This window comes from Eutrigla gurnardus, assembly GCF_963514095.1.
Source record: "Eutrigla gurnardus genome assembly, chromosome: 15".
NCBI lineage: Eukaryota > Metazoa > Chordata > Actinopteri > Perciformes > Triglidae > Eutrigla > Eutrigla gurnardus.
The window spans coordinates 1,983,078-2,105,869 of NC_139938.1; the positions used below are offsets into that span (position 1 = coordinate 1,983,078).

At 43.3% G+C, this 122,792-nt stretch overlaps 10 protein-coding genes across 21 annotated transcripts; 7 read left to right on the forward strand and 3 right to left on the reverse strand.

Moving 5' to 3' along the window:
• Positions 1–2,355: 2,355 nt before the first annotated feature.
• Positions 2,356–2,975, reverse strand: h2ax (H2A.X variant histone). The gene has a single exon (XM_084029326.1). It carries the CDS (start codon positions 2,912–2,914, stop codon positions 2,486–2,488), a length of 429 nt encoding a protein of 142 aa, XP_083885452.1. The 5' UTR covers positions 2,915–2,975; the 3' UTR covers positions 2,356–2,485.
• A 538-nt stretch (positions 2,976–3,513) lies between these two features.
• On the reverse strand, positions 3,514–19,838 carry c2cd2l (c2cd2 like). Of its 2 annotated transcripts, none has more exons than XM_084029308.1 (15): positions 19,539–19,838; positions 18,865–19,309; positions 11,631–11,726; positions 11,382–11,501; positions 9,983–10,093; positions 9,612–9,725; positions 9,116–9,220; positions 8,904–9,031; positions 8,343–8,407; positions 7,983–8,104; positions 7,384–7,555; positions 7,178–7,276; positions 6,732–6,865; positions 5,644–5,860; positions 3,514–5,174 (listed from the first exon to the last, which is right to left on the reverse strand). In XM_084029308.1, exons 2-15 carry the CDS (start codon positions 19,237–19,239, stop codon positions 4,930–4,932), a joined length of 2,103 nt encoding a protein of 700 aa, XP_083885434.1. In that variant the 5' UTR covers positions 19,240–19,309; positions 19,539–19,838; the 3' UTR covers positions 3,514–4,929. The 2 variants fall into 2 exon arrangements, with proteins under 2 accessions (XP_083885434.1, XP_083885435.1); XM_084029309.1 differs by having other exon boundaries at positions 5,644–5,857; positions 19,539–19,836.
• A 1,273-nt stretch (positions 19,839–21,111) lies between these two features.
• Positions 21,112–25,796, forward strand: dpagt1 (dolichyl-phosphate (UDP-N-acetylglucosamine) N-acetylglucosaminephosphotransferase 1 (GlcNAc-1-P transferase)). The gene is made up of 9 exons (XM_084029322.1): positions 21,112–21,558; positions 21,656–21,776; positions 21,871–22,084; positions 22,386–22,532; positions 22,827–22,911; positions 23,027–23,215; positions 23,318–23,405; positions 24,139–24,294; positions 24,378–25,796. Exons 1-9 carry the CDS (start codon positions 21,404–21,406, stop codon positions 24,441–24,443), a joined length of 1,221 nt encoding a protein of 406 aa, XP_083885448.1. The 5' UTR covers positions 21,112–21,403; the 3' UTR covers positions 24,444–25,796.
• Positions 25,797–26,078: 282 nt separating this feature from the next.
• Positions 26,079–30,517, forward strand: hinfp (histone H4 transcription factor). The gene is made up of 9 exons (XM_084029316.1): positions 26,079–26,548; positions 26,731–26,957; positions 27,292–27,403; positions 27,569–27,721; positions 27,831–27,908; positions 28,818–28,938; positions 29,020–29,158; positions 29,256–29,380; positions 29,474–30,517. The coding sequence occupies exons 1-9, from the start codon at positions 26,389–26,391 to the stop codon at positions 29,784–29,786; spliced, it is 1,428 nt and encodes a 475-aa protein (XP_083885442.1). The 5' UTR covers positions 26,079–26,388; the 3' UTR covers positions 29,787–30,517.
• Positions 30,518–30,790: 273 nt separating this feature from the next.
• Positions 30,791–32,955, forward strand: LOC311026029 (sushi, von Willebrand factor type A, EGF and pentraxin domain-containing protein 1). Of its 3 annotated transcripts, none has more exons than XM_084029324.1 (5): positions 30,791–31,133; positions 31,318–31,482; positions 31,574–31,741; positions 31,815–32,015; positions 32,110–32,955. In XM_084029324.1, exons 1-5 carry the CDS (start codon positions 31,031–31,033, stop codon positions 32,118–32,120), a joined length of 648 nt encoding a protein of 215 aa, XP_083885450.1. In that variant the 5' UTR covers positions 30,791–31,030; the 3' UTR covers positions 32,121–32,955. The 3 variants fall into 3 exon arrangements, with proteins under 3 accessions (XP_083885450.1, XP_083885449.1, XP_083885451.1); XM_084029323.1 differs by having other exon boundaries at positions 30,792–31,133; positions 32,162–32,955; XM_084029325.1 differs by having other exon boundaries at positions 30,793–31,127; positions 32,162–32,955.
• Positions 32,956–35,098, reverse strand: LOC311026031 (cobalamin binding intrinsic factor-like). Its single transcript, XM_084029327.1, has 4 exons — positions 34,074–35,098; positions 33,857–33,998; positions 33,627–33,760; positions 32,956–33,240 (listed from the first exon to the last, which is right to left on the reverse strand). Exons 1-4 carry the CDS (start codon positions 34,141–34,143, stop codon positions 33,167–33,169), a joined length of 420 nt encoding a protein of 139 aa, XP_083885453.1. The 5' UTR covers positions 34,144–35,098; the 3' UTR covers positions 32,956–33,166.
• Positions 35,099–36,020: 922 nt separating this feature from the next.
• On the forward strand, positions 36,021–49,323 carry abcg4a (ATP-binding cassette, sub-family G (WHITE), member 4a). Its single transcript, XM_084029310.1, has 15 exons — positions 36,021–36,176; positions 37,593–37,830; positions 44,393–44,510; positions 44,596–44,728; positions 44,815–44,865; positions 45,332–45,477; positions 45,566–45,689; positions 45,860–45,974; positions 46,061–46,200; positions 46,998–47,096; positions 47,266–47,434; positions 47,537–47,637; positions 47,719–47,877; positions 48,192–48,310; positions 48,467–49,323. Exons 2-15 carry the CDS (start codon positions 37,602–37,604, stop codon positions 48,690–48,692), a joined length of 1,929 nt encoding a protein of 642 aa, XP_083885436.1. The 5' UTR covers positions 36,021–36,176; positions 37,593–37,601; the 3' UTR covers positions 48,693–49,323.
• A 4,126-nt stretch (positions 49,324–53,449) lies between these two features.
• Positions 53,450–63,795, forward strand: LOC311026024 (histone acetyltransferase KAT5-like). 2 transcript variants are annotated; one of them, XM_084029312.1, is made up of 16 exons: positions 53,450–53,536; positions 53,617–53,683; positions 54,862–54,930; positions 55,043–55,179; positions 55,432–55,500; positions 55,591–55,773; positions 56,363–56,533; positions 56,622–56,696; positions 57,783–57,845; positions 58,468–58,716; positions 58,815–58,904; positions 58,997–59,137; positions 59,241–59,334; positions 59,416–59,575; positions 60,103–60,184; positions 61,952–63,795. In XM_084029312.1, exons 1-16 carry the CDS (start codon positions 53,516–53,518, stop codon positions 62,084–62,086), a joined length of 1,806 nt encoding a protein of 601 aa, XP_083885438.1. In that variant the 5' UTR covers positions 53,450–53,515; the 3' UTR covers positions 62,087–63,795. The 2 variants fall into 2 exon arrangements, with proteins under 2 accessions (XP_083885438.1, XP_083885439.1); XM_084029313.1 differs by lacking the exon at positions 57,783–57,845.
• A 1,180-nt stretch (positions 63,796–64,975) lies between these two features.
• On the forward strand, positions 64,976–95,580 carry sipa1 (signal-induced proliferation-associated 1). 8 transcript variants are annotated; one of them, XM_084029304.1, is made up of 16 exons: positions 64,976–65,101; positions 78,836–80,469; positions 80,602–80,726; positions 80,826–81,014; positions 81,918–82,092; positions 82,470–82,573; positions 83,325–83,482; positions 83,864–84,470; positions 84,549–84,823; positions 85,413–85,829; positions 86,795–86,921; positions 87,036–87,159; positions 88,431–88,529; positions 90,573–90,633; positions 91,817–91,895; positions 93,233–95,580. In XM_084029304.1, exons 2-16 carry the CDS (start codon positions 79,362–79,364, stop codon positions 93,374–93,376), a joined length of 3,792 nt encoding a protein of 1,263 aa, XP_083885430.1. In that variant the 5' UTR covers positions 64,976–65,101; positions 78,836–79,361; the 3' UTR covers positions 93,377–95,580. The 8 variants fall into 8 exon arrangements, 6 of the variants coding, with proteins under 6 accessions (XP_083885430.1, XP_083885428.1, XP_083885433.1 ...); XM_084029302.1 differs by lacking the exon at positions 64,976–65,101 and adding an exon at positions 65,830–66,170; XR_014598438.1 differs by lacking the exon at positions 64,976–65,101 and adding an exon at positions 65,831–66,170 and having other exon boundaries at positions 91,828–91,965; positions 93,233–93,347.
• Positions 95,581–99,693: 4,113 nt separating this feature from the next.
• On the forward strand, positions 99,694–121,279 carry LOC311026023 (sodium/potassium/calcium exchanger 3). Its single transcript, XM_084029311.1, has 17 exons — positions 99,694–100,144; positions 105,464–105,574; positions 113,087–113,163; positions 113,311–113,385; positions 113,471–113,555; positions 113,940–114,043; positions 114,125–114,199; positions 114,297–114,322; positions 115,852–115,905; positions 116,007–116,149; positions 116,234–116,400; positions 116,475–116,700; positions 116,807–116,973; positions 117,119–117,233; positions 117,310–117,422; positions 117,574–117,639; positions 118,085–121,279. Exons 1-17 carry the CDS (start codon positions 100,042–100,044, stop codon positions 118,193–118,195), a joined length of 1,818 nt encoding a protein of 605 aa, XP_083885437.1. The 5' UTR covers positions 99,694–100,041; the 3' UTR covers positions 118,196–121,279.
• The last annotated feature ends 1,513 nt before the right edge of the window (positions 121,280–122,792 follow it).

The window sequence follows — 122,792 nt, forward strand, 5'->3', positions numbered from 1 at the left end:
TAAAGCAAATATGTTTGTCTGTAATTACCGGCCCGGGGACGTCTTCTTTTCCGTGGGACGATTCAGTCCACAAATCAAAAACACCACAGCCAAGGCATCTTCACAGCTCCCCATGAGAAAAAGTCCTGTTGTCTCCTGAAAACACTCGCTCTGTTCTTCACTGCTGTTGGGGCAGTTTCAAAGTGAAACATTCATTGCATCCACGTCCGTCTTTCTGCTGGGCCCTCCCCTCTTTCCGGCCCTTTCCCAGATTAATTCTAAGATCTCTCGCCTTTCTCAGATGTATGGACTTGGTGCACACCAAATAAAATCTTTCCCCTTCAATATCCCGGATCTGGCTTTAGGGGCTGCTTCTTTTGTTCCATTCACTATTCCATTAAGCTGCCATTAACACAACATGGGAAAAAGTGTCGGGATGACATCATATCAAGCTCATGAAGGATTCTGTTTGCTCAGAGTAAAGGCAACGACAATCACTGTGTTTGCTTTGTCGCAAATAGCTAAAGGATCTGGTAAATTTAGATCCTTTGACGGAGTGCCAATCAGGAAATTATAGTTATCACAGCCAATGGAGCTTCAAGTTTTTCCTCTCAGGCTGGAATTTTAAGCCCGGCAGTCGGTGTTGGACACGTTGTCAAGGCCCGAGTAATTGGTTCAGCCTGTCCTGGGCTCAGTTCAACATTACTGCGTCATGCTGCTTTTGCCACTAATAAAACAGTCGAAGCAGACAGAAATATCTGCAGGCTCTCCTCCTGTGGAAACGGTTAGTGTGATTTTAGCTTCACATGTCTGAGATGTATAATAAGAACACAAGTAATCACCACCGCAGATGACTTATAAATAACAGCGTCTCTTATGAATCCCACACATAGAATTATCAAAGTGTGACTTTGGGGCGGATGGATCCTCAAGATCATTTTTACTATTTTAATGTCAGCGGTGTTGACTCGTAAGCCTTTCATTTCCAGCAGGGAATATTCTCATCATTCTGGTATCACGCTGCATGCTTTTGAATTTATGTCAGAACAATATGTGCAGTGAGCTGTCTTCAATTGTCACACATATCCCTGATGTTCAGGAATGAAAGCGTTGACCCCTGGTGGCAAAGTCAGTGAAGTGAACACTCCCACTGTGCTGTGTAGTTTGGCAAGTTGTCTGACATGGGGCTTGTGTGCTGGAAGTTTCTTTCATTGAAGGTTTTTTTCACATCTGAAAAAATACTTTAACCTCCCTACAACACGTATTCTTCACATTATCAAAGCTGTCAAATGATCATCTTAACACGCTACCAAAAATAACATGCATGATACTGGAGCTTTATCCAAAGGCTCCATGTGACCTTTGTTTCATGCAACACAATGGCTCTTGCTTGAATTGATCTACAGCCTCATTTATATGTCATGTCCTATAAATGGGTGGTGGAGTTAATTATAGTGCATTATTTAAGATTATATGGGTGAATTTAATGCATAACGGTACACATGTTGCACTAGAGCCACGTTATTGATGTCACAGCGCTCATGCTTGTAATGTAAATTGCCTGCAGTTGGTTGTTGCTTGATACAGAAGGAAACACCTGGAGCTCAAGCAGATGGAACCGTTACTCTGCCCTACAAGCAGCAACCACACAAACACTATTCAGGACACTTCCACCTGAAGACAACCATTTCATACAGGCCCGTCCCTGATCCAAAAACAGGCTTAGGCTTATACGAGTAACTCTCAGGTACACTTTGATGTAATTTCTCTTCATAAAGGCTGTGCAGTTCTTATTACTCTTACTTACTAAGTAATGTTAAATGCCAGTTTATGGTCTTTTTGGAGACTGTTGCTTTAGTGTTACTCATGTTTATTTCAGCAGGATAGTAAAATACTGCACCACAGCCCCCAGAATAAAAACAGTATCAACTTAAACTGGCATTATGTTGAAGATACGATTGATAGTACAGTTGAGCTTTATGCATTTAATGAAATGGACCAACACTATACTCCCGGTATGCGTTTAGCTAAAACAATGTGCAGTTAAAGGTAGAGGACTTTAAAAATCTAATCACAAAAGCAGCACAATCGTGTTCGTAACAACCAGGTGAATAACAGCATGCCAGGTCGTGGGACAAGGACCCGCAGTGCATGCTGGTCAGCGTAGGCCACGAGTCCCCCCTGCTCCTGTAATGACCTGCTGAAGAAGAGAACCCGCGTACAGCAAACGCGAGTCTCTCTATAGGTCTACAAATGCTGGAGGCTGCTCGGTCGACTCAGAAGGCAAGTCAGCGGCTACCACGACTAGCAAACTCCCGTTCAACATTAGCACGTAGCTTCAGTTAGCCTAACTGATCAACAAATGGTGCGGACAACTTTTACAAAACAAGAGTTTATTAAATAACAATGATGCGAAAGGTGAAACAGGACAAAGGCATTTGCTCTTTCGGTAACGTGTTGGTGGCCCTTAAAAGGGCCTTTGGGGGTATAGTTATTAGCCAGCACGCTAATACTCCTGAGACTGAGAAGAGGCCTTCTTTCCCGCCTTGCCGGAGCTCGGGGCCGCCTGGCCGGTCTTCTTGGGCAGCAGGACGGCCTGGATGTTGGGCAGGACGCCGCCCTGGGCGATCGTCACGCCGCCGAGCAGCTTGTTGAGCTCCTCGTCGTTGCGCACAGCGAGCTGGAGATGACGAGGGATGATACGGGTCTTCTTGTTGTCTCTGGCGGCGTTTCCAGCCAACTCCAGGATCTCGGCGGTGAGGTACTCCAGGACGGCGGCCAGGTAAACGGGGGCTCCGGCGCCCACTCTCTCAGCGTAGTTACCCTTGCGGAGGAGACGGTGCACACGGCCCACGGGGAACTGCAGACCGGCGCGGGAGCTGCGGGTCTTGGCCTTAGCGCGGGCCTTGGCCCCGGTTTTGCCTCTTCCAGACATCGTCGGTCGTTGAGTTTATCTTCGAGTCAAAAAGCTGAGCTGCAATCGTAGGTATCGAAAGCTGCCGGTCACACAACCTGGATATAAACGCCCAGCGTTGTCCCGCCCAGCGACGCGATTGGCTTTTGGAATGAAAATAGTCAATTATGATTGGCTCTGTGAGAGGGGACAGGAAGTTGATCACTATTGGTGTATCTGTTCTGGCGGCGAACCAATCACGGCGGGCTTGGTGTGGGCGGTCACACGCAGAGCGCTGCTCATTGGTAGAGGGGCGGATATAACGGGCCAATCCAGTATCTTCCCTCCAGCTTTAAGTTTTTGGCGCTTTTATCAATGTGGAGTGAAAGTGGAGAGTTTCTAATCATCATTTATAAACATTGTTGTATATTATCAGATAATTTATGACCATGTATCTCCCGAATATAGTTAACTATGAGAATAACAACCCCCTGGAAAAAGCCACATAAACTCATGAGCAGGTATTAAATTAACAGCATGCTAGTTTTGTTTCACCCTTATGACCCTTAACCTACAACTCTTTGGGTGAAAAAAACGTGTTACCGCTTTAAAAAGTAACAAAACAGCCATAAGTAAATGAGTGATGCTGCAAAAATAATTTATTTGCAATTAACTTAAACATGTCAAATATAACAACAGTATTCATATTTTGCAGGCTACACCTCAATGATCAATTTTAAAATGTGTCCTTTTATTGATGCACATAACTGAAAATGTTATCAAAATAATTGAATCTGGTTGTTCCTAAGTTCATTATCAATGCAGTCAGTTCAAATATTTTTGTTTCCCCTCTCTGGGCAAAAATGTATGCCCATTTTTAACTACCGATTCTGATTGCTTTTGCATGGTACGGCAGGTTTCCTCATATCTCTAGTAGCAGCATCATTTCTAGCCCTGAGCATGTCCACTCCACCCTTCACCTCGTTGTAAACGTTGACAGACGTTGCTTCTCCGCAGCAGAACATCCCTGAAAACCTCCAGAGCCCTCAAAGTTCAGTATTTCCCATCCAAACTGGAGAACAGTTGTGTTACTCATGTGATACATACATTTATTTAAAAAGGAATGCATGATTTAACGCTCCAGATTTTTAATACAGAATATTGGCTATGTTTAGTTTACGATCACATGATAGTATTTCCTAAAACCAATTTTGCTTGCTGCCCATGCAATGAATTTCACATAACATAAAAGTTCTGCTGCACGGAAATGATACTTATTGCAATAATGAAATGTCCACATGAGCGTCAAATGAAATCTCTATAATGGTTGTAGATGCACTTGATTGGAGTCAAATCTAAACTTATTGCCTGGCTTGAAGAGCCTGCTAGAGATCCTGACCATTTCAAAAGCAACCCTTTATAAAATAAAAATTACAATAAATATATAACATGTTCTGCTTCTGTTTTAAGATAACAACATTGAACTAAAATGAATGTTAGATTAAGACTGATTTTTATTAACTTACTGAAACTATGTGTTTAAAATTACAATTTGCATGGAAAAACACACAGCAATGTCTCTATTTTACAGTGTAATGCAACTCTATGATGACTTGTATTTTTGAGGGTTAAAATAAATAGCACTTGTTTCATGAGAACAACATAATAAATTACCATTATACAATCCAGGAATTTTACGTGTGCTGTAATAAAAACAGTCCATACATACTACTGGCATTTTATATCATTAAATAGTTGAAGAGCAACTCCACCATCACTCACTATACTCCCACCATAGTGTGTTCAAATAGGGCACAACACATTTCATTGTGACTATAATCTGCTCCTCATCGGACATTTTAACTTCAGTGATGTGATTGAACATGACTTATGTCATCATATTTGCAATAATTTCTTCCAGAGGTATCCTCCTTTCAAGAAGTACAGGTGACGACCCGCCTGGGGTGTTCAGCCTGTCTGAGACGGACTCTTCCAAGGTTTAATTGTTCATCTGAAATGCTTAAGTCAGGATCCATGTCCGACCCTGAAGACCACAATCAGTTATCCAATGAGCTCGCTCCTCCGTTGGTAGCTTTGCCTTTTGATTTGCCTGATGAGCGGAAAGAGAAACGTTTGATGAGACGCCGGGAGAAGCTGCCAGACTTTTTGCGGTTGATGGATGCGGCAGCAGCAAAGTTATTGCCCATGTTGGAGATGTCTTCATGGGATTGGCTGAGGCAGGACTCCTTCTCTCGATGTCTTCTGCGGAACAGCAGCTTTGTCCCGCTCTGGAGAAAGCCCACTAGAGGAAGCAGACATTATCCGTCACTGTATTTAAGTGGCAATCCATAACTGCATTATTTGGACCTTGTTGAAAAACACGAGCCAATCACCCAAACGCTAGTTTAATTCATATATTTTATGAGATACCTCCCTTCTCAAATTGATATTCTAAATGGAATTTAGCACTGATCCTCTCTGAACCACTTTGGACTTTGGTCTGGTTGGATGTATGCTGCAGCAAGGCCTCTAGAGGGCAGTAGACTCCGTCATGTTTTAGCGCCTGTACATCAGTGTATTGTTGTTTTAATGTTATCTAAGAGTATTAAAATAGTTTTTTTCTTGTGAAATAAAGTGTAGTTAAACAATTTGCTCGTCTTGTTTAAAACATGATTGAGCAATGTCAAGCAACTTTGAGTACCATGAAAAACACTAAATAAAATCCATTATTATTATTACTGTTAGTGGAAAGTGAGCCACTGATGAATTACCTTTATGGTCCTTGAGGCTGCGGGTTTCCAAGGCACCAGTGGAACCAGTATCTGATTCCACATCGTCCACAGAGGGGCGCTCCGACACGTCAGAGGGTGTGGTTTCATCTGGGTCCTGGTGATGCCCTGCCCCGTAATGGTTGCCATGCATGGCGGCGTCCATGGCCGCAGCGTAGCCACTCGACAACGCACAGTCATCTTCTGAGAGCGGAACCTGCTGAGTGTGTGGATGTTGTGTTAATTAATTCAGGCGTTATAAGAGTGATGAAGTGTGTAACTACTTGCTGCAAACAACTTTTTGCAATTTAAAGATATCGTGTAGTCATGGCTTCCCGAGCAGAGGTCATTCTGCCTCTCTGTGTGTTGTAATCCAAGCTTCTCTGTGCTTTGTTTACAGAACCAGGCAGCATTTGCATGTGAGTCTCTGTTGTTCCCCACCGGCTGGCCGAAGACGGTTCCCACTTTTTACTAGAGATCATTTTCCAGGACATTGTCAGTGATGATGGACCCTGACAGACCGGGATCACACTAAAATGTTCCTCCCTGTTCCTCAGTTTAGTCTAGTGCAGGTGAGAGTTTGGCAATGAAATACCAGTAGACATAATATCCGAATCTGAAGATCTTTTAAGCCATTCCCAGTACGACACAGGAATGACTGAAGAGTCACTTATAATGCAGTTGAATTTACATAAAGGTCTGACATCCTGCAGCCCCCGTTCCAGGTTTTCCCCAGATGTTGTGTTTGGTCCTGCAATACGCATTGAGGGCAGACAGCCATTTGCCCACGATTAAATAGGAATTTCAGCCACGTCCATGTTAAGAGCCGTGAATTCCATATTGAGCACATTTAACAAAAGTAGGCCCTTTAGACATTGTTAAAGGCTCATGTACTCTGAGTGACGTTAAATCTTCAAAATCTTCATTTACAAAAATAGGTGTGCGGGCAACTGAACTGAAGTGCACAAAATCTTGAAATAAAACAAATGCACTAAATGTGCTGTACTGACTGTCTAAAAAAGTAGAGAACGGTGATGACATCAGACAGATCCATCAAGCCACTACATTTGACACAGTTTCCATTCCCTGACCTTTGACACGCCCGAGATGATCAGCGTGCTCCTCTTTGTCGGTGTCTTCCGTGCTACTTTGGAGGCGGACTCCGTCAGCTGCCGAATGGCCGTCTCTGCAACAGGATCCAGGCCGTTAGAGAGGCGGCTGCTATCTGAGCAACAAAAACACAAACATGTAAATAAGCGCTATACGAGTAAACTGCCAAACAGCTGCTCAGAGAGGTGCACACGATTGAATTGATTTTTGATTCAAAATGAAAACGTGTCAAACATCATCATGTTCATCAGACTGTTTTGCTCTTTGCTCTGCATTAGCAACCTGTTCTAAAGCTCCATTAAGGTTTCAAGGTGATGTGAACTGAAAAGTGCATTCCTCTCGTCTTGTGTTACACGGCAGCTAGCCGCTTTCACTACTTTGCATTTGTTATGTAAAATAACATCTGGCCTTTCAGTGTAGAACTCACTGCTGAGGTTGGGGCTGGTGCTGCTTCTGCCTTCTGACAGGATAGTGGCTTTCTTCTCGGTCACCTCCACTTTGGACGGCGAACGTAAAGGGGAATCACCTGAAAGGCAATTATTTGATGTCTTAGTTAACATTATCACAACCTTCTTTTATATCTTCTTGTACACCAAGTCTGGCACAATGTAACACTTTATTGTGTTTGTCTACCTGGACTGCGGTCCAGTTTCAGACGGGACTGGACGGTCGTGACGGTGGTGATGATGGTTCCATCTGGCATGATGCTTCGGTCCACGTCAACTTTCTTGGAGGGGGTGAGCGAGGAACGAAGTGGCAAAGCATTGTGGGCAATGCGGGGCTCCATTGTTTCCACATATAGCAGCTAGAGGAGTAAAAAAAATCTTAATTTAGCTAACAAAGCATGTAGTGGCGGTGGGCACTTAATTTCAGATGACTAATCAGTGTAGGGACAGCAGGTACTGGACACCAATATGAAATGTTGAGCCTGCAGAGATGAAGCAGATGTTGTCTTCGAAGGAGAACATAGACTGTGAGAAGGAAAAAAGGCAACAAGCTGGCTGGTGGAAAGGCCAGAAGAGATCTGAGACATAAATCACAGGCATGACAATGGACACTACCAGCTGTTATACAACTCTCTCTCTCCTTTTGTGGTGCATCCTTGTTTCATTCCAGCTCGCCTGCTGTTAGATAACAACCTGTGATGTAACTGTACACTTCAAAGCATGAGAATGGTGCTGAAACAGTTTGCCGTAATTTGACAGAGATGTGCTGCATCCCCCGTCTCTCACCTCTGCTGTGATGGTGGCGCTTGGTGCCAAGCCGTGGCCGGGGCTTATTGACAGTGTGTGTTGTCCAGTGGGAACTTTGTACAGAAGGTCCAACGCAATGCAGGCGTGGCCGGGCAGGAATTCTATCCAGATTTAAAACAAAAAGAAACGCATCCGTACACACAGCATGAAAACTGCTCCTTGCTTCCTTCCCTAATGGGAGCATCTCCTGTCATTCCCCCTAAAACACCAACCATTACATTGAGCCTGCTAATAGTGCATTTTAGGCAGTGATGATTTTGCTTAAGCAGTCTAAACATTCTCGCTGATCAGGTTTGTGAGCTGCAGCCAATACTTAATTGCTGTTGTGCAATGCCTTACGTTCCCTTTTGCCATTCCGCTCCAGAAGTCTTACTCTCAGCTCTTTGGTCTCCGGGCCCAGCTCCCTTCAACGCAGGACACAAACGTGTTAGAATTCAAGGGAAACCCCGCAATGCATAATTACACAAATTGGCATCATGCGACTTCTTCCTCAAGTAGATTTTCCTTGTAAAGCCCCTGGAAACTTCAAACCTTAAATAATGCTCTGTAACAGCAATATGTCTGCCTTTATAAGCAACAGTCAAGGTTGTATTATTTATTAAATGTATTGTTGAAGCAAATCTGGTTCATTATGTGTGGCTGTGGTGTGATCAGATTTGATTGACAGTGACAGTAACAACCCACCAGCTGTCATCAGATTCTGATTCAAATGTAGCTAAAGCCCGATTCGTGCACAAAATAATGTGACATCGCCCACTTCAGATCTGCGAGACGAAAAAGAATAGGCAGAAATATCTCATGTGAGATAACCAAAAGGGTTCCAGCTGCCTGAGAGAACACATCGTCAGGGCCGTAAACGTGGGCACGAATGATGTTTTGACATCCTGGCTGCCATCTTACAGAGTGATTCCTTCGCTCCATTCCATCGGGGCGCTGGGGTTGCTGGGCACAGACAGGAAGTGGGTTGTCCTCTCCGTGGAGGGTTGGTCCAGGCTCAGGACGCAGCACAGCTCCCCTGATCTCGACCACTGACCTGCATGCAGAAAGCCAAACAGTGAGACAGTGACTATCTGCAGGAAGCCAAGCTTAACCCATGCAAAGGGGGGAAATACCTGACCTTTACTTATAGTCGCACTGAGCTGCCGGAGCAATAGCTGTTTCACCGAGACACTCTGGGACACGGAGTTCGATCCCACAGATAGTTGGTCCACGGGGTCCTGGGAGCGTGCCGAAAAGGGTGCAGAGCACAGGATCTATCATGGTAAATGGTCCTCATTTATATAGCGCTTTTATCCAAAGCCCTTTACATTAATGACTGACATTCACCCATTCATTCACACATTCACACACCGATGGCGGAGTCAACCACGCAGGGCCACAGCCAGCTCGTCAGGAGCAATTAGGGTGAGGCGTCTTGCTCAGGGACACCAGGCACTCAGCTAGGAGGAGCCGGGGATCGAACCAGCAATCTTGCGGTTACAAGCCAACCCGCTCTACCTCCTGAGCTAAACCCCCACCATCCAGCAATCAGTCATAGCAATGCATTTATTAATAACGGTCATTGTTAGTTTGTCTTGTATCTGCAAGGGTAGTAAACCACTTTGTTACCAAGGGACTGGGTGCACAAGTCTTGAGGTTGAGGACCATGGCTGGCTGAGTGCTGAACAGAGTATCCTCTATCAGTCCCTTAATCATGTCCAGGTCTGCTGCACCCTCAGTGCCCTGAGATGAAAAAGAAGCAGCTGATTATTCTGAGGAACTAAAGCAGGGGAGGTAAAAAAAAAAAAAAAAACTCAACACGACTTGGGCTTGACATACTATTATCTTACTTAATAATATCCTAGACTACTACAACTACTACTATAAACTAATAGACAGCTCACTGGAATACTGAATTTCACTCCTTCACTCAGTAGTTTTTTAATGTACGCACTACATGAGACAGACGTATTAGTGGTATCAGTTTCAGATGGTCTCACCCGTCTCTGCAGCTTACATGGAGACACCGTCAGAGTAAATGACGGCTGCTTGGAAAGAGTCCAGGACATCAGCAGACCTTCATCCTCCACCTCCTCCAGACTCACCACCACCTGACAGAGACAGACAGCGGGAGTAGAGGAGGTAACACCTCAGACACAGAGGCAGATAGTGGGTTGACTGGCATGCTTTTACGATTATAAGACTAATACAGTAAGGATTCTACATGTCGTATTTTCTCATCAATTAATAATCACCAAACTATTTAATTTTGATGATTTAGTACAAACAAGCCTCTTCCTAGAATATTATGATATAGATGGAGGAAGGAATGACGTGCAGTTGGAAAAAGACTTTTAACCTGAGCTTTTGGTTGAACTTATCATCATGAAGTAACTGCTGCTTGCAGGATGTAATGGCTATAGAATAATGACACTGTCAGCATTTAGATTGGTCCTGTGCAGTGGTACCAATGACAGCAGCTCCAAAATTCACTAAAGGTGTTTTCACACTTGGTCCTTTCAGCCCAACAAATGAACTCGGAGCGATTAGTCAGCATTTTTTGCGCATATGTGAACACTCCAAGAGAACTCCTGACCCTCTGAAACGAAGCCTAGAGGGCTGAAATGCAACATCAAAGTGCAAAGTGAACCCGGAGCGGGCTGTGGTCACAATGCAAAAGGGTAAGTGAACTGCAACACGGACTTAAAGCATTTCAGACCCCTTTAAAGAATCGTACTCACTATGGTTCATTTAAAGGGGTCGGAAATGCTGACTAATCGCTCTGAGTTTGTTTTTTGGGCTGAAAGGGACCAAGTGTGAAAACACCCTAAATGTCATGCACTCATTTGCATATTGGCAACGTGGTTGCGTAAAAAATGGAGAGGGAGAAACGCGGTACTGTGGGCAGAAGAGTCGGTCACTAAATGTACTCTGAGCAGCATCGGAAATGAATTACAATATAACATATTTAAATATTAATAAACATTGTTCCTGATGGTCTGAATTAATCGCTGCATTTGTCGTTAGTAGTAGCCTCTGAGGACAACATAAAGCAATCCGGCACCAACAATAATGCCAAATGTTTTTACTATTGCAACTTTAAAGAAAGAGAGAAAGCAAACGTCACCGAGACAGACAGCAACAGGAGTCATGGGAAATGGGTTCTTGGCTATGATAAATCCTTGCTCTACTGAAATAAGACAGAGGCAATTGATTTTCATAACTAGTACAATATAAGTTCTTTAACTACTCACTACTTTTCATTTAATGACAATGGAATTTCATACAATTCCTCACATTTTAATAAGAATGAAGATGATGTGCTGAGATTTTCATTTGTTGGAGAGGCCTCCCCTCAAATGTGCAAATTGCAAAAATGCAGCTGGTGTGCTTTTGTACCTTTGCCACCACTGGTGCTGTAGTGATCTGATAGGTGTCCATGGAAACGGCAGCATGTGACTGCTGGGTGACCGTCACAGGAAACGTCATTGTGTCCACCCAACACTTACAGTCTAAAAGCTTTAAAACAAGAAGAGTTTGACAAAGTAAAACACTGAAATGGCAGAAACGTGCGTTTCTCCAATTCAAATATATATAAAAGAGTTAATGATTTAGCTGTAATGGACATAGACTATGAAGATTACTTACCATTCGGTGTGCTGACTGGTTAGTGCAGGTCACACTATCTATTGCAGAGGCAGCAGTTAACTGGAGACTGCTGTCAAAAGTGATCTGGATGGAGCTCTGGGAGACAAAGGAAAAGAGCAAACGTCCAAATTATTACATAAGAAAAAAAGGAGATGAAAAGAGAAGAATCAGAGATTTTGTACTGCAGTGATACGGCCTTAAATGCAGCCGGTTAGCAGTTAGTCCCAGTCCTTATGGATCTTTATTCAATTACATTTCTGCTGTTTCATTTAAAACTATTTAATAAACTGCTGCATTTCATGCTGAATTTTAATTTTAAGCATTGTTTGGTATCAGACGACTCAGAAGTTCATTGATCTTTTGGTTGAACTCACATTTGGTGCTGATCCCCACATCCACATGCTAATCACAAAATGGAGTGATCATTAAAAAAACAACTGCATCTCTACTTTAGCAGGAACAGAAATGTTCCTTCTGGCAAATGGATGTGACAGAGCCAAGATATTAAATGTGTGATTATCTATCATGCCAAAGGTTCATTATTACAAGGTGACACTGTTAAGTCTGATAGAGATGATTCACATGAATCAATAAACAGTCAGGGGCCATCATGTGTATGCCATTGTATTTACCATGCATGGAAAAGCACAACTGTGGTCCAGACAGCTCTGTGGATGCATGCACTCTGATCAAGAGTGCACGAAGATACTAGCATCAACAAAAAAAGACCACATACTGTATATTCAAACAAAGGGTAGCAAAGTTAATATGAGCTTCTGTTATTAATGGAGAAGTTATGAATACCCCTTTCAGGCAGCCTTAGCCCAAAAACAGGGTCCAATACCAAGACTGCTTCAGTCAATGCTTAGTCATGTTTATAGCAAGGCAGCTTTTACTGTAGGAGTGTTGGACTGGGTAGACAGTGTGTGTGTGTGTGTGTGTGTGTGTGTGTGTGTGTGTGTGTGTGTGTGTGTGTGTGTGTGTGTGTGTGTGTGTGCCAGAGGATCTGTTCAGTAGACGGCTTTGAGTGCAAACAAATCCCCTATTGTCAGGACATATGTTCTTCCAGGTCCAAGTCCAATCTCTCTCAAACGCAACAGTGGAGGCGGGGCAGAGGTGGGAGGATGATATAACAAAGTTTGTGGTGTGTGTGTGTGTGTGTGTGTGTGTGTGTGTGTGTGTGTGCAGGCATGTGTGTGTTAGTGTTCCAGCCAGAAAGGCAGGAAGCCAAGTGCGATGCTGCAGGCTTTACGGAGGTTCTCTGACCAACACTGGGGTCACATGACTCCAGCGTACTACCGGCTGTGTTGACTCTGGTTGGCTGGAGCCTCTAAAAACCCGCTCAGTCAACCAACCGTTCATGACGTTGAAGGTTCACAATGAATATGATGTGATGTATTGCAGATTGATTGGGTGGAGCTCATAGATTCTGCAACTAATCAGCATAATGAGAGCAAAATAGTCTTTTAGATGATTTTTGCCTTGTTTAGAAATCTATGCCGACATAGACAGGAAATATGGTAGTATGACCATCGACTATATATATATGAATATGAATATTGAAATATCCTTTTTATATACAGGCTGGGCCAGTTTTGTTTCCGCCGATATCATTTCCTGTTAAAATCACTGGGCTGAACTATAAGTGCTAGTTTAACATTTTTAAAGCGTTCATGCTTGGAAATTAGTTTGTAGATCTCTTATTTGACTGAAATTAAATATTTTTAGAAATATTGAAATATGAATTACTCATCTGGCAATATATCTAACTGGTTTGTGGTTTTCTATTCCTTAAAAAATAGAGAGTTTACTCAGATATGTTCCATCCGGTGGCTTTTTAGGTAGCCATCTGGTGCTCTGTGGGGTTGTGTATCCTCCTGGCGGAGGCAACGGAGGGAGATGCTAGCAGCATAACCTCCGATTTGTCCTTGTGAACCACCACTGTTCAACTGTGTGTGTGTGTGTGTGTGTGTGTGTGTGTGTGTGTGTGTGTGTGTGTGTGTGTGTGTGTGTGTGTGTAGGTATTTCTGGATGGAGACACTTCCTGAGGACCTCCATGGTGTCATTTCAGGTTTGTCAGAGTCCCCCCCCTTTGGGTCCGACTGGCTGAACGCCTCTGAAAGCATGTGGGTCAAACAGAAATACACTCCCCCTGTGGCTTTTGTTGACCCTCATCCTTCTTTTCTGCCTTTTTTCAGTACCCTGTATCTCAGGTACAGGCTTTGTGGTGTAGAATTGGCCTGCTAAATACCAGCATGTTAGCAGGCTAATGTTAGCATTTAGCCTCACAGTGCCATTACAATATAAACTGTAACATAGGCACGTAGATTCCAATTCCAATTTGATATATAGGTCATTATATAATTTCAGATTTAGCTCTGTACTATACAGTAGTAGATTAATACATAATGCACCTCTTTTTGAAATGTACATTTCCTTAACATTTTCACTTTAAAAGCTGAGTCAAAGGAGCCAGCTTGTAGATGAATGCCTGCCACAGAAAACATGGTCAAATTAAAGTAGACAGTAAATACTGTCTGTGAGGGACTAACGTTCGTTACATGCACTGTCATTGCAAAAGAGTGTTGAGTGCTGAACACTCCCCGTCGTTGAGAAGAAATAAACTTGAGCATAATCACATGCCATTAATCATCTACCGGCAGCTCCCAGTCAGAGAGGGAAGAAGTGCACTGTGGCCTCAAGATAATCACCAGGCTGTTTATAATTGCAGCTCTTGAATGGACAGGGAGCTTCCGTCCCTGCAGATGCACACTCGTACGCTCCATTAGTCCTCCTCCACCCACTGAACCCAGCGACGATGGCTTGACTTCATGTGTCAGCTGCAGATGATGACGCTATTATGATCTGCTGGTCTGGAGTTCAGTCCTTCAAGCCCCCTCCATGAAATAATCCAGCCAGAGACATCTCAAGAGCTCCCTATCAAGTCTGCCTGCCAAGGCAAGATTATACGTAGAGGCTTCCGCAGTAATACTTCAGCAGGCAGACATTTCCTCTGGATAAACGACTGAGTCATGAAACGAGCTGCATCATGGGATTACTGTCCAAAAGTGCAGGAGATGCTTCGAGCAAGTCTACCTCTCGTCTCATTAGGTTGGTTAGACTTGATGTCGTCAAAATTGCGATGAACCCATCTCAACCACGCTGCTTTTCCACCTGGGGCTGCAATTGTCTCCTCTAATCTAGAGCTTGAGAGTGACATTCGCCGTCCCCGCAGCCACAAGATCCAAATGTATGCTGTCGGGATTTAAATCACGGGGATGAGAATACAAATCTCTTACTATCTTCAAGGAAGAAGCCATGTCTCGTCTCTACAAACCCAAACAATGCTTTAGCTTTTCCTGTTCTCTGCTGTTTCTGTACGTATGTAACAGCCCCACCACCTCCCTGTCAGGGTTCAGCCACGTGAAGCATGTTTGAGTCCCGTCTTGTTGTTTGGCGTGCTGGACTTGGGGGTCACGGTCGAGTCTCCCCTCAGGGAGTGTCGTCAGACAGCATTCTGACTCAAAATGAGTGTAACAGCACGAGCTGTTGTGTAAGCTAGCAGCGTTTCCACGTGAGTGTTGGCTCATGTCACACTCACTGCAGTGAGCAGAATACTGGCGAGGACGGAGAATCCTCTGAAATGTTCATCAAAACGACAGACAGTGATTCACACACATTTAGGATTCTTCATAATAATATTGATAGAGGATGGTGCAGCGGTAATCCGATGAAAACCAAACCCCTTCCTTTCTTTCTTTCACATTTTGGAATGTAATATTTCTGCTGCCGTGTTTCACATCTTTATTAATTTGGGTCTCACAAGATGTTGAGTAAAAGCAGGACGAGAAATGGATTTAGTGAACCCTTTTTTAACTGCGCCAGCTCATTCAGCCTTCCTTTATTTGGATACATCTCAACATTATTATTTAAAGGCCTCTGTCAGCATCAATCTTAAATGTTGCAGAAGTACTTAGGTTAATGCCAAAAAGGATTTGCGTGCTAATCCCCGCATGATGACACCGAAGCCGTATCTTGTGTTCCTGCAGAGAAGCATCGTGTTTTGCCAGATGCAGAAACATAATCAGGAAAATTCAAGTTAGAGGAGAAAGTGAGTCGTTTTGGGCCGGCTTCTCTTGTGCCTTTTTCAAAGTGGCATGGCAACACGCCCGGCAGGTGCTCACAGCGTGTGAGAGGCCAAGAATGTGACTCCACTAAGAGATATGGCAAGACAAACACAATAACCAGCTGGTATCACATGTTCCAACAATGACCGCTACGGAGGCTCAATGTGACTTTTAAGTTACCAGACGAGCGTCTTCAATCACTAGTCCATCTCTCAGACTGACTCCTGAATGGACGTCGATTTAACTTATCTCCATATCATGTTCACAGTGTTATTAACAACCTTGCAAGTGATTTGCATATGCTCCAGACACATTTAGAGTAGCAGATTGCAGATTGTGTGTCAAGCTGATATTTTATTACGATGTGTGAGCTGGGAAGCTCTGGCTCACTTTGGTTAAAAACTAAACACCACATGGACAGGCATGGACTGATGGTCTCCGTTTACTTCTTCAGCCACTGATGCATTTACCCAGTCTTGTACTAAACATCATTTGCTATATCACTGCCGGGTAAAAGCTGGGTTTTTTCAAGCATTTCATAAGCCTAAAGGTCATGCAGTCATTATTGATTAAACCCACAGAGGAGCATGAATGTATAAGGCTCTTATTTGCAAAAATATCCATAGCAACCGTTGATTCTAAGCCTTTCTCGTGTGTTAAGTTCTGCCAAATGTCTATTAATCTCCTAATTCTGTCCCAAACAGAGTAGCTGTGTTATGAGCAACTAACAGCTGTGTTGTCATTTCTTTCTCACCTGGATACCTCATTAATCTCTCCAACACTCCAAAGGTCACCCGAAGTTCATTCCAATGACCTCGGTAACCGAGAGCACGGAGGATCAACTGATTAGGTCGTTGTTAATTCAACCGACACGCTCCAATCTACACTCACCGGCCACTTTATTAGGTACACCTTGCTAGTACCGGGTTGGACCCCCTTTTGCCTTCAGAACTGCCTTAATCCTTCGTGGCATAGATTCAACAAGGTACTGGAAACATTCCTCAGAGAGTTCGGTCCATATTGATATGATAACACCACGCAGTTGCTGCAGATTTGTCGGCTGCACATCCATGATGCAAATCTCCCGTTCCACCACATCCCAAAGGTGCTCTATTGGATTGAGATCTGGTGACTGTGGAGGTCATTTGAGTACAGTGAAATCATTGTCATGTTCAAGAAACCAGTCTGAGATGATTCTCACTTTATGACATGGCGCGTTATCCTGCTGGAAGTAGCCATCAGAAGATGGGTACACTGTGGTCATAAAGGGATGGACATGGTCAGCAACAATACTCAGGTAGGCTGTGGCGTTGACACCATGCTCAATTGATACTAATGAGCCCAAAGTGTGCCAAGAAAATATCCCCCACACCATTACACCACCACCACCAGCCTGAACCGTTGATACAAGGCAGGATGGATCCATGCTTTCATGTTGTTGTGGTTATTTGAGTTACTGTTGCCTTTCTATCAGCTCGAACCAGTCTGGCCATTCTCCTCTGACCTCTGGCATCAACAAGGCATTTGTGCCCACAGAACTGCCGCTCACTTGATATTTTCTCTTTTTCGGACCATTCTCTGTAAACCCTAGAGATGGTTGTGCGTGAAAATCCCAGTAGATCAGCAGTTTCTGAAATACTCAGACCAGCCCGTCTGGCACCAACAACCATGCCACGTTCAAAGTCACTTAAATCACCTTTCTTCCCCATTCTGATGCTCGGTTTGAACTGCAGCAGATCGTCTTGACCAGGTCTACATGCCTAAATGCATTGAGTTGCTGCCATGTGATTGGCTGATTAGAAATTTGCGTTAACGAGCAGTTGGACAGGTGTACCTAATAAAGTGGCCGGTGAGTGTAGCTTGTACGGTGTCAAACTTTGAAGGCATCGTTTGACTTTTTGTGAAATGGGAGATTTGGATGAGACGGCCGACACCACGCTCGTATATGGGTGCATTTACTATATTCCCAATCAAAATATTTGTTTCTTAACAAAATGTAAAATTATATCAGTGGGTCCAAGTGTCATTTTAAGAGATTTAAGACTATTTGGATGAATATTGTGATCATATCATGAATGGCAATTATTTTGGCCGGGATAATCGAAATCATACTATTTCATATCGTCCCATGCCTTTTTGTACGTCCATCACAATATGGCGAATATATACAAAATCATAAGTTAAATAATGAAAACTAAATGTTCTTGTTGTGGTCTTAGTCCCATTGAGATCTTGTAACGTGATAACACAATATTTTCGTCATCACGATACAATACAATACCTCTGAATGCTGATAAATGATCATTCATTTTCTTTAACTCCTGCCTATCTTTGTAAGTTGGCTGCTAAATAAAAAACAAGGATATCTTTTCCAGATATCCTTTTCCTCCACAGAGTTCCCTTGAACATCTGAGGGATGCTTAATCAGCCACGGTGAGCTGACCCCTTATGAATCGGAATTGAGTGGTGTTTGTTGTGCACCCCCCACCCCACCCCCACCAACTAATCTTCTAAACCCACAGTTTCCGAGATGGGGGGGTCACGGCAAACACCTGACTGTGTGGCCGACTTTGACTCAGGCAGATCAAAGGAGCTGTTTGAGAGGAGAAAGACCTTTGGAAACGTACGTACCACTGGATCCTGCATCCGTGTGTGAAGCTCTGACTGTAGTCTCACTGCTATCTGATTAACTTTGGGGTATGAGTTGCAGGAAAGGCGAGACAACCATTCTTCTCTTCCCACTGTGATCCAACGCATGCAGCCCCCCCCCCCCCCCCCCCCCCCCACAGGCCGGAGGATCAGACTATTTTTATGAGGCGTGGGTGTTCATTCTGTGGCTACGCTGACTCGAATGTGCATCGATTCAGAGCTGTTACGCAAACACTCCGCCCCCCCACCCTCTCAGCGATTAGACACTCCAACACCTCCACCTCCCTGCCCACACACACTTCAGCACACATGGGCACACCAGCTGCATCAGCCCCTGCTTAACTATTTATGCCTCTGCTCAGTGGGGTAACCTTAGGCGTGCTCCTCTCACACGGCTCTCCTTTGCAATATGGTTTGTGCTCTATTCAGGGCTCGAAGATCTCACATGAACGCCTTACCCCGTGCCTGCAGGCTTGCTGGTTCAGAGCTTTGATCCAGGTCCTCTGCCAGTGCTCCCTGAAGGACTTGAAGGCGAACAGAGATGTCAGCAAGCCTTTGACCCCGGCCTCAGGTGCAGGTCCTCCATCCCGGCCCGAGCGGAGCCTCATTAGGAAGCCCCACACGCCTCCATGTGGGCTCTGGTGGGGCTGTGTGAGGGAGAGCCCCACTCTTTGGTGGCGGGCTTGTCCTGTCCTGTCCTGCTTGGCCTTCTTCCCGGATCTCCACAGCCGCAGGACGGTCAGCAGGTACTGAAACAGCCATCCCAGCACGATGAGCAAGGAGGTGAGAAAGAGAGCCACCAGACACAGCCAGCCCAACTCCCGGAGCTCCATCACACTCCCCTGGAGCCTCTCACATCACCGGGACCAGATGGGGAAACCAGTAGCGCAGCTCCCTGTAAGCCTGCGAGCGGCGGCAAAAGACAAGTCAGGCATCTTGGTTCAAAGGGGCAACGTTATAACGCGCTACACCTGAGGAATCACCAATAATGGCCACGAGCGCCTTTACTTGCTTCTTTAAAAAAAACGCGTGTCTATGAAGAAGCCCGTACACTCAAAACTGCGTTACCGATACGCAGATATTTAAGAATGAATCGGTGCGTTAGCAGCGCAGGTTAACGGACGAAACTCACGTAACAAATTGTAGCTTCGTAGTGACCGACCGTTTAAGTTAAACGGTCGGAGCGGCAGGCTGCAGGGAATCGAAAGCACGGCATTGGTAACACGAAGCTGGCTTCACGGCGATGCGCCGCCAACGGCAGCATCTTGTCGGTCCCATCCCGGGTCGTCAGTCTGGATGGATGTCTCCCTGCTGTCATTTACCGGGTCACAACGAAGCGTCCTGCCCCCCGTTAGTGCAGCAAGGAGCCCGCGGGGTTTCATCCTGCGCTGCTCGCACCTCCTACCTCCTAACCTCTCTTCAATGATGATTTGACAAAGAACAGCGGCGGCCGACAGGTGGCGCTGCAGCGAGGGACAGCAGCAGCGAAACGGAAGTGAGGTACAGCGCCTTCAAAATAAAAGCATACAATCTAACGTTAAAAAGAATAATCTTCAATTATTCTTTTGTAATAATTATCCCAAAAGGCTTGATTGCCTACTTTGACTGTACGTCAATTCGGGTTTGTAAATGTTATTACCTGCCAATTTGTGAAACCAATATATCACCTGGGTTCAGCAATATTGAACAATCTATTTTCACAGCCAATCAATCAATCAATCAATCAATCAATCAATCAATCAATCAATCAATCAATCAATCATAACCCTCAATAAAACTGTGTGTAATGAAATATTGATGCACTTATTTACGAACAGAAAACTTGAGCCAGGTGGTATTATTCACACTTTGTATTTCATGGTTATACCATTGGGCCCCCAACAACTCCACCCGCATCTATCTGCACGAACTGCTTGACTATTATTACTTGTTACGTTGCAGATTAAGCTTTTACATAGGCCTACAAAACAGATGGTGAGTCTATACTTTGCTGTAGATTAAACTACTCTTCTACTATTATTTATATACTACTCGTAGATTCAAGTAGCCCCAACTACAGCAGTAATATGATATTTACACATTAATGCATCAAAAAGAATAAGCAAATTATATATGATGTCTTATATATGATTATATATGAGTAGCTATGGAATAGTTTTCATTTTTGCATTGCTTCTTTTACTTAAGTAATAGATCTAGATACTTCTTCCACCACTATAATGGTCTATGTTGTTTAAAGTCAGAAGTAAACCTCATGTCCTGTATTTTAAGGGGGCTGGTCATTTATAAATCTTTAAATATTTATTCAAATGGTTGCCTTCTAAATATTCCCACAATCCCTTTTGTTTTAGATTGTAGTTTAGGCCTTGTTATCTACATCACATATTAATTATATTAACCATCCTAATCTCCCCATGTCATGTTTTGATTAATGTAAATTAAGTTAGATGGCAGAAGATGTCACTTCCGTGTCAACACAGCAATGGAAGGAAGCTATTAACTCTAAATATACGGAGAAAAAATATCTTAAAACCAGCGCGAATACAGTGACATTTTGTCATTCGATTTTCGTAAAAAAAAAAAGAAAGAAAAAAAAAAGACGACAAATACATATCAAAGATCCCTTTGAAGTTTAATGCAACAACTGAGACGTTTTTAAATAACACTTTATTTTGAAGTCTCTACCCGGAAGTACCACCCGTTTCATTCGGGAAATGTTACACAGACGTGGAGTTCAGACAGCCAGGCAGTAAGAACATACTAGCATCAATAACACGTAATGAAACATGGTGTGGGTGACCAGCGCGACTCCCCGGCTCATTTTTCTTTGACACCGGAAGTGCGGAGGTGTATTTGGTTTTAAAAACAACGACATGACATGTTTTCACCCCAGTGAAGCAGACAGCCAAAGCTCGTTCATCGATCGCCTGAGGAGCAACGTCAGGTTAGCTAGAGAGGTTCGTTGATCCGTCAGAAACGGACCCACCGAAACCAAACATGTCACCGGTACCCGTCCTGCCGTTGGTGATCAACTGTTTCCTGTCTGCTCTCGGCTGTTTGGCCACATTGAAACTCATTCCCGCTTTCAAAGACCATTTCATCTCAGCCAGATTGTACGGAATGGACCTAAACAAGACATCCAAAAAGGAAGTGTGAGTATTTTTCTTATCTGTCCTATGAGTTTGCCACCCTCAATGCCTTATTGGAAGTCACGTGCTATGTGTTCTTCCTGGTCTTCCCCCTTTGCAGCCCAGAGTCCCAAGGAGTGATCAGTGGGACGGTCTTCCTCATCATCCTCTTCTGCTTCATCCCAGTGCCTTTCCTTAGCTGCTTTGTGGGGGATCAGTGCAAGGGCTTCCCACACAATGAGGTGTGTTGACTGATGCTTTGTAAACCTGCATGCTTCTCTCAAAGTTAAACTAAACTGAGCCGTCTTGTTTTTCTATTTCTTTGGTGGTGGGCAGTTTGTACAGCTGATTGGTGCCCTCCTGGCCATCTGTTGCATGATCTTCCTGGGCTTTGCCGACGACGTGCTCAACCTGCGGTGGAGACACAAGCTCCTGCTTCCCACCATGGCTTCCCTGCCGCTGCTCATGGTCTATTTTACCAACTTCGGCAACACAGTCATAGTGGTGCCCCAGCCCTTCAGAGCCCTGTTCGGGCTGCACTTGGACATGGGTGAGTTGTTGCTTGCTGCATAGTCCAGATGTCTTTGTACCACAGCCGCACCCTCCAACTCCCAAGATGTTCCCAGGCCAGATGGGATATATAATCCCTCCAGTATGATCGTCGTCTGTGGTACTATCAAAAACACGAAGCAGTTGTCTTCACTATTAGCTTGTCTGCCCATTATTCTGATAGAGATAGCCAGCGATACATAAACACTATGTTTGTTAGGATGGAGGTTTGTCCCTGCACTCGTTACAGTTGATGTAGGAAATTACATTCTGTAAAGGACGTGATCTCTGATCTCCTGCAGGTATTCTCTACTACGTCTACATGGGAATGCTGGCAGTATTCTGCACCAATGCCATCAACATCCTGGCAGGCATCAATGGCATCGAGTCGGGTCAAGCCCTGTTCATCTCCGGCTCCATCATCGTCTTCAACCTGCTGGAGCTGAGTGGTGTGTGCTTGTTTTCTTTCTCATCCATCAGCATCACACATCTCACCCTCCACACCGCCAAGCCACGAGCGTGCTGGATATGGATAACTTGATTTCACTGGAAGATTCCTGAAACAAGCAAAATCACTTGGAAACAAGTGATTGATCATATCCCATTGGCAGAATTCATCACCCTTTTCAGGCGTCATTTTGATGCGTCATTAAAAATTTAAATGTCTACATTTGACTTCTTTCCTGTTGCATAACATTCAAAGATGATTGACATTTGGTTTGTTGTCTTTTCCAATTGATCAGGAGATTACCGAGACGACCACGTGTTCTCCCTCTACTTCATGATACCGTTCTTCTTCACAACATTAGCACTTTTTTACCACAACTGGTAAGTTGATTCTGTTACCTGCAGCCCTTTTATTAAACATGTTTGAGAATGCAGAGGGATGTATGATGATGTCGGTGCCTCTATATCCCATCAACTTGCAACCTATTTCTTCCAGGTACCCGTCCTCCGTGTTCGTGGGAGACACTTTCTGCTACTTTGCGGGGATGACTTTCGCCGTAGTTGGTATCCTCGGACACTTCAGCAAAACAATGCTGCTCTTCTTCATTCCCCAAGTGGTTAACTTCATATACTCCTTGCCTCAGCTCTTTCACGTCATCCCCTGTCCCAGACACCGGCTCCCCAGGTTAACAACCTTTACTTTTGATGTATTTTCATTCATCATGTATGCGGATTATGTACGCTCAGTCTTAAACTTTGTTCTTTTTGTCTTTTCCCCCAATGAAAGGCTGAATCCAGACACAGGCAAACTGGGGATGAGCTATTCTAAATTCAAAAGAAAGGACCTCTCTAAATTAGGAAACCTCATTCTGAAGGTAATGCTCTTGCACCTGTGTATTCTCTCTTTTTTTTATTGATCGATTAACCATTTTGTCTAAAAAGATGTAGAAAATGGTGAAAAATGCCCACCACATTTTCCCAGAGCTCAAGGTCATCTCTTCCTTAAATTGCTTGTTATGTCCGACCATCAGCCAAAAACGTAATTAAAAATTATATATAAAACATAGAACAGCTGCACCTAGAGAGTTTATGGGAAATAAACTGGAATGTCAGTTAAGTTTATCATCTCTTGACTTAATATTTAATAGACTTATTGTTTTTATTTATTTGTGGCATCAGAATACAGTGGCGTTGTGAGTAGGCTCATGCTCTGTATGTGGATCAGTCATATCATACTTACACACATGTGAGTGGTAGCATGTACCTTCAATATATGAAAGCCAGTAGATGCAATAAAACCTTAAACAGCAAAGCAGACTAGTTAGTATCACAGACTGGTCTCTGACCTGATTAAACCGGGATTTATTTTGTCAGATAATCTGACAGTATTTGGTATTTTGTTTGACTTTGTTACAATATAATATGAAATGCTGATAAAATTGGGGATGTGGGCAGCGATTCAGTGGGCTTGTAGAAGGTTAGTATAAGAAAAATGCGTGTGTGATGAGTATTGGTCCAGGTGGGTAAACACACAGGAGGCAGACCAGTGGCCGGCGTCCTGCTGTCTTTATTGGTTTATAACAATAACGTCTCAATGATCCTCAACAGGTGGCAGAATTATTAAAGCTGCTAGAGGTGCGAAGAGGCCAGGAGGGAGATGATGATTTTATTGAGTGCAACAACATGACATTAATAAATCTGGTCCTGAAATTACTCGGCCCCACCCATGAGAGAAACCTCACAATCATCATGCTCATCATACAGGTACGACCAATACCCTGGAATAGCGTCGGCCGTTGGGAATGTGCGAATGTTTCACTGGATGCTCATTTCTGTGTCTCTCCCAGGTGATGGGCAGCGTTGTGGCGTTTGGAATCCGTTATCAACTAGTGCGCCTCTTCTACTACGTCTAGACGGCACGCTGGGAACGAGGAGAGAGCACTGACTGTTCCTTTCTTTTGTCCACACTCATGGTTCATCTGCCTTTTGAGGGATAACATTACCTCACTGTTACTTTTCTGCCTCAGACTATACATGCAGTATAGACCCGGTGCAAGGTTCAGCGATATATTTCACTCTGTAGAACATTTTCGCGTAAAGTTTCCAAACAGAAAGTGCTAGGGGTCTGACATAAACAGCAAGTACTGTGTTATCCTCTTAAATTTCAGTAATGGCAAGCAGGAAAAGTAACTAGGTCTAAATGATCTTGTGTGTCCACCCTGAAAGTATATTTTTGTACCTAGTTTTTTAAAGGAAAGAACAGTAAGTGGGGATAACTTTCAGTTTTCAGGGCAGCGAGCATCAGTGGCTGATGCTACTAAATTGTTACCATTTAATTCCAGATTAATGGATGTAGAAGTGCTCTAAAAATATAAAAATGCTTGAATCTGCTTTTAAAGCAAAAATGGCTTCAGGAAAATGTACCCACTCATATTTAATTGTCCATAACCATCAAGCCATGCGTCATTAGTAATATGAAATAATGACTTGATATATAGGTCTTTTGTTTGTTGATGATTTCTTTACTTTTCTTTTTTACCTCTGAATAAATGCACACACAATGATCATTGTAAAACAAGTAGCAAAGAGATAAGGAGGTTATAATCAGGCTGTTGACAGGGAATTAGGTGGAGACAGGTATATAGAGGGGATATTAGAGATTAAGTGAGATTATAGTGTCTGGGTTGTTAAAAAAAAGTGACTTAGGTCTATGGAAGATGCAGGGTGTCCTGATGAGAATAATACTAATTGATTGTTTATACCTTTTTTGGTATTATAGCTGTATTTTTATGACTGATATGCATTTTCCCCCTGAGGGTACAGCAGACACCAATGTGAAGTAAACTTGCACTGGACTATTTTGCTTAGGAATGTAACGACAAGTGAGGAACTGTTTACTGTTGAGATGGAAGCTTCAAATTGACTAATTAAAGCTGACAAAACCATCATCAACCATCATTATTTGCAGTGGTTTAAGAAGTATTCCGATTTTCTTAATTAGCAGCAGGTCTACATACATATGTATAAATACTTGACTACAAGTGAAAGTCCTGTATTCATGATCGTATTGTCAGCATCATTTATCAAGTATCAAATATCTGACTTTAGGTTATCACAGATATATTGGTATCAATGTATAAACTGTCCAACAAATAAAATATTGAAGTGCTGAAGCGGTCAAGTTGACATTTTGGATACCAATTAATACTAAATTCAAAGGGGGACCATCAGAAATGGTTGGTTATGTTATGATGTGTGTTAATAAAAAAATATTAAAAACAGGTACGATTTTCAAAATAATCAAAATACGGTATCAAATTATTAAATATGGGGTATCTATCAGTATCTATACATTCTATTCTATAGTGTTGGGTGTATAAATATAATATTAGAATCATAATATTATAATTAGCAGAATGAAATTAGAAGGAGCATAAAAGGAGAATACCAAACAAAGTACAAGATTTAAAATGTGCACTCAAAGTAGGCTTCAGTATTTGGACGGTGCGCGTTACTTCCGGAACTATTGGAGAAGTATCCTTGTTTCTGGGGAGACATTAGCGCAGCTCACACAGCCCGCGGCTCTTGTCCAGTAATGTTTACATCCCGTCAGAGCTGTTAAACAGCAGTTGAAGCCGCCATTCGAGTGAGAATGCGAGGCTCCGTCTTCCTTTCCGCTCGTCAACGTGTCGCAGGAAGAAGTTTGTGAAGATCTAGTCGAGCTGCGGAAGGTTTTAGAGACGCTGTCTGCTCACAGCGACCCGGTGTTAGCTAGCACCCGGTAGATGCGAGCTCCGGGTCCAGACCGGGCTGCGCTTACACTCCACACCACATGTAGTTGTTGTCGTGTTTACAGAAATGCCTCCTAACAAACGGATCCACAAAAAGACGTTGAAGTTGGACTGCGAATGGAGTTCTTGCCGGGAGTCGTTCGGCCGGATGGATAACTTCTGCAAGCATGCGGAGGGTCACCTTAATGCCGTTAACATGGCGGAGGAGGACGAAGAAGAAATAGAAGGTGAGGAGGTTTGAGCACTATAGTTCCAACTATCTAATGTTTATTAAGTGGCAGGTAAATAGATATTTCTTGGTTTTACAGTGGGTGTCCTGTGGTGTTACTCAATAATTGGTGATTAAGAAGACATATGGAAGCAAAAGGGTGATGCCTACTAATGTAAACTGTTCATTTGTTGTGCCAAGGGGAGAGGAACTGTCTTTGGAGGGACTGTGGTTTCTGTTCTGTGGAGGGTCCTGAGGAGTTGCGGAGGCATCTCTTCTTCCACTGTTACCACACGAAGCTGAAACAGCTGGGTCAGCAGGTGCTTAATGCCCAGCCCGAAATCGGCACCTGCTCCATCGGATACCAGAATTGCAACATCATCCCTGAAATCCCCGACAATTTTATCTGCCTTTGGGAGGAATGCGAGGTAATTTTTGTAGAGAGGCATGATGGATCCAGACAAGATTACTTCTATATTTACTTATAAGTGTGTTTGTTTATCCACCTGCTCAAATGCAGGCTTCGGTTCAGTATGCAAGGTCCTGTAATCTGTACGGGTCGGGCGTCCTCGTTTGCCTTAATACATTCGCTATAATGGACAAATATAAGCAGTAAGGGTGCAGTGACTTGACCTCAAAGTTCACACTGTTGAAATAAATGGGAGATTTCATTCTGTGTCTCAAGTAGAGATTCAACTTTTTCTTCTTGAACTCTAAATATCTGTCACTCTGTTTTTCTCTTTCTTTGCGTGTTTGTTAAAGCAACCACCCTATGAAAACCCAGAGTTTTTCTATCGTCACGTGGAGATGCACACCCTATGCATAGATATACCAGCAGGAGACTATGAATTCCCAATACGCTGTGGATGGAAAGGTACAGCATTTTACATGGTTATCTTAAAATTATTATCAGAGATGTCACTGAAGATTACACAACTCATTTATGGTCAGAGCCATCTTTAAAAGGCTGAGTGCATTTCATGCTTATATTAAGAATGAATGCTTGTTGAGTCCAAGTTCTGAGCGGATCATCCTGCAGATTGTGAAGCCACCGCTAAAGGACGTCCTAAACTTCGGGAACACCTGCGAAGCCACACCCAAGAGAAGGTTGTAGCGTGTCCAGGCTGTGGGGGGATGTACGCCAACAACACCAAGTTCTTTGACCACATCATACGACAGAGCGCCATGGAAGGTAAACACCTGAATTATGAAGTGAAGCTTATTAGCAAAGGTTTGCTCCAGATTCACCTTTTCCATCAAGTAATTCTTGGTTTGTGTGCTTGTATGTGTGTGTGCTGCAGGTCAGAGGTTCCAGTGTTCTCACTGTTCCAAGCGTTTTGCTACTGAAAGACTGCTGAGAGACCACATGAGAACCCACGGTCAGTCCCTCATCATGGTGCCAGTCATTCTGAGAACTTATAGACCACACTGCTCTTTTTGCACGTTTGAGCCAAATAGCTTAAAATCACACACGTTTTTCCTCTGCAACCATCTTCCACACCATGCCGTACATTTTTAGATCGACACTGAAGGAGGAGCCATTGATCTTGAGTGGCGGGTGAACGCTATACGGGACACAGGTGTAGGAAAATAGTCCTTTACAAGTTTTCTTTTTTTCCCCACTGTTGTTGTTAGGAATGGGATGATATGAACATTTCATGTCACGATTATCCTCGCCAAAATAATTGCGATTCTTAATATTATCCAAATAATCTTCAAAATATGCTTAAAACTCTCAAAATGGCACTTAATCATACTGGTTTCACTTCACATTCTGTTAAGAAAGAAATATTTGTAATGCATCAAAGATGTACATTTTTTTTGGTGAACATCATTTTTAGTGAAAAACAAATAAACTTAAATACGGTGAAAGCTCTATCTACATAAATAACAGATAAAGACATTTAAAAAATGTGTTATAAGGATGTTTATCATTTTTGTTTGTTTTCACTTGTCTGCCATGATGGCGAGCTAGACAGCATTTTCAAGTCCCTGGTATTTGCAATTATTTTGCAATTATTCAGATGATGGAAATTCATCACAATAAACTTATTGCAAGTGTTTTTTGATGCGATCCATGATAAAATCCTATTCTGTCCCGTTCCTAGTTGTTGCCATAAATCCTTAACCACCTCTCACCCACACACTGCAAATTCAGTTTGGCCTGACACAAGCATGAGTAAAAATAAACCTTTGTTATGTTTATTTCTAGCTAAATTGACTGTGTGATACACTCTGCAGTATTATTAGATGATTTAATCTTTTAATTTAATTCTTTGTTGTTGCAGTGAGCCACTACAAATGCCCGCTGTGCGACATGACTTGTCCATCACCTTCTTCACTGCGCAACCACATTAAGTTCCGCCACAGTAACGAGAAGCCATACAGCTGTGAATACTGTGAATACAGGTATATCCACTGAAACTGCAGCGGTGCAAAACCAGATGAATCTGTTCAACACACACTTGCATTATTGTTTTGTCTTTGCAGCTGTAAGAATCTGATAGACTTGCGCAAACACCTGGATACCCACAGCAGCGAGCCGGCATTTCATTGCGACGTTCCCGGCTGTGGCTTCACCTCCCGTACGCTCGGCACCATGAAGATTCACCACAAAAGAGAGCATAAGGTGAAAGACGTGTTCTCTTTAGATTCTTGTTCATTTACACTCAGGGTAATGATTTAATGTCATTTATAGTTTTCCAATGTTTCCTTTCTGTAATCAGGGGGATTTTGTAGCTCGCTACAAGTGCCACGTGTGCGACCAGTGCTTCACACGGGGCAACAACCTAACTGTTCATCTGCACAAAAAGCACCAGTTCAAATGGCCCTCTGGACACCCCAGGTTCAGGTCAGTTACACATTGACAAAATAACCCAGTAATGCTGAATTTGTCATGTGTGGCATGTTGCAGCACTGATCTTTCTCTTTATCACTCCGTCAGGTACAAGGAACATGAGGATGGCTTCTTGCGGCTGCAACTGATTCGCTACGAGAGTGTGGAACTGACGGAGCAGCTAATGAGGGAAAGACAAAGTAATCAAGCGGAGGAGGACAGCGGCCAGACCGAGGAGGGATCCCTGGGGGCAGCGCCCCCAGAGTTGCAGTTAGAACTGAAAGGGGTGCTGCTGGAGGAGCAGAGGGCCGAGGAGCCGACCGGCAGCGCCGCGGAAGGCAATCGGGAAGATGACATGTTGTACGTTCTCACTGGAGGTTTGTCACAAGCAGGGGAGGACTCGGTCATGCAGCAACTCTAGGATGCTGCTCTGAATGGAAGTGGTTGGTGGTTGGACTCCCACAGTCCTGCATACATGTCTTCTACATGACAGGGCATCCTGTCATCAGCTGAGCCCTTTCACAGATCATCGCACATGTCTTAAAAATCATCTGAGCTTTTAATGGCAGCTGGAGGCACTTGATATTAAACGTCTAAATGAAGAGATGAGTCCTCCATGATGAACCATCTTGACTATAAACCTATGTTAGGTAATAACCCTGTTTTTATGTGTATTTGTTTACTAATGTGGAGCTTCGTTGATGGCCTTTTTTCCAGTATTCATTCATCCATCGTATCTTGTACTGTAACATCTGTAGACAATTGGATATTAATGCTGGCCCAAATAATTAATATTCACATGTGTTGACTCCAGCAAAGAGAGCTCATTAGCTCAGTGTGTATTTTTTTTATGCTGTATCTACAACTAGAATAAAGTTGTGACATTTGCAGTAATCCCATTTGAAATGTTTTTTTTTTTAAATATTTTTATTTTTGCACACTGAAAACGTTTCTTTTATGGTGTACAATTTCCACTTGTTTTTTAACAAGTTGTTATAGAAGAATATCCCTAGTTATTAGTTTAAATCTGATGATTTACAGGCCACTGCTTTGATAGTATCTATCATCTGTACTTCCATCATGGTGCAGCCTGCTGATCGTACTGCTCTGCTGCAGCTCTGGTTTCTGATTAAATCGGGCTGTTAGACTGGATGTTTTTGGACTGATCTCTGAGTAGACAGATATGTGGTGACTGAAATGTTGTTGGTCTCCTATTACTGACTCATAATATATACGATGTCGAAGTAGACTATTTGAAAGTACACTTACTTTCACATCTACCTTCCTCCCTTAGAAAAAAAAATATTATAAGCCCAAAATGTGTACTATATATGTTTGGATTCTGGGTGATTGTTCAGCTTTTTTTTTGTAATCAAACGACTTAAATCCTGACTTGTGTCTTTGTCACAGCATGACATACATTAGGTAGTGGCATTAGCTGTTTGTGGAAGATTAGGCAGCACACAGAGCTTAGTTGAAGTGTTACTTACCGATCTCTGCTCCTTCACTCTGCAGTCAGGGAACTCGGCTCTTCTGGGACCACTTCGAGTCTGTTGACTTTGCAAGAAACGATGATGTATAGAACATTGCTGCACAGCGATATGACTTAGACTCAGCTCCCAGATCCCTCTGCAGTTTTTCCACAGAGATCGATTGTGTCCGAAGATGGACACCCTGAGGTTGTATCCACTGCTGTTGCTGCTGTTTGGGTCCTTCCAAAGAGCCGTTTTTCAGTTGCCTGGGTGGATTGGTGCAATGGAAGGTAGTGGTAAGACCTCTTATAATCACAGTTTAATGTTCAATCATGTTAATGGTCTCTTAAAATGGGATGAACGTATCCCTTTATAACAACAAGAATATCTCTGTTAATCTGTTAAAACTATATACAGTTTGAGGTTTGCATGGAAAAATTAATTTAACAAAAAAATGCTAATAAAAATGTTAAACTGCAGGTGAGACAGAATGGATCCCGCAACCGGATTTCATAGAAGACATATATTGGTCGGGGTCAGCACCCCTTTGTGTAGGAGGCTGCATGGCACGACACGAGGAGCTGAGGAGAGATCTCTGTGGAGACTCGAGCTGCTGCTGGCTCGGCTACAAGTCTCTGTGCAGAGGTGAGACCCCATAAAAGTCCCTCTTGTCGTCCTGTTATGGAGCTTTGTGTCACGCTTTGACTTTGCGTTTCCTTTTGCTTTGTCTGGACAGTGACCTGCGGGAGGCCAGACGTGGACTATAACGGGCTGGTTCATGGTAACGACTGGTGGGTGGGCTCCGTGGTGAGGTACGCCTGTCGCCCTGGCTTCATGCTGGTGGGGAACCCGACCAGATCTTGCCAGCCTAATGGACTCTGGACCCCGAAACCTACCTGCCTCAGTGAGCAAACGCAAACAATGACTTCCCTGATCCATCATGAACCATCAGGTCTGACTCTCTGCGTGTCCTTTAGGAATGTGTCAGCGGGGACGCGTTGAAATCAGTGAGCGGGAACTGAACGGGACATGTAACTCCACGTGTGCACATAAGAGCTACCACGGCCCGCTCAAACAAGGCTGCACCCGCATAAACAACTGCACGAAGAAGGAGACCGGCTGGAAGCGCTTCTTCGCACAGTGCGTCCCTTGCATTTGTGACTGCGCTTTATCATGTGGTGAGTAACTCTCACACAAATGATGAACTGATGCAACGTTGTCTCTGCAAATACACGAAACTGATCAATTATCACTTTGAACATGAATTTGCAGTCTCTCTTTGAGGAATTGCCTGCAAAGAACACGTCTTGTGTCTTATTTTTAGCATCTACGGGCTGAAACGTGGAGAGAAGACTATGTGTACCCCAGATGAAGAGGAAATACACAGACAGCTTGTACAACGCAGAGTCACGCTGTGTTTTTTGCTGCGTCATCCAAATATGTGGACAAATCAGAGGACCAGAATCCGGATGTTTTAAAACTTTAATTTAATCTGTCTGGCACACTGAAACCCACAGTTTCTCCTTTTTTTCTATGCATATGATTTTACACTATGACGAGTAAAATCCCCCCGAGTCGGATGTGAATTCTAATCACATCTGAACTGCTTCCTTCAGTGTTTCAGTGTGAAAGCCGAGGAGAACGAGTGAAACGGCAGGGATTAGTGTTGCTTCTCCTCTCAGTCCATCTGTCCTGGAAGGAGATGAAACTTAATCTTGTTACAAAGGAAGGAGCTTTGGTCGGGGAGCTCAGGAGTCAAGAGTTAACCAGAGGAGTGAAGTAGACCTTATAAGCAAGTTGATGTTGTAGGTAGTAGACCATGTACACTTTCATTATATAAATGATTTATTTTAAATCAAAAATAGCACAACATATATTTTTGGGGTTGCAAACACTGACCTCCATTCCAAACACCCAGTTTTCTCTCTCATAGACTTTATTCACAGCTTTCTTTTGAATCCAGAAAGTTTCTCTGGTATTTTAACAGTTAAAAACACGTCCAGACTTCAAGTTATCATGAGCTGAAGAAAGGTGCTTTTCTTTTTCGTAACACTTTCTAACTTTCCAGTGCTATTCAACCTTTCTGCATCTCCTTTTTCCCATTATGTATCATTTCCTTTTATAGCTGTGTGTTCTTTACTTGACTGTGCATTTGATGAATGAAATTGCTCTTGACTGCCACTAGATGTTGCTGTTTTATTTATTCCCACATAATGTCACAACATGTACCTCTCTTTGCACTTACAGGAACAAAACAAAACCAAACAATCAGGTTAGACTCTCTTCCACATGTGATCCTGAAGAGTTGCCGCTGAACACGTCCGCTGGTTCATCTCCGTTGAGCCCAGGTGCTGAACCGAAGGACGATGTGCTCATTTGTTTTAGGTTGGTAGCAGCCAATTCCTGTGGAAAGGGACCAGGGTTCATCAGAATCACTGGCGTTTCACACAGTGCTCTGTTCTTGCATTAATGGCAATCACAGATAGATCATGAGAAACTGTTTAAACATTTTCTTTACTCCAAACACCAAAGACGTACTCTAACGTAGCCAATAATTATGTAGCTGCAGCATCTGCAAAAATCACACCCAATATATTTAATTTAAACTTAACAAACAGAAAAGACAAACTTAAAGATAGTGAGTAATATCCTCCTATAGTAATATTTTAGAATAATCGCTCCAGAGGACATCCTGAGGCGATATGTGATAGGACCACCAATCCTGCTGCTGCCTCATTACAGCTCATGAAGTCAGATAGGTTGTCTCCTCTCCTCTGGAGGATCCTCACCCTCGTCCAGCCTGCGGTACTCCCCTGAGCTTTCTGACAGGATCTCCCAGAACGTCTGCTCCTGCTCGCTTCCAGCTACGCCGTTCACGCTCTGCAGGAACAGGCCGAAGTCTGGGTCCTCCTTCACCGTGAACCTGCGCACACAACAGCAGAGGTAATCACAGCCGAGCCACCAAGGCACCAAGGATGTTGTGGCGAGATATTAAAGGGGATGTCATGGGTGGTCTCACTTGAAGTCCCGCTGTGCTTCCTGCAGTCTCCTCAGAGCGCCCAGCAGCACGCCTCCCTCCACCACAGACATGACATGGGACTCAGGGGTCATGTTAGACACATCGTTCTCCACAGACAGTCTGATGGGAAGAGTCTCTGGAGCTGCACACCACCATGCATTCACTTCTACTGACACTTTACAACACACAAGATGCTATATTTAATATAAGTATTCACCTGTAAGAGCTCCTCGGGTTAACAGCAGGAGAAAGCCCACAGAGAGGAGAGCGGCGCTTCTCGGCTCCATCTTGTCCGTCGGATGACACCTCACCCTCTGGCTCGGTACTTATAGTTTGCCGGCCTATCCCTCATTTGTGAGCACATTCCAGCCCGAGAACACTTTTAACTCCAAGATGTCTTTGTTGAGTTCAAATATTCAGACGGAAACTAACAGCAACACAAGTGTTTGCTTTCATCTCACACGGCCAGTCACTGTTAATGTGTGCTTTAGGAAAAGAAATCTTTGGTTGATTAATGATCTGCCGTTTTCTCACAGGACATAAAGGAGAACACTTGGAACATTTCTGTACGCAAACTCAAGCCTATTCTACAGAGAGAGACAAAGGTCATCTCTTTCCTCAAACGCAAATATCACATTATGCAATAAGGATTTGGCCTTTTAAGTAATATAAGTACCCTCTGTGTCCCTGTAGCAGTCAGTCAGTGTCCAATGCAACACATTTACTGGAGCCCAAGCATCCATCTTTATCGTGATACTGACTCTCTCTCTGGCTCATAGAAACGAAATATGTTGCAACACAAATCAGTGATGATTGACAGGCCTAATCATATAGTTTGCAATCAGTGTGATGACTTCAGTCTCACGTGTGTCTCTGTCTAACATCGCAGCCCTGGTTGATCATGCACTATAAAGGAGGCACATATCACAGAGAGAGATGTGGGTTGCTGTTGCTGAAATTGCTCTGTGTGTCGACGGGAGAGGTCGTTTTTTAATCAGTCTGATTAAAAGACTTGTGCGATTGGCTAAAAGTGGTTTTGATTCCCTCTCAGGGGTGATGTAAGCCATGTAGGGCCCGCTTGAACGCGAGTAACCCCGGCTGTTTTACCGAAAATAACCCGGGCACTGCAGCATCAGCACCAGCAGCTGCGCAGGTGCGGACTTTAAAGAGACAGCGGCCTTAAAATCTCCCCGAACCCTCCTCGTTGTTCGCTGGCGACGGATGTGACACCGACGAGCCCGATCCATCATCTGCATCCGAATGAGCCAAAGTGGCAAGATGAGAAATAAAGAATTAGCTTATTCACAGCCCAAGCTTCATCCTCATGTCACTGTGTTATCCACCCTCCGCTCATCTCCCCAGAGATAAGCAGCCCAGAATAGCAAATGGAATAATTAAAATGCTTAAACTGGCATCTGGGGGGGCTAATTTAATGAAACAGATCGAGGCGGTCAATCTGATCAGAATGTATTTAATTAACTGAATGAATTCCAACTTTTAGGTTGCATTAAATCAGCGCTACATCACCAACATCCCTTTACAGGGACTTAAAATGTGTATTATAATGTTTGTACTGTGCCTATAGTGCATTTGCGAAAACATTTCCCCCCCTAATGTAATAAATTGTCAAACATGAGGTCGGGGGGAGGCTTCGACAGAAACAAACCTAAAGAATTATTTTTCTCCTCCAGTAGCATCCCGTCAGCAACGCCCTGCATCCCGGACCGGCGTGCGTACACACACACGCACTCGCCGGTAAGATGATAACGGGGCTGTATCGAGCTGCTGCTGCTGAAGCATCTGCAGCGCTGTTTGCCTGTTTGTGTCTTTCAGTCCAGATGTCAGAGAGCGGAGATTGCCATCGACACCGCCGCTGAAGGACGCGGGTTTTTGGATGCGCGTTGGGATGGGATGGACTCGATGAACGGATTAATCCTACGAGAAAGAGACCACGACAGGCATCCTGTTCCCCTGACGATTGTCGAGGATGCAGTCATAGCCGAGGGCCGGACATGCTGTTAATCTGGGGAGTTGCTGTAGTGGATGCGGGATGCTGTGCGCCGCACCCCGACCTACACTGACAAGGAGAACACATAGATCTGCCCGTTAGAGCTGGACCTTCCTGGACTGTGGCGCACAGTGAGCATCTTGTTGTTGTTGTTGTTGTTGTTCTTTTTCTGGACTGGGACTTTTTTGGTAGCGACCTTCCGATGTGGAGGGATCGGGCTTGTTTCATCTGAAGGGATCCACTGAGCACTGTTGCTCTCACCGGGAGAGGAGAACCGGGCGCTCACCTGCTCGTTTCAACACACGATAAGAAGTATGTGCGTGCGTGTGAGTGTGCGTGTGATGCAACACACAGTTGGTGCCTTACTGTGTGTGTGTGTGTGTGTCCTTATTGTTCAGGACTCATCTATAGAGTCACTTCTCCACTGTCATTTTACAGCCGGAATAGTGTCTGTTTTCAGTTGGTTGTTAACAGGTGCTTTTCTGTTTTTTTTTGTGTGTTTTTGAAGAGCTGGCAGCACCCCTCATCACTGCAGAGCACAGTCACCACGCCACTGCAAAGCTACACACACTGTTAACCCCATTGCATCCCTGTATAGGAGACTTTGAACGTGCACGCTCACGTGTCCATGACAGGACATGGAGACCTTCAATTCCACTAAGAGGCCATTAAAGCCTGTCAGTGTTTTACTGAGCTTATGTGCACACTTGTAATGGAAATTCACTAATGGCAGCGTGATCAATAGAAGCCATGCTCAATTTCCTTCACCGGCCCTTTTCACATGACTGCTGCACATATCTGCACATATCCAGTGGGTCATGGGCGGCAGACAGAGTACTACGAGACTGCATGGCATGTCATGGCAGCAGCGGGTGTTTGTAGCCATGTCTTCAAACAGTATGTGAATGTTGATGTTTTGTTCCATCGCTTTGTCTACTAACGAGTGGTGTCATATTTGTCAGTATTCATTATGATAACCATTCGTTTCTGACATGATAGGAGTCACAATATAGGAAATTTGAAAATAATTTAAACAGAATCAGATGGATGGATTCCTAATATTACTACTCACATTTGATTTACAGTAAAACTCAACATTATATCTTCTGATCGCATTTCAACAGGACCATACATCACCTTTCAAATGGTAATTACACGACTCTTTATTTACAGGTTCTCATCTAAAGTAGGCCGCTCGGTTCACTTTTGACAACCTATTTGAATCATGCTTATAATCTTCCTCCTTCATTGTGTTTGTTTTTGGTAAATAACTGGCCTTCACATGTTAAATGAAACAGTAGGAGCATCTGAATAATGTGCTGACGTCAGGCAAACAGCATGTTTCAGATTCAGCTGATCGGGAAGCTAATGGACCAGCAGGCGCTTCATAGTTTAAAAGACACTTCAGACCAACCGCCTCATGGAAATGTATGTACATCAGCCTTATAAGCGTGCTGCAGGACTGAAACCAGATCCTGAATCCTCACACTCACAATCTCATTGCCCTCAACAAGCCAGTCCATCAAATCCACTGTAATCAGATCACATGCAGCACCTAGAAGGTGCTTTCTGCAGGCATCATATGATGACTCCTACAACACACATCTGCTGAGTCAACCGACCAGAAAACAAAGGAACCAACCAGTGCTTCTATCATGTTTATCAGCCAATGAAATTCAAGATGGATCAGATGCTCAGTTGTAAAGACGTGTGTGTCCTCCTTTGCAGCCTGTCAGCATGGCCGAGAGGACGCTGGAGCAGGGCACCGTCAGCATCCCCATGGAGGAGACCAAACTCCACGGCGGAGCGCCTCCAGAGGCGCCGCTGCTCACCCACTTGAAGAAGGTGGAGAACCACATCACCGAGGCTCAGCGCTTCTCCCACCTCCCACGCCGCTCTGCTGTGGACCTGGAGTTCAACGAGCTCTCCTACACCATCCGCGAGGGTCCCTGGTGGAGGAGAAGAGGTACTGCAGAGCTCAGTTCACATAGTAACCATGATGGATGAGCAGGCGAGCGCCACCCATGAAGATCAATATGTGGAGAGCAGAACATTCAAGGGGATGCAAAGGAAAGCCTTTGTGACATTTAAGACAAACATTTTATTCTGGCAGTTAGTCTCTCTGCTTTGCTCTATTGTTCTGACACATGTAGCCCATCCCTGTCCACACACACACACACACACACACTTGCAGACTTCCACCATGTTGTAGCAGGCGGTGTTCAGTTCAGCTTTGCTGCGCTCAGCAGAGTTTAGACATAGTAAATAATTTACACTCCCAGGTTGGCACACTGCTTGCCTCTCTTTTCCCGTGTTGTCTGGAGATGGGCGGTGGCAGTGAGTCAGGCCCACCATTGACCTATGGCCTTTGGTCATCAAGCTATTATATTTAGCTGCTCTTGTTGCATTTTATATTTATATATATATATATATATATATATATATATATATATATATATATATATATATATATATATATACAGTGTATATGTATATTCAGCAGGGTGGGGGACTTCAGAGGAATCCTTTATTCCCGTTGTCCCTCCCGAGGAGAGGCCCTGCATTATGCATGGCAGGTTTCTTGTGTAACATTGGCGTGTTTGTCGTTCCGCCGTGAAACCCGAATGTATGGCGAGTAATCACGATGGAGAATCGCAGAGTTTTTGATGCACATTCTCGTGAAAATCAACCTGTTGGTGTGTGCTTTTGTTGGTGTCGTCCCTGCAGGGCGCCTGCTCCAGCTCATCAGGCTGACGATGTGTGAGCAGGAAGTGTCTCAGCTTTTACTAATTAAGGGGTGCCTTTCATAGCGAGGCTCGCCTGCCGTCATCCTGACTCTCTTTCCAGTCTGACTGAATCTCCTGTCGTATACTCGTTCATCCAGCTGCTTATGACTTTCTGCCTCTCTAATTACCTCATAAAAGAATACAGTCAGGGTGTTGCTTATATTTGACGGAGTTCATTTTGAGTGTTTGTGTCTCATTTGAGGAGCTAAGCTCAGATTCTCTGCAGTGCCATGTCTGCAGAATCAAAGCAGAGTGGAAGCTGTTGTTCTGCTGCTTGCTTTGATAATTAGCAATTATTTCTCCTTGGGAAAATAAAAACGCAATTTTATATCATTTCTGCTTAATTGTATGCAATTATACAGTTGCTAGAGGAAATTGGATGACGTGAACAATGAGCCTTGACCCAGTGATGTCATTTGTAATAAGATGATAATAATAAGTCTTTGAGTCACTGAGCTCTTACTTATGAGTCATTCCTTGTGATGTCTGGGGCAGACAGGAAGACATGACCAAGAGGGAGATATTGTAAATTCAGTCGATGTTGAATTGTTTATTTTATTGTGAAAGGGCTCAGGAAGGTCAGGCGATGTATGCGCTGCCTGCCACCTGCATTTGTTAAAGGTGTCTTCTTGGCAACGGCAGCCATCTATCCCTGTTAGGATGTGACCTGCTTTCATGTTGAGGCATTCTCCTAACCGGTGAAACACTAACCCAGCCACACACACGAGGGGGGGGTGCAGGGAAATGTTTACTAGGTGATTTAGCTCTGCATTTTGTCATTCGCTGCAATTGAATCCTCTGCACCTGCATTGCTGATTAGTCAGGAGGAAGAGGAGTGTGGTCATCTTTCAGATAAGATCACAGCTTCTACTTAACATGCTCTGTGCTACTTGGACAGTGATCCATTTAATATGCACCAGCATGCTCGCAATAAAGCATATTTATGACTGTGATGCAAAGTAACTCGTGCCGGGTTAAACACTCGCGTTATGAATGATTATGAAAATTCATGATTAGGTTAGACTTGAAAAACACGCCTTGTGATTTCTTGTTTATCCTGTTATGTTGTACACCATATGGTCAGACAAGGTGCAACAGAAGTCAAAGCAATTGCTCTGTGTTTTTGTCTTATGAATAATGACAGCAGTTTATATGGTCTGAATATGTTGTCTTCCGATGTGGACCATGAGACAAGGGCATCAGATGGAGCTGCATCATTTCGGTTCTTTCACTTTCATTTTTTGTGTGTGCAAGCTTGGTTTGTTATTTCAAAAAAATGTTTGTTTCATTCTGCTTATAATGTGCCATAATCAGTAATAATATTTTGCTTGAACATATAGTTCAGTTAGGCTGCAGAAATAGCTGTGCAAAGTCTGATAAATGTCCTTTGGTGATGTTTGAGTTAGCGTTGGAGTTGAAGACTACAAGTTTGAAAATAGAAAAGAAAGAAAAACTTGTGGTGTGGAGTTATAAGACGTTTCTCAGGCCTCTATAGCTCGCTGTTCATCTCTGCTAAAGGATAGCAGCTCAAGGCTACATTAGCCAGGACTAGCATAACACACCTGACTTTCCAACTGAACTGTGGAGGCCAAGTTGCATTGTGGGTTATGTAGGCAGAATGTATGGAATAACAAAGAGAGAAGATAATTCATTGCCCTTCTACAACATCCACCAATATGGGGTACTTTTTAAACGTACATTCTTCTGTGCACATGATGCGTTTGCAGATGAACCGGTTGTTATTCTGTGGTGAAATACTGCCCGTCTATGCTGTGTTGGTTTGCATATAGACACATACAGAACATGCAGAAGTTAAATGGCGTCCCAGCTCATCAACAATCCTCTCCACCAGACTCTGACACAAACGTTGATGCAGCATGAGGGAGAATAACTACTTTCCGTCAGATCATATGGCTCTGTGGAGTCTGATATTGCTGCTGTGAGGATTAAGTTGTCATTTGTGTCTTGTGATGACCTCACCTCAACTGTGACTCATAATAATTTGTCTAGCTACTAATTTGAGATTTCCTATGAGATCAGACTCGTGTGTATGCTGTCATGCGCTGTGGAGTTAGTTTTTGACAGCGAGGTGACAGAGGTCAGCTTGCTCTCATGAGGCCGAGTGATCGGCCCACAGCGTCGCACAGATAAGTCCGCTATTACACACCGGGTTAGATCATCAGTATGCACCGCATGCCGGGGCACGGCTGCTTCTGACAGCAGGCGGCTCTGCTGTCTGAGTGGAGGCTCTCTGATGTAATAACGCTGCGTGGGAGGCGGGGGGCCCCGCCATGAGGCTGCTTCACTCATAGAGTGAGGGTTAAGGGGGCTGGCAGCTCTGCTGAGACCCGTACACCGCTCCAGACAGGAAGACGTGTCCCTGCAGACAATGGAGGAATGGGTGAGGCAGGGGATGACAAGGGTACGGAAAAAAACCCAGCCATCTTCATGTGAAGGCAACCAAACTCCAACCATTTTAAAAAGCGCTGCAGCGGTGTGATGCCTTTGTTGTTCTCCGTTGGCTCCACCGAGGGAACAAAGATCTTAAATCATGTGCTCCTGTTTCTTTTCTTTTGTTTTTTCCCCCAAGCTTTGTTTTGCTGTACACCTGATGTTCTCCAAAAATGCTGCTTTAATTTATTTGTTTATTCCTCACAGCCAAATTATCCCCAGACACTGATAACAGCTTGCGCATCTTTGTCTGTCTATGTTTCCATTTCCAGTATTTTTTTAAAATGGTGGCTGAGTGTAGCCTTCTAAACAGGACAGTGTTTGAACATACTGCTCGCTCTGCTTGATGATTTCAGATTTAGAAGACTGCTACTTCCTCTGCTGGAGTGACATTAGACTCACTGTCTGCATAATTATCTGTAGAAACACTGAAAGAACTGAGCGTCACGGCGCTACACGACTCAGTAGACTCCAAGGGTCGAAACAGGCCGTTACACTAAACCAGCTGGTTCACTTTCATACAGTCCGTAGTTTTTTTAGTGTTATATATACATATAGACTAATAAATGAGCAGATGGACCACATCTAAAAATATAGCTGCAAGCAGCAATGAGGGGGTCAAGCTGGTTTCTTTTCACGATCAACAGTCTTTGCAATCTTCCTAGTAGATATTTTACTTCAGGGTTAGCACCCTGATAAATGCATTTCAGCCGCTGACCTAGCCTGCTAATCCTATGTTAGTTAGTTCCTACCTGCTGAGATGGGTTTTGCTATCTTCTGGCCACAAAATCAATACTGTCTATCTGTGAGCGGTCCAAGCCAAAGTAGGCGATGCTGTGAATACTAATTTACCAAGCGACGTCAGTTGGTAAGGCTTTTTTTGTTTGTTTATACGTCTATTTTCTTACATTGGCTAATGCATGCAATGGGGGTAGAAGAACATTTTCACGTGCAGCATTCATATGCAACTCAGAGTGACCTATCGTATTTCAAAAGGAGCAAGTACTAAATGGGTTATTGGTGAATGACACCTTTTAGAATTTACAAGCATAAAAATGCATGTCAAACATTGAACTGGTGGTCACGCTAAAGCGTTCAATGCAGAGGCATGACAATTGGTGTGAGTGATTGGGACAGTGTCTTGTCTCCAGGTACCAAGTTTAGTTATGTTAAGTCCAAGCATCTGTGAGATGACAGCCCACTTCCTGTTTGGCAGATTCACCGCCATATTTGATTGGCTCTCACAGGCAAATAAACTTGAAATTGAAGAATCTTGAACAAATGTATTGTGTGTATTCAGGATGGGGTCCCGAGTCCATGTACCAAGTTTAGTTTCCATACATGAAAGTGTTGCTGAGATATGGATTCACTTCCTGTTTTAACTGATGGTGGCGCTAGAGCGTTCAATGCAGAGGCACAAAAATGATGTGAGTGATTGGAAAGGTATGCAGAGCTGTAAGCATTGTAAGCTGTACGCACTTTAATGAACTTAAAAGCAAATACGCATGTCCAATATTGAACTAATGGTGGCGCTAGAGCGTTCAATGCATTGGCACACAAATTGATGTGAGTGATTGTGACGTTATGCAGCACAGAGTTGTAAGCAAAGTAAGCAGCATGCATTTCAAAGGATTTACAAGTATAAATGCATGTCAAACATTGAACTAGTGGTGGTGCTAGAGCGTTCAGTGAAGAGGCCTGAAAATTGGTGTGAGTGATTGGGACAGTGTCTTGACTCCAGGTACCAAGTTTGGTTACGTTGAGTCAAAGCATCGGTGAGACGTCAGCCCACTTCCTGTTTGGCAGCTTTGAGGCCATTTTCAATTGCCTCTCACAGGAGAATAAACTTGAAATTGAAAAATCTTTGAAATAACTTTTGTGCGGATTGGTCTTAAGATCATCTGTGTCAAGTTTCGAGCGAATTGAACAAACTTTGTGACCCGTGAAGATTTTTAAAGCTTTCTGAGATAATCCAATATGGCGGAGGTCCAATATGGCCGAAAGTGACGGGCCATGTATCATTGAACTTGGGTTGATCCAAGGTCCAAGTCAGGAATGCATGTCCAACTTTCACCCATTGGTGGCGCTAGAGTGTTGGGTAGAGTTCTGTTAATTGGTGAGAATGATCATGGAACAGTCCCGAATCTGTGCGCTGAATTTCATAACTTTTGAACAAGCGGTTACATTTTTCGGCCAAATTGACCCATTGGTGGCGCTAGACGGCTGGGTTTAGAGGTCTGTAAATGAGTGTGAGTGGTCAGTACAGTGGTCCGAAACTTTCAGCCAAATTTCAGCACTTTTTACCAAGGCGTTCTGTAGGCTGCCATAGATTTCAATGGCAGAGGAATAATAATAAGAAAAAAAAACATAGAATCACTATAGGGTGTCTCGCAGTAACCCCCAATAACCACCAGGGAAAGGCAAGCTGAATGCAGAATGTCAAAAACTATTGTGTCTGTTTTTATGTTTGTTGTTTTAATATCTTCAATTGATTTTACATTGGGGCTGCACGGTGATGTAGTGGGTAGCACTCTCGTCTCACAGCAAGAGGGTCCTGGGTTCGATTCCCGGGTCGGCCCGGGTTCCTTCTGTGTGGAGTTTGCATGTTCTCCCATGTAAGCGTGGGTTCTCTCCGGGTTCTCCGGCTTCCTCCCACAGTCCAAAGACATGCAGGATGGGGATAGGTTCATTGATGACTCTAAATGTCCCGTAGGTGTGAATGTGAGTGTGAATGGTTGTCTGTCTCTACATGTCGGCCCTGTGATAGACTGGTTACCTGTCCAGGGTGAACCCTGCCTTCGCCCAATGACAGCTGGGATCGGCTCCAGCCCCCCCGTGACCCTAAATACAGGATAAGTGGTAGAAAATGGATGGATGGATGATTTTACATTACAACCAATAGTAGTAACATAGAAGACACAGTAAATAAACTAAAAATGTAATCGCATCTGTTCTCTCCTGTAATGTGTGAGATGGTACAACATATGTTCAGTTATATATTGTAAGCTTACTTTTGGTCAGACAAGCTGTGATATAGGAATTCACTTTGTAATGATCCCTGTGCTGAATCCGGATGTTCTTAGTTATTTCTCCTCTTTCTTAATGATTACTGTCGGATGTTGAAAATGTCTGGTAAATGGACAGTAAATATAACAAATAAATTGAAAGCGTATTGCTTCAGATTTTCCAGTATAGCATAAATCATCCTCCCTGTAAATGCCTGAAGGACTGATAAGAACCATGTCTGACCGGTTCCAGCACTATGAATAAGAGCTTTCCCTTCTTTGTCAGGTTACAAAGCCCTCCTCAAGTGTCTGTCGGGACGATTCAACCGCAGAGAGCTGATTGGCATAATGGGGCCTTCTGGAGCCGGGAAATCCACTCTGATGAATATCCTGGCGGGGTACAGGTGAGGTGTTCACAGGTCATACTTTTTAATGTAAGTGCCTGGAAAATGGCTGTAAGAGCTTTTTGTTTTTCTGTTGGGAAAACAGGGAGACGGGCATGAAGGGCCAGATCATGGTGAACGGTCGGCCGCGGGACCTGAGGACCTTCAGGAAGATGTCCTGCTACATCATGCAGGATGACATGCTGCTGCCACACCTCACTGCCAGAGAGGCCATGATGGTGAGGTCATCTAAAAGTAGCACCTCGTTAAATCATGCTGTTTAATAATCATAATAATAATGTGCCGACGTCCGTCTGTATTTCAGGTTTCTGCCAATCTGAAACTGAACGAGAGCATGCAGGTCAAAAAAGAACTGGTAAGTCTAAAGATATTGATGAATATTCATGCTATTTATAACACAGTATCCTTTTAATAGCTTGTCTTTCTCTCTCGTCCTGCTCTATGGGAACAGTGTTTAACGAGCCGGCCTGCTTTATGCTAATATTGGATTTACAGGATTTGTGCGTCTACATAACAACATTTTACTGCTTTTCAAAGAATGTAATTCACTGGATTAGCCGGATCCAGGCATTTTCATCTGCTTATTTTATAGACTGTGGCCATTAATGCCACCTCACTTGTTATATAAGGATAACGATCATTGTTAATGTCCACCATCACCTGCAGCCAGGTCCCTCTTGTGTTTCCAAGTGCTCTACAACACAACATATCTAATATTAGGATACACGGTCCTGTGATAGTAGATATCATCTGATCGCCCACTCCTGTTGTCAGTGATTTGGGTCACCGTGTAAGCAGATCCCTTTGTGTTTGTGGCTGAGGTGGATGAGATCCTGACGGCTCTGGGTCTTCAGGAGTGTGCTCAGACTCGCACCAACTTGCTCTCTGGAGGCCAGTGTAAAAGACTGGCCATCGCCCTGGAGCTGGTCAACAACCCCCCCGTCATGTTCTTTGACGAGCCCACCAGGTATCACTCAGCTGGTTTCAATGTGTGTGTTCTCAATGTGGATTCAGATAAGTCAGAGTGTCTTTTGGGCCTCTGTCCCCTCCCCCAGTGGTCTCGACAGCGCGTCCTGCTTCCAGGTGGTTTCCCTCATGAAGTCTTTGGCTCTGGGAGGACGGACAATCATCTGCACCATTCACCAGCCCAGCGCCAAGCTCTTTGAGATGTTTGATAAGGTAACGTGAGTGCTTCTAGTGCTGGACACTATATCCAGCTTCCCATTAGCTCAGACCGTGCAGGGCACCACGCGTTACGCATGTCTGTTGTTTTGTCAGTTGTTCATGTATTATTCAGACTCTGTGATGGAAACGATGTTGATTACTCCGTACCCGTGTTCCCTCTCCAGCTCTACATCCTCAGTCAGGGTCAGTGCATATACAAGGGCACGGTCCCGTACCTCATCCCGTACCTGAAGAACCTGGGCCTCCACTGCCCGACGTACCACAATCCTGCTGATTTCAGTAAGACGGGGCAGACTGCTGGTGAAAGTGTGTGTGTGTGTCCGCCTGAGGTTTGGTTCTCAACAGTGTGTCCTCTCCGTCCTCAGTCATCGAGGTGGCATCAGGGGAGTATGGGGACCTGAATCCAGTGCTGTTTGAGGCAGTTCAGGGCGGACTGTGCTCCGAGGAGGGCAAGAAGAACTCCAGAGACAAAAACGACTCCTCCTGTCCCTCACAGTGTCACAGTGTGAGTGGCACCGCCCCTCTCCCCTCGCAGCCCACAAACATGTTTCATGATAACTCACAACATCGTCATGAAAAATGCAAGAACACTTCAAATGTCCGTCTTTACTAAACTCAAAGAATTGTTCGACAGGAAATCGCTTGTTTCGTTCAGTGCTTTCTGATGGATTAATAGTAATACATCAAATCTGCAAAGGCACAATGTAAGAGAAAAGCTAAATATTGTCCAACATGGAGGCTAACACACAGTGAACTGTTTTCAAACAAAATGCCCTGTTACATCATCCAATCCGGACCTCCTCTCCTCCACGCCATTGATCCGCCTCTTCTCTCAGCTTCCTGTCACTCTCTCTTTCTCAGCCCCGCAAGTCACTTTTGATAAGAGCATCAGCTTAATGCTAAAACTGCAAATGTAAACCACCAAGAGCTCTCTCATATACCATTACTCCTGTAAGGTGCAGTTTTTTGCCCTTCTACTCCTTTAAACTTGTATCAGCATATTGATTTTAGACATTATCAAGTAATCAAGTAACCATAACCATAATAAGCAGAGATTATGATGTTTTTAATTCTTAGATACAACCTATCTTCATTTTTATGGCTAAAGCCTGCACACTTTCATCTTCTTTGATTGCATGATTAAAGATATTATTGCAGCTATAGTGACCTTCTTCTTCCACTCAGAAATATCTGCCATCATTATATATATATATATATATATATATATATATATATATATATATATATATATATATATATATATATATATATATATTGTTTTTTGTCACTATCTTCCTCCAGGACACAGGGACCCTTGAGAAGCGTAGCTTTGCCACCAGTACATTCACACAGTTCTGCATCCTCTTCAAACGAACCTTCATTACGATATGCAGGGACATGGTAAATATGAATAATCATTCTATGAACTAATCCTGCTGCAGGCTGCTCACACTGAAATGGTTATATGGTTATAGGCAGAAGCCACTTATTGCAAACTGGTTGAACTGGACTCTCGTTGTCAGTAACAGGCTTTTCGGTTGTGTTGATGTTTGTTTTGTGTGTTTTCAAGGTGCTGACCCACCTGAGGGTGATGTCCCATATTTGTATTGGAGTGCTGATTGGCCTGCTTTATCTCAACATTGGAAATGATGCCAGCAAGGTCTTCAACAACACTGGCTTCCTCTTTTTCTCCATGTTGTTCCTCATGTTTGCTGCCCTAATGCCAACGGTCCTAACCTGTAAGACGCTTAGTCTCGGGAGACACGGGAAACATTGATTTGCTGTGTTGTTTGTTTCCGACTGTAGTGGAAAATCTGTTAACGATGCTTTTTGTTCTACAGTTCCTCTGGAGATGTCCGTGTTTATCAGGGAACATCTCAACTACTGGTACAGCCTGAAGGCCTATTACTTGGCCAAAACCATGGCTGACATACCGTTCCAGGTAGCACTAATAATTGAGCAAACAAAGCTTGAGACATGAATACAGTATATTTGAAGCTTCAATACAAAATCTCTTCTACAGGTGATCTGTCCAATCATGTACTGTAGTATAGTGTACTGGATGACTGAACAGCCTCCAGAGGCGGGTCGCTACCTGCTCTTCATGGCCTTGTCCACATCCACAGCCCTGGTGGCCCAGTCCCTCGGTCTGCTTATAGGGGCTGCATCCACGTCTGTGCAGGTAAGCAAACCGGCATACTTTCCCTCTCCTCGGAAGAAGCTTTTATTTCTGGTGTCTTCATTTGACCTTCACTGTGCAGGACGATCAATGTGCAGAGTTTGACCCGAGAAGACATTCTTCTGCTGTTTCCTGTGTGTTGAGACGTGTTTGAGAGAACTATTTTGTGACATCGCAACGGGGAACCAATCACGTTCCAATATGCAACCTATAAAAAGTTGATGATGAAAATTGAAAAACTCGGTGTACATACGCTGAGAATGAGCTCATTTTTTTAGTCCATTTTTAAAATAAAATATTCCTCATTTGCTTCACAGGTGGCAACCTTCGTGGGTCCAGTCACAGCCATACCTGTACTCCTCTTCTCCGGCTTCTTTGTCAATTTTGACACGATTCCCAAATACCTACAGTGGAGCTCATATCTTTCCTATGTCAGGTACTGCCAGCTACTTTATGCAGTTCAAATTTCTAAGAGAGTGCAGCCACTATTTTTTATATTTTTGCCTAATTTAGGCTATCTGTCCTTTTCTTACCTGAAATGATGATCTTTAAATGAGCTGAGGTTTACGAGTTTAAACTTGTCCCCTATCAGATACGGCTTTGAGGGGGTGATCCTCTCTATCTACGGGATGAACCGGTCGGAGCTGGAGTGTCCTGGCGTGGTGTGTAAGTTCCAAAAACCAGAGGAGGTCCTGCAGCTGCTGGATGTGGAGGATGCAAAGCTCTACGTGGACTTCATAGTGCTGGGGGTTTTCTTCCTGGTCCTCAGACTCGCTACCTACCTGGTTCTGCGCTACAAAGTCAAGTCAGAGCGTTAAGGCGTCCGGAGGCTGATGTGGATGCTCGCACGTATCCCGGCGGTGTGAGATAGTAAGCAAACATATAGTCTCTCCTTCTCTGTCTCGACTTAACATACATGTACAAAAACGTCCACCGGTCCAGCACATCACACCATCAAAAAGCTGTGCTGCACCACACAACTGTACAGTATAATATTATCTTTTAAACGGTTTGTTAGTCAGGAAAAAGGGAAAAAAAAAGTGTTGTTCTACTCTGTCTGTCCACTATTACAGGTCCTTCAGGTAATAGTATTTTTCAGCTCACCATTACCTTTCAAGAATATCATGTATCTGCACTATACATGAACAGAATGCTCAACAAAGTAACAGAAAGCATGTGTCTTTAAACTGGGAGTGCCACACGAATCGTGAGCTCAAGCCTCCGGGACTATGGGGAGCCATAGCAACCATCTTGGTGTCCGATAACGTGTAGCTTCTCAATCCAATGCCTGAAAAGATCATCCGAGGTCCACATCGAAATACCATTTACTAATATGTGATTGGACAGCACCCGTAAAGATGACCCAGGAACACCCTCTAAAGATGGATATACCGTCTTATTGCCATCAAGAAAAGGGGAAACTCCTGCAGGATCCTCACCAGGCTTCCTCACCAGGACACTGGTGATGGCGTTTCTTTACAGAATGGGACCGTAACAAACCGACTGCCACTGGATCGTTTTTGATCTCCGGCGGGGATCATTTTTGCAGGACCTTCTGCTCCACCATTGAAGGTGGTAGGGCGTTTACACATGGATGAAATGTTTGTAAAAAAAAAAAAAGTCAAGTCTTATACAAAGACTGATGTGGATTCCCCCTGCGACCAGGTCTGCGATCCTCACTTGCTCCTCATTGTAGCACGTCTGTTTCCGCCATAACCGAGGAAACGTTCAGTGAACCAGAGCAGAATGTGAAAGCCAGCTCGTTGGCGGCTGTGCTGAGAGGATGGTGTTTTAGGTGCCGTGCAATAGCTATGTGGTTAAAAGAGTCTAATCTGTGTCGTTCTTTTGACACAATACTTTGAACTGCTTGTTTCCACTTGTTGTATGACTCTTTAGCTGCCTCCTCCCTGACCTATGAAAGGAAATATCCTGTTTTTCTCCTCTCCGTCTCTTCTTCTTCTTCTGCTTTGCTGATGTCTGACAGATGTGTGTTGTCCAAACCGATGCTAGATACTTGAAATGCTGGCCGGGCAGTTGTTGTGCCTCTGAAGTAGAATGATTTGAGTTTCCTCTGCTTCATATTTTCAACATACACCTTATGAACGTATTTGATGGTACACACACACACACACACACACACACACACACACACACACACACACACACACACACACACACACACACACACACACACACACACACACACAAGCAAACACACACATTCACCCGTGGCAATGTTTAGAAGAGCCTCTCCTTGTTGCAGGGCAATGCAAATATTTTCCAATAGACTTGCTATGAAATATTTCTTACTTAAACTATGCTACTTAGTAATCCTTATTATAATGCATAAAATAATGTGAGTATATAACCAATGACTGTACAGTGAATATGTCATGCTGTAAACAAATGTACTTTTGCACTTTTCATTTTTTTCATTTCTTTGTATTTGATTTTATTTTGATATATCTATGTGATGCTTGAAAGTATATTGGGAAAAACAGCAACCGAATGTTGCATGTTCACATTGGGAATGACATTTCTGAACTTTCAGACTAAGGCGTCATTCAAATGTATGTATCCTGCCATATTGGAGGAGATTAAAATCCTCCTGCTTTCTTGCTGAACATTTGTAGAGCATCTGGAATTGAGTATATATGTTAAAAAAAGAGAGTCAGGATGGAGAAGGTAGCGTAGAAATGTGTGTATGGGCTATGTAATGTGCTGGAAGGATGAAGGATAAACAACAGTCAACCAAAATGTATCGTATGTAGCTAAAGAGAGTGGTGTTCTCTTTAGGAAGAAGCTGGATCACTGATCACTGATCTGCTTCGCTGTCCAGCAGGTGGAGTCCTGCTGGACAGAAAGCTGCAGGTGGAGGTTTGGATTCTTTCATTGATAGCAATAGTCGACATTGTGATGTGTAATCGTTATACCTCCGACTGCTGGCATCAGTTCATATGTTTTATATCAGGAGCTTTATATGAGTCCTTTTGTTCCTGCCAGTTTTATTATGTGCAATACCCACGCAAAGGTGTTTTCACTCTTTGAGGCCAATTTCACAAAGGGAAAATGTGATGCTGCAATGTCTCGTTTTATTCTTTTTCTTTCTTTTTTCTTTTTTTTGCTTCTGTTCTTTAACAAATTGGGTGGATCTGTCTACCAGATGACCCTCTTGAGGATTCATTGGAGGAACAGAAGCAGAATAATACTGTTAAAATGTGCTGCATAAGTTAAAGCCCCCAAGCAGACGTTGTCATTTTTAATGCCAGACCCTCTCACTTGGTTCTCAAATTAGAGCAGGAAAATGTGTAGCATGGTAGAAGTATTGCATACAGTCAGTTTCACTGCCAACACCATATGTGTTTTATCCTCGCGTAAGCTGTGAGTTGGTGGTCAACATGTACGACTTTGTATGGAGAAGAGAAAAGAAAAGGCTCCAACGAAGCAGGGCTAATTAGCAGTGTTGAAGTCATTAGCGAGTCTGGGAAGGTCTCGGGTTGAGGTCTGTAGGCCTGCGGTACCAAAGAAGAAAACAAATCATCCTTCTTCTGCTGCGAAATGTGAAATGTAGAGGGTGTCACCTCTCAGTGAGATTATGTGTTTTTCTGTGACCAAAAAATGGTTCCTAATATTTGTTTTGTAGTGTCTGTTCCAGGTCAGAAGAGTGATCAGCGATATGAAAATCACTGAACAGTATTCTGGAAGTGACTGATGAGCCTACGTTCAAATGAAAATGCTTCGCTGTGTTTGACACTTTTATTTATCATGTCACTATTTCACCTGTTCGTTGTAATAAGCCACCTGACTTTAGTGCACTCTATCATGCATGGTAAATGATAATATACAGGCAATCTCCACAGAAGGCTTCGGTTGTCTGATTCAAAATTAGTAATAATGGAACGCTGTTAAACACTGATTGTTTATTTTCTTTGATTTTTTTTATATAATTTGTTTTCCTTTACAGTTTAATTTATGGGTTCTCAACTTGAAAACAAATGCAAGTTCTGTATACTGAACGCTGTCCCAAGGATTATAATAAAGATCATTTATAACCTTTGCCCTTGCTCAGTGATTTGATCAAACACTGACTGTTATACATAGCTGCAAAGCTAAGTTAGATATTTGGTTATTTGTTGTTTGCTCAATCTGATATCCCACACTAACAAGCACAGTAAAAGCAATGAACATTTAATGACATTTAATTGTCCATACTTTCCAGTAGACAGAAGTTTTGAGGGAATTTAATAAAAAATTTTACATGAACACTTTGTGTTCGCTCTTCATATAAATATGCCATGACACACTGTTTTATAGCGCTGTCACACACACACACTGTCTACCGCTTATCCTGTATTCAGGGTCGCGGGGGGGCTGGAGCCGATCCCAGCTGTCATTGGGCGAAGGCCGATACACCTTGGACAGGTAACCAGTCTATCACAGGGCGGACATGTAGAGACAAACAACCATTCACACCTACGGGCAATTTAGAGTCATCAATGAACCTATCCCCATCCTGCATGTCTTTGGACTGTGGGAGGAAGCTGGAGAACCCACGCTAACACGGGGAGAACATGCAAACTCCACACAGAAGGAACCCGGGCCGACCCCGGAATCGAACCCGGGACCCTCTTGCTGTGAGGCGAGAGTGCTACCCACTACACCACCATGCAGCCCTGTTTTATAGCATTCAACTCATATTATAATACCCAATATTAACACACAGATGGTCACACAATCTCACAGATGCAACATGTAAAAAGACAGTTAGCTAGGTAAGAAAAAAAACTTTTATTTCAGAAAAGGACTTTGTGCTAAAAGAGCTAAAAGAGTTGCATAAAGAGCAGGTCTGAAAAAATGGAGGATAAATTATCAAAAACCAAACATCAAACAAATATTATTTATATATAATTAGGCTATTTGCATACTGAATTTCAACATGTTTTTGATTCAGACACAGATCACATATAAATATATTTTGCATATCAGATTCTCTCAGTTTCTGGGTCAGGGTCCACTGGTGGGCTTCAGAGGTCTCACTTATTTATCTACATTTTGGAACTCACATGAATAAAAAAAAAAGCTAGCTAACGTTTCCCCGGATTAAGTTGCACAAAATGGATTGTTTTTTAAAATAATACGAAAAAGATGTGGGAGAAAATCTGCAGTGAGAGCTCCAATGCACGGTGGTGAGGAAATATGACCCTTGGCACATTAAAACTTGACTCACAATGACAAGCACTGATGGAAAAACATAGGCCTAATATTTATCTTGGTCATTACACCTGACAGTGGCCTAACACATATTTACAGTCAAGTATATTTGAGGAAGGTGGTCCTCAGATTAGTTTAACAATCAGAAGAGGACAAATTCAAAATGTTGAGAGCCACTCTCCTGTGTCATTACGTGCCATACAGTCTCTTTGCGGTATATTGAATGTGGAAATGTAAAATCAGGTGGTAGATATCCAAAGTATTTTACGACTCGCATTTGGTGAGGGACTCGCACAACTTTATTCCGGTTTGGTTTCCCACTTCCGCTCACCACGTTGATTCAGAACGTCTATCTTGCTGTTTATTTAATCTTTGTTGTGGACCGGCATTTTCCCACAACACCCTGCTCCTGCTCTCAGAGAGGACGAAAATGGCGGACAACGCATCGTCGGTAGGTTTTCGAGAGATATACTTTTATTTTAGAGACATTGACCAGTTTCAGGATGCACATTAACGCATTATTTTCGACAGGTCGAGATTGTCGAGGGCTGTCGCCTACCCGTTCTCCGTAAAAACCAAGAACACGAGGACGAATGGCGTAAGTATTGTCCGGTTGTTTTCCCGTTGCTAAGCTAGCTAATGCTACCTAGCGAACCTCAGCTGTTGTTATCAGACGCCACGGCCTCCAGTGAAAGCGCTGTAAACACTGTAAACACCACACTCAGAGGGCACACATGTAGCTGTGCAACGGGGTGGAAACCACGGTTACATCTAACAACACATTACTTAGCTAACTCGTATGGACATGTTTATAAAATGCATATATTTTGGGAAAGACGAGGCGAAATCCATCTGACGTCGGACTGTTTACAAATCTGAAACCGATTTTCCAGGTTGAGTAGTTGGGTGATTGAATGCGGATTGGCTCACTTATAAGGGCCCTCTTTGGGCTGAAGTTGTCCCAACGTGACTTGTTATGACAGGATTAATGAAAACACAGTAAAATGAGATTAAATCTCATTGACACTTCCTCAGGGAAGTTATTATTGTTACACTTCACAAGGCCATTGTGAAGCCTTACTACTCCGACATCTCAGCATAACTGCACACATTTTTTAACCTCATCTTCAAGTGGATTTGTGCATTTTAAATTAAAGCAATTACTACTCAACACCCCTTGTCACAGGTTGTATGTGTCTGTATGAGTAAGGAGATTTTCCCATTTAAGAACATACTAGTAGGTGTCTGCAGTATAACTGAGTATAACTATCCTTACTAACTATAAAACGCTAAGGATAAGTATTATATGTACACGTTTTTCTTTATTTGTCTCATGACGCATTCGATTAATCTTGAAGCCAGGGATGTAATTAGTTTGTTTTTATTTTCCTGGACTCATTGTTAATAAAATCGCAGGAGGTTATGAAAAATGGTCACATACTGTAAAATCCCAGAGCTGTTGTCTCTGAACACCAGTCTAATACCCAAATTCACAATAAATGTAAAAAAAAAAAAAAAAGTCGCACTTGAGATAAAACCAACAAATATTTGGAATTTCTACTATGGATTTTCTGTCTATTTACTGATTGATTGAGTACTTGGCTTTTAGCATCACTTCCTACTGAACGCTTAATGAATCCGTTAATCCACAATGATTGTCGTTAAGGGTTTGGGTACACCTCTAATGTTTTAGCAGCTACTTGATGGAATCAGTCATTTTGTGAATTTCAGTACAGGTCATTGCAAGTTTTAATGACTTATCTGCTTTCCTTACAGCATTGGCTGAAATTTTAAGTGTGAAGGAAGTCTCTTCGAGAAAGCTTTACTATGTTCACTACATTGACTGTGAGTATAGTTTGTGTTACAGCATGATTTTTCTGAACTGTTACAGTTACTTTCCACAGAAACGTCACGGCAAATGTCTTCTTGATTGTGTAAAATTGCTTGTGTTATTAAGTCAACAAGCGCCTGGATGAATGGGTCACGGGGGACAGGCTGGACATGAAGAAGCTCCAGTTCCCTAAGAAAGAAGCTAAAACGCCAACCAAGAATGGACTTCCAGGCTCCCGTCCCAGTTCTCCCGAGAGAGAAGTGGTAAGCAAATGCTGCGTCGCCAAATGTTTGTCTCAGATCCCAGAACATTGCAACAATGGAAATTTGGTAGCATAATTTTACCATTGTGAAGACTTTACTTGAGCCTGTATTTTACATCCCAGCATGTTTGGCAGCTGCTGTTACTGTTAGTTTTATGGATAAAATAGTTACATTTTGTGTGCAGTTGATCCATGGGTGTTAATATGAACATCAGTTAACCCCCTTCCTTCTCTTCCTTTCCGCTCAATTCAGAGGAAGAGTCTAGATCTCAACGTACAGTCTGCCACAGCTCCCTCCAGAGGCAAAACCCTCCCCACACCGGTACAACTTGAATTTACACATTCTGGAAATGACTGAGTCCCTCTTTAAAGTGTTTAAGGTGTTAACATCACATCTTGTGTGATCATACAGCTATCGGGCCATGCGGAGCTGCATGGGAATCCAGAAACAAACAACCATGAAATAAAAAAGGAAGAGCCTGATCCGGTCGTGCAGATCACACCTGGAAGCGGTTTAACACACAGTGTATCCAAGTGTTTGTCAGGTGTATGCACTGGACTTGTCAAGCCACATTTCAACTTCAAATCTTTCAAGGTAGCTGGTATTCTCTGTTTATGTTGTAATCTCATGTTGTGCTGTAGATGGAATATTCTAAGAGCTTTAATTATCTAAAGGTGTAATATATATATATATATATATATATATATGTATATATATATATATATATATATATATATATATATATATATGTATGTATATGTGTATATATATATACACATATATTTACATTTACATTTACATTTAGGTCATTTAGCAGACGCTTTTGTCCAAAGCGACTTACAATAAGTACATTTGTCAAAAGAAGGAAACAAAGAAACCACGACGTATCATTGCCGATGCAGTAAGAGCTAAAAATAGAACAAGTGTTAGGTCCTCATCTGAGTAAAGTAGTACTTCAAGAGTAACAGTGCTACGATCCGAGTTTTTTTTTTTTTTTTTTTTTTTTTTTTTGCGGGGGGGGGGGGGGGGGGGGTCGAGGGAGGGTGTTAGTGGGTCATGCTATGTAGAGTCGAGGTGAAGTCTGAACAGGTGAGTCTTGAGCCTTTTTCGGAAGATGGCAAATGACTCTGCTATATATACACATGTATACATATATATGACTAACAACATTTGTTTCCTGCAGAAGAGGAAAGTAGAGGCTGTCCCCGTGGCAACTCAGGTACCCCCGGCCACTCCTGTGCCCTCCCTGCCAAGTTCAGCTGAAGCCTCTCAGGCCTCTGTTTTTCCTGCTGTGAGGGAGACCAACACCTTCAAATCCCGTGAAGACCATGAACAGATCTCCTCGCTCACAACGGTAAAGAAAACTCTTGGGTTCTTAGTTTGAGTTTGAGAAGTATTTTGCTCACTGGCTAATGTGTAACTTCATTTCTTTGTAACGATAGAACGGCACTGCCCGACGACTCATCCCCTCGCAGCCCGGGAGGAAGCGAAAGGCTAATTGTGGTGGAACTGATGAGGTATGTCACTTTAAATAATGAAATAACATACAGCTTATTATTTTCTCATTTCAAGTATATACCTCAATATATCAGTCACTGCATCATTTTGATTTTTTCTTTGAGTACTACAAACTAAAATATGTATGTAATGTATTTAAAGTATTAAATTCTACACCTGAGTCAGATAGTTTATTTATCAACATCTACACCAGTATTAAAAGCCTAAATGACCACAAATACTGCCTGTATCGATATGAGCAAGATGTTAGGTTTTGCAAAATGATCATTTTGTCAAATGATGAATCAAAAATGTTAATATTAATCACATGAATGCTTTTTTTTATCCTTCTTTATTTCTTAAAAGAGACCAGTTTTTCCCTTTGTCACCATGCCTATTTTTCATATAACATCCTTAAAACCAAATAATTATTTTAATTGGTTAATTTAATTAGTGTGTTTGCAGAATGTTACACGTCACAACTTCCTGTTGTTTGACTCACATCCTGAGTCTAATATCTTTTTTAATTAGACCTGCTTTTGTCAGAATTAGTAAAAAAAATAAATAAAAAAAAAACACTGTATACCAAAATAATCTCAAATGTATGTTCTTTGTTTTTGAAAGCAGAACTGAATTGTTAGTTGTTGTTAGTTATAGACCCTACACAATGATTTGTCTCTAAAAGAGATGGAGACATGTCCAAACAACGCAGGTCAGACCTGGTTTGTATTAAACCTGTGAAGCTACTCAACTTGAGCAGCTCAGCTGTTGTATTGATTTGGGCCGATTGCTGCAGCTGATCTCCCACATTCTCACATTCATCTCTGATGACAGTGGCCAGTAGTTTTGTCATATAAGGAATCAAACATTTCTTCTCTCTTGTCCTCACTTCATTCATTAACATCTCTATCACTACCTATGAAAGCCAATATTGCTGTCTGGCTCCTGATGAAACCTCCACTGAACGTACTCATACAAAACTTAGACAGAAGTTCAATATTGCTTTCAATCTGTCCCATAACCAAATTGTTCAGTGTATATAAAGAACAATTTATTCCCTTTTTTTTTTTTCCAAAAGCCTGTGTTTTTGTGTCTTTTTCTGCTAGATGGTAAAAGTTTTGCAGTATAACAACCCTCAAAGTGCCAGTGTGTTTCTACCACCGCCAGAGGTATGTTGGTCTTCCTATTACTGCCAGTTGATTGTGTATTGCTGTGCAAATTCAGGTTTGCATAATAACATCTTCAACAGGCGGTCCACGACCCCTAGGGGTTGCGCAGAGTTACTGCGGGGGGTCCCCGAAATTATTTGATCCCAAACTTTTTCTTCAAAAAATGTAAATACACCTAAAATACACCTCAACATGAATACAACATATATTAAGCAAATATAAATATTACTGTTTGTTTAATATTCTGCTGCCAACATAGAAATATGAATCTGTCATCAATTATTATGTTAATGGCTTAGCATTGTATACATACAAAGTACTGTTAAACATGGCACTAAAGGCTGCACTACACATTAATATTGACCGGTTTTATAAGGAACACAATTTTATATGATGTGTAATAGGGGGTCCCTATCAGACAGGGGGGTCCTTGGCCTGGAAACGCTGAAGACCTCTGCCTTAGTGGGTCCAATAAAATGGTGGTGCTTCTTACCTCAAACCCAACTTTCTTCCTTTTAGTAACATATACAACCACTGGGATTATACATGTTACTCTTTTAAAGAAATCAAACAACAAACAAGTGTGTGAAATGTGTCTAATGTCCACGTTGTTTACCGCCAGGATTCCCAAGACAGTTCAGACGGCATCCCATCTGCACCCCGCATGACGGGCAGTCTGGTGTCCGACCGCAGCCATGACGACATCGTCACTCGAATGAAAAACATAGAGTGTATAGAGTTAGGACGTCACAGACTGAAGCCCTGGTACTTCTCACCGTACCCACAGGAACTCACCACGTTGCCCATCCTCTACCTCTGTGAATTCTGTCTCAAGTACCTCAAAAGCCTGAAGTGTCTGCAGAGGCATTTGGTAAGAATCATCAATATGTCACCATCTAAACCCTTTCGTCTCTTGCTGCTTACATTGTTGCATGTTGTGCTCATCCTGTTGTCTCACATCTTTGACAGACAAAATGTAATCTAAGACATCCTCCAGGCAACGAGATCTACCGCAAAGGCACCATCTCCTTTTTTGAGATTGACGGCAGGAAAAACAAAGTTAGTAATACGATACGTTTCTCTCTCCTAAACCTTTTTTCAGCATCTGTTTATTTTTTGTTATGTTGATATATGTTGATTATATTTTTCAGACTTACTCCCAGAACCTGTGTTTACTTGCCAAGTGTTTCCTGGACCACAAAACCTTATACTACGACACAGACCCTTTCCTCTTCTACGTAATGACAGAGTATGACTCCAAAGGCTTCCACATAGTGGGCTACTTCTCTAAGGTACTAAACTACTAGTACAGTGTGTATGTACAGAATAACCGTTTGGGAAAGCCCCCTATTAAACAGGTTCCCAAAACTAATTTAATTAATTGTCTGTGTGTAGGAAAAAGAGTCGACTGAAGATTATAACGTCGCCTGCATTCTGACCTTGCCTCCCTACCAGCGGAGAGGCTATGGCAAACTGCTCATTGAGTTCAGTAAGTGTAGTTATTAAAAACTGGCACGATGTTCAGTGAATATACATACATTCAAATACTAAGTATGAGTGTGTTTGTCAGGTTACGAGCTGTCCAAGGTGGAAGGGAAGACGGGGACTCCCGAGAAGCCACTTTCTGACCTCGGCCTTTTGTCCTATCGCTCTTACTGGTCCCAGACCATCTTGGAAATTCTCATGGACCTTAAACCTGACAATGGAGAAAGGCCGCAGATTACCATCAAGTATGTGACTCGTGGTATTTTATCTCAACCTTTTTAATGTTTTACGGTTTGTTGAAATTATCTTTAGATCAGCAATCAATACACCAAATTCTGTGAGCCCATCCAATCATCATCGAACTACCTGCCTGGCGGCTTACCTGCAAACCGGTGCTCACTCTGCCCGTGCACTCGTTTTGCGTCTCCGTTGTCTTCCACAAGCTGCTAGCGAGACAGCTGTGAGTGCTAACAATGGCCATGTTATTGTTTATGTTTGTCATGATAAATTTGGGGCAGTGGCCTTGGAAAGAGGCCAGAAGGGACGGCCGTCAGTGGTGCCAACTTGGTGACTTTCTTGTGCTGCTTTCACTGGAAATGAGTTGACAAAGCTGGGCTGGGTTTTTTAGTTGGATGTTTTTAGAATCTTATGTACTCGCTTGTTTTTTCAGTATTGCTGACCCTAACCTTAATGTCTCCCAAACATCATTTTTTTTTATAATGGCACGTTAATTATTGGCTCACTTCTCACTGACATGTTTTTTAATCCCCAGTGAAATCAGTGAGATCACAAGTGTAAAGAAAGAAGACGTAATTTCAACACTTCAGTACCTCAACCTCATCAACTATTACAAGGTGAGAGACTAATACTGTGTTTCACTTCCTTCATCCTCAACGCTGCTCTTTCTGATTGCTTCTGCAGCATGGGGGTTTATCAGTTAACGACTTTGCTGTGTAGATGAACAGTTAAGCCTGGAAATGGAGATTTTGCACCACTATACTTGGTAACTGGCTGTCATCTACTGGGACAGTACTACTGTAACACTAACTGGTAGTCCACACTTCTGACACTAGTAGGGCTGCAACGATTCATCGAGTTACTCGATTAACTCGATTATGAAAATTCCTCGAGGCAAAACATCTGCCTCGAAGCCTCGTTAAATTCCTATGACGCGCCTATGTGCAGGGATCTGATTGTTCCACACGGACCGTTGTTCAGGAAGCACACCAGCGCGTCATACACGGTCATTCATTCTGAATTTAGTTGGCGCGATGGCGGAAAGTCAGCCTCGGAATGTCCGTAAACGACAGAGAGTATCGGGGCTAAACAACGGTATCCTGCTTGCCCATGTGAGCGATTTATTTCTGACAACAAAACAAATGCGTAAAGTAGTAAAATGTGTGACTAGATGTCTCCTCGTCTCCGTGGCGCATTTCTACGTTTTGTTTATGTATATCGATCACTTCTCATCCGCCATCTTGCGAGTGACGTTTATGCATCGGACGCTCGTATTGGCTCCCGTAGCAGCTTTTACAGCCAATCGGAAAGCCTGATTTACGCTTGGCTGTGAGTTGTTGTGTTTGCCCAAACGGACGGAGGAGTTCAAAGCAGAGAAAAGAACGGTCAAACAGTTACTGTAGTGAAAGAGAAAGTTAAATACATAAATGGCACAGAAGAAGTACACTATATACACACATATTTAGGGCAGGGAGAGGAAAGGGCCATTGCTGGCAAAACAAAACGTAAATTAAATGTTATCCATGTTTTATCCAAGTTGATTTAACTGTATTGTTGTTAAATTCTCACTGGCACTTAATAAATGGGCTTAGTTTTGGAGCCAAATTTTGGAGTTGGAATGAATACCTCTGTTTATTTTTTTTAGAAATGCTTGATCATTTTACAGCCACATCATTTTCGTTATGCATTATTTGTTTTGGTTGTTTAAAAACGCATTTTTTTTTATCCGATTCCTCGATTAATCGATCGATAAAGTGCTAAATTAATCGATTACAAAAAGAATCGATAGCTGCAGCCCTAGACACTAGTCTTTTACACAACTAGGCAGGCAGAGGCCTGTTTGCCAGATAGCTAGCTGGTAACCATGGAGACATATTTGAGTCGGTCCACATCGTCATGTTACGCTGAGCCCACATTAGCTGAATTGAGAAAATATGAGGACAGTTACAAGTTTGGTTTTATTGAAAACAGCTAAGGGAGACCAAAATGCGTCATGTGCCTTCAGGTGCTAGCGAATGAAGCCATTAAGCCAGCCAGCCTGATTACTAAACACCCGGAATTTAGGGGGAAAACTAAATAATGTTTCAGTCAAAAGAGCGAGGAATACATCCGCCAGAAAACACGGATGGTGAACCTGGACACAACTTCAGCCCAGAAGGCTTCTTATTTGGTCGCTCAATGGATCGCTACACATGGAAGCCACACACAATCACACAGGAACTCACACTTCCAGAAATGTGCTTAATCTGTGTTACGATTATGAGGGGGTCCATGGAGAATGTTCTCCCCTGTAAGGCCCAGCCCCAAAACACTTGAGAACCCTTGTTCTAAAGAATGTGATGTGACAATGTGATATTTGACTTTATTTTGTCTCTTGAATCTAGGGTCAGTACATCCTGACTCTTTCAGAGGACATTGTGGATGGACATGAACGAGCAATGCAGAAGAGACACTTGCGCATAGATCCAAAATGCCTTCACTTCACACCTAAGGACTGGAGCAAGAGGGGGAAGTGGTAAAGTCCCGACCTGGTTCACTGAGTAGCTTCTCCAAACGGCCACATCGCAGACTTGAAGCAAGCAGTGGATCAGCTGAAAGGGTTTGTGGAGCCGTCTCACCAGGAACCTCGAGACCTTCTGAACCCAGGACCCCTCCAGAAACGATGAACTCCATCACTTGAGATGCATGAACTTTTATTGTGAATATTCATTATATATTGTGAATTTAAAAAGCTCTCAATCGTGTGGACAAAACAGACTGGTTACCAGTGACACCGCCAAAATCTCCCACAAACCTTCCACTGTGTAAAACATCCCATTTATGACCGACAGTGCGTTAAAAGTGAGATACGGTGTCTGTTTAATAGTGTAAATGAAAGCCTAAGAAGGCGAACGTACAGACCACCTAATGGAAACAAGATTGTTTTATGAATAATAATTTGAGTTCTACAGTGAATGCCTCATCTGTTGGGAAGTCCACATTATGTATTGATATTCGTTAATTTTTTTATTATTTTTTTTACTTTACTTTGGTCAACACTATCAGAAGTGTGTGATTTTGTATCTGCTACACAAAGAGGTGACGTTAAAAGGTCAAAATTATTAATGAACTCCACCAAAATTACAATCCCTTGTGTGGCTTTCCAATGATATTACTTTTAGTCATACAGGTCATATTTAAGAAACCTCAATTGATGAAATATACTTGTAGCACTCCTTAAACAATGGGACACCCAACGTCTGAACAGCACTCCAAAATGTCACTTTTCACTTTCTACTTTGAATATAGATTTTTATATATATATATATATAAAAAAGCTTGCAGACTTCTAAATGCCTCTCAAATGCCACTTCCTGAGCAAACATTTGAGTTGTTTTTAAATACAATAAGCGGGTTACAATTTCACCCACATGTATTAACTGAGACTCGATGAAAAATGTATTCAGAGTGTAAACAGAGACGGTAAAAGGACTCAGATTTTCACATCGATGCACAGATAGTAATTTTGGTTCATTGCGATTCTCCTCCAGTGCCTGAATATTATTGTCTTTCAATGAACAGGGAGAACACAGACCCTCTCGTAGTAATCCGGCTCACTTAAAAACATTTTTATTCAAATGAACTGATGCAGGAAACAAAAAAGATCTACCATGTTGTTGCTTAAGAGTCAACGTGGACAGTTCAGGTCTGTTACCTTTTACGGTAGTATCTCTGCTTTTATTTCCCCGAGTTTTAAGTAGTTGGAAGTATTTATGCTCTTTGTTTGTGACCATTAAGGTGAATCTTCCTTTTTACAGATAATCCCTTGTCTTGATCATGTACAGTGTGCAATGAGACAAATCAATTCCCTAAGTTAAATTTATGTTCCCTGCAACTGTACATACTAGACCTGATTGTAAAAAAAAGAAAAGAGAAAAAAAAGCCTAGACGACAGAAGCCATGTTGAACTGTTAGAGGAATGTAAATTTTGTGTACAGTTGTCTTTAGTGTCTTTTTTTTTTTTTTTTACTTAAATGTAAACTAACTGGCTGCACAATATCAACAGGAAAAGACAAAAGTGGTATCTTGCTTTCAGTTTGTGTTTTATGTTTACATGTCACAAAAGATGTTGAATTTACCCTGTTGAAAGGATTTAGTGTATCTTTAAGTGAAACACACTTGAGAGTATGATTTGAGCGTTTGATATGAAAAGTATGTTGAATTGATATAAAAAAAAATCTTAAATGTGTGTTTTTGAAAGTGAGTTCATCATCACCTGGAAACAACATGCAGACATGAAATCAATGCAACGTGGATACCAGTCATGTATACCATTTGGGCCAGGTCTCTTGTTTTTAGCAAATGTGTATACTAGCCACCAGGGGGCAGCACGTTAATTCCTCTTCCTGAGTGCGCAAAATTGCAATTGAATTAAGTAGGAGGGATGTTAGTTGAAACGAAAGTTTAGAAGTACACTGACGATTTAAATTATTGCAGCTGTCGGATGAAGGGGATTTGAAGATATGGACTCAATAATAACTCACTAATAACTTTAAATATGACCCTAAACTGGTAACCAAGCGTCGTTGCTGCCAATTCGTTAATTGCATGTTTCATGCTGCTGACCCACAGCTCTGCAGATAGACAGAACAAGGTAGGCTGCCGTTTATTTATGTAACATCCGGGTGTTTATATGCAAATGTAATGGCTCTGCAGGTCATTCTTTACTAGTTTGATTATGTGTTATATATACTTTATAAATACGTTTGGCTCAGGTATTTTCTGTTATTTTTGCCATTGTTTCTAGACGGATGTTTCCAGCATGTGATGTCTCATAGATATAAATGTAATGTGTCACTAAAAGGACGAAACTCAGGAAAGACGAGTGTGTTTCTCTGCAGAGAAGAGCTGCACGCGTTTGAGCCTCCGTGGTCTTACTGGGACATTTCCACACGGTGTCGCTGTTGCACTGATCGTCCACAATGACCTCTGCAGCTGAGGAGGCTCAGACCATCACAAATCATGCTGCTGCAGCTATATACCAAAGCTACCACAACTACACTCTGAATGGGATATAGGCTTACACCAGTCACATGTTCACATGTTGTATTCAGTTCAGATATACATGAACTCCACATTATCACTTGGTTTGACTTTCCAACATTTATGAGGAAATATTGTTTTGATCTTATTTTGCAGATTAATGCTGAGTGCTGGAGGAAGCATCAGACTCTTTAAACCCCCCCTGGCTGAGGTACACTTGTTTTGAAGAAAACTGTTCAGCTACTATCAACTAGTGCCTCTGTTTTTATTTCTCTTATCTCCTTGAGGCACACAGCACCAACAACGCAGGCTGCTCCTCCCCCCCCCCCCCCAACCCCCCAAACTCCAGACCAGAGTCACTGACCTGGTAACACACACGGCCATATGGTATGGCCAGGACGGGACTCGGTGCAGTGATTAGGGGGAGGGTGCCGGACACGGCTCTGCTGCTGTGGAGGCTAAAGCAGCAGGACTCCTGAAACATCATCAACAGTTTTCACCCAAACTCTCAGGTACGTGTGTTCTGTGAGATGCAGAGGCTGCTGGGGAAGGAGGGAAGGAGGGAAGGAGGGAAGGAGGGAAGGAGGGAAGGAGAAGGCGAGCCGTGTTGTTCCACTCCCTCACTGTCATTGTTCTCCAGCAGGTTGATTGTTTGTTATGGTCTCGACCCACACTGGCTGCGTTTGGGGAGTACACAGAGGTCTCTACAAATAAACAGACTGTCACACACACACACACACACACACACACACACACACACACACACACACACACACACACACACATTTTCACCTTTAACCCTCAGTGCTTGTGGGCTTTTATCTCTCCTGTACAGCAACGTCAGCTTTTGCACAGAAAACCGAGGCTTGAAAAGGACATATTAGATGTTGCTGGTGACACCTACCATTAATATGCTATAAAAGAAAGACAGAGCAACAATGGGAGGTGACTATCTCCATTCAACGTTGCATCAGCATCTAGTAATTTCTGCTTGTGCACGTCACCTTGCTATATGAGGATGTTGAGTCCTCATTTCAGCACATTTTTAAATTCACTGTCTTGCCACTGAAGCATTTTGAATGGTTAATTTCAGACACAGAGAGCTTCCCCTCTTGGTCGCTGGTGTCCGCGGCTGCCTTAACCTCTCTCTGACAAGGAGATCAGGAGGGGAGGGGGGGGGGAGGGGGGGGCTGTGTGTGTGTGGGAGAGAGAGAGAGAGAGAGAGAGAGAGAGGAGAAAGAGGGGGTTGGCTTTAGTGTGATGTGAATGGAATAGAATCAGCGCGAGAGGGAGGAAGAGGGAGGAGGACAGCGCAAATCAACCTGCCTCTTGACTTTAACAACAGAATAGAGGAGCCGGCAGACACAGATCAGGGAAGTGTGTGTGTGCGTGTGCCGTTTTATTTTTGGAGAGAGGAAGAGAGCGGCAGACAGGAGGAACTGAAGGAGGAGGAGGAGGAGAGAGAGCCTCACCGTGGAGATAGATAGCAGAAAAATGCTGTCATGGGGAGAAAATGGGAGGGAGTCGGCAGAGAGGAACAGGATGAAACAAGGCAGGGTCGAGCGGAGCTGAAATGTGGAGGTAAGCCTTCTTCCTTTCTGTGTTGAGATCACAGAGAATTCACATTCCAGCCTCCCCGCGTCCCTCTTTCTGATGATTATGAATTCAGACCGACGGATCGGCCACACCGTGTGCCACATACCTCTGTATAGGCATGCATATGCTCTTATGCTCATACCATCCGACCAGAGACGGCGTCTGAGAGCAGTGGAGGATATGAAATAATGGCTTGGCATTATTTCATATCTCCATCCAGCTCGTCCTCCCTCTGCCTCTCTGCCCGATGTCTTTTTGTCAGCTCTTTAAAATTGCATTTGGCTCAGCGAGCCCTACATGCCGTTTACACGCGACACAGTGGGTTTGAATCCAGCTCCCAACCTTTGTCGCATTTCATCTCCTGGCCTCCCCCCTCCCTCCCTCCCTCCCTCTCCTCCTCCTCCTCCTCCTCCCCCTCACCCCTAACACTAACCCCCCCCCCCCCCCCCATCATCTCTTCTGTCTCTCTCCATTGTGCACCCTCCGATGAGGCAGAATTGTCTTTAAAAGCGGTGTTGTGACATTGTCAGGAAGCCACTGCGAAACCTTGCTGTAGAGGTGCTTGTAGCTGCAGGACTCAGATATGAGGGCAAGGTGGGGGGAGGAGGAGGGGTGGGGAGGGGGTGGAAGGATGGAGGGACACTGAGAGAATGAAAGAGAGACAGGGAGGAAAAAGAAGATGAAGGAATAAAAAGGAGGAGCAGGATCTTTTTTGTTCTTTTGTAGATACAGAGGCATCATCAGTCTGCAGGGTGGATGAAGAGCGCCGGAACAATACTGCATGTGCACAAACAATGATGGAATGGAGAACCACACACTGGAATCGGGGTGTTGTTTTCAAGGTGGAAGAGAAAATGAGGGATGCGGGAGTCAGCCCCCCCCCAATGCTCCCACCCCACCCCCACCCCCTGCACTCTCCAATTTAGGATGGGGCTGTGTGTTTACGAGACGTTAGGGTTTCAGGGGATGGATGAGGCTGCTGAAGGGAAAGAAAGGCAGGGATGGAGAGCTGGGGGGGGGGGGGGGATGGACGGACAAGCAGCTTACATAAGCCAGTGCACTCAAAGGACGGGCCATTTAATTTACATTGAGCCGCATGGCTCCTCATTCAGTGTGGTATTCGCTGTGGTTGACATTAGCATTTTAAACAATAAAATGCAGTTTGACCTGACACGATGGCAGGAAGGATGTGATGTGTGATAACCCAATGTGACTTGGCGGCATTGTGCTCGCGTCCCCGGCCGGAGGGTGCCATGTTTTTCAACGGGCTCAACTTTAAATGCACCTCGTCCTCCTGCAGCCACAGTTATTCTTTATGGTCGTGGATAAGCGTCCGCATTAAGTGCACTGACATAGCGGTGCAAACACTATGCAGCCTATTCATCCAACTCAGCTGCCGGCCACTTTTGTTCTGTTGCCATCCACTGCATTTACAGTATGTATCCAGATAGTCAGTGAAGCGGTGTATCTATCACAAACACCAGCCGTGACTTTGTCGTTTTAAGGCCTTCTAATACCAGAGTAACCGAAGCCTTTCTGCCCCCTGTAGTGTGCCCCATGATTTGCCATCTATATACTGTATCTCCATGAAAATAATGTATTTTTATTAATTCCCCTCTATCCGGTTGGAGATGTGTTTTCTAGTTCAAACGGATGGAAATATACTATTCCACGTATGACAATACCATGTCTGCCTGCTGTTAGTAAGCAGCTTTGTGTGTGAGTGGTGAGGAGAGATAAGCAATGTTTGTGTCAGGGCTGCAAATAAATATTTCAATTCAGAATTTTCATTATAGATTAATAACCTCAGCTGACATTCACATTCTCATGTTTTGTCCGACCAAAGGTTTGAAATATATTTAGTTTACTACAAAGGAAAACAACAGAATTGAAGAAGTCCCAGTTCTCCAGTTGGGATGCTGTGACCTGGATATGGATCAGGATATGAGCACATTTGAGTGAAGGTCCTCGTGAAGGTTCTGCCTGAAGGTTTTGGCACTTCAGTCTGTTGTTCTTCACACAGCTTCACACATGGTAATTTGATGCTTTTCATATGAAACAAATCCAAAAAAACTTGTAGTCCAGGCCCATAGATAGAAAAAAGACAGCATACTTGTTTGAGTGCAGTCATTTAAACTGAGGGGTGTCTTTTCCTCCAAGAGGCTTCTTCTCGGGTCCTGTTCCAGGTTGAGTAGGAGGGGATCAGTGTCAGAATAGACTCTTGAATCGATCGGCCTACTTCTATTTCCTGCACCGAACATGAGCCAAGCGAGCTTCGGTGTGTGTCGTACATGTGTGTGTCGTACATGTGTGTGTCGTACATGTGTGTGTCGTGTTGTGGAATCAGATTTGATCCTTGTTGTCTAGCAGAGCCATTAAAACAAGCCCACACGCAAGAACATTCTCAAATGAAATACTTATTTGCAGCCCCGACAAAAAAACATCTCTTATGCAACTGCAACCTCTGTCATCTAAAAAAAACCATTATTATTGCTGTGGAGCTAAATCATAGAGAGATACAAGTAATTGTAGAAGCGAGCTATGTGGTTGTTGTTCTTCTAAATGCAGGTGGAGGAGTGAATAACCTTCGACTGAGTCACTAGATCCGGGCCAATATCTCCTGTTGCGGTTTGTCTGCCAGGATTCCAACTTTAGCTCGTGTTGTTTGTCCTGTTTCCGTACAGAACGAAACTGTGATTTCTGGAGTGACTGTGTCCATAAAGCATCAGCTTTAGCAAATAGCCGACAACAGTCGACAATCAGCAGCACCACACCAGAGGGTCCACGTATGTGTATTTGAGCAGAACATTTGCTCTAAATCCAGCATCCATACCAGCAGAGTGACTTTGAGTCGAACATGCTGCAAGGTTACCAGGCAGATTTAGTTTCTGGTCTGAGTCAGCATTGTGTCCTTCCTCTCGTTTGGAGCCATTTTGCATGGCTACACCCCGGCGGGCTCCCTGTGGGGGCTCAGCGAGGAAGGCAGTTGGACAGGCGGAGCCTCCTCCTCATCAAATGGCAGGATGCTGGCAGCGTAAGCCTCTGGGTGGATCCTCTTAGCTTTGCTCTCTGTAGTCACCTGTCCCCGTTGGCCACACTGGTCTGGAAGTTGCAGGCCTCACTGGCTTTGTGTTAGGCTGTTGCCCATTTCTGTGTTGTTTTTTATAGTTGTCCAGCAGGACTTTGGAGAGTCGGGCTGCACAGTTGAGGTAAATCATATATGACAAAGCTGCTGTCTTAATGAAATTTAAATAATGTCCTTGGTTAATTTCTGTCTGTGTCGAGGGTGAACAGAGAAATAGGTGTTTCAAGTTAATTAGATTTGAAAACTGTTACATAAATTATGTTGTAAATGTTTGATAATCATTGTATTTTTTATGGGGAGAAAAGGGAGAGAGAAGATGTGAGCTTCTGCTGTGAACATCTGTTTTATTTAGTGATTTGAATGTAAAAACGTTTGCATATTATAAAATGCACTTTTTCAGAAATTCGCCGGCGCTTATTATTCATAATCACAATGTCCCTCTCAGTTATGACATACATACATTAAACCATTAAGCGGTGCAGTGACTCCTTCTCATTGTTCACGCTGCTATTACAGGAGAAGTGCACTCAGGGCATTCAGAGCCATGAAAGCAGACCAGGACCGACCACTCACGTCGCACCGCGTCACTTCATCGCCATAATGGCAGCTAGAGATGAGAGAAAAAGGCTGAAAACATCCGTGTGCATAGAGGAGTGTAATAATACCCTCATGAAGTGCATTCTGTTCCTGGGCTAATGCATGACATATTCGAGATCATCAAGGTTTTTTACTTTTTGGCGGCTGAAGATTCTTTCACAACTACTAGGAAGTTGCAACCTCGGCTGTTTAATTTACATGTTAAAGGTTGCACTAATCTTAATCTTTAGTGCCTTTAGTGCGACGGCACTAAGAGCAGTTTGAGCCGATTGCTCTCAGCGGTGGAGTGTCCAACCTCACAAGGCCAAACGGCTACAGCACACAAGTAACCCACTGATGTGGCTTTGGAGGGGGGGGGGGGGGGGGGGGGGCTGTCTCACATCTGCTTTGAAATGAAGTGTCACACTTCTCGTATTAGTCTTTTTGTTTTTGCCTTGCAGTCACAGCAGTTCTGTGTCAATGTTATACCTTCAGTGAGGAAAAATGAGCACCAGAAATAACCACGTTGGCTGCAGGCGTTTAATATACACACATATCTACATATGTATATATAGACAGACAGGTTCTGTCTGTAATGACTCAGTCAATCATTCCATGCAAGCACGAGTGCACAGTAGTATTTCCCATGATGCACAGCAGTCACCTGCTGACGCTCTGTAATGTGTTCTCATTGACTTCGTTCCAACAGAACCTTCTAATGGCCGCGGCCCGCATGGCGTCACAGGGGAACCGGCCTTCGTCTGCAGCGCCACGCTTAGCATATTGGTGCATGAGCCGCTCGCTTCTATGTAGGTCGGAAGGTGCGGAGCTGCTGGCGAGGCCACGATGCGAGGCCACCTTGATTTCTCCGTCCAAGGCGAGTGGAGACGTAACCGGTGCCCCAAACAGGGACAGTAAGCCTCTTCCAATCATGACAGCTATTTGTGTTGCATGCAACACCTATTTAGAGCAACATTTAGAGCAACATTTAGAGCAACCCGGAGACAGCTTTCGGAGATTTGCTTCCCCCCAAAAAACAAAGATTTTCAGACGAGCGTGGGTACAGCGTCGCAGCCATTTCATGGGCTCTCGGTTACATTTCCGTGGACAATGGTGCGGAAGCGGAGGAGGTCAGCGTCTCTTCCTCAGAAAGCATGCTGGTAGCCCAACAGTTTCTCTTTTCCTCTCTTCCCTTGGAGCCGGCTGCACAGATGACGCTGGAGGAACAGTGAACCTTGTCTCAACATAATAGACGCAGTCATGACGCCGAGGGTCAGTTCCTTACCCTGTCTCTCTTTCTCTCTCTCTCTCTCTCTCTCTCTCTCACACACACACACACACACACACACACAGAGGGACATCTGCTCTTCCTGTCACTGTGAGGATAGTGTGGCACATCTATAAGGCTTTTATAGAGTCAGCAAAGGCACACAAAGACACACGTGCACTCGAACGTCTCACAGGCCTCAAATCTCTCGACACACACACACACACACACACACTGCCACAAGGTGTATTTTCAGTTACACAGGAAGCGGCAGTGCTCTGCCAGCACACGCTGTTGATGTCATGGCAAATAACAAGTCAAACAATAGTGTGAGTTTGGAGCTTTCTTTCACCGTGACACGACGGCACGTATTTATGTCAGAAAACAATAGCCCTTAAATGTGTACTCGTGCATGGGTTTCAGATTGTACTATTTATTACAAGAGGAAGTTAGCTTTTTAATATGGACAATACTATAGAGAGAGCTTTTCTGAGCATACTTCCTCTTTGCATTTACTTAAGGGGGAGGTCCACTGATTATGCATCCGCTACAAGTAAAAAAGCGGTCACCTCTGTTGCTCCGAACCCAGCGACAGTATGCAACTACTGCATTTTAGCAGCTTGAAGAACTTTTTTTCCCAAAAAATAGGCCAAAAAGACCCCAAACGGCCAGTCACCAGCGGAGTCACATGGTAGTTGACCTCAACCCGTGTTGGTTTACTGTAAGACGTGAGGCACCGGTGCACAGGGAAGTCAGACACACACTCGGATATAACTCATAACAAATCGGCTCTGTTTGTGTGCGTCTGAGTGTGCATCCCAGACGGTTGAGAGTGGACCAGGGAGCACACAACCAATGAATAATTAACATCTCGGTAACCCTCGCCCCCTTTGCCCAGCCTCATTAATAATTTATTAGGCAGAAGATGTTTTTTTATTTTTTTATTTTTGAAGGACAGATTCAAAGGATGGCAGCTCTCCTTGAAATTAAAGGTATATGTTTGTGTGGAGATGATACTTTATCCGACTGTAGAGTCCAGAGGAAGCTTTGACCTCCATATACAACCATAACAGCAGAGCTGATGCAGGGAAAGACAATATTTTGCTGATTTTAACATTTCCACTGGTTGAATTATTTTCATTCCACTTCTTTGAAATGGGAAAAGCCAATATCACTTTTTTAGACAGCGTACAAATGTGCTTGGAGGGGAAGACATGTTATTATCAGAGCTCTAAAAGATCCAATTAGCATCATTATGCCGTAACATAACTGACGAGGTGAGGTGTGGTTCACTCTGCATGTTCTGTTGTGAAGCTTGAGTCAGCATATGTGAAGGAAAAAACACAACCCTTTTGAAAATGATGTAACTGCTCTTCTGTTATCTGTCAGTATCACCTTGAAGTGTTGTGAAAACATTATTAGACCAAGAACAAAAAAAAACACACAGTCAAGTAGTGATGACACGTGCATCATATTTAAGGCAAACAAGGGGGGGGGGGGGGGGGGGGGGGGGTCGCTTGCACTGCAGGGAAATGAGTGATTATCAATGACAGGATCAATCTGTTGGTTACAGTCATACTTGGCTTGAGTCTCTGTTGTCACTCACGATAATTAATTCCTTCAAAGAACGGCTTTTTCCTGCCACCTTGACAGTGATCCTCTCTTTTAGTTTCTTTTTTTAATCGGCCCATTGAACACTGGTTGCCAAGGATGCAGGTCTATGTGTCTTTGGGGACCGATAGCTCACATTGACGTTTGCAAAGCGTTTGAATGAAAAAGAGAGATAAAACACATTACCAAAAACAGAGTGCTGCAGTAGAATCCACTTAGCAGCCTGTGGACTTGGCCGGGTCACCGTCCGCAGCGTGCTAAAAGGGGGTCGATTGGGTAGATCGTGGATGCCTAGAGCAACCAATGGCTATTAGAATTAACGCAATTTCTGAATCAGATCTACGACATTTAAAACGTTTGCTTTCTTGACAAAGCTGCAACCAGGTCAGTTCAGTGTCACACGTCCAACAGCAAAGCAGGGATGTAACCTGATCTCAAAACATAACAGGGTTGCATGGGATCAATAAATGAGAGTGAGACTGAGCCTGGCTTTAAATTTCCCCAAATCAATCACTGTTAGGAGTTGATTTAGACCTTGCGGTTAAGAATCGCAAGGCAGCATTTAACTACAAGCATAGACGGCGACGCTACAGCAGCTGACCTCCAGACTGTTTAGCTCGACGTTCCCAGTTCACTGAGGTGCAGGAACTGGACTCTGGCCTTCCTGCTGGCTTCTCCACCTTTATGCATCATTTGAATGTGACAGTGTGCTGCTCTGAAAGACCTCTTGCCAAATATGTGGAAGCGTGCAGTTTATTTCACAACTTCAGTCTTCGGCCCTGACAAAGAAAACATGCATCAAGTTGCAAGTGTGAAGGGTTTGTTAGCAACTTGATGTGATAGAGTTGATAAAGCTGCAGTAAGAGCGAAACTTTTGTCACTGATCACATCTAATTGCTGTTAAGCTGTTAAGCCGATCTCGGGCGGCTTCACCTGAAGAGAAAACAGATCCGATCTTACATCTATATCAGGACGTGATCCTCCTTTCACCGCTAGATACTTGAAATGACGACAGCATCAGCATTAATCATGATAAAAGAACACGGGCTGAGGTTAAGTCAACTTCAATTACGGGCAGAAAGCAAGAAAAGCGTCTCATTCATGCTGCGGTGTGTCTAGGTGCGGAAGTGTTGAGTAGAAACGATGACGACACGCATCCTCCCAGGGTTCAAAAGTCAGTCATCTCTTCCTGTTTCACAGGACGCAGACTTTCATGAGTGGGTGCAAAATACGTCGAGCGGCTGTGGCTTCCCCAAAACAACTGTCATCAGTTCAGCCAAACATCCACCCGGGCAGGAATGGCTCTTCGAAGGGAATCTGGTGCAAAAGAACACAAAAAAAACAACACATTAGTCCTTATATGATCATAAGATATCCTCCTTATAAACCTGGAGATGCTGCTCCAACAACTTGATGTCCCTTCCTGCTCTGAGGGTTTCAGGCAGGTCATCACCTCTGATGGACACTCTGCACACAAAGAAATAGATTTTTTTCAGCACTAAAATGAAGTCTAGATCATCTAGAGCATGTGAACACAAAACTAAGATAATTACTGTCCACTGGCTGCAAACGGGGCTCTAAGCTCTGAGATGCAGGATTAAACACTGCTGTCTGCATGCATTATTGAGTTTCTCTGGGACGGGGAACGGCTACGGTACCTTAAGAGGATCTGCTGATGGCGGCATCCTCCCAAGTGTTTTCATGGACGCTCCGTGTCTTAAAAAAAACAATCCTGGAGAGCATCAGCTGCACGTCTGGGTCATCCCTCCTGGACAGAATGCAGAAACAAAGAGACTGTTTTATTGTTTGATTATTTAAATCCACACAGCCAAAATGGTCTGCAGACTACTGAGTATACAGCTTTTATTAAATAGACTGCTTATGGCAAAACCAGCAGATCATAGAGATTTAACTCGTGTGCCACAAAGTCAGTGAATCAATGTCTTCCTCCTTGATCCTCCTCAAAGACGTTTAACACGACATGTTGAAGCGGTCCTTGCTAAGTGGCCCAGTGAGGGCTCACGTCTCTGCTTGTGGCTGAGGGAGGTCAGAGGTCACGTACGGTTTTCATGAACCGCTGCCTGACAGACGTGGAGAAACGTGTGCATGTACAGAATATCTGCTTCCTTGTACAGGAAAAAGGATCATTGATGTGTGTCGCATCCTGATATTTTATGAAAATAATGTCAATATCAGTGATCCCCGTATGGGCAGGGAGCTGCTCTTTTATGTTCTTACATTATGTACATATTATGCTAGAAAATCATAATAATGCCACTGTTAATCTTTAGTTTCTGGCTGTTTTCAGCGGTGTAAAAAAAAAAAAAGATGCTTTGGGGGGAAAAGAGCTTCTCATTACTGTTTATTGTCTCAAGCCTTCATTATATCCTTTTGTTGTTTTTTTATTGCCACTCAGTCAGTCCTGCTATTATGACATGATCCATTTATGATTATATTAGTTTGGTTCAGGATTATCTTGGGAAAACATTAAGATGGTAATCAATTATTCGGGGTTTTCTACTATTGAAGCATGTTTTGGATGAAAAGGTAGTTGTTTAAATGACGAAGCGTAGCTGCTTTTGTGTTGGCAGGGTGTGTACGATGACATTTAAATCGCATGCAGCAGAAAATATACTTAGGATACAAACAATGGGTTTTGAAACAAATGGAGCTGAAACCTGAGGGGGCAGGGACCCATCAGGCCAGTTCCTCTTCACGTTGTGCTTCTACCTGGTAAATTGCACACTTCTCCATAGCGGTCACACACACAGAGGACAGTTTGTGTTCAAAAGGAAGATCAGTGTCAACGTGGGGCTCATTTGTATTTTAAAGTACGTTCTAGTGGAGGTTTGATGGAAGACTTTGCATGTCAGTGATGGTAAGAACATCTCTAGGATTGCTTTTAAAACACTTGGCTCATTTTCCATTTTTGATTCAAAGGGAGTGTTTGTGGGACTCACACAGTGAACACAGTGAAAAAGAATTGAGTTGCACTGTACCAGATAGATTATGTGCATGTAAATCATGCTGATAACTGGGTGATCCGACATGTGTGGTTACTCTTCCAAGCCAGTTCAAATTCAGGCCTGACCAGTTAGGAACCTAAAAAGCTTTGCAGGCCATTTCTTTTGATACCCATATTTAAGTGTTTTATGATCATAAACAAGGAGCCACAGGAACTAATATAATAATAATCAAATATTTGGAGACAGCAATTTAATATCACTGATGTCAATTCAAAGTGTCAAATATAGGAAGTTTGCTAATATAAATTGGTGTTATGTGTAGATTAAGATTTCACACTAAATGAACATGCTTAGTACTGCACACATTGTGCTCATGTCTAATACACTAACAACAGGTTTTCTTTCCAGCTGGATTGTGGGAAGTACACTCATATTGTCCCACTATACAGTTATACCACTTTCCTCTTGCAGCCACCAAACCTGAATAGATCGATGGATATAACCATATATATATATATATATATATATATATATATATATATATATATATAACCTATATCTATACACTAACCCCCTCATGAGTAGAGTCAACGATGAAGGACCTGGTGGACTGGGTAGCAAGCCGAAAGAGGGTGGCACTAGACAGGTTGCTATGGAAACAAGGACAGATTCATGGGTCGGGGGTTTGAAGAAGTTCCGCTGTGTGTCAGAGGAGAGCAGTGTGAGTGTGTTTCTGGCCGGGAGTTCCGCTGGTTGCCGGACCAGCATGAAGGAAATGTGTGTTTGGGGTTTTTCTTTAAAGAAACCTGCTGCCAATAATCTACACTCCCACTTTGAGACAGCGGAGAGAATGGATTGCTCACACCTTTCCCAAGGCGTTGTGAAACATGCAGATGATGCTGACACCTAATGGTTGCAGATAGGCGTAGACAAACGTCATTTGTGCCCACATGGGTAATGATGTTTGACAACATTTGCAGGTTCCCAGAAAGAAACATGAGCCGGGTTTTAATGTGGCAGCCCTGGCAGCACCCAGACGCTGCACAGAGGCTTCTCTATGTGAGCCGGTGCTTCAGTGTGTCCGATGGGAGGACGCACATGGACGGAAGTGTCTTGAGATGTGGGGACAGACCAGCCTGCATAGATTTACATTATTCATCATTTATGTCTCTGCATCAGTGGAAGCAACGTTAATCAAGCCTCAAGTTAGTTCAGACAGACATGGAAGTTATTTTATAGTCCGACACCTATTGTTTATTCACTTATGAACAAAGTATTGTAGGACTAGCCGTCCGTATAAACACTTGGCACTGATTCTACCTGCATGCACACAGGGCCAGAACATTATTCATAAATGTGGTCGTTTTATAATGAAATAAAATAGCACGTGGTAGTCTTTCTCCTGGCAGTGAAAATGTGCATTCTTAGGGTTGCACAAGGGGAATCCTAAGTGTGGCCCTGCATATACAAACATGCTTCCTGGCTGTTTCCAGCATTTTAATCCCACCTTCCCATTCCCTTCTTGTATTAGCATCTAGATTTATGTGGATTTTGAATGCTCCTTCCAATATGAGCTCATTTCCATCAAATGCTCCTCTAAGCTCTGCTGTAGAGTTTAGATTAGAACGAAAATGCATTTTATTGTTGATGTAAATGGATCAAACCTCAACATGATCGTCGCTGTCACAGATAGAACAGTGTCCTTCCGACCTCTGTACGTTTGTCCATTCTATGGAGACTTGAACATATTAATGCCGTACAGCGCAGGCAGTTGTTATTTTAAATTGAAGCGGTGCAAGGTTGCAGCTTCAGATCAAATATAATGTGTCCAACACCACTTTTATGAAAAATAATGAGAAAACAGGCACAGAAGACAATACAATGTGTACAATAACTTGTTTCCTCTTTTTGAAGAGCAGACATGAACAAAAACAAATTGGCAGCAAGACTACCTGCTAACAGCGAGCCCCTGCAGCGTCCCCGAATGTCTTCTACATGATATACGTGCATGTTAACACCTCGACACACGTTGCCATATCTTGAAACACCATTGAAGCTGATAACAGTTTCTCAACTCTCATATTTTATTTACAGTTTTTACGGCAAAACGAAAAAAAAACGAAATGTCTGCTGAAAAGGAGAGAGTGTGAGGACGGGCGAGAAAGGGAAACAAAGATTTCATGTGACTTCCTCACTTTACTCTATAGCATTTTAAGTGTGTGTGTTTGTGTGTGTGTGTGTGCGTGTGCGTGTGCGTGTGTGTGTGTGTGTGTGTGTGTGTGTGTGTGTGTGTGCGTGTGCGTGTGCGTGTGCGTGTGTGCGTCAAGCTTTTCTGGTAGCAGCGCTGCAGCGCTGCACCTGCTCTATAGGCTGCAAGCACGAGAGAGGAGATGCGTGTGAGAAACCCAGACAGGAAGAAGCCTCATACCTTATTGAAAGCGACGAACGGTTTCGGCTTGAGTTGATTGACGTCAGTTTGGTCAAAAACAGAGTTATCTGCAACAAACTATGACAGACTGGCTGATCTGTACCCAAAACAAAACTACTTTGCTGGTGAGTTAAGACGATGAATTGTATTAAAAAAAAGGGGAAGCACGCTGCTTCATACTCTTTAGACCAAAACGGTTTGCTTTAAATTACTTCTACATTATGAACAATGTTGCTATTGTTTTTGTTTGTATATTCTTTTAAATCCTGGTGAACTAACAGACCATGCTTGTGAACATATGTGAGGGTGGGAGACGGTTTACAGTTATTTCTCTGTGTTGGCCGAGTGTCAGTGAGCTAGGACGGCCCCCTCCCCTGCGTTCATACTGTCTCCTGTGGGCATGCTCAGGATGGATGTGGTGAGCATGAAGTCTGCTATGGAACTATTTAGGGAAACGTTGGAGCGGAAAGTGTGTAAAGGAAAGAATAATAGTGAAAGAAATCAGAGACGAGGCATTACTCAACAATAAAACAACGTCAGACCTGCTTTATTGTTGCATTTACAGACTTGTTTATCAAAACGTTCCCTCTTCACAAAGTGCTTCTGTGTCCTCACTGAGGAGCCGCTATGGGTCGGATATGAAGCTGTCGATTGAGATAGCAGCAGTGTGGGTGAGCGATGGGAACGATGAAGTTAACACCTCTTTTTTCCCTCCAGGTGGCCAGTGGACCTGACTAAAAGGGAAGCAGCAGGCACTGTCGAGTGCAGACTAGTCGAGGCCATGTTAGAAGGGTTGATAGAGACGGAGCCTCTCCTACACAGAGGGCTGGAGCTCCAGTGATGTTCATCCCGTCCTCACTCTGCAGGAATGAGCACCCGGCAACCGGTAGAACCACCAAAACACACATCGGCACAGGACGGACCCCGGCGACGAGACCCAGCTGCACCTTCTCCTCAGTCAGCCTCCATTTACACTTCAGGACTTGCTGACTTGTGATTCGAAACGTGTGGCGCCTCACAGAGACATCTATGACAGCCCGCGGGTTGAGAAGGTTCAAGCAGCCTAAGTGGTGTGAATGAGTGTAGTTGTTGCTTTCGCTCAGAGGGGTTTTTCATCTAGTGCAGCGCTCTCATTTCACACCGGAACCATAGAGACCAGGACGGACATTTTACTGGGAGAGCAGGAAGCTCTGGGCCAGACTGGAGAAGAGACTGTGGGACTGGAGTCGGTTTCTCGGGCACCATGCAGTCAGATGACCTCTTCATACGCAAGTTTCGCCGGCAGAACATGCGGCCGCCTATCGCCACTGTCAACTTTGACCCCAAGCGGGAAGCAGGTGTAGTGGAGTGGCCGCCGAGGAGGGAGGCTGATGGAGCCGAAGAAGACAGCCTCACTCCGAGCCGCGTGGGGCTGACGCTGAGGTCGGTGGGCCGAGGGCACATCATGCAGAGAAGTAACAGCGATGTGACCTTAGGAGACCTGGACTCCTCCGGGAAGGCAGGAGGGAAAGCAGCTCGGGCGGTCGGTGAGAAGGCAGGTGCGGGGGCTCAGGGGGACGGGGGGGTGCTTCTACACAGGGAATACGGCAGCCTGTCCTCGCTGGAAAGACAGACTCAAGCCCAGGAGCTGAGCACAGACCACCAGGGGCCCCTGAGTCCAAATGCCCTCCGCTTCAAAGACCCTTTCCTGCTTTTGGGTCTGCAGGGCAACCCTCCAGAACCTGATGGGTTTTTTCGGGGTCTGTCTGTTTCCATAGGCGACTCCCCGAAACCAGCCAAGCCTCCAAAGCCTGAAGGCCTAAGTAAGAAGACCAAACCCCCTCAGATCCCTCAACCAGGTCCCTATGACAACATCGGGGGTGGAGCCTGGGTGAGGAACTTCGCCCACTACGATGTTCAGAGTATCCTGTTTGACCTCACCGAGGCGGCCACAAACAGGGACAGCATCGGACGCAAAAAGAATATCACCTCAGGGGCCTCAGCTGCCTCCCAGCTGCGTCCGCTCTCCCAAGCCACCCCGTCCTCACCTGCACAGGGCGGCGGAGGCAACGGGGTGAACGCAGATGACCCAGAGCAGTCGCTGCTGCTGGACGAAGGCGACGGCAACGATAACGAGCTCCTGCTCAGCTGCCCCCACTTCCGCAACGAGACGGGGGGAGAAGAGCAGGTGGGTCTGGGCCGATCCCAGGGAAGGCGGGGACTCTGGTCCAGCCTGCGAACCCCCAACGATGCAGTGTCGGTCCTGGAGGAGCCCAGAGAGAGTCACGTTCAACAGCAGGGGAAGAGCAACTACTTCATAGAGCACGCAGATCTGGGGGCCCATTACTATCGCAAATACTTCTACATGAAAGGTAGGTGTAGTGCAAGTCAACTTCAGCTGACTCAGTTTATGCCAAGTCAATGGAAAGACTAATATGACATATATATTATTCAGACTCCAACACTGCCACCATTGTATTTATTTGACTGTATTGTCATCACAGAACACCAGAATTTCTTCGGCAAGGACGATCGCCTCGGTCCGGTGGCCATCAGTTTCCGTCGTGAGGAGAAGGAAGGATCCAGCGGCGCTCAGTACAATTACAGAATCATCTTTCGCACCACGGAGGTAAAGTGGCACTTTTTCTGCCCTCAAAGCGCCCGTCAAGCTCATTGTGTGTAAAACATTGATTTGACTGGATGTGATGGCTGTGAACCTTCTCCCCAGATGAAGACACTGCGAGGCTCCATATTGGAGGAGTCTGTGCCTTCTGCTGCTCGTCACACGACCCCTAGAGGCTTGTCTCCCAAGAGGCTTCTGGAGTTCATCATGCCTGAGCTGAACCTGCACTGCCTTCGCTTGGCCTCAAACTCCCCCAAGGTCCGGGACACCCTGCTGAAGCTGGATGAACAGGGGGTGAGTAAGGCCGTTGCATGTGTCAGGACATTGGATCGGGACAAACAGCAGTAAAAAGGTCCGTTTGTTTGTTGATGAGCTGACATTCTGAAGTCTTCACCTCCACGTCGGTCACTCCGGTGTGTTTCAGTGTGAAAGTGCAGGGATTCTTTCGCTTCAAACAGCTTGTGCAATGTAAAACAGGCTCAAGAAGCTGTCACGTAAGCTTTCATTTTTCAGTCCATGTGTGATGTTTTCTACTGTGTTGTTTTAGTGGCAGAAATCGTTGTTTTTTTTTTTAATTTTATTTCCGTACACATCAAATTGTTTCTGTACATTTTTACAGTTTTGAAATCCATTATAATTTAAGATATTTTCATTCATGATGAATCTGTCCATCAATTTTTCAATGAATAATTCAAAATATTCAACACGTCACTCACTCTCAGAGCCCAATGTGACTCCAGTTCCTTCGTAAAACACTCAAAAATTATGGAAAGGCTAATGAATTGAGGGAAAAACACATCTTCAATTTCAAGAAACCAAACTATTTCTCTAGGTTTAATAATTGAATCCCTATTACATGAACAGAAACTTCATTTTTGACTGCTGAACATTCAACCCCACACAAACCAGATGGCCTCTAGCTCAACCTTGAGGTTAACTACTTGAGAAAATGAATGAACTACTTTTACAAAATGAGCCCTCAGTTTGAAGCGTTGCCTGAACTCTGCCATGAAAGCTGAAGGGGATTAACACGTGTAATAGTGTAATGTGGGCTGTGCAGGTGTGTGACACTACAACATGAATTCAAGTCAAGCTTTTTAGCGGTGAAACAAGATGTCACCTGATCTGGATGCTCTATTAGACGAAAGGTCTTGGCAGGATAATTGTAAACTCCTGCTTCTCTGTCTTCTGGTGCAGTTGAATTTCCAGCGGAAGGTCGGAGTGATGTACTGCCGGGCCGAGCAGAGCTCGGAGGAAGACATGTACAACAACGAGAGCTCGGGCCCGGCCTTCGAGGAGTTCCTGGATCTGCTCGGGGAGCGCGTGAGGCTGAAGGGCTGGGAGAAATACCGAGCTCAGCTGGACATCAAGAGTGAGCTCACCCGCATCTATTGGCTGCATCTCACCTTGTCGCAGGAGCATTATCTGAAGGGCATCAGTGCACCACTGAAAGCCTGAGATAACTCCTATCTAGCCACATGTAATCTGAGTAATGCCTGCAAAATAGCATAGTCACTGCTGATTATATCAACGCTGTTTTCCCTTCGGTGAGCGGCAGAAAACAGCAAATGGGACAGATTTCAGCCCGACTGTGACATATTTGGTTTAGTCTTTCATTCAGATGTTGACCGATTTCACTAAATCACTATCCGTCTTTCTCTCTGCGTGTGTGTATCGTGTGTGTGTCTCGTGTGTATCACGTGTGTGTCTTGTGTGTGTATCGTGTGTGTGTCTCCTGTGCTTGTGTAGCCGACTCAACGGGGACACACTCCCTCTACACGCGCTACCAGGACTATGAGATTATGTTTCATGTGTCCACCATGCTGCCCTACACCGCCAACAACACACAACAGGTAAACATAAAACCAAAACAGATATATTTGAACATATGACATGAATTTACCAAGTCCATCTCTTGTTTCCGCTATTCATTTAAAGAAATCAGAAATCACCCATCTGTGTTCAGACTGTCATGCTTTGGTAAACTCTTTAGAAAAAGCCTCAACAAGCATGACATAAAAACCCTGCCCCCCAGTGTTGACCATGGATGAATCAGCCATGTAAGGTTTAAACCTGTTCGCTGGACGTGACATTCTAATATGGATCAAACGTTTAAATAAAACTAAATATAGTTGTGACAAAGCCCTGCGATTCCTTGAAGTTACAAAATTCTGTAATTTCCCAATTATCAACAGCATGGTCATGCAAGCTTACTTTAGAAAATACTTACAGCAAATACTTAATGTTTATGGGTTTAGCTTCAGGGTTTTCCTAAGTTAGCCTTTGATTAAGTTACGGCATTGATTTTTATTTGGATGCACATGCGTTACCGCCTTGGTAATTACTGCTCCTGGGGTCATATACTCAACAAATGTTCACACTTGCAAATAAGGTAGCTAAAACACCACAATTGCATCCAAAAATAAAATTATCTCCATACATACAAAATATTAAAATGTAAACGTATTGATACAAAATGTAAAAAAAACCACAAGAATAATAATAATAATAATAATAATAATAATAATAATAATAATAATAATAATAATAATAATAATAATAATAATAATGTGTTTTACTGAAATGACCTGCGTGTTTCTTCAGTTGCTGAGGAAGCGACACATCGGGAACGACATCGTGACGATTGTGTTCCAGGAGCCGGGTGCCTTGCCCTTCACTCCAAAGTCCATCCGCTCCCATTTCCAACACGTCTTCATCATCGTCCAGGTCCACGAGCCCTGCACCGACAACACCCATTACAGGTCTGATCACATCGCTGACTCTAATACAGACCTTCAAAGAAAGACCTTCTTTGCTGGCTGAAATAAAGTCATGCTGGGCCACCGGTTCCTATGTGTTGTAGGAAGAATTGAACTAAAACGACTGAATGAAAATGTGTAAAAAAAAAATAGATTGCAGACAACTTTTACTCATCATGTCTTGACATCCGTGTAAATCAATGTGAAGACGGGTGCTGCTTTGTGCACTTTTACACGTGTGTCTCCTACGTCATGGGGATTATGAAGAAGCTCAGGAGGAAATTTTGTCTAAATCTTTATAATTATTCTGTCAAGCGCTGGAAAACAAGCTTCTGCTGCCCACTCTCTTTCTCTCTGTCATGTCTGTTGTTCTCTCCCTCTCAGGGTGGCTGTGACACGCTCTAAAGACATGCCGTTATTTGGCCCACTGTTCCCGAAGGGCGCCCGGTTCCCTCGCTCGCCTGCCTTCAGAGACTTCCTCCTGGCGAAGGCCGTGAATGCTGAAAACGCCGCGGAGAAATCAGAGAAGTTCCGCTCCATGGCCACCCGCACGCGACAGGAATACCTGAAGGACCTGGCCGAGAACTACGTGACCACCACACCCATCGACTCCTCCACCAAGTTCCCGCTGCTCTCTCTGGGAGGCAAGCGCAAAGACAAGCTGAAGGGCGCCAAAGGGGCGGAGCTGCACAGCGCCGGGGCTCTGGTGTGGGCCGTGATGGTCAACGGCGGAGATGACGGGGAGGCGGGAGAGCACAGGCTCCCATGTCTGCTGGGGGTGTCTGCCGAGTCGGTGGTGCTCATTGAGAGGTGCACGCGCAGGGTGGTGTTCAACTGCTCCTGCCGAGATGTCATCGGCTGGAAGGCAGTGACCGAGGCCAAGGAAGGGGGGCCCTGCTTGGATATCTTCTACGAACGTGGGGAGTCGGTGTCAATCAGTGTGATGGAGAGCCAGACGGAGGACATACGAGAGGTGGTGCAGAGGCTAGAGGTGGGTGATGGTGTCCGGATTTCAAATCTTGCAGCGGGTGTGGTCTTCTTTCTGAATCTCTCTTCTGCTCATCTGCAGCTGGTGACGCGGGGCTGCGAGGCCCTTGAGGTCACCCCCCTGCGCGACGGAGTCGGCCAGCCCGGTTTCCTGATGAACGAGGAGGGCTTTGTGACGGAGCTGCAGCGGTTCTGCTACGCCGAGAGCGGAGGCCTGCAGCTGTGGGCCCGCGTGGTGCGGCTGTGCGGACACTCGCTGGTCCACCTGAGCCCCGAGGAGAGGACCCGGCTCCTCCGCACTGCACACAAGATCCACATCACTGTCATCCCGCCGGACGAGAACGGCAAGCCACGCAGGTGGGTGAGGCTGCAGATACGGGGGGGGGGGGACTATCGGGGACTGGAGAACGGGTTCATGGGCATAACAGCGAGTCCCAGAAGGTGGACGGTAGTCCCAGTGCTTAGCAGGGTTAGCAGGTCAGTTTAGGAAAACCTGAGAGGTGCCACTCCGGGGTCACAGCTCACTCTAACCAATCAATCCCCCCAATGATCTTTCATCACACTGGCAAAGGCTGTCCCACCGGTAGAGCACACTTCCCCCGCACCCGAAGTCAGAGAGGGCAGAAACAGCTGTGGACAGAATTGTTGAAATAAATAAAAACCAAAGTGGACACCTCTGCAGACATTTTAATAAGTGGTTTATTTATATTTCATTCCTGAAATACTTTTTCTGTGACAACAAAGCACAAATTACCACAAAGATGTCATAATTCTTGATAGGAAGTGGTCTCTGTGATCCCAAAGGGATGTAATAGACAAATATAGTGCATTTTTCCATCGTGTCTATGTTTTCTGGCTTCTGAATTTGTTTATGCGATTAGAAGCTGGTCAGAAAGGCTTGAGAGCTTGCTTCCTACTAAGTATGTTGGTATTTTATCTTGTACAGAAGTTTCTCCGAGCTGTACCAGAAAGCCATCAAGGATGCAGAGTGTAAACCTGGTGAGGATCAGTCTGGGGAGGCCTGGGTCCTGGACGATAGGGAAGAAGAGGAGGAGGAAGAGGAGGTGGAGGAGGAGGTGGAGGAGGAGGAGATAAAGGAGGACAAGCTGGAGGCGAGTGGGGCCAGTGAAGCCGACATGACGGAGGTGCAGGTGGAGGCCAAAGAGGGCGAAGGACAGTCGTGTGATGGAGGGCAAAGTGAGAGAAGCCAGGGCTCCCTACTCACGCCACCCAGCTTACCTTTGTTACGAGCCACCTCGCTGCAGGACCCACCGACCAATCAGAGCCAGGAGGGCGGCGGCTCGCAGCTCCCACGCAGCTGGTCTTTGGAGAGACAGCTGACCTACAGGGACACGTGCGATGGGTGAGTGTTACTAAAGCTCACGTCACTGTGTAATGGAGGCATTATCAGTCACATAGCAATGCTGCTTTCAAGATTACAACAGTTACATTCACAACATTGGGAAAGAAGAAAGTAAAAGGGCGATTAAATCATCCATCATGGCTGAAAATAACCCCAAACTGAAGCTGACTCATCCCAATTCAACCTCGGTGCGTCACTTCTCCTCCAGCGGACGAGACACCAAGCACTGTGTCACTCTTAACTACCTTAATTCAAACGTTTTAGAGAGTGTTTTACATTAGAAACGTTTGTTTTAATGTTTTCTTCTTTTAAAGTTTGGAAGGTTGTGCAGAAACTTTAAAATGACAGTGAATTTTAAGTGTTTTGTTCTCTTCCAGGCCATTAAAGTTGACAGCACATTTGTTTCCATTAAACAATCACTTAGTTTATGATCTGCACTGTGCATTTCCTCCTCCTCTTCAGTATAACAGTCCTTCTCTGACAGTCACATGAATGTCAAGTACGAGAGAAAACACGTATGTAGGAGCAGCAGGACATACTGTATGTGTCTCAGATCATTATAAGCACACAACGGGTTTCACCCCGAGAACTCTCAAGAAGTCACAATTGAACATAAAGGGAATACTATTATAATATATATATCAACAGTGCTGCTCAGCAGAATGAGTCTGACTGCTCTTTATTATCGTGCAAAGCAGAACTGAACAATTTGACCAAAACCAATCAGATGTGATATTTTTGATGGATGATATTGTGAGTGCAGGATGACAAACAGCAATCATGCCTATTTCCAAGCCATCCGTCTAAGTGCTCCAGTTTCTGTTTTTTACCTCAGAATTTCATAAAAAAACTACAACAAATGTCACGAAGAATCAATAGCAGATTTGCTTTGTGTGTGTGTGTGTGTGTGTGTGTGTGTGTGCCATGTGTGTGCCATGTGTGTGCCATGTGTGTGTGTGTGGCAGGCACGTGTATGACAACATGGGGCTGAAGGGGGAACGCCACATCTACGAGAACGTCGGCGAGCTGAGAGACGCCACACCTGATCTGATCCTGGCCGCCAAACCCAAGGTCGCCCCGGAGGACGAACAGGTGACGGACCGAGACGAGAGAACATCTGAGGGTTTCTCTTTCCAGCGTCTCCGTCCTCTCTCTGACAGTGTCATCTGCCCTCTCTCTCTCTCCCTTTCTCTCTCGTGTCTTCAGTTCATGGGCGCCGAGTTCGGTGATGACAAAGCTTCTGTGAGTGACTCGTCTTCCCAGTTGTCATGTTTAGACCGAGCTGAAAGAAATTCACGAGCCTTAAGTCTTCATAACTCCATCACCAAGAGTAAGTACTTCCCATTTGCTGCTGATTTGTTTGAAAAAGTAATTTTACAATTTATATATATATATATATATATATATATATATATATATATATATATATATACTGTATATATATATGTAAATATATATATATATATATATCCAATCCAATCCAATCCACTTTATTTATATAGCACAATTTAAACAAACACAACGGTTTCCAAAGTGCTTCACAGTTAATAATTAAAATTACCACAACAGAAGCACAATAACAACGATGGACACAATAGGATAGAATATATATATATATATATATATATTAAAGCAATGGCAGCATGTTAAATGAAAACATAAATGTGTGTAAATGAATTGGGAGACAAAGAGGACAAAGAGATATGATGACCCTGATCATGGACCAAACAAAGCTCCTCTCTCAGACACGACAGCTGACACGACGACTCAAATGATGAACAATTACACGTGTTTGTAAATCATCTCTGCCTGATTTAAGCCTCAAAGTCCTTTTATTCCCGATTTGTTTCTGCCTTAAACCCCTCTCTTCATTATCCTCCCTCTGCCCCACCCTGCATTCCCTCTATACCCCCCCCCCCCCCCCCCCCCCCCCTTTCATCCACGCTGCCCCCTACCCCGCTGATCTAATATCACCCCTGCTCGGCTGCCACCCCCTGCCAGCGCTGGGATAAAGGGGGACAGATGGGGAGTGGGTGGGGTGGAGTTTTTAGGCAGCCCCAAATCAAAGAGCCCCTCTTTCACCATCTGCTCTGCCTCCGCTGAGAATATGAGACTCATCATTTAACCGCCATAACAGCACACTCGCTCGTCCCATCCTCCTGATTTTTTTGCGGGGGCGACTTCTGATTGTTTTACGTCACGTTCTTTCACTCAAAATCTATTCAAATTCATCACCACTTTTCAGCTAAAAGATAACATTCCAGATCTTAATGGATCTTAAAAAGGAACCTAATTCTAACACAAAACATTTATTAGTTTTTTCTGTTATTCAAATTGTATATGAATGTTTTTGTCTTTTAGTATGTAAGCATGTTGCCTTAAATTCCATTTGAATCGATCTAAAAGATCTTCATTAACATAATTTAATGGAAGCTGCGGGCAGCACATCACAACTTTTCCTCCTTGTTTCCTGTGTTTCCTGCCCTCTGAACCCGACCAGTGTTAACACGCCAGCATCCCCCAGTGGCGGCTGTTTGTTACTGTAGAGTGGCTGCAGTCCAGCGTTGTGCTGGGTTAAACCTGGACCTTCTTTTCTCTCAGTTCTCTCAGAGACGACCGACTCCACGGAGGAGGAGTGGCAGTCCATCGCTGATCTGGCTACAGCCTGCCGCAGCATCCTGGAGGCTTTGTCACGAGAGGGTGAGGGACTATTTCTACAGGCACACCTCACTTACTGTGAAGTAACACAATAAACTGTCCGTTACAAGTAAAGACCAGCATTCTCAACCTTAAGTTTTATTATAGATGATGTTTTAATGCCGCATTAAAGGGATAGTTCGGAATTTTGGACATAAGACCTATTTTCCAACTCAGCCGGTGTGTTCGAGACGTCTGGAGACGTTTTCAAGACATTTCATTCAGTTCTTCTAGTTGCCGAGTTCGCTTGTGCTATGGCTAGCGCAAGTCAATGGTTCTAATTAGCATGGCATTAAAAACACTCATACCGACTCCACAGTGCACCCGAGGCAAATCAATTGTAACAGCAGACTATCGATGTACATATCTGTGTTGATAGAATGTAAAACCAACCTTGCATTTTTAAGGATTTATGTCTCAGCAGCAGCAGCGTGTCATACTTCCTAGTAGGCTATGGCAGCGGCGGAGTGATATCACCTAGCACTTATAAGTTACCGGTTCTATAATAGTTTGTTTACCTGCTGTCATTGCTACAGACGCAGAGTAGCCTGCAGTGCTAGTTTCTTCAATCTCACAGAAATGGCCACTTTTGGAGAATATACTGAAACTTTTGAAGACTGTGTTCAGGTGTGTATTTACCGGCTGGATTCCGAGCAGCGTGTCTTAGAGTTTTGAGTCCGACGGAGCAAAGTAAAATTCCGCTGCTGCTGAGAAACTAGTCCCTCAAAAAATGGATGATTCATGCGATGTGAGGTTAGTTTTGTTTCAAATATTATTCTATCAACACAGATATGTACATCGACAGTCTAGTGTTTTAATTGATTTGCCTCGGGTGCACTGTGGAGTGGGCAAGACCGTTTTAATGCCATGCTAACTAGAACCATTGACTTGCGCTAGCCATAGCACAAGTCGGCAACTAGAAGAACTGAATGAAATGTCTTGAAAACGTCTCCAGACCTCTCGAACACTTGACTTGGAAAATAGGTCTTATGTCCAAAATTCCGAACTATCCCTTTAATGTGTATGTCACATTTTGCTGTTGTAGTTGTTTCAGGTTGTGCTACTTTTAACTACTGTAATATATACAGTATATATTAAAGCAACAGCAGTGATATTCCTGATATTCTAATAAAATCATCATTATGTTTACAGTGTAAACAGTGAGAACCACGCGTCCGTTGTGATCATTTTGAGCTAATTGAGGTTTTTAAGTAGTTGATTTATCTTTTAAGTGAATTCCTTCAACTCAATTTTTTGTTGTTTTTTACACTGGAAAGGTTTTGAACATTTTGTAACGCTGTCAGACAAATGTAGTGGAGTAAAAAATACGATTGTTGCTGAAAATTAGTGTGGTGGAGAAAAAAATTCCTTTTATTTATACATATATACAGTACTTGAGTAAATGTACTTACTGTAGTTACATCGCAGGTGGTTCAACACGCATGTTCAATATGAAGATTCAAGGTTTTTGTTTAAAAATGACTGTAATGTTTGTTCTTTGATGGACTCTCAAATAAATAATAGCATTTTCAATATATGACCAAAGTATGATGACACCCCTGGTTCTAAACTTTTAGTTTTTCATAGTTTGGACCCTTTTGTTGGAAGTGGTGAAGCTTAATGACATGCAGTGATGTGTTAGACAATCAAAGACCCTCCCCAGTTTCAACCTGATGCCCATGTGCACAAAGGGAGGTAATGTGGCAGAACTGCACGTGCTGGCATGGAGGCCTGACCTCCACCACACCCTCCACCTCAGAGTGAACTGAAACGCAAACGAAGGAGGACCAGGCCTTATCGTACCTGGTTCCAAAATCTTGCCAGCATTTTGCTTTTGGACTGATGTTCAGCAATCACCTTTGAGTGTGATGTCCAGGTGTCCACATACTTTTGACCATATAAGTGAAAAACAGCATAGTACAGATCTGCACTCTATGTGAAGCTAAGCTGCTTTAGCACATGTATGTGAGACAGTGTATGCCGCCTGTCTTTGTTTGCTTCATGTTTTCATGTCTATGTTCAAATATAATAATGTTCTTTCCACAGACCGTAAAGCCGGAGACCCCTCTGACCAGACAGACGGCAAGCTGAAAGACCCAAAGGAGAGGTGGGTTGCTATACAGCACACACAGGGTGAAGCAGACCGTTCAATATCTCTCTAGTTAGTATCTTTTCTCTGAGTTGTTCACACGTCCCCTTTTCTCAGCTCTACTTCTTCATTCTCGTTCAATTATTTAGACGCTATCGGTCACATCCGACTGTTTGAGTCAATGCCATGGTTTCTGTACCTATAAAGAGAGCCCTCTTGCTGAGTCAGCGATGCACTATGCACACACACACACACACACACACACACACACACTCACACACACACACACACACACACTCACACACACACACACACACACACACACACACACACACAGCTGGTCTGACTCATTGTCATCTTTCAGTAAAACTCCCACTCTGATCCATTTTATTTCTCTTATACATGTTTTCTCCTCACATGCTGGGTCCGAAAATACAAAGTGCAGAGCTGTTGGCTAAAAGTGAAACAGGAATTGAGTCAATAAAAATATTTAAAAAAACACCAACGTGAAGCTTTTCATCAGAAGAAGTCCCTACAGGTGGACTTTATGTCCACCCACGTACTGTAGAGCTCAGCACTGATGACTACATCCCTTTTTAAATTAGATTTGTCTCCAGCTATTAGTAAATAGTTTAAAGTAGACACGAGTGTAATTTACTCCATAGCACCTCTCATTCTTACAAGTTAAATTAAAAGGAGATTTAGGGACTACAATAAAAAGCTTAAAATAGGCACAAGAAGATCAAATATACAGCCTTTTCAGTAAACATGCACTGCTAGGCCCAAACCATCTGATGCCAATATTCCTTGCTTTAAAAAGCATTATCACATCACCAGGAGGCCAAGGAGCGCCGTTATAAATAAGTGCAGTCAGACAAAATGCATCATGGGATGACTCCTCTCACTGAAAATGGGCCTGCTTGTCAGTCTCAGCAATTACCGTAAATTGATCTGTGAGTATTAAGGTTTGAAGACCAATCAGGCAAATTGAAAAGTTCACTGAGATGAAGGGGAGGCGTTATAACGGAGCGGGGAGAAAGTTTCCTTACAAAAGAAATACAATAAAAAATGTCATTACAAAAAATCTGAAGCAAGACATTCATTGCTTTAGAAAACGAATGAATTTCCTTTGGTTCTGGTTCTAAAGCCGTACGATGTGTGATTGCTTTTGACGAAGTGTCACTGCCTCTCTTTGCTGCAGTGACTCTCCAGGCCACTTAGAAGAGAAAGTGTCACAGCTGGAGTCCATGCTGAAGAGGCTGCAGGATGACCTGCAAAAGGTGCTTTGACTTTCATGAACATTCCCTCTGTGATAATATTTTCAGTGAGCTCCTCGGGGAGAGTCGGCAGGTAGGAAAACAAGTATTTGGATTGTTGGGCTTCTGTTGCTGGAGGGAGATGATTTGTATTTCTCTGATGCAGCTTTTGTTTACGTCTGAAGTCACAGCTGGCCTCGTGTGGATGCATTAAATACAAAAACACTTTAAAGACATTTATTTATTCATAATGTTGTTGTAAATTTGCACAATAACATTTCAGATTTTTTTTTATATTCCAGTATTTTACTTTATAAATAATATATGTACAACAACTCCCTTAATGCTGTGATCACTCTTTTCTAGTACATTTCCACTAATGTATGCATGCGATGTCCCAGAATACTGTATGTGATGAACTCCTTATTCCTATTCTTCATCTCGGGAAACAGCCGCTTTACAAAAAAACCAACTATTCTCAACACAAAGTCCACTTGTGTTTCTGGAACTCTCAACCACACCTCATGGCCTTCCTCGGCAGAGGGAGCTGGTCGGTCAGCAGAGTGGACCTTGTGTTGGGAGTTTGTGCTCAATAGTGTATGTGTCTGTGTGTGTACACCTATTATATAAATATCATTCCTCCCAATTATATGGAGCATTTTCTATTTATTTTTAACTTCACTATTTTCATAATTGACTCATCTTATGAATATATTTTTTGTAACAAAGCAATCATTTAGTCTTTGGACTCAAGAATAATGACAACACGCCCATTTTGTCCTCAAACAATAAAAACAGTTAATCGATTATTATAAACCTATTAATTGTCTGTCGGTTAGGAAGCACAAATGAAACATTATATGGTTCCAGCTTCTAAAATGTGAAGCTTTTCTGCTTTTCTTTGTTTTATATAAACAGTAAACTGATTATATTTGGGTTTTGGACTGTTGGTCAGACAGAAAACAAATGAAAGCTGTCACCTTGGGGGGATTGTGATGGGCATTTTTACACTAATATTGATATTTTATATTCCAACTAATGTCTAAAAAAAGAATAGGCTAATGAGTTGCAGCCCTGGAGTCATACTAGGTGATGAGTTGCTTCCCAGTCTGACCAGCAGCCTAAAGCACTGCTGTCATTCAGTCTGAGCTTCTGTCAAAGACACGATCACGTCCAGTGATCGTGTCTTCCCCACTGCACCGTGATGTGCTCCTACACTGTGTGCGTTGTGTCATGTTAAGCCTGTGTTTATGTGTGCCCACTAGTTTCCTTAACGCCACCGCTGTACCTGTCGCTCCTCCCGTTCCTGCCGCAGCGATCTGAGCCACGGCTTTGTTTTGTTGTGTGCCGATGTCTTTCAGGAGAAGGAGGACAAGGCGGTGCTGCAGGCCGAGGTGCAGAGCCTCCGGCAGAACAACCAGCGCCTGCAGGAGGAGTCGCAGAGCACGGTGGCTCGCCTCATCAAAGTCACCGAGCTGCTGTGCAACGTCAACAAGCCCTGTTAGCGCGCGCGCGCGCGCGTCCGCAGGGCGACGCTCGCGCGCCACATGCTTGTGCGCGCGGTATAATCGTTTTGTTTCGTATTTGCGCGCGCACGCATCCTCTCCAAGCTGTGTATCAGCACAAGCCCCCCCTCCCTGAACCCCCCCACCCTGAATCCCGGACCCGCGTGTTGGTGAGGGAGTATGCAAATCAGCCCGGGAAAAAAAGAAAAAGACATTTCCAACATCCATGACCTTCACGGACTGACCAACGCGCAGCTGTCGGGCTGCTGTTATACCAGAGTGCTTCTCTTGGTGTGTATGATACAGTACGTGTGTGCGCGTGCGTGTGCGAGTGTGAGCCGTATGTGTGCGTCCGTGCGTGTGAACGCATCTCTTACTGTACCTTGCTTCAAATACTTGATAAGCTGGGCTGAAAAGCACTTGCATCAAACGTGGCAATTAAGAATGAGGGACACTGTATAGCATGTTGGTGGTGTCTTATCTGAAATGACCAAAATGGTGTGCATATATATATATATATATATATATGTCACTAATAATATATTTGAACATAGTATTGCTGTCCTCTCTGCCAGACATGTAGTTGCAGTAGTTGCAATGTCCTGAGTGTGGTTCTGCCTGTGATAGTGTGGAAGGCCTTGGAAAAAAAAAACACAATAAGAAAAGAAAAAAAAAAGGGGGGGGGGCATGACATGACAAGCCTGTAGGCAGCCTTCTACTTCAAAAGATGTAATGATGCTCGCTCCCCCGTTGCGTAAGGACATCATCCTCTGCCCTCTTCACTTCTCAGTCGTACTGAATTTAAGAAACTCTAGTTTTTAGGGAGAAACACTTTTTTGTTTTCTAAAACCCTCAAGTAAAAAGGAACATAAACTGGAAATGTCACACACATAAAAAAATGAACTGAGCATGCTCGTTCCTCCTGGAAGCATGGAAAGCGTAAAGAAGGGACACTGGAAATGGTTATACCTCCTGAAGACGCAGACAATGGCAGGAAAAGAACTGCTTCAGCTTCCTTCCACGATCGCCTGTAGCCGTTTTCTTCTAACCTCACTATTGTAGCAGCCGTAGAAGATCTCCTCCTACTGGCCTGAACCACAGAAATGCCAAAAGGCAGCTTTCTCTTTCAGCTGGCGAAATAGCTTTAGGTGTCGGAAAATAAAACACCTTGAACTAATAGTGAAATAGAGAATATTGTATTTAAATATGTTTTGTGTTTGGCGGATGTCTACAGTGACTATTTTGGGGAATTGTTTTAGTCTGGCTTATGAGTGGTGTCGGTAAGAACAATAGGTGAAATCTTACCATTCCACCCTGTGTGTGTGTGTGTGTGTGTGTGTGTGTGTGTGTGTGTGTGTGTGTGTGTACTGTTGTTTTTTGCACTTTTTTGGGGGGGTTGTAAAAATCAGCACTGGACAGGGCACACGGTGTTCTTTATTTAGCCCAGTTACATTCAACATAGGAAGACGGCTAAGATCTCACCCCCCTCCCCCGACACCACCTTTACCTCACCCCTTTTTTTGTGTCCACTGCTGTTGGCGCCGATAACAATAACGTGTGTTCAGAGGAGTCGGACTGCTTCTCCTCAGTGCCAACGAAAAAAAAAAAAAAAAAAGCCCAGGCAGCTCTCACGAATCTCCAAACAAACAGGACTGACCACAAACTAAACTCCCAACTCCCGCCAAAAGAAAGGGGGATGCCAAACGTTCGTCAGTCACTCGGACTCTCTTTTTTTTCTTGTACAAACTTCCTCTTGTAATTTTTATTTTAGAGTCACTGTGAATACCTGGTACCAGCATATTAAGATACAGTATATACAGATTAAATTATGAACCTAGACTTTATCAGTATGTGAAGATACTGTCTGTACAGCCGAACTGTTCCATGTTATAGTGCGTTGGCTCGTGTCTGCCCTCCTTTCTGCAGGACGATTATGCCGAGAAGTGTTCACCGTGCAGGCGTCCTGTTTCATGTCCTGCACATGCTGAGGCCTAATGACTGAATGGGGAGGCGGCGGTGTGAGAAGACCTGTTTTACTGTGTCTTGTATAGTTCTTTAGATTGTAGGAGGTTGGTCAAGCATGAGAATGTGCCAAGCGACTTCCAAGCTCCCCTCTGTATGTGTGTATGTATAAAAATGTAACTTATTACTCATGCAAATGTGGATTTTCTTGTAGCTGTTTAAACTGGAGGGAAGTCTTGAGGGTGAAAAATGTCAAACGGGGCAGAAAGGAAAGGCGGGCTTGGTTATGAATTTTATTTCCTTTTTTTTTGGTAGAAAACCAACAACCATTATATGACACAACAAAATAGGATCTGCAAGTTGCTAAGTGTAACTATTGGAATATTGAGCTCTTTCAGCTGTGGCTCTTGCATCTGTAATAAGGTGTAAGAACACCATTAGGTACGCCTTAATGAGTGAAACTCTTCTTTCAGAATGGATGGTCAACCTGGTCTCACTGGTGTCCTGTAAGGCTTGTTTCTCTGAGTTTGTGCCTACCAGAAAATGTAATGTATGGTAACAGCTTAGTGACCTCATTTCTTTGTCTTTGGTTGCCCTTACTGAGGTTTCTGTGGCAGATGAAGGATTTTCTAAGAGACCATCACAACATCTGGTCTTTCATCCGCTGTGCGAGGGAAGTCATTGAGTAACGCAAAGAACAGATGATGATGATAATAATAATAATAATAGATGTGTGTTGTTGGTCCGAAGAATCACTGAAGCTCAATGAGTACCACCGATTGTTCAAAGAAGCAAATCGAGAAAATATATGATTTTTAAAAGCAAATTAAAAGGAAAAAGGTGCTGAAAATGACTGATGATGCATTGAAATCAAGTTTAAGTTGAAATGAATGTGTTGAATGGCTTATGCTTCCTCTAAGGGATGATTATTTTGGTATTTAAATATTTAAAAATAAATTGTCTCACAAAATCCAATGGAGTATTTGAAGAAAGAGAAAAAATAAATAAATCTACCAGCAACATGTTGGGCATCACATGGTGCATCTAATTCATCTAATCTGGCAGTGAGGAGATCCAGAAGTTTTGTCAACACGGTGACGTTGAGATATTTGTGTGTGGCTGCCGTTAAGATACGATGGTGGAAAGTGTTTCTCACTCAGGCCACAAACCAAAACAGAACAGAACAGAATATTTTATTTTCTCACCAACTTCTACAGCAGAGAAAGATCGCCATTCAAAAAACGTTGAATTTTGGAGGTAAAATGCAACACAGGATGTAAATGTAACTTTAGTGAGACACCTCTATTTACGTTTCTGTATATTATTAGCAGCATTATTTAATGTCTTTATTGATTTGCATGATTGAGATCAGGAGCATGGATAGAAACAATGTTTTCGTTATATTGTTCATGGGACTCACAAGGGAATCATAGGAATGCGATATGATGAAGATCTAGAGATGATGCTGATGATGACATGGAGATGGATCTTAACCTCTTGATCTGGACTCTGAGGTGAAACAGAGCCGAACAACAGCTGACAGCAGCACAGGAAGAAACCCTTCTCAGGTTCAGACGGAGGTCGTGGCCAAATCAGATCGACTGCAAAGAAGAGAATAAAAAGTCAGCTGAAAGCACAAGAAATACGTACGAACAGAACCTGAGTCATTGTGTCGTGGGAGGCAGCAGCTCTGAGAAAGTGAGGCTTCTGATATAATTGAACTAGTGAAGAGGATAAAGACATTCAGCCTGTTTAGATGGGCTATTGGGCAGATAGGCTCTGCTCGAGGTACTTTAAGAAATGATTTGGTTATTTGTTTAGATCTGCATTTACACTGCAAATGACATCTCCAATCCAGCATTAGCATCAAATAACACGCAGATAGCTGGCATAATGTGAAATCAGGAAAAGGCCGTGGTAAATCTTAATCTTAAACCCAACACAGCTAATTGCATTTATTCCAAAATGATGGCTCTGTACATATGCTGGGTCTCAATCATACGCGCTGGTTATTTGCAGTCACGTTCCAGGTGTAAATCACTCCCGAAGCTGAAATAAAACCCAGCAGCTCCGAGGAGACGGATTAAAGACACTCATCTCTCCCCAAACTGCTTCATGTCACAAATCAGATTTGTTTTTGTTGCATGATTCACAAAAAAACATTTGAATCATGAAAATTGTGTTTGTACCTTAACAGCTTGTGAGACAATAATATCTATCTCACCTTATTTGCATAAGAGCTTCATTTAAATTCTGATTTGATCTAAACCCTCTGACCTGAATGTCATTGTATCGTCATCAAGGCTTAATCGCTATCAGCAAGAACTGCTGATGCTGATGTTTATGAAGTGATACACATGTGGATGTTGGTCAGCAGTAGAGAACTGAACATCATATTTGACCAACCTTTTAACGGATCCCAGAAACCCACTTTCCTGTTTCTGTCACTTAAATCAGCTGAGCAAGCATGGCGTGGCGTCGAGCTCCGTCTCTCACCCTTTAAATCAAACCGCACCACGATGGCACAGCTTTGTTTGTCAAGATATTCTCTGTCGCTTAGCATCCGACAGGGAACTGAAAAATGCTGACAGAGTCAACTGGAAACTCTTCAAAACATGAACCAGATTAAGCTGAAGAATCAATAAACACATATAGATTTAGGGGAAAACGGTGTGAAATTCTGATTGGATGCACATTCAAATCTCCCTGAATTGACAGAGCATGAGGTAAGACAAATACACTTTCCAAGGCTTGTTCCATAATCATAATACAGTGCGACAACATCATACAAACATTTGCCAGGACTCTGTCCTCTGGAAGGCTTTCCTAAACACCAGCCCCAGAAAAACGCTTCGTCTTCGCTGCCCTGACAGCAGGAGCAGAGCTGATGACAACAATGCACCGGCCTATGTCTTTATTTGGGGTTGGAGCGCGGTGATGTGTCACACACAGCTCAAGGGCTTAACGCCAGTTTGACTCACCCGTGTTCTGTAAATACAGAGGCCATGTGCTGGTGTGTGCGTGTTTAGACTCCTGGAACACACAGGGTGTATATCGTCTTTTAAATGGCCACCGTCCACCCATACAGCAAGTATAGACAAGGCCTAATAGGAGTCTGCCTGCAGCATCAGGGCCAAAAGTTAGACATAGTCCATAGCTTTGATCAATAATATGCATCGACTGATACAAACAACTAGCCTGTGCATCCAGCTGAATGGAAATTAAATGAAGTATTCAAAACATTTCATACATTTAAGTTATGCCATTGCATTTCTGTGGAAAAAGTGTTAAAGGCACCTGTTAATAAGTGATGCCCCTCAGATAAGCCGTGTACGTGACTCAATGATAAACTAATCACTGAGTCCTGCCCTCTTGTCATAAACTCAGTTAAACATTGAAGAATGAAAAACACCAGGACGCTGCAGGGTCACTGACACCCAGTGAGGCTACCGTCATTTTTTATGTGATTTTTACTCAAATGAAGGTTTGTTTTATGACCAGGAGACATTAACCCGACTGCTTCTACTGTACAGTACATTTACTTTCATTATGCACAAAAAAGGGAAACTGGCCGGGTGGATTATTAGCAGACGGCACCGCAGCAGTGTTTCTTTAATCTGCTCCCTGTTTCTGGAAGGTCTCCGAGTGACAGTCGCCTCACTTTTAGCACTCTTATTTAGTGATAACTCAAACGCTGGAGATGAGCAGAGAAGACGGAAAAATGGAAAACTAAGACACAGCCTTTAACATATATTCCTGTTTTCCTGACCTCTCAGTCATTTTCAACAACAACAACAACTGCATCATACTGCATTATGTGCCGAAGGACTACTTTAGTGTCTCAGTACACCCTCACATCAGGGTGCTGTAGAGAATCAGGATGTACGTGCTATTCCGCTGGTCGACAGGTGGGGGCAGTAGCGCGCCAGCAACCTGTAGTAATGATCCCGCAGAAGAAGAAGGCCGCTTCAGAAAAAAAAAGCTGCTTCTCAAGTGTTTTGGTGAGGAAGGGAGTGCACCCCACGTTGTTCTGGTCACAACACCCAACAACGACGCGTGACATCCGTTTACAGGCAAGTTAGAAATACGAGAAGTGAGTAAAGATTTAATAAAGATGAAATAAAACAAAATACTAGAAGTGACGCATGTGACGTCGTCCGCTATGAACTCCAGCTAATCAAAGAGCTGTGTTAAACTCACCAGTGAGAAAAAATTTAGAAAGACTCGCCTCGCGTTTTGTCGCCGCCTGGTGGCCACGCAGAGAGTCAGCAGCAGAGAGAGAGAGAGAGAGAGAGAGAGAGAGAGAGAGAGAGAGAGAGAGAGAGAGAGAGAGAGAGAGAGAGAGAGAGAGAGAGAGAGAGAGAGAGAGCATGTCGCCTCCTGTTGCTGCGCCTCTCTGCGGGAGCCGCTGTCGACCTTTCAGACTGCACACATGAACGCAGAAAGCTGTTTCCACGCGTCCGCTCGCTATGTGCGACCCGGAGGTTCGGCGGAGTGAAGCGGCACCGCGTCTGCTCTGAGGCTGCAGGAGAAGACGGGGGCGGAGAACCGGGCTTTGGATTTCGGGGATTTTTTTTTCTCCTCCAACTTGGCAGAGAAAGTCGTGATCTGCTGCCGGAGCTGTTTGTTTGCAGAGAAAGTGTGAAACAAGTGTCTGAAAGACAGCAACAGATGTTTCCGGGGGATATGCGGCCGGCTGAGGAATGAGAGCAGCAGCGAGGTGCCGGCGGACCTTCCAGCGGTTCTGCTGCTGCGGAGTCGGGCTGGTCGCCGTCATTTGGCTCGGACAGGTCATCCAGGCACCAGGTGAGACCATCATGTAGATGGGCGGGCTGCACGCGCCCGCGTGCCTGCACAATGCAAATGATTATTAGAAAACCTAGTCTAATATATATATATATATATATATATATATATATATATATATATATATATATATATATATATATATATATATATATGCACATTCTAGACCTAAAGTTAGATTTCCTGTATGCTAATAAAACATATTAAAGTATCAAATCAAAAGGAAATAGAAAATAAACATTTATCCATATTACACATTATTACACAAACACGTGAAACCATTATTGCCTCAATAAAGACAATATAGAAATACTGCATAACAGCAATACATATTGGACAAAGCTTCAATAGACTTCCCCTTCCCCCTTCCTCTTATCCATGGATCTCAAAGACTCCTTTTATGTGCATCAAAATATGAATATTTCATATATGCAGCAGACAGGTGCTGAATTAAAATAGACCTTATGATAACATATAATTGCCTTCAGCAAGAAAGCAGGTGCATAAGTTGAAAGTACAATTCTGATGACTGTCCAGGACTGTGCCAAGGAAATATATTGTCTTTGAAGCAACATGGTGTCATGCATGTCGGACAGCTGAATCACTGATCTTAACATTTAAATCTTAGTTTGGTAGTTTCTGACAGCACCTCTCGGCTTCTGTCCCTCTGGCCGTGATTTTCTCACAATGCAGCAAGGTGACAGTGTGTTGGTTACATAAAGCAGAGCAATTGTGACATGTATAAATCCAATCACTGGGGATAAGTTCAGGTTTATTGTTGTTTATTTCATCTCCATCTCAGCAGAAAACACTGCGTACGACTGGGCATGTTATGGGTTTTTTTGCAGATGCATCCCTAAATAGACTGCCTGCCCTTTTTCATTTCCACCTTTCCCCGAGGTTGTCGCCGAGGCGATGTGTCTTTCATTTGTCTGAATAAATTGTTGTTCTTTGCATTGATAACACATCTGTGACTCCCACCTCTCCTTCACCAGGTCTCTTCTTCCTGTTGAAACCTTTTACATTACGCACACATCGGTGTCCATTTATAGTTAGTGAGGTTATTTTTCTTTGTTAGATGTTACAATGCCTCATTTTGCCCCTAAAGGCATCTCCTCTTAGCTCATTATCCTCTCGTCACCTTTGCTGATGTGCTCACACTCTGTCACACACAAGCTCATCAGCAGCTTCAGCACCGACGACGTCGTTCTCTCTAATCCTGTGTGTATTAGAACGATGTGAATTTTTTTTTAAACATTTTTATTTGCATTTAGGATTCGCCTCAGTATTGCATGCAGGTCCTTTCACGGAAGTGTCCTGGTGAATGAGCCGTGTCATTAATATTTATACTTCACCTTTAAATATTTGAGTGTGCCGTCAACCAGGAGAGGTGTTTTTGAACCGAGATCAAGGCTCCTCAACTTAAAGCATATCGGAGCACGGGGCGAGACGGGTCTGCTGTTTGTAATGGCGACAGACAGGTTTCCCTCGCAGTGCTTGGAAATCATTACACATACTAGCATCCCGAGTGCTGCTGCTTGTACAACCATTTATGGATGCGGTGATCCAACACGCAATCTCAATAATGAAGTATTGGATTGGTTGTCGGAAAAAAATATGTACAACACCACCGGCAACAAAAATTGCGGATGCAACCAATGTTTTGAAGCGATGAATAAACTCAAAATATGCCTTTGCTGAAGATGACCAACCATTTTGCATGTTTGCTAATGTGGGGTTTCGATGCTGAACTGAGCATTTCAAGCCTCACGGGCCAACATTTTCTCTCCTACAGCCGTGCCTCGTCTGCACAAGCGAGTGGTGGATTCCTTTCAAAACATTTATAAATCACAGCAGCAGTGAGTCTAACAGCTGTCACGTAATGATCCCCGGTGTGTCCCATGTCTGACGGCACACTGCACACTCTTAACATCCACTCAAACGGCTCACACACAAATGGCTGCCTTTTACCGATTTAACCTCCAATAATTGATTGTTATTTCTGCCTCTGGGCTGTGCAGATAAACTGACCTATCATCTTTAAAGTTAGATAAGATAATCCTTTATTAGTCCCATGTCGGGGACATTTATCAATGATAAAGTGAATGCTGCTAATTTACACATCCAGCAAAGCGACATTACGATAGCATCCTTCGGTGTTTCGTCCTCCTGATGAATGTCTAACATCCTTTTAGCTCAGTATTTGGTCTCCACCAACTGAACCCCATTCAGGCACCCTGTTCACTGGCTAGTAGCTAACGTTGTCATTCTGTGCTGGTCAGGCAGCATTTTATATCCTTCAGCTTGTTATGATGGCAAAAAAGATGAAAGTGATGAGAATCAACTTAAGTTGTGAGCCAGAAAACAGAGAAATAAGCTTAAACATGCTAAATGGTCTGTAGAGCTGAGGAGAACTATAGTCAAGTGATAATTCTCTAGATTTGTCACTAGAAGTGAACCTCTTCCCATACTAGTTGTCATGCGATCGATTATTAATATACATGTTGTGATTATCTCCGCTCAGTCACTATTTGTAGATGGATCCACCCGGGGAGATGACACATTACATCAATTGGACTAGTTTTCCTCCTCACACAAATTTCAAATTCGAACAGAATAATTGGAAAATTGTTCACATGAAAGTCGTGTTAAATCAATTACTACTGCATCTTTTTGACACAGTGGTGTGGCGTCAGTGTTGGTGTCGGAAAAAGATGAATGCAGTCACGGTTTCCAAAAAAGGGCCATTTTCCCAAATGAATGTAGAACTGAAGTAGAACGAACCGTATAGGAATATAGGAACAGAACCATGGATGAGTGCCTCAACACTATCACTCATAGTATTTCATGGAAATGCAGACAACCGAATAAATAAAATCCATGTTCATATTCACAATGATTATACGCTCAGATATTTATAGAACTGTGGTTTGGTTCCCATTCAAGATCTAAAGTTCATCAGCTCTCTGTTTACTGCAACGTGACACTTTCCAAAACGTTCATTGTGAGATCCGGAGGATGGCTGTGTTATCTACGTGGAAATGGAGCTCAGGGTGTCCAACTGGGATACAAATCTCATTTTTTTAACAAAGAATCTCCAAAGACTCAGGGTTCAGAGGCAGCCATGCTCATCTGGATCGCCTGTATTGAGGATTTCACGGTCAGAGACATTTATAACACAGGCTGCAGTCGCGTCCTGTGTGTTTGGGGTAAGAGCGGAGGAATCCGGTCTTTCCAGTCGATGTCTGATTGATGGGATCAAATGTCTTGTTTCTGCTAGAGAACGAGGCAACACTGGTTTGTCTTCCCTGAGCAGTTGGTCGTGTATGGCTTCGGATTTTACCATTTTAGATAAAGATTTAATCTTCTTGTAAAAATCAAATAAGGGGTGTTAAATGATTTGCAGCACTTTTGGGTCCATTTGGTCCAAATTAATTTTCTCAATTTTACGCTTCTTTGCTGCCTTAAGACAAGTTAAAATCATGAATAAATGTCACAACATAAGCATTTGGCTCGGAGGTTCCCAGCAGCTTCCTGCTGTGTAGCGAGAGGAATTATGAATGATGGTATTTACACTTGCCTTTCTCTGCACTCAAGCAGTGTGTTTATGTTGAGGCATGTGGCAGCAGGATTAGGATATTTCCATACAAACATTACATTTCACGTTTCATCAACTTCACCGCTGATTCTTCTCTTCTGGAACCTCTTTCCTTTTTATATTTATGTTTTAGATCTTCTGTCTTATCTAGAGGGACAATCATTGTCACAATTAGCATAAATGGATCACCGATATTATGAGCAACTTCAATGCAAAGCTCAGTGAGAACAGTGTGTGAGGCTGTGATCTCATGTCCATTTTGTTGGGCCACCTTCATGAAGTTTAACCTTCGGGGTTGCTTCGGCCGACGTCTACTTACGTCATTGTTGATCACAAGATGAATGAATGTCTTCGTGGCTTACCACCTCGGCGAATCATTTTCCTGAGAGAAATGCTGTTTGGAAACAGCAACTCTCCAACTCATTAGAAGATAAAGACTCCAGAGAGTCCGTGTAGCTTTAAAAATGTTGATCTTCAGAGAGACAAGTCGCATGTCAATAGAATTGACAAATGCAAGCACAGAAGACTTGAACGTATTTTTAAGAAGTCTATGTTTAGATTAAATTCTAACTGTCAGATCAGTCGAAAGTTACATGTTACACTAAATGCCTGCAACGGTTATTTTTTTGCTTAAAGGAGCTTTAAAAGGAGAAAGTCTGGGCTTGGATTGTCAGCACACGGCACTCACCTCTGATGTCACACGCAGACATGAATGTGGTAGCTGTGCTAACGTTGCTAACAACCAACCAACCAGCCAGACCGGCTACGGCAACAAAACACAGAGCAGCTCAGATTACAATGCACACTATGCTAGGATGTTATCAATGTTCTGAAAATCATTTATAGCAACTTTTTAAAGGTGAATCTGTTACTTTCTTGGATTCATCGAATAAAATAGCAATCACAAGATCCCAGAGCACAATGTAGTGTTTTTTAGATTTATTCAAATCTGAATCTGGAAAAGACATTTTTTCTCTCCTTTTTCTAATGAGGAACGATCTGGCTTGGTTGCTAGAGAATTCTCCCCGCTATAGGTGGGAAAATGGGGCAGAGCCATCTGTGGCAGAAACCCATTTGAATTTCATACGAGTCGAGCTCCTCTTGATGCCGCGACATGAAAGCCGCGACCGCTGCCCTCCTGAAACGGCTCATTGAGCTGTAAGGTACAAAGGGACTCTACACAGCCTGCCATCGCAAAACGCATCAGACACAGACACCAAGCTGCCTCTTAAATAAAAGGACAGTTTGTAGTACAGAGCATAATAATAACCGACACACTATCTTGCCTGCGAAAGTGGAAATATCTCTGTGGGCGGTGGTGGAGGCAATTCTTTTCTCTTCCCGGAGGAGAGATGAGACAGATATATCTGCGGGGAGTTTCCTCGCCTGTCGCTGGAGTGAAGTCGTGAAAATTGAAACCCACACAGAGACTAGCTATCGAGGAATGAAACACAGAGCTGAAATACACACCATAAAGATTTCAGTGCTGATGGCTCAGGACAGCTGACGGCAGCATGGCCTGAATTACTGAACATGTTGCCATTTCCCCGAGCCAGAAACATGAAACGACGGCCCGTTGAGGCGTTTGACACGAGAATAACCCTGAAGACAATTACTCGGAATAGATACGTTGGTTGTTAGAGTCTGTGTGAGGTCTTTCATGTGTGCCCGGCTGCTTTTTACACTCAAATGACTGTCTGTTTTGTTTTGTTTCATAACAGAGTCGGAGTCTTCTGGGTTTCTGCCGGGCCTGGACGGTGGGGAGCTGAGATGGACTCGGCGGCTGATGCAGGAGAAGTCAGACAACCAGAGCGAGGGTCAGCCACGAGCAGGTGAGCCGCTTCTTCTTTACCTGGATGGACGCCGTCCGATCCCCCGGATCAGACCAGCAACCTCTCCCAGACTGTCTGAGCAACCTCCCACACTGCGTGAAATAACATATCACAATAAAACTGTCTGGGTTGGGGAGTGTGGTGTATGCAGGTGAGGCGTGTAGCAGATATTTCTGCCTCTCCCCCTGCAGGTGAGCTGAAAGGTCATGCTGCATTGTGTCAGTTGTCAGCGGTGGAGACTCGAGGAGACAGACGGAGAGCACAAAGAGAAGCCTGCCAGAGTCGGATTAGATTTTCTACTGGAGTCCATGTTTAGCAGGCGCCTGTTTACCTCCCGCCGCTCCCCGAGTCTGGTTGTAGTCTTCATAGTTTTCGCAGATTTTAAACAGCTCCTTAATGTCACTGAGACACGCAGCCAATCGACGGCCACGATCAGACCTCTATTTCTGCAGTTCCCAGGCTGATTAGCTGGCTGGCTGACATGAGCTGCGTTTATCACAGCTGACAGTTTTATTATTAAAAATTCAGATAGAGAATAAATCTCTTTGCTGTTGTGTGGGGAGAATAGCGCAGATAAAATAACAGCTGCATGATGACAGATCTTTTGCCTTCCTGACTGGCTCCAATATTAGACTGTCAGTCACTATATTGTTTTGTGTGCCAACTGCACCGTTGTTGGATTGCTCAGAGAAATTTGCTCAAATCGAGTTATGCTAATAATAAACCATGCAAACGGCCCGCTCAGACCCCGCTCCAAAAATAGCCTGCCGAGGGTGTACAACCTAAAAAACGTGCAGGCATGAATGATTTTAACCTTTTTAAAAATAGATTTGTGAAACGCGCTTCCTTGACATCTCGTGCATTCAAGGATGAAAAGGAGCATTAAAATGTAGACTTCCCAGAGGATTTCAAATTCATTTTATTTGTCACAGCAGTTGGGAAATAACATCATGCCGTGGCATCCTAAATGATTTGCTTAATGTTTCCATAATGGGCATCTGGCTCCGGCTGTTCTTCTGAAAAATAATTTGACTGAACAGTGAATGGAGACATTTGTTTATTTTAGAGGTGGTAGCCTTGACCTTTTCATGTACGACAAACAGTTGTAACTCCTGATAATCTGATCTGGAAAAATAATTCCACAGCTCAGTGCCATTCAGAAATTCAAGTAATGAATTGGTTATATGTTTGGAGAGCTTTGAGGTGCACGGATTCAGGGACAGACGTCTCACATCTCGTCCTCTTTATGACATTACAGATTTTTTTTCCCCTTAAGAGAGAAAATGAGACTGTATCAGTGCATCATTTGCTCAAGTCGGCAATTTGTGTTCCGCTAGCCGATAATACACTTAACCTTTCTTGAGTCCTGGCTTGCAAACAGATCTCCCTCATTACCTCGTACAAAGACATGAGCGTCCTGCAGGCAGATACTTCACCGTGGTAATACACTGGAGACGAGCGGCGAACAAAGGTCTGGGCAGGTAGTATGAGACCCAGCAGTGAGCGCGGCTCCAGGCTCAGGTTGTCGAACTCTTCCTCAGCAGGCCATCTGACAGTGATTGCATAATCTGTAGTGTGATTAAAAAGCCGGCCCGGACCTTGAGGGGATATTATCTCGGGGATTGCACAGTAACGTTCAGCCCCAGGCTGTCTTTCTCTCTTTTCATCCCCTCCGCCGCTTAACAAGATGGAGACGGCGCGACCTGCCTTCAGCTTGACAAGCCTCGGAGACCACTGTTGCTAGGCAACTGAATGCTAAATTTTGAAACCCAGACAATTCTGTCTTTCAAGCATTAAAAGTCCAAAGGACTAAAAATAGAGGGCGAGGAGAAAGGGGTGGGGGGTTGAATCTAAATCATGCAAATTAAGTAAATGGCTCATAATGTGCGTGTCGTCGAGGCTTGTTATGTTGTTTACTTTGGCAAGCGACGGGTGGCTGAGAATAGTATTTTTCCAGAGCCATGTTTTTTAGGGGTTTTTGGGAAAGGGTTGAGAAAGAGGAGCTGGCAGATAATCTAACAGAAATTGTCTTCAAATGTTCTTGGACGTTTATCAGGACAGATTGTGGATTCTACGCAAAGCAAGCAGCACTTAATGGGACCATTATTTGTAGCAAATTGGAAGTTTTGGAAAATGTGAATCAGGATACGTCGGATCGTGTTCACTTTCCTTCCTTGAAAATAACTTGACGTTTAGGGAACAAAGGGCAGAGGTCACGGCTGACGCGAGGCGCAAAGTCTTGATTGTCACTAAAGAGAATGATTTAATCTTTTTATTTTCCTCAGCCGCCAAGCTGACGGTGATGATGATGATGATGATGATGATGATGATGATGGATGGTTTTGTGTGATCACACCGGTGTAACAAGACGTTGAGTGTGTTTATTGATAGGCGAGGTGGTTGGTGCGGTTTGAAGCCCTGCTCTCGTTTCATCAGCGTCGTATTCAAACCACCTCAAAGGGAAGCAAATCAAAGTACCAACTGAATTTACATTACACACCTGGATGAAATATTTATTTTTTGATTCCTCATGAAAAATGCAGGTTTATTGCCGAGGTGTGTGTGTGTGTGTGTGTGTGTGTGTGTGTGTGTGTGTGTGTGTGTGTGTGTGTGTGTGTGTGTGTGTGTGTGTGTGTGTGTGTGTGTGTGTGTGGTGTGTGTGGTGTGTGTGGTGTGTGTGGTGTGTGTGTGTGTGTGTGTGTGTGTGTGTGTGTGTGTGTGCATCCATATGCAGGTTTGGTTGATGCAAGCACGGTCGATACCATAGCTTGACTCCAGGGCGCCCTGCAGACTCTCCAATCGATGACACTACTCTGCACCGCCCACTGCCCCTTCATTCAGCTCCACTGAAGCCCCCCGTAGCACGTTGACTCAGAGAGCTCAGCTCCTCACATCACCACCGCTTTCACTCAGTGGAGATTTGACTTCTCATGCCTTTTCAAAAGAATATGCTCGGCATTGACCTTATACTTGAAGATCTAATCTGCCGCATGGGCTTTATCGATCTGGGCTCACAAGGATCGGTCATCTGTACTCTGTGACTCACCCAGCGACCATAACACATTTCAGTTTAAAAAAGATGGAAAACTGTGACCTTTTAGATTGAACTAATATAAACGTTGCATTTGCTACTTAGGCTTCCGACTCAAATTGTTATCAGTCATAATTATGTGGTCAAAATGACACCAAAATTAAACAGCAACTGTTCAACGCCTTGTTGCAGTTTACAATATGTTTTTTAAACTGCCTTTTTATGATTGACATAAATGTGGATTCAACTAGAAGTGAATAAACTTTTATAACTTTGATAGCACAGTCAGACACTAAACGTTTAACAATTTTCCAAAAAGTTATTAAAAGTTGTTAACCTTTGGTTTGGTCTGTGACGGTCTTCTCCAAACACCACGTGTTACTTATCCCTGACCCTTTGTCACCTCACATGTAACCATGAAACTGAAGTTTGAAGAAATCATCACATAACTTTTAATATCATGTGGAATTATGTGTTTATGAAGTTTGAGCTTATCTGTGCAAATAGATTACAAATGGAAACATTCTAAATTAAACATTTCCCTTGTTTTGCAGTTTCACCCTTATCAGTGATTGATAACATATCAATGATTCAACCTCTAAATCTTCACTTTTGCCCTCTGTGTGTGTGATGCCCTGCATGCTTTATAGCTGCAGTAAATGTGAGAAGGTTGAGGAAACGTATGCAGCTGTTTACACTTGTGGATTATCTTTTTAAGAGCACTTCAGCTTGTGTAGCTGTAAAACAAAGATATACGTAAGCTTCTGTGAAGACCATGAAGGACAGAACTGGAGCAGAGGTAAAACAGTTTTTTTAATTCCGGCTTTGGAAAGACAGTGAGCACAGAGAGATGTGATGTTGGAGGTCTGGACACAGAGAGATGTGATGTTGGAGGTCTGGACACAGAGATGTGATGTTGGAGGTCTGGACACAGAGAGATGTGATGTTGGAGGTCTGGACACAGAGATGTGATGTTGGAGGTCTGGACACAGAGATGTGATGTTGGAGGTCTGGACACAGAGATGTGATGTTGGAGGTCTGGACACAGACATGTGATGTTGGAGGTCTGGACACAGAGATGTTATGTTGGTCTGGACACAGAGATGTGATGTTGGAGGTCTGGACACAGAGATGTTATGTTGGTCTGGACACAGAGATGTGATGTTGGAGGTCTGGACACAGAGATGTTATGTTGGAGGTCTGGACACAGAGATGTTATGTTGGTCTGGACACAGAGATGTTATGTTGGTCTGGACACAGAGATGTGATGTTGGAGGTCTGGACACAGAGATGTGATGTTGGAGGTCTGGACACAGAGATGTGATGTTGGAGGTCTGGACACAGAGATGTGATGTTGGAGGTCTGGACACAGAGATGTGATGTTGGAGGTCTGGACACAGAGATGTGATGTTGGAGGTCTGGACACAGAGATGTGATGTTGGAGGTCTGGACACAGAGATGTTATGTTGGTCTGGACACAGAGATGTGATGTTGGAGGTCTGGACACAGAGATGTTATGTTGGAGGTCTGGACACAGAGATGTTATGTTGGTCTGGACACAGAGATGTTATGTTGGTCTGGACACAGAGATGTGATGTTGGAGGTCTGGACACAGAGATGTGATGTTGGAGGTCTGGACACAGAGATGTGATGTTGGAGGTCTGGACACAGAGATGTGATGTTGGAGGTCTGGACACAGAGATGTGATGTTGGAGGTCTGGACACAGAGATGTGATGTTGGAGGTCTGGACACAGAGATGTGATGTTGGAGGTCTGGACACAGAGATGTGATGTTGGAGGTCTGGACACAGAGATGTTATGTTGGAGGTCTGGACACAGAGATGTTATGTTGGTCTGGACACAGAGATGTGATGTTGGAGGTCTGGACACAGAGATGTTATGTTGGTCTGGACACAGAGAGATGTGATGTTGGAGGTCTGGACACAGAGAGATGTTATGTTGGTCTGGACACAGATGTGATGTTGGAGGTCTGGACACAGATGTGATGTTGGAGGTCTGGACACAGAGATGTGATGTTGGAGGTCTGGACACAGAGATGTGATGTTGGAGGTCTGGACACAGAGATGTTATGTTGGTCTGGACACAGAGAGATGTGATGTTGGAGGTCTGGACACAGAGAGATGTTATGTTGGTCTGGACACAGATGTGATGTTGGAGGTCTGGACACAGATGTGATGTTGGAGGTCTGGACACAGAGAGATGTGATGTTGGAGGTCTGGACACAGAGATGTTATGTTGGTCTGGACACAGATGTGATGTTGGAGGTCTGGACACAGAGAGATGTGATGTTGGAGGTCTGGACACAGAGATGTTATGTTGGTCTGGACACAGATGTGATGTTGGAGGTCTGGACACAGAGATGTGATGTTGGAGGTCTGGACACAGAGATGTTATGTTGGTCTGGACACAGAGGCACTTGTGTTGTCGGAGAAACAGAACATCGATGCAGCTCTGAGCTCTGATTACAAAACTACTGACTTTATTGAGCTGATTGCACATCTGGCTTAAATCACTGATTTGGGAAGTTGCAGATGTGCAGTCATCTTGAACCCGGATGTTTTAGTTTTGTGGTGTTGCATTGTGAAATCGCACCATTAGAGTTTCAGCAAACCACATTCCTGCCCAGTAGCCGAGGCTGAGATACGCTGTGTATCTCTGTGCTGTTCTTCCCCCTCTATCGCTCTCTCTCAGACCTCTCCCGAGGGTTTGTAAGGAAAAATAAATATTTTTAGACATTACAGTCCAGAGCTGCTGTCACTTCTCTTTCTTTTTTTTCATTTTTCATAAACCCCCTAACCATGGGAAATACATATTCACCTCCCCCTTTCTCACTGTTCAGGCAATCGCCTTGCCTTTGGCTTCCTACTGCCACCCATCAAAAAAAAGGAGAAAAAAAAGCTGCCCCCGGGGAGTGTCGCCATAGCAACTGCCTTCACCAGAGCAACTCGTCAAAGCATCCATCTGAGGTACACGTTGCAGCCCTCCGTTTCCACCGACAGAATAGCCTGAGAGTTTCTGTTTTCGGGGCAGAGAGGAGACGGGAAGTCTTCAGGGCTGTTCGACGGGACGCAGAGAGCAAAGGAGGAGGGGAAAGACGTAAAGCCACAGAGAGAGAGCACAGATGTCAAACAGCTGATCAGCTCGACGGGCCGCCCCAGAAGATGCATGCAGTGCAGCTTCACGTTCAGGCTGCCTCTTTCGTGCAATAAGATGACAGAAAGTTTACATGCTAAGCCGCGATGGTTTAGCTGGCCTGCAATAACAGCTGGCATACAGAAAATAGGCTTTTTCCCTCCGAGGGAGCAGAAAACAGGGACGCTACCAGCCTTCAGAAACCCGCTTCAACTCTGGGCCTTTTTCAAATGATGCACACGAAGCGGTTTGTGGGACAATAAGCATCCAGGCAGGCAGTGCTGCACTCCGGCACAGACAGAAATGTGTAAACATTACTGCACAAACATTTACATTTTCTAACCGAACACAGACGAATGACTGTCCCCTCCTCGGGACCATATGGCCTCGTCCTCGCTCTCTGACATCGGAGTGTCAAAGATCAGATCTCATATCCCCGATCACAAGGGACCCTCTCTTAATCCATGCAGTCTGTTGTTCAGTTTCCATGCATGGTGACGGCTGCACTGTGCTTATTGTGTGCTTGTCGACCCACTGTTGTCTCACACAGCAGAAGAGCTATTAATAGCTCCACGCTCCCAAGTAGTTTAAATTCATCCAGCTCGGCTCCAGTTGTAAATTGGAGCATCGCGGCAAACTCTTCACACTCACTCAGGCTGTTTTTTCTCTCTTTTTTTGTGTCATATCAAGGGACTAGGGGGAAGCTAGGCTGTCAAATAATGTTTTTTATTTTTTCTTGTGCACTCGAGGAAGGACAGGAAGCAGCTGCCGGTTTCTCTTCCTGTCTCACTCTTTGGTGCAAGGCAAACACTGCGTCTACATGATGTCGTGGGTTGTATCAAGTCTGCAAGAAATGGCGACAAACAGGATGATGACTCAAAATTTAAACCAGGACTGTGTTCTTTATATCTTTAAATTTAAATAACAAGATGTTATTGGGCAATATATAATAAATGATTTAATTTGGCTGAAAAGACAATAAATTATGTAATTTATTCTCTAAATAAATGTTCCTTATTGCCAAATATGAACCAATGCCTTGCAGGTAAAAAGGCTGTTATAAGCTAAGATAAGATAATCCTTTATTAGTCCCACCATGGGGAAGTTTGCTAGTGCAGAGAGGCTAGTGCAAAATACAAAATACAATAAAGAAAATACAGAATATATTATTTGCCTATTTGTATGTAAAGTCTTGTATCTTCTGTGTTTTACAATGTAATCACTCTATGTTTGAGGTCTGTGGATTTAAATGAGCTTCTAGCTAAATCTGGCATATTTACACAAAGTGATGTATTTGCACCAAATAGTGAATTTTTGCTTTTTTTCAGCCATCGACGAGTTTCCAGAAGACATCTTCACTAAGGAGCAGAGGAAGAAGGGGGCTGTGTGTCTGCATGCACTGTGTGTGAGTATGTCGCATGATATCACCTGAAATCTTCAGAAGCCAACATGTATAACAAACCAGGACCCACACTACTCATTTATTTAATAAAGATGCAGGTTGTGGATTTGTCCCTCCACGTTCTTATCTGTGCTCTACTGTCCTGTCCAGGCCATCTACATGTTCTACGCTCTGGCCATCGTCTGTGATGACTACTTTGTCCCTTCCCTTGAGAAAATATCTGAGGTGAGCAGCGACCCGTCATCAGATTTGTATTTGATGATTCTCATTTATTCTGAGTTATATTTAGTTTTATTTTTCTACCTTTCAGAACCTGCATCTAAGTGAAGATGTTGCCGGGGCAACATTTATGGCCGCAGGCAGCTCTGCTCCAGAGCTTTTTACCTCTCTCATTGGTTAGTAGCTCAATCGTGAGCAAGTACCATAAGTAGTTTTAATGAACAAAATGTAAGTGTTCTCAAGATTTGAATAGAGAAATGCTATCATTTTAAATAGTATTCACAGCCTGTGCTGTGCCAGAATCATCCAGGAGATGTCAGCAGAGTCTTTTTGACAGCATCAAAAAAGGTTTTCCTTATTTTTTTTATGTATTTTCTTGGAGATAAGTGACTTAGTGAACTCCATATACAGAGCTAGAACACATGACTTTCTGTGTAAATAAAACAATTTAAAAAAAGGAATTGAGACTGGCCATGACAAACTGAGGGGAATTTATTTGATCTCAATCCAAAACAAAGCCAGATGATGCACACATTTGACTCCCCCCCCCCCCCCCTCAGGTGTTTTCATCACCGAAGGAGACGTTGGAGTCGGCACGATCGTTGGTTCTGCTGTCTTTAACATCCTGGTCATCATTGGCCTGTGTGGGATCTTTGCAGGCCAGGTAGGAAAACCATCACCCAACATCTTGCATGCAGTTGTTCCTGAGAAAAGCAGCACTGACGTTCATTGCTTTTCTCCACAGACGGTGGTTCTGACTTGGTGGTCCCTTTTTAGAGATTCCTCCTACTACATCCTCGCTGTACTGACTCTCATCATGGTGAGATGTGCTTTTCATCCAAATAATCAATTATTGTATATAAATCTCTGAGACCTCCACATTGAAATTTGAAGAAATCTATTTCTCCCCCTTTTAGGTGATCTATGATGCGAAAGTTGTCTGGTGAGTCCACATACACTGAGCTGTGTTTGTACTTGTGATAGGATGGTGTTTCTATGAGCGCTCCTTCAGCAGGTGTCTGTATTCATACCCACACAGAACGCTAAAACTCATCTTGATGCGCTCACTCTCTGATTGATGTCAACAGCCTCTCCCTCGAATGACTGTTATTACAATCATGAAGATTAGGGTGTCGACAACAATCAGTGATTGTAGAACGCCAGAAATCGATTTGGTTCCTGAATCATACGCGACAAAAACAACAACATCTGAAAATGTATTTCCAGCTCATTTCAGTCAGCTGAGGTGACGAGGAACAAACTCAATATGAAATCTGGCATTAAAAAATATATATATTTTCATTCGTTTAATTTGTGTGGGGGCGGTAATTGTCATCACACACATGATCAGTGATTTGGAGCTGAGCTGTTCGATTTTTTATGAATTTCTTTTGTGTGGCGTTTCCTTCTTAATCGGCTAATTTGGTGCTGCTGACGCGTTCATGGCTGCCTGACCCTGATGAAGGTCACAACGCATCAGTCTAAACAATATAGTTGTTCTATATAATATATAAATATATAAATATATATATATATATATATATATATATATATATATATATATATATATATATATATATATATATGTGTATATATATGTGTATATATATATATATATATATATGTATGTATATATATATATATACATATATATACATATATATATATGTATATATGTATATATATATATATCCCACAAGTGCAGAAGCAGGTGAAGGTTTACCAGAAAGCTCGACTCTGTTCTGAATCTGTCGACCTAATGCCTTTAGTTAAAAAAAACGACCGTCCGTTGTTGTATGTGTCAGTAGTTTTAATGAAAAAGCAGATTTATTGGTGCCTTTACTGTGGATTGTAGCAGTGGATTCATCGGTGATATATGGCAGGCTGTTTATTGAATGGTAGCGTGCCAAGCCAAAGCTGTCCTGGTATATTTCGCCTCACCGCTGTTCATCTCAACACACTTTGTCGGATTTGTGTCTCAACTCTCGTTGCCAAATCACCGCATGCTCTGAATTTCTGAGATACAGTACGAGTCCGCACACGTGCAGCGGTAGTCATCTAGTTCTATCCGGGCTTAGCTGAACAGCTGTTTGCACAAGTTCAGTTCAGTTGTCCAAGTGCTGATGCAAGTATTTCTCGATGGCATTTAATAAGCAATGAGCAACAAATTCTTATTTATTGTTCCTCAGAGTTTAACATTAAAAAACTCAACTATCTGCTTCATCAGGACTGTGTGGATTAATCAAATTTGACAGTGCTGGCAAATTTATAGATGCTTAATCAATTTTAGCAATGCGTTTATTTATGTTTTTTATATATTACATTTAAAAAATTGTATAGAATTCATGTTATAAATAGTTTAAAATGAATTATATTCAACACTTTTTATATTAATGTATTGATATTGTTCCATTTAAAGGTAAATTTACAGTGCAAACACCACAGAACATAAATCTATGACTCTCTGTGCAGGTGGGAGTCGTTGCTCCTCATGACCATGTATGGAATCTACATTATAATCATGAAGTAAGTTTACCTCCAAGACTAAGCAGCCATCATCCCTCCACACCTGTCTGACTGTGGTGGTATTTAAATGAGTGTAACGGAATCCGTTTGGGTGGTTGCAGGTTCAACTCCCAGCTTCTGGCGTTTGCAACGCGGCAGCTCCAGAGCTCCGGGCCGTGCTGCCTCGGATCACACGACCACAGGGACGACAAGATGGGAGAGGAGGCCTCTGCCTGCAACACCTCCATGGTGCTTCTCAAAAAAGGTCAGAGGATGTTTGAAGATCTTTGCTGCTATATATGTATAAAAAGATTATTTTTCATCTGTTTAATCTGCGACCTTTTCTCAGGCCAAGTTAATGGCCAGGAGGCTCCTCCAGTCATCATGGTGGATGAGCTTCTCATCCTCAACCCCCACAAACTGACCTTCTCTGATGCCGGCCTGCGTATCATGATCACCCCCCACTTCTCACCCCGCACCAGGCTCTCCATGGCAGGACGCATGCTCATCAGCGAGGTACGTGTCGCGCATGGAAACACCATGTTGACTGAGCGCCACGACAAAAACGCTTTCCCACTCTCCCCTCACAGAGACAGAGGCTGATCCAGAGCTCCCAGAACCAGCGTGATGGCGAGGCGGGCCCCGCCTTACGAGGGGGATCAACCAGCAACAGCCTGAAGAGGGCGGGCTCCTGCAGCCTGGAGAACGGAGGCAGGAGGACCGGGACGGGAGACGCAGAGGCAGGAGACAAGCCGGGGGTGGAGGTGGAGGAGGAGGAGGATGACGATGCGATTTTCAGCCCAGTGCGCATCCCGGGTAAGGAAGATCCACCACTAAGTGTTATTAGCCCTAAAGTGCAAGTGAGGTACTTGATGGTCTTGACCGCCATGTGCTCTCCTGACCGGCTTCCTGTGCCTCACAGGGAGCTGCTGTGCGCGGGTGAAGTGGCTGATCAAGTGGCCTCTGGGCCTCCTGCTCTACTGCACTGTGCCTAACTGTATTCTGCCACGCTGGCACCGCTGGTTCATGGTCACCTTCGTGGCCTCCACCCTGTGGATCGCTGTATTCTCCTACCTCATGGTGTGGATGGTAAGACAGCAATAACAACCTGTTTACAGATGCTTCAGGTGGCTGTTGGTGGCATAAGTCATTGGAGTCGACAGCACGCTTTGCACTCTTTACAACATCTCCCCTGTGTACGCTCGACCCTGATGTGTCCTGGTGTTTCTATCAGGTCACCATCATCAGCTTTACACTCGACATCCCAGACTACATCATGGGGATTACCTTCCTGGCAGCAGGAACCAGTGTGCCAGACTGCATGGCAAGTCTGATTGTAGCTCGGCAAGGTAAAGAAATCATTTTTTTGCCTGTTCTCTCTTTGTGTTGCAAACTTCAATGCTGAATTTCTCTGTTTCTTTTCAGGCATGGGCGACATGGCAGTGTCTAACTCCATAGGCAGCAATATCTTTGACATCCTGCTGGGTTTGGGTTTCCCGTGGGCTTTGCGTACCCTCGTGGTGGACCACGGATCATCAGTATGCATACACTCTGTCTCCCTACAATACCCATGTTTGTCCTTGTGTCTGTGGTCCACCGATGTCTGCGTGTGTTTTAGAGGGCTAGCTACAACTTTGAGTTGTGTTTGATGATCATAAGGTTTGTGACACCTGTTTTTTCACCCTGTAGGTCTCCATAAATAACAAAGGACTTGTGTATTCTGTCATCCTGCTGCTGGCATCTGTGTTTCTGACGGTGAGGAAACAAACAAAATGCAGAAACGGGAACTGTTTCAAAAATATTTTCTTATATTGGAGGCCTTTTAATGGTATTAATAGTAATTTAAATCCTGGTTTTAGAGCTCTCATATTTTCACCACACAGTTTTCTTTGTATTACTGTACAAGCTGTTTACAGCTTGTTGCATAAGCAGATGGTAATAAATGCAGTTTTAGGGGTTGACTGTACATTAAAAAAAGTCACTCAATATATACTTGTATATTTTTAACCCTCAAATACCGACATTTGCCTCAGATATCAGTCTCGCTCTCTTGTATGTCGCCTCATAGATTTATCCAAAACAGCATTAATGGGGTAGCAATAGCTCCACCTACTTTTATAATGAATATCCTGGTGTCTCATACTGCCCAGTGTAAAAACCAAAACGTCCTGTCCCTTTCTCACCACGTCTCTGCTTTCAGGTGATGAGTGTTCATCTGAACCACTGGAGACTGGATCGCAGACTCGGTCTGGGTCTGTTGTGTCTCTATGCCATCTTCCTGCTCTGCTCCATCTTCTTCGGGCAGATGTGAGACCTTAAGGACAAAGGTCAACCCTGTCCTACAACATGATGAGTACCTACCTTTCTACCACCCGTCCTCTTTCCTGAAACCAAAAAAGAGTGACAGCATTGTTTGATTCCTTACGAGTGTTTCTGTGCACCTCACTAGGACGAGCTAGGCTGAAACAAACACACACTGAAGTCTTTTATCAATGGCACAATTTGTTTTCCCTTTTCTGTACAGTGCAGTGTCTTTAAAGTATCTAATTGGGTGACTTACCAAAATATTTAATGACATGGCAGATGGATGTGGCAGGCTTGGTGGGTCTTCAAAGTGACATCAACAAAAAAATGCATCATCCTTCCTTTCCACCCCATAACAACTATTGTATTTTATGCCTTTTTTTTACAACTTTAATATAAAACCGGTAAATCTGCCTTCTCTCCTAAGATTCTTTGCCAAAAGCTTCAGTTTTGTGAGGAATCACTAAATGCAAAAACTCAGCCAAGTTAGCTTACCAGCCAACTAGCTATCACACTTCAAACCTAAATTGCTTCAGCTTGGTACTATGTTTTAAATAATGCGTCACTAAAGTTTCTTTAAAGCAACGGACATTAGAATTTAAGCTGAACAGTCATTTGAAAGGTTGCTTACTGACACTGCAGCTCCTTTCATCATTTAAGTTTATTTATCATATTTCCATGGTAACGCTCTTGATAGGTGCTGCGGCCCAGCACATTAATTAAAGGGGTATTAGTTTGTTGATTTCATCGACAATACAGCAATCAAGAGTTATTTATAATAGGGAGTTTATCCACGTATTGTCACCCATCAGGTTCTGTTTCTCTAATCGCACAGTTTGATGTGTGGGGGAGCAGACAGCTGCAGCTGGGATCTACAGTCGGGGGAACACTACATCCTGAGATAAAAGGTTGAAACAATGTTCTCTGCAGATTTAACAGAAGTTGAACAAAAGGTACTTGAATCTGCCATGTCATACTTGGACCTATTGTTCAAGATACAAATAGCTCATCAGATTAATATTGTCTGTTGACCTTAGGTTTGCACACCCTTGTATGTTTTGAATGTACAACCTAGCTGACTTTACCATTAGTGTGGGGTATTTACATGCATTCAAATGTAGCAGGTGGCACTGTATTACGGTGAAGAACCTCTGAACAGACGTGAGGTACTTTTGTCCTATGATAAAGGGTACCATGTATGTGTCAGTAGACTTTTAGAATATAAACATTGATATGAAAATGCACATTACTGTGACAATATTTTGACGATTGACAAACTACTTACAAGCAAGTATTGGTACAGCTTAATGTACGTAAAGAGATTAATCTAGTGTTACAGTATTTTTAGCAGTCTTATTACTATGAAATCTAATATATAAAATACTTCTTTGAGTTAGAACTTTGATGACTTTGAGTGCAGGTTAGTTGTAATACTTCACGTTTAGGTACGACAATCGATGTTTGTATTATTTCTTGTATATTTTCTGAGATTATTTCACTTTGGCAGAACATTTTCACTTGGATCAGGTCAGAAGCAGCACATTGTATATTCACACATACTGTATTTGTGTGTTTTGGTATGGCAAATAATGCTGCATATTCTATATTTGTATAAACCTGTTGCTCCTCTGTCCTTTTTATATGGAAATTAGGAAAGCACAACAATTTGAACACATTCAGATAATATGACAAATTCAAGACTAAATGTTCCACCAAAGGGAAATGGGATTTTTTTTCAAATGGCTGTATAATTATTATTATTATTATAATTATTGTTGTTGTCTACTTGACAACACTTTTTACTGTTTGTAAATGTTAAATAATTGACATAGTTTTACAATAATTGTCTGACAGACTTGTTTTGTGGTGTTTTTAATATTTTTAAAAGAAAATACATAATGTAAGCCTACTTGTGAATTGTTGTAACAGGATGAATGCATATGTGATCAGTTTTAGTGGACTATGAAGGCTGTAATATCAGACTAGCACTTGTTAAGAATTCAGTTGCATTCATGTCTTAATCTTTTCACTGCTAAGATTTTTGAAATTTCAGTATTGATTCATTGCCAACCTCATTTCATGCAAGACAGAAAATGAAGCTCCCGTTTACAGGTTTAAATTCAAGTTTAAAAAAAAAAACCCAGCAAAATATATATTTTTTTAATGTTTTGAAGAATGGCTAAAATAGAAGAAATACTTCTTTGTTTAAATGATGGTAAGTATTCATCTCTTTTCCCAATAAATTGTTGCTATACGTCATCTATTATTCATAGTAAAGTTTTACATTTGGGTTTTTTTCGTCTTTTAGCTACAGTTTTATCAGATCTGCCAAGATCGTGCCAAAAGTCTTTGTCCAAGATCCCACAGGATCCCATTGGTCCCTCTTAATGAGGTTTCAGGGTGACTGTGTTGGAGCCAAAAAAAGAAAATGTGGTAATTATCCTCCAAAAACCTGTGTCCCAAGCATAATCAGTTGTAGGTCATTTGTTACACTGCCAACTGCATTTTTAAAAAATGGTGCTGAAACCATTAGTTGAGTAATTGTTAGTTGTTCTATGGAAAATTATGTTAATCGGTTCGTTCAAAAATGTCAATTGCAGCTTTATTTATTTTTTTTTGGGGGGGGGGGGGGGGGGGGTATAATAGTTTATACCATGCTCTTAATCAAACAAATTGTTTTTTATTCTCTGTGACAGAAACTGTCTGCATATACTACCACTATCATCATCCCTGTTATACATCCTCAACCATTAGTAACTAATTTGATTGATGATTTACAGTAATTTATGATGTTAATGTGTTCTTTCACTCAGCTGTTGGAAGTCCCTTCTGTTAACTTGTGTATTAAAATCTAGTAATAATCTCAATACGCTAGTCATGGCTACTGAGAGACACAACGGCACCAAAGCAAACAATTGAACTCCAGTACTTGTTGTTGCTTCACAGCACGCAAAGAATGTTCTCTTTATTATGCTGTGATGTTGGAGGTAGAGAATGTTTTAGAGTTGAAATTTATTGCTTAGAGGGTCTTGGTATTGGATCATAGATGACTGTTGTATCTTGAGACCAATAAAAATGTGCAATAACTATTCATCTCTTTCACGTCTGTTTTTCTGTAGGTATAAGTGATAATGAATGGATGGAGATGCCTGAAGCTGAATAATTAGAAAGAGGACATGGATTAGTGTATGACCACCATCTAATCGGGATATACAGGAATCCTAAAGTTTCATTTAATACAAGACCTTTATCACTGTTTTTATGCATGCAGAACTCAGAGTTCAATATAACTTCACGTTCTAACTGGATACATCAGCGACAAACTGTAAGCTGGTACAACTAAATAGTCATAGTTTGTTTGCATAACTCATTGGACCACTATATTTATGCAACATAACTCAGACTGGTTGGGGACAAAGCACAAGAAAATTGAGTCACTGAACCAATTCAATTATTATTTCTGAATGGCGGCTCCCAAAATATATAATTTGTCTAAGTGAAAAAGTTACCACAAAAGTAATAGTATAGTAAGTCGAAAAAGTTCTGAAAAAAGTCATAGTATACTATGGTGAAAAAATGTATAGTATGTTGAAAAAAGACAGTATAGTATGTTGCAAAAAATCATAGTATATTTTGTAGAAAAAGTTATGAAAAAAGTCATAATATAGTAAGTAGAAAAAGTTATGAAAAAGGTCATAGTAAAGTATGTCAAAAAAGTTATGAAAAAGTCATAGCATAGTATGTTTAAAAAAGTCATAGTATAGTAAGTTGAAAAAAAATATGAAAAAAGGCATAGTAAAGTAAGTAGAAAACGTTATGAAAAAGTCATAGTATAGTATGTTGAAAAAGTCATAGTATAGTATGTTGAAAAAGTCATAGTATAGTATGTTGAAGAAAGTCATAGTATAGTATGGTGAAAAAAGTCTAAGTATGTTGCAAAAAGTCATAGTATAGTATGCAGAAAAAGTTATGAAGAAAGTCATAGTATAGGAAGTAGAAAAAAGTAGAAAAGTCAGTATAGGGTCATTCATTCCGTGTCATTTTATCAAATTTCTGAAAGTCTTCCCACCTGAACGAAAAAGTAATAGTATCATTACACAATTTCTTGAAAAAAAATCTAGTACTAACATACACTTGTTGATAGGACAAATCCAAAATATTAGGTCTCTTTTGTCAATAGTTAGACAGTTTTGGCATCATACTCTGAAAAGCCATTTTTAAACAGCAATATCTGGAAAACTATCTCACCTGTGGCCTTCAAAATGTCTACAGTGTATATCTGTTACTAATAGCCTCCAGACATGAAATATCAGGGGTGTGGCTCAAGTATAACCTAGTATGGTAGGTACTTGAACTTCTCCCAAAATGTGGCTTGTCAAAATGAAGTAGCAAATTTGAAGAGTGGCTGAGCTCCCATTTTTCGCAGAAAGAAGACTTCTATCACTTCTGCTTCTATCTCTGGTGTTAGCTTAAACATTCTACAAAATGTTAGATGATTAGTTTCACAGATATGAAGGCTCAAAAATGGAAGTCAACACATATTCACTGCACTTCAGAGCCATATTCCAAAAAAACAGGTATCAGGTCCAAACTTACTTATTTTG

Coding starts and splice junctions, on each gene's coding strand:
- h2ax (XM_084029326.1), bottom strand. CDS start 2,914: ATGTCTGGAAGAGGCAAAACCGGGGCCAAGGCCCGCGCTAAGGCCAAG.
- c2cd2l (XM_084029308.1), bottom strand. CDS start 19,239: ATGGAGCTCCGGGAGTTGGGCTGGCTGTGTCTGGTGGCTCTCTTTCTC. Junction 9,032..9,115: donor CGACTATAAGTAAAGGTCAG/GTATTTCCCCCC, acceptor CATGCAGGTCAG/TGGTCGAGATCAGGGGAGCT. Junction 5,175..5,643: donor CAGCCTCAAGGACCATAAAG/GTAATTCATCAG, acceptor TGCTTCCTCTAG/TGGGCTTTCTCCAGAGCGGG.
- dpagt1 (XM_084029322.1), top strand. CDS start 21,404: ATGTCACCGGTACCCGTCCTGCCGTTGGTGATCAACTGTTTCCTGTCT. Junction 21,777..21,870: donor AGGGCTTCCCACACAATGAG/GTGTGTTGACTG, acceptor GGTGGTGGGCAG/TTTGTACAGCTGATTGGTGC. Junction 23,406..24,138: donor TAGGAAACCTCATTCTGAAG/GTAATGCTCTTG, acceptor GATCCTCAACAG/GTGGCAGAATTATTAAAGCT.
- hinfp (XM_084029316.1), top strand. CDS start 26,389: ATGCCTCCTAACAAACGGATCCACAAAAAGACGTTGAAGTTGGACTGC. Junction 28,939..29,019: donor TGTGAATACTGTGAATACAG/GTATATCCACTG, acceptor TTGTCTTTGCAG/CTGTAAGAATCTGATAGACT. Junction 29,159..29,255: donor ACCACAAAAGAGAGCATAAG/GTGAAAGACGTG, acceptor TTCTGTAATCAG/GGGGATTTTGTAGCTCGCTA.
- LOC311026029 (XM_084029323.1), top strand. CDS start 31,031: ATGGACACCCTGAGGTTGTATCCACTGCTGTTGCTGCTGTTTGGGTCC. Junction 31,483..31,573: donor CTACAAGTCTCTGTGCAGAG/GTGAGACCCCAT, acceptor TTGTCTGGACAG/TGACCTGCGGGAGGCCAGAC. Junction 31,742..31,814: donor CCCGAAACCTACCTGCCTCA/GTGAGCAAACGC, acceptor CGTGTCCTTTAG/GAATGTGTCAGCGGGGACGC.
- LOC311026031 (XM_084029327.1), bottom strand. CDS start 34,143: ATGGAGCCGAGAAGCGCCGCTCTCCTCTCTGTGGGCTTTCTCCTGCTG. Junction 33,999..34,073: donor AACCCGAGGAGCTCTTACAG/GTGAATACTTAT, acceptor GGTGGTGTGCAG/CTCCAGAGACTCTTCCCATC. Junction 33,241..33,626: donor GTACCGCAGGCTGGACGAGG/GTGAGGATCCTC, acceptor CCCTTTCCACAG/GAATTGGCTGCTACCAACCT.
- abcg4a (XM_084029310.1), top strand. CDS start 37,602: ATGGCCGAGAGGACGCTGGAGCAGGGCACCGTCAGCATCCCCATGGAG. Junction 45,975..46,060: donor CCACAATCCTGCTGATTTCA/GTAAGACGGGGC, acceptor CTCCGTCCTCAG/TCATCGAGGTGGCATCAGGG. Junction 47,638..47,718: donor TGGCTGACATACCGTTCCAG/GTAGCACTAATA, acceptor TCTCTTCTACAG/GTGATCTGTCCAATCATGTA.
- LOC311026024 (XM_084029312.1), top strand. CDS start 53,516: ATGGCGGACAACGCATCGTCG. Junction 53,537..53,616: donor TGGCGGACAACGCATCGTCG/GTAGGTTTTCGA, acceptor TATTTTCGACAG/GTCGAGATTGTCGAGGGCTG. Junction 55,774..56,362: donor TCAACTTCAAATCTTTCAAG/GTAGCTGGTATT, acceptor TGTTTCCTGCAG/AAGAGGAAAGTAGAGGCTGT.
- sipa1 (XM_084029304.1), top strand. CDS start 79,362: ATGCAGTCAGATGACCTCTTCATACGCAAGTTTCGCCGGCAGAACATG. Junction 82,093..82,469: donor AGCTCAGCTGGACATCAAGA/GTGAGCTCACCC, acceptor GTGCTTGTGTAG/CCGACTCAACGGGGACACAC. Junction 91,896..93,232: donor TGCAGGATGACCTGCAAAAG/GTGCTTTGACTT, acceptor GATGTCTTTCAG/GAGAAGGAGGACAAGGCGGT.
- LOC311026023 (XM_084029311.1), top strand. CDS start 100,042: ATGAGAGCAGCAGCGAGGTGCCGGCGGACCTTCCAGCGGTTCTGCTGC. Junction 113,164..113,310: donor TGTGTCTGCATGCACTGTGT/GTGAGTATGTCG, acceptor TGTCCTGTCCAG/GCCATCTACATGTTCTACGC. Junction 117,640..118,084: donor TGGCATCTGTGTTTCTGACG/GTGAGGAAACAA, acceptor CTCTGCTTTCAG/GTGATGAGTGTTCATCTGAA.